The sequence below is a fragment of the Vidua chalybeata genome, chromosome 3 (assembly GCF_026979565.1).
Source record: "Vidua chalybeata isolate OUT-0048 chromosome 3, bVidCha1 merged haplotype, whole genome shotgun sequence".
Lineage (NCBI taxonomy): Eukaryota > Metazoa > Chordata > Aves > Passeriformes > Viduidae > Vidua > Vidua chalybeata.
Window position 1 is genome coordinate 99,535,544 of NC_071532.1, and position 144,179 is coordinate 99,679,722.

The following is a 144,179-nucleotide window of genomic DNA, read 5'->3' on the forward strand; positions in this document are numbered from 1 at the left end:
GATCATTGAAAAGCCTGCATGGCAAAATGGTTCAGAAAATACAGAACTGCCTTCTACTTCACTTGAAATTACATATTTGAGGTGGGGAATATGTTAAGGAAATGGGATCAAGTGAGCTTGGGGATCTCATCACTTTTACAGAGTTAGAAATAATTTAGAAATTGCAAATGGAGCTGCATATGGTGAAGGCTAGAGACAGGTGAGAGTGAGCATGGGAGCAGAAAGGAAAAGCTGTGCTTGCCTGTGGGGCAAAGGAGCAATGAAAAGGGAAGGACATGTTTTACTCAAAGCCTCCTGCATGGCCATTCTGTCAGGGCACACTGCCTCACACTGTCCCATGCTCCCAGTTCAGATGCACTGTATATTAGAACTGAGGTAAATGCCACCTGGGATTGCAGTTCCTGAAATGAGGAATGGAAGTGATCCCAAGACCATCCTCAGAATCAATTTTCTCTCTTTTGATACCAGTAGCCACACTCATAGGAAAATCAGCCACTAATTTTATGAGAATTTACTAGTATAATATCATATATATTAATGCAGAGAGAAAAAGAAGTTCCTGAAACTGTTTCCCCTTTAATCTATGATCTGTATTGTTCCAAATGAAGCTCGTAGTTTCTGCTGTAACTTCACCACCATCCCTGAGTCCTTTACATCTGTGCTGCTGCCTGCTGGAGCTGTGCTGGTATGGTTTCCCTGCAAAGCTGACAGCAAAGGAGAGCCTTCACTCAGCTTTGCAGAGCCTCTGTGTTCTGTTCTGTAGGGATGAATTTTGTGGGCTTCAGTGTGAATTTTGTTCAGTTTCAGCTTCTTGTGACCCTGCCATAATGCTCAGGGGCTGGAGGCAAAAGCCTGTTTATCCCTCAGTAGTACCATTTAGAAGTTTTAGCTCTTTAAATCTTCAACAAGTACCAAGCTGTGATTTTTATCTTTACAGTCCCTCAGGAAGTTCATCATCAGAACCACAGACCACAGCACAAAAAGGCAATAATTTACTCTATATTAAAGGCACTGTTACCAGGCAATGGAGACATGCCTGCTCACAATAAATTCTTCATCCTCCATTTAGAAAAGCCAAGAAGAAAATACTGATGGAGGCATTTATGTGTTTTCCATTTTTTCTTTCCCTCTTTTCCTTCTTTCCCTTCTGTCTTCTGAATTTCACAAAAGCCTTGGTCTGATCTTGTAGTAATACTGGTTTTGTGGCTTTGCAGAGAAATGCTCTGCTATAATGGATGAGCAAATTCTACTTTGCCCAACCAAAATGGGGAACAAGGAATTGCATAGCTGCTTCCAAGCAAGGCAGGCCAGGCAGGAAGCAGTCCCCTTTCATGAAGGTCTAAGTCAACAAGGAAAAAAACTGCAAAAGGACAGACTGAACACAGGCAGCTGTCCTGATAAATCTTTTTTTTATTCAAGCGCACTCTCCCTCTAAAGTGAACTGTATCAATCATCTAAGGATGACTGCTGAGAGAAGAAAGTTTGCAGGATTAGTCTAGAATGAATCCAGTACACAGAGAATTGCTACTTTTCTTTGCTTCTTCTTCTTCAGTAAACTTGGAGCCTTTGAACCAAGTGGCAGATATCTGATCCATGGATCAGGTGAATAGTTTTAGCATATTCTTCTTTTAAATGCAGAGTTAGCAATGTGTCTGCATAACAACACAGACAAAAAATACAGTCTTTTTTGTGCTATTCCAATCTATAGTTGTTGTTTCAATTAATTGATTCATTAATGTTATATGTTCTAGGCCAAAACAGTCACGTTGCAAAAATCTGTAATACAGAAAAAAAAATTAGTGAGAATACATGTTTCATAAAGGTTATTTGTCAGAATTTCCTCCAGCTCTTCTGGGCTGCAAAATATCTTAAAATAAAATAAATATTTTCCTATAAATTTTCATGAACAAGTGACAAGCCCCAGTTCTGCTCCCTCCTGCTTTTGCAGAAGTTGTATTGCTGCCAAAAGGCTTTTAAAGTGAGGGATTTTTAAATCAAAAGTGCCCTCCAGTGGTCCCACATATTATTTTTGGCTGACACCTGATATTTATCTTCCCCTTCTTAGAAATGAGGCCATATGATATTTAACAGCTTGTAGCAAGTAAAACCAATTAAATTAGATGTACCCTTTAAAAAAAAGGTCAGTTAATTTGGATATATTCTTATACAAGATATTTTGTACACCTTCTAACCAGTGTGAAAGCTTTTAACTTATTCACTTTCAATTTTTTTCATCTCAGGAGTGTTTTTTCCTGCATTGTGCTGGGGTATTCTCTCTGCTTACCCTCTGCACGTGGTACAGCTTTGACTAACACCATCCATATTGCAATCTGCTACAGGACGGAGGTGACCTTTGCAAAGCAAACAATGTATCAGGCAACTCAAGAGTAATTTTTACTTACACAAGCAATTAGGAATTCAGCATAGCTTTGCTAAAAAAATTATTAATTTTCCTTTAAAATCTGGAAATTATGATGGATTACCCTATCTTTTTCTAAGTATTTTAGGATCCCATGGACTAATTATTACTTGGATATTTTAAGGCAGAGAAGGATCAGGGAGAGGTATAAACTGAGGCTTTGTGGGATTTCCATCTCAGTAAACATCTCTGAGAAATCCCTGGAGTTCAAGGATTTTCATTATAAATTTCTGAGCCCCCCCTCCTCTGCCAGTTTTGCTTAGAGGTTTTTATGAGTCAAAAGCATCTGAGGGGCAGCATTCCTTCAGAGGGACACTTTGGAAATTCAATGGAAAAATACTCTTTAATAATTAAATAATTCACAATAAATACTTTATTTGAAAACTCTTTTGTAAAACAACAGTTTCCTTAATCTGTTTTAGCCTTATTAAAACAAACAAACAAACAGACAGATTAAACCTGAAGGAGAGTTTTCCCAATGGGTATTTAAATGTCCTTAATTTTTAATTCCTTATTGGATTCACTGCATGAGATGAGTCCTGGTGCTTTTGTAAGGTCAGTGGAAATGCAGCAGTCATTGCAAGTGAGCTAACTTTAAGCAGTTACAGATATGACCTTTGATAAAAAAAGTTTGGGTGCTCCAAAATCCCTTCTTCTGGAAATCTAACGTCTGTGCAACAGAGGCCAAAACTTGACTATACATCAAGGAAGACTTGACTCTCAGCTAAGACTGAGAAATGAGCTGTGGCTCTTGCCCTGGTCAGAGCAGTGCTGGCCTGAGACAGGATGACAAAGCTATTTTCCCTCATGCTGCTGGATGAGTTTCAATAACCCTCTGCAATTTTCTCAGCTGCTCCAGCTGTTGGAAGGGGATTATGTTAATAACACCTTTTGCAATATATTGCAACATTCACCAGGCTGTGCTGTGCGTGAGCAGGGTAATGCAGTTAATAAACAGAGTACAAGCACAATAATACTTTTTTTTTTTCCTCTTCTATGTGAAAAATAACACTAAGTGAAAGGAATTTAAATGAAAGAAGATGTTAGTCCTATTTTTCATCAATTTCCTCTCCTGCTTCTCTCCAGCAGCTGTATTAGACTTGTAAAGGACAAGCCCATGAAGATGGGCACAGACCACAGCAACACCTGTGTATATAACCCATGCAGAAGGTTCATGTATTCTTCAAAATTAATACACTTTCTTTTTTCCCCCCTAGGATAGCAGGTTGTAGATCAGGCCCTAATGGTAAAACTGAGAACAAGTAGTTTCCTTTAACTCCTACTTATTTGACTAATTCATTAGTTTTATCTTCTTCCTCTCTTGGTCAGTGCTGCACAAATCTCAACAGATCAGGAAATAGTACAGAAAAGAGAGTTCTGCCAGGACCTGTGAAACAAAAAGAAGATGGATGGTAGAAGGAATGGCATTTTATCTTGGCATACTCTGTGACAGTCAAAAAGGTGGTTTATTAATAGTGGTTTGGCAGACATACTATACCAACACTTCATGACTGCAAGAAGAAGACCAAAGCAGGTGTCTAATTTCCTGCAGGCAGCCTGTGCCTGAGGGGTGGCAGGTTTTTGCAGCAGGAGAGGCAATGGTCAAGTTTCCTCAGTTTTCTTGGCAGCTCTCTGCAGCTGGGTAGGAGAAGGAAGTTTCTGCAATGGATGAAGAACTACAACAATGTTCTGGACTGAGAATTAACCCAGTGCTTACTGCAGGATCCAGATACTTGGCTTTTGCTTGGGCTGGGCACTTTACTTGTAACCTGTAAGCAGGAAAGGACAAATAAGCAGGACAGCCTGTGGGGATGCTTCCAGGTTTGGCAGAAAGGCTGGGAACAGATGGGGGTTAATGGCGAGGGTGAAGCAGAGTTGGAGGGGGAGGGTGGACATAGCCGGGGCATGGGGACACTGGCTGATGGGGAAAAGGTTTCCCTTCCACACAGCACTCATGTAAGCTGTAGGCAAGAGCTGGGCTACTTCCAGCCCAGCAATGCTTTTCCTTAGCTTTTGGCAGGAGCTGGAAGGAGCCTTTTCCCTACACTGAGAAGAGCTGCCAAACACCAGAAACATCAGCATCTAGCCCTTCCTCACATGGCATCTGGGGAAGAAACCTCAATCTCAGCCACTCCAGGGATTCCCACAGGTTCCCTGGGGCTTCCACCTCCCATTTTCCTGTGGAGAAATGGTTTCATTTGATCTCCATCTACACTGTAGAAAAAAAGGAAAAAAATAGGATGCTACAGGTTTGTTACCTCATTTCAGTGGAAACATAGGTTTTGTATTAATACACTGAATGATTTATTTCTACAGTCCAAAGGCAACAATCCTGTCGGAGTAATTCAGTCCTTGGAATCGTCTCTCTCTCTTCACTCCCTACAGAGGGAAGTGTGAGCTCACTTAGGTTTCCTCTAAGGTTTGGGAAGATGCTACTCACTAGGAATCTCCACAGCATTTACACATGGGAGAGGCAGTTCCTCACTTTAACTGGCTTCTCTCAGTTCAGAGCTATTGAACAGTGGTCTTAATTGCTTGGCAACACCAGTAATTTATTTTCTGCTTTGTAAATCCTCAGACAAGCATTCCTGAAGCCAGGCTGGAGCAGACATACCCCCTGACTACTTGCTGGCCTTGTGCTAGCTGTGCAGCATATTCCTGACCCTGCCATACATGTCAAACAAACCCTTCAGCTTATACTAGGCTGCCTACATTAATGATGACTTGTTTCTTATTATATTAATAAAGTTGGTGAAGAGAGTGAATGACTGCCCAGACTTTTGAATGCCAAGATTTGGGAAAACTTCACTTAAATTAATAAGGATTTCACAAATGAGGCATCCTATTACAACCTTTTCATTTTGTCCCTGTACAGTGTGTGACAAAGTGAGCCTTAATTAAAGCTTCAAAGCACTGTTGAAGGCCAACAAACATCAGCATAGAATGTGAGTCTTAGTGCATCTTCTTTTTCTTTATAAACCCTAGGATAATTTGATACTTTCTTTATAAACTCTCTGATAATTTAATGCTGCAACAAAGGAAGCTCTTTTGACTGCTAAACTGCTTTTTAGGGTGTATTTGCACTTGTTTTCACTTTTTCATTGACTATGAGAGCTTTGCTAAAGAGAAGTTGACTTTGATGGAAGTAGTATGCTCTAGGTGAGATACAATAGCAGATCTATCCTGTGGGAAAAAGGGATGGAAAATTTAATGGGAAAAGAATAGCAGGCAGTTATGAAAATGATCTTTCCAAGACAGGTCAGAGGTACATTTAGAGAAAAAAGTTTGTATTTAAACGGTCTATGTCATGCCATGCTAAGGAAGCTTAAATGGATCGTGTTCTAACAGTGCAACACTCTCTATGGATTAATTAGAAAGGGAATCCAGACATAACCATCTTTCTTATGACTATTTAAGGTAAAAAGGGCAGCCCCAGGATCTGATCCCACTTAAAAAAGGTGGCCATGAAGTGAAGGGGAACTATTTTCTCACATTAAAGTCAGACAGGTACATCTGGGCTGAATATAATAGGATTCTTACATTAAATAACTTTGGATTCGATACCATGGAGACTCCACATCCAGTCTCCAATGGAGACTCCAATCCATGAGTGCTATCTCACTAACACAAGCACTAACAATCCAGCCCAGACAAAGGATATCTTTCTATTCAACTGATGCCACATAAGGAAGGCTGTGGCCTGGGTGAAAAAGACTCTGAAAAAGTAAAATCTTGTGTTGGCACCTCAAGTGAAATAAGAACAGGTGGACCTATGTGCTTGCCCTCTGCAGGAATCCCTTCACATAGGAATAATTACATTACGGGCATTGAATAATGAGGTGAAAACAAGGAAATATGCAGGAGCCTGCTACAGCGAACAGATTATTTCTTGCCACCATCTTTCTTTTTGCTGACTACTTAATCTGTGAAGTTAGTTTAAAAATGAATCCCACCAGTCTGGAGTATCAGGAGGTGTTAATTTCTCACAGAACAGTTAACAATCAGTTAACCCATTGAAGTCAGGAGTACCTTTGAAATCCAAAGTAGTCAATAAAAGATCATTCACAAAATGGAGCCTTGAATGTTCCCTTGATCTAACTTCTGGGAAAATCATTCCAGTGTAGGTAACAGAAACAGCACTTGTGATCCTCCACTGACACTGCTGGATCTCTGATGGCCTTGACTGTGTTGCTAGATGCTGGGGAAGGTTTGGAGGTGGAGGACTTGTAACCTGTCTCTCCATATTGTCCTTAAACAATAAAGGCAAAAAAAGACAGTCCCAAAGCATTCCTGAAGGCAGCTGGTTGTGCTCTATCAATCCAGCACTGCTTCACCACCAGCCTAGCTGCAGTGGCATCTTCGGGAATGTTAAATAAACACTTGGGGTTGCTCTACTTTTGAGTGAGCCAGCCCTTTGTGGAGCATCCACTGATTACAAACTTCATTCCCTGCAGCCAGGGATCTGTAAAGCTTCACCCATAGCAATGTCCTGCCTGAAGAAAAACTGTATGACATTTAACAAAGAGACTGATGGCTGCCAGGCCACTGAGCCTTGTTTAGGCAAAGTACTGAAGAAAGTAGGAGGAGAGGAGGGGCAGAGAACTTCTAAAAGTGTGACATTGTGACATGGCAAAAGAATTTCAAAGCCAATGCAGTTATTTTAGTATTAATTAAAGCCCAGTCAAGCCCAAGGGATTATTAACATTAAAAAAAAAATTCTAAATACTTTTAAAGCTTTCTGTGTGAACAAGTACTAAATGTGCACCACAGAAAAAATGTTGCTGGCCCACTGCGTTCTGAGATGCTTCTTTCCAAGAATTTTATTCAAAGACTTCCTCTTGTTCTGCACATACTGTTTTTCTTCTAGTCAGCAATGTTGCAGCATATATTGATTGGATTTTATGACTGCCTTCTTCCTAGAAATAGTCCTGAACAATGTGTAGCATTAGTGAGAAAAACAAATCACTTGCAATGAAGAGGCACACTCCCCTCCTCCTTATTTTCTGCTCTTCTGGACAAGAGCCAGTAGGAAGCTGCTTCCAAAGTCTATTTATGAACATGTGTTTACTTTTGCATACAGGCAGTCTTTACTACATGTGAGCTCTGTGTACTTACCCAATGAAGTCAGAAACTGAAAATTGAGAAATTTGCTTTCATAACAGTAGGCTGAGTTGATAATGTTTCTCTATTTTATATTAAAAAAACAGAAGCAGAGTGAGGTTAGCTGGGTTGTGCAGCAGAGCACAGACAGCCTGCAATAGTGCCAGCTGCAATGGAAGTTTCCAAACTTCCTGACCTACCCCTCAGACGTAGGATTGTTTTTCCTCTTCTGTTGTTCCACTCCAGAAATCTGATCTTGGGACACAAGGTCTCTTCATATTACAAAAATACCTATGTTCCACAAAATGACATAAACTTATTCCCTAAAAAGCTGTGGCTAGCAAATCCCTTTAAAAAAAACCCTATAAAAACTACATGCAATACAATTTTTTCAGCTGTTAGGAATGTGCATGTGAGGCTTCAATATTTGAATGCTTGAAGCTTTTCAAAGAACAGCAAGCCTACCTGTTTTTTCTTTTTTTTCCCTAGGTGGACAAAGTGGAAAAAAACCCATGTATATTTTAATTCACTCACACTTTAATGGAGGTTTGTTATGACTCTATCAAGCCAGTCATGAAGCCATACATTAAATCCTGTTTTGCCCATCACTGTTGGTGCCCTTGATGACTCTGGACAGTGACTAATATGCAAGTACTTACATATCAGTACTGACTTAATGGAACTTCCCTCTGTGGCAGAATTTAATATTCTTTGAATAAATTGCATTCTTATGGGAGGCTTTCCACAAATCAATGAACAGGGGGATGGGAAGCATCACTGGCAGCCTAAAATAGCTATGATACCCATAGGGAAGACCTCTGAGTAAGTCTACAAGCAAACAAAGTAAATAAACAGAGAGAATGAAAAGCCCAGCTAGGTTTTACAGGTCAGCTCCAGATGTGGCCATTGCCTCCCACTTGCCATGACCTTTATGCCTCTAAAGAGGCAGCTGCCCTAGGCAAATGGACAAAGGGTTCAATCATAACATGAAAGGCTTGTGCAGATTTCAGGTGCAGCACACAGTTTTTTGCTGTCATCTTCCTAACCCCATCATCATTCCTGAAATTCATGCTTACAATTGTACAGAAAACAAATGGAATCAGGGAAATGCCCCTTTCTGAAGGCTCCCCACAAGCTTCTATAAGGTATTTGTACAAGGTATTTGTATGTGACCCATGACAAAGTTTGCTAGCAAGCAAAAACATAGTCTGTGCCCGGTATTATTTGAAGAGCAGGCGCAGCACAGCAGAGGTAGCAGCTTTGCTCTGTGTACTGCTGTGAGTGGGGAGCCTGGGGATCCAATGTGTGGCACAAACCCAGTTTCTCAAATCTTTAAACAAGCCTGCTGCCAGTTCAGCTCTGCTGCCATACCTGTTTGACCAGAATCCCTCTGAACTAAATCAGGAACTTCTTGATAGTTCCCTCCTTTTTTCTCTTCAGAGAGTCCTCTGTTTACATGACTGAGCATGTATCTTGTGTCTCAAACTGAACATCAGTGGGCCAGATTAGTTTTGTTTGCTCTATATCATGAAAACTCAACATTTACGGATTCTTCATGGTTGCAGATCCTACATTCAGCCAGATCTAGCTCTGAACTCCTTTGCCTTGCACTTAACAATGAGGGTCTGGATGACCCAAAGCCTCGCCACGCCTAAGCCACAGGCAGTGTCAATACTGCAGTCATGAAGCTCAACCACCCACCAGCTTTCTGCCCCTGGCTGTGAGGAGGAGCAGCCATTTTCACCCTTCTCTGGTGAAGAGCATGTATTGCCCTCTTCTGTGCTCTGGGGAAAGCTGTGGGTAGCAGCTGCCATGTCCAGGGCTGATGGAGAAGTTGCTTAGGGAGGTGTCTGGGTCTGGAAAGGCTTATGCCATGAGGGAGGGTGGGGTGAACATCAGGTGATCTGGATACATCACCTCATGAAACACCTTTTGGTAGCCTAGGGTGGTTCCTAAGAGAAACATTCCCAGGTGCAGTGTTAACTGCAGCCATTAAAACATCCGACAAAAGCAAGTGCCGGTGTGGTGGTGGAGCCACCACCCCTGCCAATGGTGGTGGCGGCCAAACAGGCTCCACCCTGCTGAAGGGTCTGTGGGAGATGACAAAACGGCCTTTATCAGCATGCGTGGCAAGATGTTAGATAAACAGCTGATAATTCTCTCGCTGAGTGACTAGGGTGAGGTTAAGAAAAGGGAGGAGCTCAGCAGGAAAAATCCAGACGTGGCATGAGGCTCTTTCAGGGTGTATTTCAAAGACCAGGGTCCCCTGTGTTAACCCAGCCCTGGGATGTACTCAGTGAGGTTTCTGGCTAAATGAGCAGCTTCATAGTGTCTTACTTTCAGTCCTTAATTTTATCTTCAAAGTGTCGTGAGCAAACCATCATGCCTGAGCTCTGCTGCATTTTGCAGCAGCTCCAGGACAGAAGTGCCATAGATATTCTCACTTTTTTTTTTTTTTTTTTTTTTTTTTTTTTTTTTTTTAGGGTGTATTATTACAAAGCATTCAGCTTACATCTGGATTTCAAAATAATTTAGGAACTTGATGTAGTCCACTGGGAGATTAACTCATTGAGAGCAGCCATGCAGAGAAAGATTTGGGGATTCTGGTAGATGAAGAGCTGGACAGGCACTGTCAATGTGCACCTTCAGCCCAGAAAGCCAAATGTATCCTGGGCTCCATCAAAAGGAGCTCTGGTGAGACCCTGCCTGCAGTGCTGCACCCAGATCTGAGGTCCTCAGTGCAGGAAAGACATGGACCTGTTGTTGGAGCAAGTCTAGAAGAGGGACATAAAAATGCTGGAACACCTCTCCTACGAAGACAGGCTGAGAAAAGAGGTTCAGCCTGGAGAAGAGGTTCTGAAGAAACCTTAGATTTGCCTTCCAGTACTTGAAAGGGACTATAAAAAAAGATGAAGAACAACTTTTACATAAGCAGGCAGTGATCAGATAAAGGGGAACAGTTTTAAACTAGAAGTGGAGAGATTTATATTATATTTTAGGAAAAAAATCTGTACTGTGAAGAGTGAGGCAGGGACACAGGTTCCCAGAGAAGCTGTCAATGCTCTGTCCTTGGAAGCATACAAGGCCAGGTTGGATGGGAATTTGAGCAATCTGATGTAGTGTGTGTCATCCCTCCCCATGGTGATGGGGGATTAAAACTAGATGGTCTTTAAGGTCCCTACCAACCCAAGCCATTCTATGATTACAATAAAGGCATCCATGTTTTCAGCAAGGAAAGGACAGGGAGAACACTGCTAATGCTGCAAGAGCTGCCCTGGCACCCATGCTTTCTCCAGAGAAATAGAGGCTGTGAGGGCTGGGCAAGCAAGACTCCAAACTGCTGTGATCTTCCCACCCTACACCTGTTCCTCTGTCTCCATGTATGCCTTGGGACCCTAGAGCTACCAGAGTGCTTGAGCATAATGGCTCCTTTGACTTTGGGCCAGGTTTGAGTGAGTTGATTAAACAGCACTGGTTTCTTGTTGTGCTTTCTCTGCTTCATATGATAAAACTTGACTCTGGCTTCCATATTGCAAAGTACTTAAACTGTTCTGTGGACATCTCCATGGGCAGCAGCTCCCATGTTGCCTCCTACAGACCGGTGTTTTTATTTTGGTAGCCTTCTTATAGAAGATAAATACAGATAGGACATCAAGCCATTTAACTAAGGACTCACTACTGAAGTTTCTGATAGAACTCTTGGTAGTTATATTTTTTTTTCCACATTATTTACCGATGTCTCAAGCTTTGTCTTGACTAGTTACAACCTCTCCAGGAAAATTAAAATTGTCAGTCAAATCTGACTTATATGAGAAGCTAGGAAATGGTTTTCTTATTTTAGGTCACTTAGAAAGGCAGAATGATCATGTGGCAATTGGATTGTCATCTTACCTTGAAAGAAGGTGGCCCTCCTTCCTCTTTGTTGCTTAAAATTACTCTGTAGTGGAGATAGCATCTCCTCACAAAAGATACCTACTCTGGTTCTCTGTGAAAGGACAGACCAGCTGCTTTGCTCTAGGCACCCACACTGCAGGGAAAATATAACTCACTCTGGGCATCAGATGCTCCTCAGGGGAAGTAATAGGATGTTTCTATCTGGTACTAGCAGAAATAAAGCACAGTGTGTACTTAACTACATTTAGAGGCATGATTACTGTAGGTACCTGATTTAAATTACTTGAGTAATTCACAAATGAATAACTTTGTTTACAACACCTGTTGCATCAGTGTGATGAGCTAAACACCAGTCAGGTGATGTCGTGAGACTGAGTCAGAAGTTTGAGACAGAAGAGCTGCTTAGGTCACCCTGCCCATCCCTTGCCTACTGTGCTGTGCTTCCCTATAACTTTCTTTAAATTCAAAGCATTTCATGTAACAGGGTTTTCATCACCAGTTTCTGTATTTTTTCCCACTGTGAGATTTCCTCGTTATGAAAGAACTCCTGAAAATGGATTCTCATTCTGCCATGTCACTTTATCATAGACTAATAGAATACAAGGCTGCAAGAGACTCAGAGATCATCTGGTCCATCTCTATGCCTAGAGGCAAATTCAACTATAATTAAAACATTTCTGTCAAATGCATGTTCAGCCTGCTCTGAAAGATCTCAGCCTCTTCTGGCAAGCCATACCAGAGCTTGGTTGCTCCTACTATTATAAAGTTTTCCTAATGCCTAAATATTTCCTGTTTCTTTTCATGCTCACTGCATTTCCACATCTCTCCCAAGGGGGCATGGATTACAGTTACTGCTACTATTTTTTGCTTGCAATATTTTTATATAAGATATATTTTTCTGTCTAAGTTGAGAGTATGAAATGTAGATTAATCTGTTCTTCTGAGATATCAGGCCATATCTGTTAGCTCTGAGTCTTCTGTTTTACTTCACCTTCTGTCAGCTAAAAGAAATATCTTCATTCTTAAACACTCCATATTAAGTTGGGAAAAGTACAGTTTAGCTTAATGCTAACAGACTGGGCAATATAGGGTCATAAAGACTTTCTTTAGGGGTCAAAGGGCAAATTTTGCTTTGCACCACAAATTAAGGTTTTCTTACAAATATTATTGAATTTCTCCTGACAGTTTAGGAGCATATTATTTATCTTAGACATCAGGAGAGCTGTGCAATAATGCCTGTGATATGCCCACACTCTTGGAAGCAAAAAAGCTCAGGCAGCTTCAGAGGAGATCTGGATCTCTTGGCTACACTGATGGTAGTAAACTAAACGGTGACAGTGCCCATTCTCTGGCTTTGATGCTGCCTGGTGTGATCTATTCACCTCCTGCTATTATTATTATTAAGCTCCATCAGCACTAAAAACCAGTTGGCCTCCTTGAGAGGTCTGTTGGAAATGCTCTGTGCTCATTCCCAAGCTGGGGGCTGCCAGCTGGTTGTGGCAGCACCTATGCCAAGTGCTGTTTTTCCAGCATCAGGGCACAGGCCAGAGTGTCCCAGTGCCTCCGCCTGTGCCTTGACTATGATTGTCTTGTACAGGAATAGCACTTGTGTCCGATTTCACTAGCTTAAGTGCAAGGTCATCTTTTCCCCACATTAGCTTGTTCTCTAAGGTCAGCAGGGTGCCTTTTGAGGCTGGCACAGCTAAAGGAAAGATTTCATGCATTGTGTCTGCTTTGAAATAATTTTTGCTCATGTCAGTTTGCATTTCCAAGCCTACTAAATAGGAAAGGCAGACAGTTGTTTTATAACAGTCACTCAAAAAATATGGACAAGACATAATTAATTAAATTCTAAAATTTTCCATTAATTGCAGGTCTGAATGAAAGCTCCTTAGGGGTGTTTTAAAAATGTGAGCGGGAACAAGAGATTAGACAACTCAAAACATCAAATACTTAACTGCAACATTAACTGTACTTTCAAAATGTTGGCAGGGATCCTGGAGAGTCGCGTGGTTGTTTCACCAGTACACAAAGAATGTTTTACAGGACAGTCTGTGATCACTGTTTTTCAGAGGAACTGAATGCACAGGCAGCAGCACTTTTGTAAAATTACCAACTCTGTTGCAACACACAGTTGACTTTTCTGCTAATGAAATGTACTGTTTTCCTGCGGCAGTTCCTATTACGATGTTTCTGAGATTTATTTTTTGGATCATGGAATTTTGAAAGAAAGAAAAAGAAAGAATGTGTGCTTGCAGCCCTGAAAGCCAACTGTGTCCTGGGCTGCATCCAAAGCAGTGTGGGCAGCAGGGTGAGGGAAGTGATTCTGCCCCTCTGCTCTGGTGAGACCTCACGTGGGAGTGCTGCACCCAGCTCTCAGGCCTTCAGCACAGGAAAGATGTGGAACTGCTGGAGCAAGTGCAGAGGAAGCCACAAAGGTGATCAGAGGGCTGAAGCACCTGTCCTCTGCAGACAGGCTGAGAGAATTGGGGTTGTTCAGCTTGGAGAAGAGAAGGTTTTGGGGAGACCTTATGGCACTTTCCAGTACCAGAAGGGGCAACAAGAGAGTTGGAGAGGGACTTTTTATGAGGACTTGTAGGACAAGGGTGAACATCTTTTAACTGGAAGAAGGTAGACTTAGATTAGCTATTAGGAAGAAATTCTTTACTGTGGGGATGGTGAGGCACTGGAACAGGTTGGGCAGAGAAGTTGCGGGTGCTTCATCCCTAGAAGTGCTCAAGGCCAGGCTGGATGGGGCTTTGAGCACTTTAGTCTCATTAAAGGTGTCCCTGCCCATGGCAGGGGGGTTGGAACCAGATGGTCTTTCAGGTTCTTTCCAACACAAACCACTCTATGATACCTCTTAAACACAAACAGGCTCATGCAACAGGAAAATACAGTTATATTGAAATCAGCATTTGCATACAACATGCATCCGTATTTCAATTATTAATTTAGCCTGGAAGAGTATTTCTGTTCATTTAATTACTGGTGTAACATTGCCAGTATTTTTATTCTGCTTCTGAGAACAGAAAAGATAGACCACTTGCTAAAACAATGGGCCATGTGGAAAGAGGTCTGTTCCTAATTCAGATGCTAGAAGTTCTTTGTAATGCCAAGTAAGTAATCTAATCAGGGTGTATTTCAATTTCTTAATTTGATAAATGGAATTTATAATATCTTCTGGTCCATAAGGTTGTTGAGAGACTTGGTAAACTTGTTTGAATACTGTGGTGCAATCCTGAGTGGAATGTTCCAAGTGCAAGATATTGTCATGAACAGAAGGCAGCCTATGTGCCAGACCTCTTTGTCTTCCTCTGATTGTGCCATCTCAAGCTTACTTGTCACATCCCCTACATGAAATGATATTCTATTTACACATGTACCAGAGCATGTGAATGTAATTACCAGTGTAATTAACAGTAATGGAACCCTTAAGAACTGGACTTACCAGAACTAGGTGAATTTATTTCTGTAGTGCTTGTTTTGCTATTTCTGATTGCTCCCTATTTGTAATGGTTTCATAGTCTTTATTCAAATTGAAGAAAGTTCAGAAAAAGGATAATTTTATACCTTTTCTATTTGCTCAGTAAAATTCTACAGAGTATTCTGGGTGTCATATAACTTGAGAATGGTAGAGAGCAGAATGTTTTTTCTTTTTTCCTGGTGAGCATTTTTGTCTGAAAAATGTTGAGATTTGAATATGTGGGAATATGGGTGTTTTGAGAACACACCACCAGCAAATCTGGCCATAACTTTTCTAGGCAAAAAAGGGAAATCTTTCAAATTATTTGTTCATATCATCATCATCATCATCATCATCATCATCACTGTATTTATTGATCCTGGGGTGTTAGTCCATACAGTATGACATTTCACTATGGAATAATTTCTCTTCAATAACTTTTCCTTTTATTTATATGTGTCCCTTCATCTCCAGCAGCACTGAAAGCTTACCCTACTTAGTGGGTATTAATTAATGTTAATATGTCTCACAACTGTGGCTTCTTTGAAAATGAAATCACCATTTACTCCTACTTTTGTGCGTTCATCGTTCATAAAGAGGTTGTCACAGTAATTGTCACCTCATCTGTGGGCTCTGTCTCTGGAAGTACAGTCACACCGCTGAGGCTCCTGTGCTGCCTATCTGCAGAGGAATTACTCATGGATATACTCATGCCTCTGCTATGCAGACCCTGAGCACCAGGTTGCTTCAAAGGGGCTGAAGTGTGTTCTTGTTCTACAGAATGGCTTTTCCTGTCCTACTGGGTACTAGAGGTCTTCCTGTACCATGAACACTTCTAGGCATAACGCCATATGAAAAGATCTTTGGCATCCCCATCCTGCAAAAGAATAAACAGACACTGTTATGGTTCTTCAGAGCTCACAGTATTTGCTGACTTAGAAGTTCTCTCCAGCTGATGAAACAGATCCTACTAGTAGAGGACTAAATCCTTCTGTAAAACCCCTGAAAACTGAGGTGGTGGAAAGAGAGAATTGAGAACATTTCTCAGTCCAGATAAAAAGTGAGGATAACACAAAGGCCATGTGGCTTACAAAGGAATCTTAGGAGAGGTATTAATTGAATCTGGGTTTCAAGGACCATGAATGATGCCTGTATATATATTAACTTCTGTGTATGGTTAATTAACTGTGTTATTTTTTATTATGTTTTGTTTCTTTCAGATTCCGTTGATGAAAGACCCTGGTTGGATTCGAAATGTCTGGACACGCAATCTAAATGTAGGAATTTAATTGTTCATTTGCTTTTTAACTCCAGTGCCTTAGAGCAGGTCCAGCTTGAAGCCCAGTGGTCTTTGGTAAAGCAGGATGAGGAGTGGTTAATTCTTGCCCACTTCCTGATACCCAGTGCAGAGTGTCCAAGTGTCACTCTTTGGACACTGTGTTACTATATGTCACCACTATAATGTGATATTATTATTCCTGTGAAAGGCTGGGTAGCTCTGTGAAGCTGGTGGCCCTCATATGTGGCCAGTACTAGCAGGATAAGGATGGAAACACATAACAATTTGGAAATTTGGCACTTGACCTGGACAATAAGCAGAGTGAGCAAACCTGTGACAAATGTGAGATGCAAGACATGTTCCAAGCCAGGGAAAACATGCCTAGACATCTCTGCTGCTGCTCTCCTGGAAGGCAGAGAGCATATCTCTGAGGTGGTGGTCTTGGGACACAGCCATGGATTGATAGAAGAGCCACTCAGGAGAAGGAATGAGGGGGGGAGAACAGCACTTCCCATACCAGTTATAGAACTGCCACTGCTGAATGATTGGTGGAGGAGGCAAAAGAGGCAGATCCAGGGAACAACCTGATGCTAGTCTAAGTGATTCGAGACTCTATTCCTCAGAGTGACCTACTCTTACAGTGATGGTGGGGCAGAGTATTTAGAGGCTGATTTGATGAAATCACATGTAAGTCCACAGCATTTCTACCCAGCACCAAGCAGAGCTGAGCAATCACATCTGCCTAGCTGAGCTATTGGAGCCACGGTCCAGCTCTGCATAGGCTTCACAGAGGTATTAGCCTGGGTGGAGTGTGATGTTAGATAGCTACACTGCTATCTCATGTAAATCCCACCTGGGGGCTCCAGACAACCTACACAGTGCAGTGTAGGATATTCTCTATACTTTCCAGAGGAATCTTCCTGATCCAGGAGCCTGTGGAGACTTGCTTGTAGCTTGTTGGTGTGGGAGCTGGTTGTCAGAGCCTGGCAGCCTCTCAGTTGGGTCTGGCAGATATAGGAAGGTATGTCAGCTTCAACAAATTGAGGATCTAACCTTCATGCTGAGCTTGATATTAGCAATGTCACGTAAATAATTACAGCTAGATAAGCCAAACAGGCTGTCTGAAATTAGGATGGGGTTGGTTGCTGTTGGCAGGAGTTGGGTTTGGACATGCAATTCAGTAGCTGTGCTTTGCAGACAGACAGGTATCTGGGAATTCAAAATGCCAGTAAAATAAACAGAAGGAACTCCAATCAGCAAAGGACAGCATAAAATGTGAAAATTAAACATATGTGAAGTGATACTACAGATGTGATCTTTTCATTCCAAACTTTGGGAACATTCAGATCTGCATTCAGGTGAGATTCTGAAATTTACAAGAACGTATGCTGGGTGACCAAAACATGCCATGTGAACTTGTGATGTAACTTTGAAAGAATGGAGGATAATACATACTTGCAGTAAGATTATAGTTTAAGAAGGATCAGGTTATGGGTTATTTGGGCAAAAATTTGAATTTTTAAAAATGTATCAGTACCTTGGTTTTTGTTTTAAATTTCTCATAAACTAGTACAGAAATACATGAAGAAGAGGAGGAGGAAGAATTTTGTAACATGGATGTGCTACATTTAAAGCCTACTCTACAGAAAGAAGATTGAGGGAAACAAGCTAACCACTAATGATAAAAAAATCTTAGAGATTTTGCAAATAAAAGAGGTGCTTGCACTAAGCTGTTTCAATATCTGCAGAGAGAAGTTAGCAGTATGAAACAAAAAGTGAGAAAAAATATATCAGGCTGAATCTGCCACAGGAAGCAGAATTACACAGAACAAATAACATCTGACCTGGACAAGGTAGATAAGCAATAAGCATGATCCCACGCAAGCAACATGAAAAACATGCAGGGTGAATGAACTGGGCTGTCATCTAGAGCTGCAGGGGAGTGACATCTGAGATCACTGGGATGACTGCACAGGGAGGCTTTTTTGTCAGTGCCCAAATTGCAGTGTGGGGGTTGGAATGGGGAAAACGGTTTCTGAAGAGTTCACATCAGAAGCAGACATGTACCTTGACATGCCTCTGACCTACCTATGGGTATGACTTTGGTTTTTATTCTACTAAATTATTTTCTTTGATTTCTGACCAGTCCTTTGTATCTTCTTGTACTATGGCAGTGCTTGATACAAACCACTGCTTTCCTGTTCCTACTCTTGCTTTTTAAAAAAACCCCAAAACTTCACGGTTTGAAGCAATGAGCAAACCCTTTGCTTGTGTAATACAGAGTTCACTGGCTTTAAAGGGATTACATTGTTTGTGTGAACTGAGCACTAGGCCTGATACTTTCAGACTCTATACTCACTGGGACGGGAATTCCCTTTGTGCATGATACCACCAACACAATGTGGCTGATATGTGAGTAATAAAACAAGCTGATGTTGTTTTTGTGAGCAGAAGCTGCTGGCTTTGAGATACTGTGCATGGTATGTAGATTTGTCTGAAGTAGATATGGAATGACGGTAGCAGGCAAAGTACCTGATGAATTCTCATATTTGCATAATGGAATATGGAAAGCATACAGGCCACCAGGACAAAGGTTTTCTGTTCCAGGACGTGCTGGACCTAATGAAATGGATTTTCCTAATTTCATCAAAGTATATTATATCCATAGATTTACACAAAGTGCTTGTTTTAACACACACTTCTACTCTATTTATGGAACAAGGATAAATTATTTTCACAGTGCATTAATTCCTGAATGTACTTATTTTCTCAAAACAATTCAGAAACAAAATGTTTTTAAACAATTCTTGCATGTATGCACAAGTGCTGATAAGCTTTTTTCAAACAGTGAAGAGGAAAACATGGAGACAGAATTGACCCATTTATGTAAGGGCAGTACACCTAAAGAGCTACATGTAGAGCAGGCAGGCTTGGTAATATATTCATTTATATATACATTGGTAATACATTCATTTATAGTATCTTAATACTGGACTAACTAAAATTGTTTCAACTTTCTCAGTTCAACATTGAATTACCAGCAGTTTCCTTCTGATGGATCATTGCCTCCTGAGGGCCATTCAAACACATCATACTTTGTGACCAGATTACATAGATATAGTAAACACCCCTTTAAGACAGTTGTGTTTCACTTGCAAAAAACTGTTGTGCATTTTAGACTTCAAGACTCTTTTATACTGAAGTTTTCATTAGAGTAAAATTTTTATTTTTGCTCAGCTTTCAACACAGTGGCAGAAATCAGAAAAAAAAAACTTTCTTTCAAACCACAGACTACAGTTCCTCCATTGGTTAATATACCCTTTGTCAAAGCAAATCTAAATTTAGTTTTCCAAGTAATTATTTTTAGACTGATGGAGATGAAATGTTGCTTAATTATAGTTCTAAAATAACATTCACTGCTACATTCAGGGATTTTAGTGCTATAACACTTCTGGAGAGACTATACTCATTTTGACACTGTGAGTACTTTAAGGGAAGGATTTACTGAATTACCTGGGACACTTCTATCACTCATAGAAATTTGAACCTGAAACAGACATAAAGTACCATTTTCATAATTTTGCAAACTCAATCATACCTATTAAAGGTATTAGCTCTCCAGTTGTAGAAATCATAAAACTTAAGCTAATTTCTCAGATAATATCATGTAGATACGCATCTCCTTGCAGGAGATACAAAGAATGACAGCAGCTAAAAAACAGAAATAAATGACAATGTTCCTGATTTAACACAACTGACTTAGAGCTTCCAGTTAGAGTTTTATACAAGTTCTCAGCCTAAATCAGGAGAATGAAGTGCTTAGATAAGAGAAAGAATGCAGTATTTACTGATTAATTACCCAGGCTTGATGCAAATAATTAAAGAGAATTTATTCTCTTGTGATGTGCAGGATTTAATTCTGTGCCTCAGCTTGTTCCTAGGATTTTCACAAATTTTTTATTATTAACTTTATCTATAACAAGATATTTTTAAGAACAAAAGAGCCAACAAAAATAAGATTGTCAGCTTTTATAGCAACCAACACTGAAAAGATTATTTGCTTAAGCAAAATATGTTTTAAAATATTGTCATTGTTCCATTTAGCTCAAATTTTGCCTGATAAAAATTTATCACAAGAATTCAATGGATGATTTTACTTTTAACTCAAAACAAGCACAGTGGCTCAAACTGTAATCACTAAAATCCCCAATAATGGAATTAAAAGGAAAACACTTCTAAGACAGATTATCCCAATCCAGTATCTCACCTCTCCCCCCAATTCACCCAATACAGAGCCTTGAGGTTAAAGATCAGAGAGATCTGAAATCTGTGCTGCCAGATTAAGTTGTCTTCAAGTTTGACACAGAAGAAGGAACGAGAGGACAGTGTGGAAAGATCTTAGAGCCAGAGCTCCCTTATGCCTCACTGTTACAGAAAGCCCTGAGAAGAGAAAGCAGGAGTCCTTCAGGTGGAGGCACAGGACCCACGCGTGCTGCAGAAGCTGAATTGGGAAAAGTACCCTTTTAATGTTACACACAGTTGTTAAAAACAAAAAAAAACAACAAAACACTGCTCTAACCTGGTTATATTCTGTCACTTCAAATATTCAAGAAAACTGAGTATTAGTGAGAGAGGAAAACACTAAGTAGTACGAGGTTGCACTATCTCACTTTTTTTTTACAGCAAAAGTAATAAACCTTTCTTCACTTTGGATGAAGGGATAAAGATGTGAACTTCTGGGCAGTACCTGCAGAAGCCTTCCCCATCAGTTCACTGGTGAGGGAGACAATAACCACAGTCTGCCTCTCCTCCCAACAGGCTGCTCACAATCCTCCATCTGCCTCTTTCTTGCGGGGAGAATAAAAACCCTTTTCATCCAGTTTATATGAGAGCCAGAACTAATTACAGTACCTGTGAGAGTACAGAATTATCTCACTTCAAAGCCAAGAAAACCTGCTTCTTGTAAAGCCAACCCAGGGACAGAGTGCCCCGCATTCACCAGGAGCCACACACAGCAAAGCCCCCCTCTACCCTGGTCTGCACAGAAGTGAAGAATTTTTCTGTCACAGAAAGAAGCACCAAATATTGCTACTTGGATTATAAAAGACATTTTAGATACTTCACTTTCTCGGTGGAGTTATAGAATGAACTTCAAGCTAACCTATATTAGCACTCAATTCTTAGCTCACCAGAAGGAAAAGCTTTACACACAATACGTATTAATCCTCTTATTATCATAAGTGCAGCTGTTACATCTTTGCTACCTACAGTTTTCCTGGTAAGGTGGAAACAACACTGTGTACTAATCAAGATGTCCAGTTTTACAATCCCCAAGAAATAACTTTCAGAACCTATTTGCAAGGAGAATTTCACATTGGTAGGCATTCTGATCTGGAAATTTCAGACATGAGGCTGAGTGAAAGGCAACAAACTTCTCAACAGAAGGAGTTGGCTTCCAAATATCGCTATCCTCTTTGGGATTAAGATTGCCATTTAGTTTCCAAGCATTGCAGGTACTGTGAAGAAAAGATTATACCCTGGGAAACAGACCAGCTTTGTTTGAAGTTCTCAAAGCATGTTTTGTACTATTTTGTTCTGAACAAATAATACCAATTATTTTGGTTTGCTGTGCTTTGGAAACAGTATTCTGGGCAGAAGCTTTGCTAGTCATGCACAGATATATTGGACTAATGAAAAGCTAGATTTTGGGCTGGAAAGCATTTTGTCCATGACAGGATAGACAAGCTGTGTTATAATATCTCATTTCTTGTATGTATGTGCACTTAGACATCAGTATGTATTTTACCTGAGCAGGATACAGGTCTGTGTTTGAACAAGCGCATGCAGGAACTGTGGTCTTGGCTGAAGAAAGAACACATTGATGATTTCACTGTTATATCCTTAACCTCACATTGCAATTGATTTGCTTTATCAGGGCTCGAGCTTTTCTAAGCTTTTTAAGATTATCTTTAGAGAGCTCAACTGTGGCTATTTACAGATTTGGAGCTAAATTGCTTTCTGATGAGATTGGACTGGTACAAGTGTAGCTCCAGCAGGGTTGATATATTTAGCCTCTCTTGTTCCTAATTTAAATACCCCTACACTCTTCTGCTTTGATGATATTTGGATCAGAGGAATCAATAGAAGTCTCTGTTTCTCAGTAGCCAAGTATTTTGTAACAGAGAAATTACTTTTGACTGGGGAAAGTGCTGCTAGGATACAAAAGAAGCATTGAGGTTCTCAAGGGTTTGCACGGTTGGATGTGGACTTAGAGAAAGAAGAAAGGGTCTTCTGAGAACCTTCACCATCAAGACTTGTTATACTCTGAGAAGCAAAAAAATACTTGTCTAGTGGTTCATTTGCTAGAGATCCCCTTTTCCCATTTTTTTTTTCAGTGAAGGGGAGGAAAGGGTGTATCTGTCACAAAACTAAGTCCAAAAGTACTTGGTTCAAAATCAACTTTGGTTATGCAATGCACACATTGATGGCCTGAGAGACGTTATCATTACAGATGAGCATTTTGGTACATGATCAATGCTTCCTGCCCTGCCTCTAATTCCAGCTGCAACAGTTCCTGGAAAATTGCAATCCCACATTTGATCATTTGGCAAAATAATCCTCTCAGTTTCGCTTTTCACTGGTCACTGTCAATAATGCCTCATTATTGACTAAAACTTTATACTACTTCTGATGACATCACCATCCTGAGGATGATGTCATCATCTCACCTCTTAAAACAGAGGTCAAAGAAGAAAGATAAGAAATTATGTCAAAAGTGTATTGCTGGTATGTGCAACTGTCAGCAAATGATTACAATACTCAGGAACTGTGATGATACAGAAAGCAAAATCCCAAAGCTAAAGCTGTCAAACTGCAAGGACCTCAGGGGGACAGATACAAAGCAAAAGCAGCAGCAGCACAGTCAAAACTGGCAACGCGTTAAAGTCAAAGGCAGGGGAGGAGGGAATGTTTTAGAAATGTCTGCAACTAAGTAACATCTACATATAGTTTTAAAAATTGGTCTCCAATCAAGCACTTAGAGGCAGATTAAATGCCAGTATTTGCATGCTACAACACCCTGTACTACTGTGTCTTCAAATGAAGGATGAAATGAAGTAGTAGATAATTGTACTTGAAGGAAAAAGGAAGAGAAAAAGAAAGGGGGGAAAAAAAGTGAACCAGACAGAGAATTCAGTAGATTATCAGAGGCAGCTGTAGGTACTGTATAAAAATATCTACTTATGTTAGGAGAGAAATTCCTTTGTTAGGATGGTGGGATGTTTAATCAGGTAATTACAGAGTCAGTCAGACTGCTTTTTGATGTTTACACTGGAATAAAACTAGATCAACTCTTAATTTACACTGCATGAGCTACTCTGAGTTTATTACTTATATAAAGAATGTCAGCACAACTCCAGACCATCTTTGTTTATGAGTTAATTATAAATTAAAAGCTAAAAGCTCATCTTTTCTAGTTACTGAATAATTTCACCTGCACATTGGGCATTCATTAACAGTTGTAGTCATTCAGAACCCAGGTCCTGTGTGCCTGAACATCAACCCTAGTTTTAGTGGGGGAAAAACCAGACATTACTGCTAATGCACAATGGTTTGAATGGTTATTTTGCTCACTGGCAACATCTTTGCTAGGAAAATCTAGCATCCTAAGGTAGAATTGAAGGCTTTTTTTCCCCCTGTGCATGGATTTATGTAATTTTTTTCTAGGAATTTATTCTTGGATTTTATTAAAATCTTCTGTGCTTGTCAACTCTTTTTAAACCCAGTTTTATTAATTTACAAAGGCTACAAAACTCAACTTTCTTCGTAAGTGTATTTTCATAGTAACTTTGAGCCCAGATCATAGGCTAGAACTCCACTGTGCCAGAACTATACAAACACAGAGTGAATACGTAACTTATAAGGTCTTTGAAACAGAATCAAAATAATCAGAGTTAGGTAATAATGAATTAATGTACATTGACCATCAAATGAATGGAAAGAAAAACGTCCATGAGCAGGTCCTTCAAAATTTTGTGGACAGTTTTAGATCAAACCTTGGTAAACAAACATCTGTTGACTAACACAATACCTCCAGAAAGAAACCTGTCAAAGGCAAAACCTTTCAGGAAGAAAACAATAATACTTCAGAACTTCATCATTCCTGAGTGTGTTTTGGAAACTACACTGTCAAGGACTTTCCTCTTACTAGGGCCATACTCCCTCTGCCAGCTAGTCTGTGGGTAACTCCAGATTATTTTTTAGGAACCATCCCTGACAGTACTATCCTCCAAACTCTGCACTGGGCTGAGTCAAATCCACAGCCATGACCATGCTAAGGCTTGAACAATGTCAAAGTAGTGGTTATGTACAAGTGTTTGGTCCTCTAGATAGAACTAATTGAGAGCAGTTATGAGCTGAAGTGCAGCCCAAGTAAGGATTTCAGAATGAGTTGGCAAAGGTTGTTCCAGGGAAGTAATCTGAGGAACACCACTCTGCACACTGGTCACACCATGAATAAGAATAAAGTGAAAAAGCATAGAAGGATGGTACCCTGCTCACTGTTGCTGTGCAAGCATTTGGCACTTCCCACAGCATCTTGTGTGTATTTTTGCTCTATTTACTCTGCTCTGTAGGAAGAGAAAACATGACCTTGTACATCAAATAATTAAAAATGTAGAGCATTATTCTGTGGGCTATTTTACATCAAGCAGCAGATGGTTGGACATGATAAGTAGCTAAACACAATATAGTACTTCCAAAAATGAGAACCTAGTTTCCTAGTATTTCTGAAAGAAGCATGGAAGGGTGGGTGTTGTTGAGACTGTGGAAAAACAGTGTTTTTGATTCAGTATGTTATGATCATGTTTTGACTTTAGCATAGTAGTAGAAGACCACAGTGGACCAGTATATTAGAGGAGTCCTCCCACCTAACATGAATGGTGATGGCTGGAGATTTCCACTCTCTCAGAGGGAACACAATATGGGATTGTATTCTGCAGAGATGTGGTGGGCAGAGCACTGGTAGGATCCACAGTCAACACAGATAAAGCTTCTTGTATTAACAGGCATGGGATTATTTACCAACATTTCTCGTTGCCTACTGACTACCCACTGGCAGGAGATTAGATATGAAATGCCTGGGAAATGAAACTGCAGTTGTGTATTACTTTCTCCTTGGGACTAAGTATACACCTTTCTTTGTCATGACTGGGCAGAAACTGTCTTCACTGACTTTTCTGTTCTAAACTGAAGTGTACTCATTAGTGTAGCTGTGTAACCAGGAATGGAGGAGAGAACAAGAGGTTGGGCTTGGAGTCTGTGAGTTTGCACTGGGTCCTATCACACAGTGGCTCTGTCTTATCTGTGAGCTGTACAAAGACTGGCCAACATGGAGAGACAACTAAGAGAGATACAGGAAGAAGATGTGTTGCAGAAACACAATTTGAAAGGTTACAATCTAGTGATAACTTAGAGAAGATTCCACTAAGATTGTTTTGGAGTGTAACCAGAAATTTAACAGAAATGGAAGCCTTAATTACTCTAATTACTAATTACTCTTCCCAAGCTTCAGCTGTATGTACATTTTGAGGACTTCAACACAGAGATGCTGGAAATCCAGCTCTCAAAAACTTATTTTCAGGCCTAAAACTAGCAGAGTGCTTCAATAATGACCTCTGATACTTTGTTGTTGTTGTTGTTTTTTGGTGTGTAATCTTTTTCGTGTTTTCTTCCTCCGTGTTACTCTGTTTCCTGTTTATTCGTAATGGACATAGCACCACCCTCTCCTGAGTTCTGTAAACAAGACTTCAAAAGGCCTGGAAGATTCCTTCTTCAGTTTGTTTTTAACATGGACATCCACTTCCCTTTTTAGCTGTGTAAGTCGGTCAGTGCAAAGAGAGGTTACAATACGGTTTACATACAAGGAAACCACTATCAGGTGGAAAAGCTTCATTTCATCGCATTTATTTAAAGCGATAAAGCGTCTGACGCTGACAGACGCGTTCCCGATGGTGATGAATGCTAGGCTCTGGCAGCCCAAGCGACGCCTATCGCGGACCTGCCTTTGCTCAGCCTGAGCTGAGCGATTCCCTTTCCCACTCTCCTTTTTTTCCCAGCCAGAAACCCGACTCGCCGGCGGCCGCGGGATCACCCCACACCAGCGCGCCTCGGCCGCGGGATCACCCCACACCAGCGCGCCACGGCCCGGCCCCGCCCCGCCCCGCCCCGCCCGCGCAGGCCCGGCCCGGCCCGGCCCGCGGCGGCTGCGGCACCTCCGGCTCCGGCTCCCGCCCCGGCGGGCGGGGCCGGCCGGGCCCCCGCTGTGCCCCCGCTCCGCCGCGCCTTCCCCGGGCCCCGCGCTGCCTCCACCCGGCCCCTCCTCCGGGGCGGCACCGCCGGGCGGCCCCAGCGGCCCCGCAGCGTCCCGCGGCCGCGGCGCGCACAGAGGCGGCGGCGAGCGGAGCTGCGGGAGCCGGCCCGAGGCAGAGGTGGGTGCCGGGGCTCTGGCGGCCTCTGCGGGAGGAGGGAGGCCCTTCCTCCTCCGACTGCCCGCAGGCAGGGAAGACAAGGCCAGGAGCTGCTGAAGGCAGCGGGTCCGTCCGGCCTGGGCATCCTGGCGGGGCTCCGGGCGGCTGCCCGCATCTCCTGCCCGCCTTTCCTTGCGGAGCCGCCTGGCTCTGGGCAGTGACAGCTGCGCCCGGGTGGCTGGGTGCATCGTGGCTGGACACTGCTTTGTGCATGGGATTAGAGGGAAGGTGTGATGCTTTTCAGGTGTCCCCTCAGAGGAAGGCACTGTGCGTGGGGATCTCGGGTTTGGGTCCGTCCCCCGTCGATCTGTGTGAGCTGGTGGTGGCCAGTGGCTAGCTGCCACTGGAATTTTGCTTCTCTTTGCCTGGCAGCTGCTGATGCAAATCTCTGCATTATGCCCCTGCTTCACTAATACTTTCCCTGAGCCTGAATAACGACAGCAGTAACAGGACAGAGGGATTTAATGACATAGCAGAGCCTGGCTAGCAGCAATGCAATGGCTACACGGGAAGTTAATCTTTCAGATATTTTGTATTTCTTTTATGTTACCCCCCCCCCCAACAGTTATTACTTTTCTATTGATTTGAGTATTTCCTCTACCTTCAAGAAGCAAAAGTAAAAGCAAATGTGCCTTGTGGGGAGGAGGCAAAACACAGCAATATTGTTATCCCTGTCAAATAGAGGAATTGCGTAGAGGTAGTATCCCAGCCTTGATGTTGCAGACCATCTAGCAGATAATTTTTCTTTTCACATGCAAAGTCATAAGCCTTGATACATCTTTTGACCTCTAATTTGGCTTCTAGTGTGGACGGTGTTTAGAAAAGGTTTATTTTCTGGATAGCTTTATCTATGTCCCTGCCTCCGCTGTCTTAGGAAGCAAACACTGGTAAATGCTTAGTGTACACACATAAGGTTTTGTTGTCATCAGTGCACTGTTAGATAGGTGTACTCCTATTACAGTAAAATGAGCCTGCTTCCATCAGGAGAACTTGGAGAAAAACTGGGGAGACAGTGAAGGAAATCAGATGGAAAATGCTCAACATAAATATGATTTTAGGCATAAAGCCATGGAAATAGCTTTTAATGGTTTTAGATAATTTCTGCTTTTCTTATAGCTCCAGGTCACTAACGCAGATGCAGACTACCTGATAATATTTGCTTACCTGATGCAGTGGGGCCTGTTTGTAAAGGAGTTGGGCAAGTTTTAGTCTTTGACCCTTTTCCATACCTGAGCATGTGCAGATGTACAGATCTGTTTATCTGTAAACATATATACACACAGCAGTCATCAAAATGAGTTGGAATATGGTAAAAGCTTACTTTAAACTTTTAAAATGCAGAAAATATAGAGCCTAATGTACAAATTTGTTTTCCAGTCCTGCTGAGAGAAAACATGCCAAGTCATGTGAAGTGTTTGTATAGAGTAGCACTGCTGTTTTTCCACTCTGATTAATGTTCTCTCACTGACATCAGAACAGTAGCACAGGACAACACAATACATGACGTACCATATATTCTCAGCTACTTCAAAAGTTCTTGGCTTCAGGCACCAGTTTGTACTTTTCAACTTGTTGTAAAGTTTGAACTCCTTTATGCAGGGTCAGTCCAAAGGGGTCCAGTCCTTCTGTACGTTCCCTCAAAATGTCTCCATGAGGAGGGAAGTACTTTACAGATGGGAAGTTAAGGTACAGTGGGACTAAGGGAAATGTGGAAGGTCTCCCAAGAAATCTCTGGGAAAGGAGTAGACAAGTCTTGAGATACGATTTCAGGACTGCCTGGAATTTCAAGAGGTGTCCCTTGTACTGTGCACTGCTGACTTTGTTTCTCTCTTTGTTTGGTAGTAGCAATTGTATGGGTATGTGGTGAGTCAGATCATCCCATTGATCTAGCTAGATATTATTTTTTCTAGCTTTATTGGTGTTACTTTTCAGTGCTGACCAGAAGGGTGAGATTTAGAGAGTGGGGAATGTGCAGCTGGGAGGTTGGTATGGGGACTGTGGTTGTACCCTTCAGCTGGCCTTGAAATAATTTTCCTGGACTCTTGGGTACCAGTTTGATACCCTGACTGTGGGGCTTTGGGCCAGTTCTCCTTTTGTTTGAACATGGGGATTTACTGCAGGAAAGTTTTGAGTCTTCAGTTTGAATTTTTGATTTTAGATGCTCTCAAGAAAATACTCTGTTCTTTACAGGGACTTAATGAAGTACTGCACCAAGTAAAGTTTTAATTATTTAAAATACAGTGCAATAACAGAGCCAGAGGGATAGTCACATCATATTCAAAGTCCATGACTGTGAGTGAGTGTGAGTGGGTGGGTTCTTGGATGGACAGGCAGCTTGGGAGATAAGTTTGACATTTAATCCATTTGACTCTCTGGCTGTTGTAAGAAGTCACAATTTTTGGCACTGGTCTTGGGTAACTTGGAATAGAAGTCAAATAGTTCCTAATAGAATTAGGCCCAGAATAATCCCAACCCTGAAATATTTCTGGAGGTTTGACTGGCAGGAAGCACAATGCTCTTACTCTGGTGTAGAGCCAGCCACAGGCTGAATTTTGCTTTCTCATGTGGGACATACAAGTGAGCTGCACCTGTCTCCCAATCGACCAGATGTACTGTCAGATCACCTGCAGGAATGTGGTCTGTCCCATGCAGCTGTGACTATGGGGAAGTCTGGAACAAATGTGAGCATAATCGGACTTGGACAGAGTTTGCCCTCCTATTTACAGAACAACCAAAGTCACACTGCTCAGCACAGTGCTCTGGAGTTCTCTCTCAGCAGCTTGTCCAAACTGGGGTCATGGCTGCTTATGGCTCCCTTTCAGGTCATGTGTCCAGGTTTCCTTTCCCAGGAGAAAAGAACATGCAGGGAGAGTGTTTATCTATATCTCAGTTGGGTGAGCTTGGCCTGCTGCAGTTGGAATATAGCCCCAGTGGTAGACCCTGCTTGCAGCCAATGGGAGCTACACCCTCTGAGATAAAAGCCTCAGTAACTTGCCCAGAGTTATGCAAGGACCTTATAGGAAAGTGGAGCTCTAAAGGGAAGTCTCCCAAAGTCCTGTGCAATGTCTTCATGGCTCCTCTATAGAAACTAAATCCAGGCTCTGATTTTACTCTGGAAAATGCACAACTTTGAGGTTCTGCCTGGGCACTTACTCAGAAAGGTAGGGTGGGAATTCATGGCAGTGACTTTAGGTTGGATTGATGTAGGAACTCACAAATAGTTAAGAAAAAGGCTTTTGAGAGTTCTTAATGATTTTCAGTTTCCTGAAAATGGCATAAAATACTAAGGGATTTGAATGTGATAATCAAACAGCATTAGTAACTTTTCAGTGTGTTGACAGCTTACTAATAAACAAAAGTACATATTTTAAAAATAATACAATGATAGCTATCAAGAGCTTTTATAGTTAAGAAGTCAACATTACTATGATTGTTGCACAGACATGAAGAGCTAAGCTTAATTTTGAAAATATTCATCTAGAGAATCTTCATCTGAAATATTTTCTTATCTCCCCTACCTTTTTATCATGAATCTTTTTTAGAACATAACCTCTGAAACTGTTTTTCATGGTAAAGAATATGTCAATAGTAAAATTCCATTAGTTGCAGTAGAGGGATTAAGTGTTCAGTACTGCAGACAAAACGGAATTGTTTCAGAGTCAAGAATAGAAATACTTGATATTCAGTAAAAGAGTGTTAATAAGCACTGACTTTGAAGTATTATAATTTGCTTATTATTTTTTGTAAATGAGGAATAATTTTCTTGAAGGGACCACAGTCTGATTCCCGATATAGTCCGATCTCTCAAGCTTTACGTCTTCAAAACAGAAACCAAGGGCAGATCAGGGGACCAGATGGACCAGGTTTGTAAAATTGTCACAGTTTCAGCGTCAACAGCAGAGCTGCAATGATGTATTTTAACTGAACACTGGCCCATCAATTTTTATCTTCCCTTCACCATTTCACAATGGTGAAAGTTATGTATGGAAGTTCTTAGGAGGAAAGTTGATTTGTTTTGTGCTTATGCCCATCACTTCAGCCATGGACCAGGTTCTCATCTTCATATCAGGTATTAGAAGTGTAACTGAAATATTTGTCTGTATTTTTTGTGGGATTTTTTGTGTTATGTTTACCATTGCTGCAAATCTTCCTCTCCTGGCCTACAAAGCCAGTCCACAATCATAACCATAGAACCTTAGAAAAGGGGCTGAAAGAGACCTAAATGTTGCCAAAGCTCATTCTTGGTGACCAGACCAGTTAGCACCATCTATTCTACAAAGCTCGGTAAAGCTTTAAAAGAAGGTGACTGCTTCTAAACTGGCCATGGGAGTAGTGCCCAGTCCATCTTAGCTCCTTAGCTGTAGCTTGGCATTGCTGTGAGAGTGCTTATTGGCCTGTGCCTAAAAGAAGCAGATTTTGAAATTTACCAGAATCAGATTTTGAAATTTAAATAGATTCAGTAGAGATGTCCAGATAGTAATTGTCAGGTCGGTGATGGGATATGGGTTGATTTACTGCCTTGGCCACAGGCAGAGCAACAATGTCTTTCCCAAAGGTTGCAGTTGCCTGTTCTTAAACCAGTCCCAACAAATGTTTGTCCTGTTTTCAAAATGTTCTGCATTGGAAATTTCATATCTTCCAGAGGAAGTGTGTTTGACTTTTTAATTACCCTTACAGCATGCCACCTAAATCAACTGTCTGTTTTTAGAGCATGTTGAATAGCACTTGCATCCCTTAGTAATTTGGATATGTGTGGATATCTAATCTATTATTCATTAATATTGTGGCACCTGATGAGACACCAGATATTGCAAAAGGAAAAAAGGCCCTTAGTCTCTATGATTTTCAGTATTTTATTTTGAAAATTGCAGTAAAGAAAGATGAACTAAGGGGAAGAGCTGAGGTCTAAAAAAATCCCCAGAAAAACAAACAACCAAAACCATGCCACAAGGGATACAATTACTGGCTTTTCCAGTGGAATTAGGACATAGTCTGGTGTACCTGTATGAAAGAAGTGGATTATCTAGATGACAGTGTGTTTGATCTTACTGTGGCATCTAGCAGAGTGGGACTTTAAAGAATTATTTATTTTGTTAGGTCAATCTTTGCTAAGTGAATAAATCAGTTAATAATAAGGGAGATCACCAGCTGTTTATTTTTTACTTATTTTTCCAGATGATGATAAATTCTGAAAAATGGCTGGTGTCTTTAACAATCAAAAGAGTTGGAAATTTTCTAGGCTATCTGGAAGGTGATGCTAATTAGATTTATATTTAAAATTATACTAGAAGATACCTTTAATTTTATAGTAGATGCAAAATGTAGAGCTGTGAAATGTCTTCTGGCAAAGAACAAAACTCAGACCATTTGAGAATCCTGACAGAAGCAGTACAGACTGTTCTCACTTGCAAGCTTAGATCAAAGGATTTCTGAATTTTCCCAGCACGAAAAAATATTCTGTGCTGTGTCCACTAGCATGGTATGAGAACAAGAGTTTTCCTAAACTGAGTATAATGAACAGGCAGGCACTGGGGGTGTAACCCATGATGTAAACTCGTGTTTGCTGCTGAAGTTGCTGCTGCCTGGTCAGTAAGTGAAAGACTTCTTGGAGCGGCCAGAGTGAAGTGTTGCTCCAAAACCACATCCAGTCCCTCTGAGGTTTGAGGAGTGTTGGTTTCCTGGAGTGCTGACATGGCATGGATCAGCTTTAGATTTGGAGTACAAACTTACAAACCTCACACTCCAAACAATCTCAGCATTGGTTGGCATGTATAAAAGGTAGGAGAGAGGGCCTACAACCATCAGAGTCTAATTTCTGAACTCTTCCCCATTTTAACTACAGCATCTTTTGTTCCCTACATTTGAAAAATAAACCCATTTTTGTAAGTTTCTTGAGGAAGTTGGGTTTGTGTGATCAGTCTCCCAGTCTGTCTTCAAATTCCACAATGACTTTTTTGCACATGCCAGGTTCAGCCCTGCTTGAGAGGAGTGTCCACTACCTGCTCACAGTTTGAATGTGGCACTTTTTAAGGGATAAGAGATTTCCACTGTATGGAAGCAAGCTGTACTGAGCTGTTTAGCGTCAGAGCTTGTGGGTGGTGTCCACCTTTTCTAATTTGTGGGTATAAAAATAATCTTTGTGTCCAAAGACAGGGCAGGCAGAGTAGCTAAGATTTGTTGTGAGCAAGAATAGTTGCAAAATTCTCTGTGTAGGATTTTAGGAGCCCAGCTGGTGTGACTTGTAATAAGGATGTGTGAGTCCTCATGTTTGGATTGTCTGCCCAGAGCTCTCCCAAACAGTGGGGTTTATATATAGTCCCAGCAGCTACTTCTCCACCAAGGAAGTAATGGCTGTTCTGCAACTACAAATTTTGTTTCTTCATCAGATCAAGCATTAACTGGGGTGAGCTATACTGTGTAATTTTGACCCTAACTGTAGCTGTATTTGCATTTAATTTAGCTCAATAAGAAATGTGTTTGTTTTTGTGCTTTAGGTTGGAAAAATCGCCAGTAAAAACTATTTTTCCACAGAAAAGGGGTAATTTTAAAAGTTTGCTTGTATCTGCCACCCTGGAGGCTGACTTCTGAACTTAGATTTGTGCTTGTGTCATGCCAACTTTTTAAGAGTTTAGATGGTGGACCCCAAGATAATTAGGGGGCTAAGATCTTATGACTTAGAAGCAGAGGCCAAGAAAACTAGTTTTATTTATTCTTCAGAATACTTAGTTACTTTTTGGGGCGGTGTAGAGGAAACAGCTGGGATATTAGAAGTGCACAGTGGTAGGACAAGAGGCAGTGGCACAAGATGCAACATGGGAAAATCGGGTTAGGTATAATGAAGAAAATTTCCTCTGTAAGGACAGGGATACATAGGATCAGGAGAGCAAAAAGGCTTAGAAATCTTCATCCTTAAGACAGTGAGAACTCTGTAGGATTAAGGTTGTGGGCAGCCTTGGGCAGATGTTTGGACCAGGTGACCTTTAGAGGTCTGTTCCAGCCTGTTGTTCTGTAGACATTTCACACAGAGTAGGGTGTGCTGTGAGTTTCAAGTGCTGCTCCCTGTGAAACAGCTTGCCACTAGATTTGCATTCAGGAAGGTGATGTTTCTAGTGTATAATAGGAGACAGAAGTGCTGATATCAGTTCAGTGCTGGAGAAAGGAATATAATTGCCGTGAAGTTTTTGTGTATTGGTTTTTCAGTAGGTGGCACTTTCTGGATGCCTGAATTGAGGGCTGTGCAGAAACAGCCCTCACTTCTCCAAACACTATGTAGGGATTATTCTTCCATTAATTAACATTTTTCCTGGTTTTGGCTGAGATAGAGGTTTCTTTCTAGTAGCTGGTATAGTGCTATGTTTGGGATTTAGGATGAGAACAATGTTGGTAGCACACTGCTGGTTTAGGTGTTGCTGAGCAGTGCTTACATTATGTCAAGGATTTTTGATGGCTTATGCCCTGCCAGTGACAGGGCTGGAGAAGCATAAGAAATTGTGAGGGGACACAGCCAGGGTAGCTGATCCCAGCTGGACAAAGTTATATTCCATACTGTAGACCAACATGCTTGGAATATAAACTGGGGGAGGAAACTGGCCATGGGCTGCTGCTTGTGGAATGGCTGGGAGCTGGTGGGTGGGTGGTGAGCAATTGCATTGGACATCACTTGTTTTATATGTTGAAATTCTTTTGTTCTTTTTATTATAATTTTTATTGCAATTTTTCATTATTTTCTCCCTTTCTGTCCCATTAAACTGTCTTTATTTCAGCCCATGAAGTTTATCACTTTCACTTTTCTGGTTCCCTCACCCATCCTGCTTAGGGTAGGGAATTGGTTGTGAGTGAGTGACTGTGCAGTGCTTTGTTGCTGGCTGGGGTTAAACCACAGCAGCATGTTGTACACTGAATACTTAGAAAATAAACCAGAATTTTTTAAAGTTAGTGCCTAGTTTTAGTCTTAATCTTTTTGTGGTTTCATTCCCCAGTTGTCAGATGGAGAAATCATGATTGTTTTTCAGGGACAATGTAGTGATGACTACCATAAATAATTCTTCCTTCAGAGCACAGTTTGTGTCCTGACCCATGTATTGCAACAGAAGCAGAGAAGAAAGCAAAGCCTCAGTCCACACAACTTAGAGGGACTTTTGAAAAAAACCACAGGTGAACATTAGTTAATTAGAACAGCAATGCATGGAAGAAAACTGCCTTAATTATAGCATTTCCTAATTTTCTGATTTTTTTTCACTCTAGTGCTTTCATGGTATTCATTAAATAGTCTTTTGTTTATAACTGTAAATCACAGTTAAAATTTGGAGCCATTTTGCAGCATCTCATACATCTTTTTTGTTGTTTATGAAAGAACACAGCTGAAAGAGTCTCTATTGTAGCAGATGCTTCTGCTGTGCAGTGATTGTCTCAGGCTCTCAGCTCAGTTCTGTTCTCATCACCATTAGTGGGAGTTTCAGACTTGCCTACCCTGCAACTGTCACTTGTATTGATGTCCAAGTGCTGTAGTACAGCCTAGCAAAGAACTTGTGTGTGAGTCTTATGCTGTATCCTGCGTGCACAAGGATTTTGATGAAATCAGGATCTTGGAATCTGCAAGAGGTACTGGAAAAGTAGTGAAAACAATAGACACTGGAAGTGTTTAAACCCTATACTATTCAGGAAGGTATCTGCTTAAATTCACTCATATTTTGGGAGCCATTGAAAGACTTCCTTATCTTTTAAGCATGTCTGAATATGCATATTAGTCATTTCTGGGGGACTAAATATATTGAACAGGATGTGTATTAATAATGTGGAAGCAGCAAACTTAATGCTAAATACTAAATAAATGCAGGAGCCTGGGAAATAAAGCAAATCACTTCAACAGTCAACATAATTGTAATTTTTAATAATAGTGCAGATACTGTTTAAAAAGGCTGTTGAAACAAGAACAGTAAAGTTGCATTAGGAAACAATGTTCAACCTTAATGCATATCTGTTGTTTGAATGCATTATAATAACCTTTTAATGGGAGAAGTCAATGTAAGATGGGAAAATAGTCTTTGCCTTTAGTGTGGTGTGAAATTAGATATGCTGAAAGCTATTCACTTGCCCTGCCTTTAAAAGCCTGTGGAAATACACCAAAAAAAAGTATTTCCAGTGTTGAGGGTGCAATAAATGTTAGGAGGAGATGTTATTCTGGAAGTAATGCTTTTCTCCTCAGAGATAATTGGAGACATTTGAGCTTCAGAGTCTCAAAGTCTGACAGTTGTTTTGAATTCAACTGATTTTAATGAACCTTTGAAAGTTGTTACAATTTTCTGACTTACAAGGTCCCTTTTGAGTTTTAATAGCTCTCTACAAACATGCTGTAAATAAATTAGGTGGGAAATCCTGATTTTGTGCAAAATTGTTAATTTGTGAAACAGGAGAACACCCCACTGGAAAATTCTCCATCTCTCACGTCTCCAAAATACAAGAGCAGGGATCAAAATCCAGTTTGTTCCACCTTTTGCCTTTCAGGTCCAAACCATGAATTACGTTGGACAATTAGCAGGGCAAGTGTTTGTAACTGTGAAGGAGCTCTATAAGGGTTTAAACCCAGCCACGCTGTCAGGATGTATAGATATAATTGTTGTACGTCAGCCAGATGGAAATCTTCAGTGTTCCCCTTTCCATGTTCGCTTCGGGAAAATGGGAGTTCTGCGTTCCAGGGAGAAAGTGGTAAGAAAATGTGTCATTTTTTATATGTCCTGTCTGTGAGTTAACTGTAAGAGCATGGAAGTTACTGAATGTTCTTTGGTCTGCTAGTTGAGGTTTTCTTTAGGCATCTTTTATAAAGAGCCTGAATTAATTCAAGCTTCAGTTAAAATGGTTGTTACTGATTATTGCAGTTTAGAGCATAATTTGTTAACTATAATAAAAAGCAAAATTGACTATAATAAAAAACAAAACTAGCCATGAAATTTGTAATATTTATGTTCAATAAAGCAAAATTTCAAATGTGCTAATTTGAATCTATACTAGATTTCATTAGTTACTCATTAACACCCCTTTCTTTGTTCAAGTTCAATTATATGTTCAGTGATAGTTCCAAAAAGGAGATATTAGTGAAGTAATATTTTCAGATAAATGTACCTTGAGGTTAATTGAAGCTAGAAAAAAAAACAGTGAGGATCTTGAAATAAATGTAACTAGGCTGAGTGACCTGGTAGTGTATCAGATGTGAAGTTACCAGTGTGACAGATTATTTTAGGAAGTAATTTTTCACTCCATAGAGCCTGGATTCTACTGTAGCTAGAATTTTCAGCAAAAAGATCCTAAAGTCAGCATGGACATGGTTCAATTTTTACTTAGATCAGAAAGAAATTCCAGTATTTAGATTCGGTAAACATTGAAAGATATTACTGTGCCAGTGGTGCACTGTATCCTGAAATAGACTTGTAGACTTGTGCAAGTCTCCAAAAAATTTACAGTGAAAATGGAGTTGGTGGCAAGCATGGTTATAGTCAAAGAGAGAGAGATCTTCCTGAGAAGAAATGGAGATAGTTAGGGCTGTACAGTGATAGGATAAATGTGTGGAAGGAATAGTCACAGGAATTGAATGCAAAATTATTTTTCTCATTTGTGCTTCTCATAGTGTGAAGAGAAGTCTCCTTAATGAATTTGAAAGACAGTATATTAAGAATTTGCATTTGGAAGTACTTCTATCACAATTAAAAAATAGACTAGGAATTGAAAGAGCAAGTAGATTTGTGTGGCAAGTGAAGCATTCAGAATTTCATTTAAAAAGATTGAGAACTTTATGTAATGACTATAAACCTTTCTGAGTAGAGGAGCAAGGTATCAATGAGCTGAACAAGTTAGAAAAACATCTTTATAATTGATTGCTTTGTGAAGGGGTACTGAAAGAAAAAAGAGTAGGTCACTATTTCCTGTTTATTGTAATGTTTCCTACACTTCCCTGAGAAGCATTTGCCCAGTGTCAGCAGTAGAATTAACTTTCTTTTCATATAGGAATATATTTATTTCCTTCCAGGTTGACATAGAAATTAATGGAGAGGCTGTAGATTTGCACATGAAGCTGGGAGACAATGGGGAGGCCTTTTTTGTGCAGGAGACAGATAATGATCAGGTAAGAGTAAAAACGACACTTAATTCATTAAAAATCCGATGCCAGCTCTTCAGAGTCAGTTTTGAGTTTAGGAATCTTGTTGAAAAATACACCTTTATCCATTTTATAGTTTTGAAAGTTTCTGGACAATTTTCTGCTATGGTAATTTAATGCTGTGCTGTTACTTCAGGTTTTTTTTTAATTGCTGAGATTTGAAAAAGCTGAAGATAATCACATGAGTGAAAAATAAATAATTTGCATGCCAGTGTGTGAACAGAAATGGCAATTACAGAGTTCACATGCTTCAAAGTTGCATGCAAGAGGTTAATGTCCAGGGACCTGTTTTTTGGAGAAATCTTTAATTTGAACATATGCACCAGACTGCCAGTAAAAGTGCACATGCTCTGTAAACATCTGTGCACACATTAATTCTCGTGCTTCTCATAAACATGATCTCACAACTATTAGTCATGTGGGACTGTATTTAAATGAGAATGTCTGCTGTTGTGCTGTGGTTAAACACTGGTCCAAATAAATTATGTTTACAGTAACTTTGAGTGGTCCACATGTAATGTAATATAAGAAAACTTTTGCAGGCATTTCTCTTTCTATATCCCAAATAAATTTTTTCACTGTCCAGAGTAGGATGAGTGTTCAGATTCCTGTCTTGAGTATGATATTACCAGTTTCAGGTGAGAGTTTTGTGAATATGCATCTCTATACCTTTATTTTTAAAATTTTTGTGTGGTAACAGTTATTTGGTGACTGAAAACTACTGGAAATACTTCTATGAATGTCTAGAGATGGATATATATATATATATGTGAATGCATAGTAGGGTGTTTGTGTGACCTAATTATAAACCATTGACCTATCTGATACTATCTGTCATCTGTATTGTGAAGGAGAATTGTATTTTACAAAATGTTCAGGTTCTGAACTAAGATTTTGTTTCTGCTCTGTATCTTACTTGAGGTGGACAGAAACTTACACTGTAACCTGGCCAATATTAGATGCTCAAAGGATGCTGTATTAAGAGTATTGTCCCTGGTTTGTCTAAAGAGATGCAGCTATGGAAAAAATTTCCATATGCCATAGGAGCATAATGAGTATCTGGATGTCTAATCCTTGTTATTTTTCTGAGGAGTAAATAACTTAGATTTTTGGTAATTTGTGCATAGGTTGCCAGTTGTATGACTGGCTAAAGAGCTAACATGTTTTATGGTTTGAATTTTTTCTTTTGCAGGAGGTAATTCCTTATCATCTCTCCACATCTCCCATTCTGTCTGAGGGGACTGCCTTAATGGAATCCCAGCTGAAGAGGAATTCCATAGACAGGATACGAAACCTGGACACCAATGCATCCTCACAAGTCCCACCCCAAACCCATGGATCCCAGCCTTCTACTGAAACATCTCCAGTCTGTAGCTCTGTGAAAAAAAGGAGGAAGAAGAGGAGGAAGTCAACTCATAAAATAGACAGCTTAAAAAGAGAAGACACACATGGAGACACATCAGAAGATGAAGACATGTTTCCCATAGAGATTAGCTCAGAGGAGGAAAAAGAGCCGTTGGACAATTCAAGGTATCATAGTGGAACTGAGATATGTAATGAAAACGTGGGTTAATGATACAGTCCATGCCTTCTAGCAGTAAGTCCTAAGACAGAACATATGGCTTATGAAGATGTTAGTTTAAAAATAAAGCTTTAGGGTACAGAACATAAGAATCCTCTGTAGTGTTGTGAACTAGATGGTTTGAATGAGATAACATTTCTTTATCTCCTTGTAGTTCAGGTTATACTAGTTCTTCTCTGCGATAGGGTTTGCTAGCTGAGATATATGAAAATTCAGTAACCAAATATGTTTTTTAAATGTCACTTCTTTCCCCTATTTAGGATCCCTGTTCCAGATGTGTTTGTTGATGATGTATCTGACATAAAGGCTCCTGCAGTTTCTGTGCTTTCTCAGTCTGCACCTTACACTCATTCAGATGGAGAATGGTCACCTCTTCAAAGGTACTTTTTCTGATAGTACAGTTCTAGATAGTACCCTTATTTTAATTTTTCCATTGGTGTCTTCTGTGCAAGTACTATACGAAGTCTCACTAGCGATTTTGATATCAAACATGGTCAGTGACCATTATTAGATTAATACTTTTATATTTTCAATAAGATAGTGTACCAAAGCATCAGGTTGGCTTTGTCCTTGATGCAGCAAATGCATACATAAAAATGCAGGTCCATAAATTCTGAAGACTATTTTTATCTGTTAATGTCACTGCATATAAATACTATAGAGAGGAGGAATGTTTTGTGAAATCTGACTATATGCCTGATGCACAAACCTTGTAAGGGCTTCAGTGAATGTAGGTTTATAAATCTTCAGTGTAATTTAAGTGTAATCCTTTTAAAAATTTCCCAGATACGAGTTAATATATAAAAATAAGAATTTTTAAATGAATATGAGCTTTTCATGTCACTTTTAATATAGATATGATATATTTACTGTATGAAAAAAGCGCATACAGTAGTTTGCATACTTTTTCCTGTGTGTGTATTTGTGTGCATGTGTATACCTTTCATGTCAAAACAGAGCAGTTTGGACCTCCCTTTTTGTGTCTGTCAAAAAGGGACAGTTTTTTGCTCAATGCATTGCACTATAATTCCAGTTAGGTCTGTGTGTGTGTGCCCCATGCACGTGTGCTCCATGTCCCCCATGCAGGCTGCTTGAGTGCAGCAATATTCACAAGACCTTGTCCTAACAAGTCTAATCTCAATATCCTGCCTCTGTCGTTGAGGGGCAGAGGAAGGGAGTGTGAGGAGATTATTTCAGGGCAATGGCTAAATTGAACTGTTTTGAATTGCATTCTGGAAGAAACATTGTCCAGTGCCTGTAAAGCTTATTGTGATTGGCTTCACCAGACTGCTGATAGCATTTGTCAATACTCTGCCCTTTTGATGGCTTTTGGAACTGTATGTTCTGTTTGTTTCTTGATTGCAATATCCTGGGTTTTGAAAACTCTCAGTGTAAAGTCAGCATATGTGTAACTAATGCACAAAGAGTTTATGTTAATCAGCACTTGTGAATATAATGACACCCTGTCTTTCTTTCTCCCCACATGCTCTGCTGCCCAGTAAGGTTATAGATTGTACAGGGCAAACCACTCTCCTCACTGTTCCAGCAGACAGAGGCCTATCTAATTCTTGTCCTCAACAATCTTCTCGCTTTTCTCTTCCGGACAGGTAGAACAGTTGTCCTCCTTCTTTTCTGGACTGCTTTACATTTTAATACACCTTTTAACACTTTAATACACCTTTACCACATTAAGACTATGTGAACTGCTGTTGTATTCTAACTGTACTTACAGCTAACCCAGACACTTTGAAAGGGACATTGGAAACCACTTTCTCAGTCTGCTTCTTCGTGTGCATTGAGTAGCAGTAAGTTACTTTGATGAACCATTCATTGAAAGATGGTGGCTCATACAAAATGATGTCAATGAAAGCCTGGGTTAAAAATCAAGTTCATTAAGATGGTAAAAACCCCAAAACGGAAGACCTTAGTCAGTGAACTCATTCCCCTGAAGAATGACATTTCCACATAGCTTTTTACAATCAGTGTATATTTTAATGACATTTTTATCCCATGGTTTTCCCGAGTTGTTTGCTTGTGCACAGATTGCTAAAAGCAAAACAAAAACCTCAGAGAATAAGTGAGCAATAAAAAATGTAAACCTTGTAATGGGAGGAGCCCCGTGCCAAAAGAAAACTTCTCTCTCTAGGCCTTTTCAGTAGTGTAGGATTCCTCTTTTCCACAGCGCTAAAATGGATACAGACACTTCCTGTGTTATCTTAAATTCAAGAAGTCTCAAGATTCTGCAGTCAAGCTCTTTCACTCCATAAAGTCTGTGGAGAGAGGTCACAGCAACGTTAAAAAATATAAAGTAGTAGAATATGACCTCTACAATTCTCCATTAGTACTGGGAAAGCTTTGAGTAATACATCAGGCTAAATTACTCATTACTTATATCAACATAGTTGCCATACTAGGTGTCTAAAGCCGTATCAAAACTGATAATCTTGAGGTTTTCTCAGCTTCTAGGTCTGCCTTCTTTAACCTGACCATGTTGCAGCACCAAGTCAAAAGTGAGAGCCTGGGTTGTTCAAAACTGTTCTCCTTAGCATGTTCTCATGGCAAGGAAGGGCAGGAATACAGATTGGGATGGAGCAGTGATGTGCTCTGGGTGGCTTCATGAACTTTGTTCTGGAGTTCACGTGTCTTACAGACTAGATAGACATTTAAAGTGCTGTGCAACTTGTCTGAGTGAGGCTCTGTGTTTGCAGCTGTTGAAGAAAGAAGTGCTTGGTGGGTCTTTCAGCAAATTTTTTTTCCACCATGTGAAGTAAGGAATGCTATTTTGGCCACCTAAGAGGTGCTTCAGAGGCTCTCAGTCATTGCTGTGACATGTACATGATGTAGGCCTCTTTCCTTCTGATCATCTTTTATCACAGGTACTTTTTGTCACACAAGACAGGGCTTTTTCTCAGGTCTTATTGCTGCTTTTTCAGGGATCTCTTTGCTTCTAGTGGAAAACATTGCAAAGATCATTGTAGTCTGTTATTGCAGAACTGCCAACTACAGGCCAAGGTCCTTGTTCTTTGTCATTAGATTAAGTGCAGTCATAGCTGTTAAAGAGTATATAGGACTGTGATACAAATATTCAGCATCTATGGGATGTGAATCAGAGATGCTGATCTAAATACCTGAAGTTTCCCTTCCTTCTTGTGTACTGTTGACAGGATGGGTGGCTCTGGTTTGATCTGCAGTATCTCAGCAATCTGTGCAAGGCAAGGAAATTTCAGCTGGGCTGAGTCAGTGCATAACTTAAGGACACAGGAATTGCAAGACATAGTTCAGCCCAAGGTAAACCCAGACCACTGGGCAGCAGTTGCAGCAGGAACCTTCACAGAGCAGAGCTCTGCTACTTTAACACAGCCATGTGTGTGCCCTGTGTTTCCGGTGCTTTCCTTGTGTCTCTGAGAATAGAAATCACGGGGCTGAGTAACAGCTCGGGCTCTTCCCAATCACCTGTGTGTACAAGGGAACTCTATTTTCAGGGAAAATCATGGATAAGACCAGGTTCCCCTCCAACCCAAATCTGTTTTCTTACTGCAAAATGCAGAGCTGAAGCAATACCTTTATTCTTTCAGGGTGTCTAAGGAAGTGGGCTGAAAAAAGACAGATTGGAGATTTTTCTAGGTAAACAACAGGTATCTTGGGGTTTAAAATGTCTGTAGTGCACAGGATAAGTAAGACATGAAGTGACAAGGCTTCCTTAAATCTAGATATTTTAGGCTTAAAGCAGCCGTAGGAGCATTTTTGCCTACTGAAATTTTCTGAAGTGCTCAGGCTAGTGATTTCCCAGGTTTCAATGGCCTCTAAATATGGAACATACTGCAAATCCTCCAAACTTTTCAGTGGAAGATTTAGAAGTTGCTTAAAAACCCACTAGACAATTTTTTAATTCTTAGAGCTTGAAAATACTTTTAAAATTGCACTGTATTGAATCTTTCATCTGTCAAATTATAGGTTACACCCTAAGGACAGATAAAATATTGAAATTCTTAGGCTCTAAAAAGATGACTTACAAATTTTATAATTTAGTTAGGTAACATAAATATCTGTAGCTAAAATGTCCTAGTGTTTGTCCATATTCAAAATGTATTTTACTGCATAGTTGAAAACAGTGAATAGTATAGATAATTAGGTTGCTGTTGTTTCAGATGTGAATGTGAAGTAATTATTTTGCTATGATCAGTGAATTCCCTACCAGTTGGCTCTACAGAGCATTGAAAAATGGAGACTTTATAACACCTTACAGTAGCTAAAAAGGAGAGGAACTTTCCACAGGGGCAGGTAGGTACGGGACAAGGAGCAGTGGTTTTGAACTGAAAGCTTGGATTTTGGAAAGAAATTCTTCACCGTGAAGGTGTTGAGGCAGTGGAACAGGTTGCAGTGAAAATTTGTGGATACTCCATCCCTGGAAATGTTCAAGGCCAGGCTGGATGGGGCTTTGAGCAACCTGGTTTCATGGCAGGGTGATTGGACTAGATGATCCCTTCCAACCCAAACCATTCTATGATTTTACCTTTACATATATTCCTTATGTTTGATTTATTCTTTTCTGAATAAACTGAACATCCACACCAGTTTGGATCTTTCATAGAACTGTAGAATCATAGAATGATTTAGGTTGGAAGGGACCTTAAAGATTATCTTGTTCTAACCCTCCTGCTATGGGCAGGGACATATTCCACTAGGCCAGGCTGTTCAGAGCCCCATTCAGTCTGGTCTTCAGGGATGGGAAGTTCACAGCTTCTCTGGTCAACCTGTGCCAGTTCCTCAGCACCCTCCCAGCTTTTTGTCCACAAACACCCTCAGCTAATTCTTCCCGTGGCTGCTGTCAGTCCATTCTTTGCCCAGGCTGTATTGGGATTGCCTCGTCTCAGGCATAGCACCAGGCACTTGGCCTTGTTGAACTTCATGGAGTTAGGCACTTCATGAGATGGAAACCTTTTGTTTTTAAGAATGACAGTAACTCAGTTTGGACTTTTGGTTTGGGTATATTGTGGATTCTTTTGTTGCTTTTAGTTTTTAAATCAGGATTGGATGAGGATACCAAGACATGTTATGGCTCTGAGAAAAACTGCAAGCTTTGTTCAGGAGGTTTTGGGGGAGATTCTATGACCTGTGTTATACAGAAAGGCAGAGAAAATAATGTGCATTTTTCCTTCTGTCCTTGAAATTAGTGATTCATTATTTATTAATGACTGACTTGACATCACATTCTTGACTTCACCACATTAAAAATACACTATAAGCTGATAATTCACTAATTAATTTCTAAATATTTATTATCAAGCAATTATCAAAACAAACAGTTAAATATGTTTCAACTTAAAGGGCTCAAATTCTTTGTGTAGCTCTCCTGCTGTTTTCGTTATAAACATCCATCCAGTGGTTGAGCTGAGCAAGTTAGAAAGGAGTCAACTGGATTTCTTAAAGTATTACTTAGGATAAGGTATCTTGTTCATGTGAGTAATTTCTGCACTTTGCATACATTATTCACCTGCTGCTGCTGCTGGTACCATCCCCATTCTTTCTACCATGTAGAAAACCAAAAACTGTCCTGAAATTAGGTCCAGTGTTCTTTTCTATCTCTTCCAGCCTCTCAAATACTACTTCTCTGACAGCACTTGCTGAAAAAGGGATGAGGCCTCTGAATGCCAGTGTAAGAGGATCCTGAACTCTTTAAACTATTTTTCTATGCTTTCATACCTTCAGTTGGCTCTTGATTATTTCAGTTTTCAATTCCTTGTATTGGTGGATATCAGTTTGGAAAGCACTAGGTGCGTTGTGGTTACTTTTGCTTTTGTAACATTTTTTGTTTGTTTTTCTTTAGCCCATCAGACTCACGTCCTCCTACTCCTCAGAGTGACTCAGAATTAGTCAGTAAACCTACAGACAGAAGTGGACTGAAGGATAATCCCCACATGCACTGGGCATGGGGAGAGCTACCCCAGGCTGCAAAGGTATCCAACATAAGTTCTGTAATTATGCTAGCATCTCTTTTGCTTTAATAGGGCATGTATGCTTAGTCTACTGCAGACTCATGAAGAGGACATGGATCCTGATTTTCCCTAAAATTGCAGTGTTTTATGTAAGAGAATTGAATCTTACTCCATAGGAGGTATAGGAAAGTACCTTATGGCATGGATATTCTCAATACTGGTGATAGACAGTAGAAAATGAAGAAGTAACTGAGACCCTGTCTTGTAAAAGTTGGAAGCTTAAAAAAACAGAAAAAATGAAACCCAGTGTCCTTTGGTAAATCACTGATATTTATAAATGATCTTAAATGGAAATTAGGTGCTTGGTATTAGCAGTCAGATTCACAGAAATGAAAATAGACTGCTTCAGTACAAAAGCATCCAGAGACACCTGCAGTTCTGTATCTGCGGATGTGCAGACCTGCTGTTCTCTTGGCTCATAGGACTGGCTTGGTGCCTGTCTCCTCCTGGAGCCATTTGTCTGAGTTAGGTGTGGAATCTGCAGCCAGCAGTGTTGTTTCCAGTGCTGCACAGAAACTGCGGGCAGTTGCCCACACTGCAGGCTGGTCAGGTGCTGGCTGGCTCCTTGTGACAGCTCCTGAGGAGTCACAGCATTCACATGGGAAAGGGGAGCCTTAGGGTTTACACGTGCAGCAGGGTATGAGAGATAGAGGTCAGGTTTCAGTGGAATACTGCAACTATGGGGGCTGGGATAGTGCAGAGTTTGGCACCTCCTGCTGAAGGCTGGCTTCTCTGCAGAAAGAACTGCAGGTGAGATGGGCTCACACACAGTGTAAAGAGGAAAAATTGCTGTTTTGCAGGCCAGGGAAGTGGGCATCCTGTTCAGAAAGACTTCTATGTTCTGGTGATGGCACCAGAATTATAATGGCACTATTGTAATTTGTTGTAATTAATTCTCTGTTGGTAATTAGTGAAAAAAAGGAGGGGTGGGAATCCAGAATTCTTAATTTCTTTAGAGGAGCTCTGGTCTCTTCTTTAATATGTCAGTGGTGAGCTGTCTCATCACCTCTGCACTCTTCTCCTCCCTGTGTACATTACAAGAAATTTGGGAGCTATTTTCTGCTCAAAGAGAGCTGATTTAAGTGCACAGGTCCATGCAGGAGTTCCAAATTGGCAGTTGCAGTCTAGAATGGAGGGTTTCCTGCTAGGAATTTAGGTGTATCTTTTTTATCCCAGTCACACACCCTTGTGTGTATTGCAAATCTCACCCCCAGAGGCTTTTCTCTCTGCAGACCCTGCCTATGTCCCAAGCTATTCTGATCTTGCTATACCTGAACTGAGAGTCATACTTTGGCTGCTGTTGAACTTCATGTAAGAGTTGTTTGTTTGCTATGACATGAAGGTTATAGCAGCTATGCAGTTATTGCTGTAGTTCAGCTCCTCTCTGTCCCTCTGTAAGAGCACTTCCTGTCCCACACTCAGAGAAGATCTGGAATTGTTCCTATAAAGTGATTTAAATTCTAAATCTGGGAATTAGACAGTGACCTGGTGCCTGAGACCATTTTGATTGTGCAAGACTCCTGTCTGCACCACCTTCTCTTGTTTGTCAGGTTAACCTTCTGAGGGACAGCCAGGATTTTCACAGGAAGAGAGGAAGGCAGAGTGAGAGGTGGGATGTGCAGGTGAATGGAAAATGAAGACTGTAGAGCACATTGCAGAACAAATTTTTCCTGGCCCCAAGATGCAAATGAATTTTGCACAAACACACAGCAGAGAGGTCTTTTGCATATTGTAGTCTCTATGTCAGTGGTGGCTTTCTGCTGTAGTTGGTCATCCTGACAGTCTGATCTCATTGGACTGAACAGAACAGGTTGAACTCTGGCTGTTGTATTTTTTAAGGGCTCTTCTTTGTAGTAATTGTTAAATTTTCCTCACAGGCCAGTTCTCTGCTCAAAACAAAGGAACCCACCATGGCAGATGTAAATCCTTCAGAAAGCACCCACTTTCGGGTCATCCAGAGCTCTCCTGTAGAGGAGTTTAACACAGTGTCTCCTCTGCCTGCCCTTGGACAAGCAGATGCAGCAATTGCTGATGAAAGTGAGCCTTTACCAGCTGAGACAAATAAGCCAGAGACAGAGCTGCCAGGAGCAGCTGAACCCCCATTGCCTGCAAATGAAGAAATAAAGCAAGCTGCAGCTTGCTCAGCCCAACCGACTGGCAAGACGGATTCCCCTTCCAGAAAGAAAGGTAAAGGTGTTGATCCTGCACTTTTATATGCATGACTTTATCTTCAAATTTTATGGTGATAAAGCATCTTATTGCCATATAAATTAATCCACGCCCTGAAGGCACTTTCAGATCAGAAAAGGAATAAGCTTTGGAATGAGCCTTCAAAACCTGAGTTTTGAAGCTGTTCACATGAGATATGTATTAGAAGATTCTTCTTGGTGTGAAGTTGTCAGCAGCTCTGTGCATATGAGCAAGACTACAAAACTTGCTCCAGTTGACAGATTTGGGGATTTTACTTTTATGTATAAGCAGACTGTGGATCTGCTGATTCACCTGAGTGATGTGTTGCTGGAAATTGTGGAAACTCTGCTCTAGTGCAAAGGTGTAGTATGTCTTTTGCACAATGAATATTGCCATAAAATAAGGTGCTGTTGTTTTACATGCTTTTCGGTTCTGTGTGGTACATACCCTGTCCTGAATGTGTGAAATATAATTTCATCTGCTTTTCTATCCTAATTTCTGGGCTCTATTTCCATGGTATTTTATAACAAGTGAACAAGTGTTACAATCTTCACATGAAATTGATTTGCTTACAACTGTTCTGTTTTAGAGTGCTGATTATTCCATAATTATGTAAGCTGTATATAAGTCTAGTTTGTGCAGCTGCTTTTTAATCAGTAAACATAGAAGTTTCTTGGCCTCTATCCCATGCACTCCACTGTCTTTGAAAACAAAAAATGACGTGTTTCTCTGCTTACTATTCAGTCCTTGTATAGATTTTCTGATTGCTTTTGTGATGCTTGGTGTTGGAAATTAAGACGGTGAGAAGTTGCAGGTTTGAGAATGAATTCCAAATTAGGTTTTGACCTTACAGTGGTTACTTATCTAGGTGTACTGGCAACAAGAGGATAGTGGTGGCTCTGTGTTGGTCCTAGTGACAGGCCTAGAAGGGATGTGTTGTCCCCTATAGTGGTGCATGTGCACACAACAACACATCAGCTGAATGTGCTTAAAAGTGAATTGTCTCCCTAACGAGCCAGTTATAGTGTGTGAGTGACCATATTTTAGTCTGTTATTTCCCTTTTTCAAGGAGGAATGTAAGATTAGTTCTCAAAGATTAAATGTTCTGACTGCCATACTGTGATAATAGGCCTATGCAAATACTTAGAAAGTTTTCCTTTTGCTGTTTTCCTCTGGTGACCACTGACTTCTGATTCACAGTGGTTTTGTCTGGGATAGGGGGTCTTTGGCATGTCTCAAAACTAGTCCTCTGCTGTCCCGTTTGGTTAATTCATAGTTTGAACAATGTATATAAACTACTTGTTTTGAGATTTTTGGCGGTATCATTTTGTACAAATACAGTTCACAAATTGTTATAACTTCCTTGATTCTCAGTCTTAAAATGAATAGCTAAACAGTGATAACAGCTCTGTATTGTTACTCAGAAAATATTAATTAATAGGCTTATTTGTTCTGTCCCTTACAGACAAACGGAGTCGGCATCTTGGTGCTGATGGTGTCTATTTAGATGACCTCACTGACATGGATCCAGAAGTTGCTGCACTTTATTTCCCCAAAAAGTATAAGTATTTTTCTTATATTTTTACTTTTTAAAGAGCTCTTTTCACCTTCCATATTTAGATCAAACTCTTCATTGCCAACCAGATAAGATGTCTTTTTCAGAGTTCAAGCAGAGATGAAGGCAGAAAGAAAGTAAAATTTTCTAGAGAGGGATTTTAGAATTTTTCAAAGGTGCTGCGTTTGAGCTTGAGAAAGGTGCTTGCAGCTGGTTTTCTGTTCTGGTCAATTAAGCATCATATATTGATTGTGGATGGTTATCTAATATACACTGATGTTTGTGAGTATTACATGTCCTGGGAGAGCAGTTGGCCTTGGGATATATTTATCCCCATGTCCTGACTTACTACAATAAAGAACACATCTTGCTGTTAACAGTATTAGCAGAAAATTATTGGTCCAATGTTGCTTTACTGTGGTTGATTCACCTATAAATATGAATGTGAGAAAATAATTTTTGGAAGATGATCGACAGAATTGCATATGAAAATACTGCACTCTGAACATACAATTTCCAGCTTGTTCTGATGTTTATTGGAGCGTCTTGCAACATTTATAGTTCTCCTTCAACATATACTCTAGTCACTTGATGAAAGTCATTGAGCAACAACTAAAGTTGTTTGTATATTTTATTTTTCTTTTTTTGCTTGCTTAAACTCAACTGCTGTAATATTAGCATTTCAATAAAACTGAAAAGGATTAGTTATATGGGGAAAATGTTGGATTGAAAATTTCTTTTCTCAAATGCATTCATATAAATCTGAAGTGCAAAGCAGAGTTTGATGAGCTTGAACTTTGTAATATTGATGTCATCAGATTTTAAGTGGGTATAATGATTTATTGTTTCTGGAAATTTTAATCCTAGTAGTTTACATGTAGAGTGTTTTATTTATATATACATGACACATAAATACACAAACATACCCATTATTTATTTGCATTTAGCTATCAGTTTATATAGTTAATATAAATTAAATAATAAACTTACATGCTTATTCTTGTTCCTGTGCGGGAATAGTTTTACTAGTATCAACTCTGCTTATTGTACCATTATTTCGTCTACTAAGACTATACTGTTTATTGTCTTATTTTCCTAGCTGTTATAAATAAGTGAAGCTATAATTATACTATATATTATTATTATTATTATACTATTATATTATATATAATTATATATATAAGGCTAGTTTAGACAAGAAGCAATCTAATATTGGAGGCCACACAAGGCCTATATTACTTTGTTTTGTTTTGCTGTAAAATTTAAACAAGGGGGTTTTCTTTATCTTTTTTGTTCTTTTTAAAATTTTTTTCATTTTTTTTTTCTTTTTTTTTCCTAAGCTTGTACATGTTAAAGGGAATGAATTTGGGAATGAACACCTGAAGACTGAATTCTTGATTTTTCTTTTCCAGTGGGGATAATGCCCAAAGCAAGAGCACGGCCGACGTGGGGCCGCGGCCGGCCAGCCACTCTCCGCAGTCTGTCGGGAGCTCAGGTGTTGACAGTGGGGCTGAAAGCACCTCGGATGGAATTCGGGATTTGCCCTCCATTGCCATTTCTCTCTGCGGAGGCCTTACTGAGAACAAAGAGATAACCAAAGGTACAGGATGACTGTGTGAATTGCAGACTCAACTGTTAGCTGGGTTTGAGCTTCCCAGCCTGAGGCTGCAGAGCCCTCCTGTGGCTGTGCTCAGCACTGGGTTGAGAAGATAGATGCTGGCCATGTAATGATAAACTTCCTAGAACTCACGATTTTTAACACATTTGAACAATCCACCATATATGAAAATTTTTGGAATTATTTTATTGGTACTTTTGCTTCCTGATAGTGCTATGTTCTGTATCACAGTAGTGTTAATTATACATTTGCCACTTAGTACAGTATATAGCTAGGAAATTCACAGCTGTTGGAGTCAGGAGTAAAAAAGGTGGTCCATAAATGGGAACGTGAGGTGAAGGAGTTGAAAAGTTCAACCTGATTCCTGCCTTACCTCCAGTTTGTTGTGTAACTTTTAGATAAATCACAATACTTTGTGCCTTAAACTTCCAGTGGCATAATATGGCCACGTGAAAATAAATGTGTTAGCACTTGCTCTTTTTGCAGTAATGTGGTGTCATAAAATCATATGAGCATGATGCTACACTGACTGCTGCTCACAAGCTACTTACTAAAATATTTCAAATATTCTGTGATTTTTTTGAGTCTTACTGTCATCTGAATAACTTGTAAATTACATAATTTTTCTAAAAGGAGATTTTCCTCCCTCACAGTTCAATCCCTGAGCTTTCACTTCAGGTTGTATTTTGAAAGGAAAGACACCCAGAAACAAAGAAATACTTATCTTCCGAGACTGAGAGTCTCTGAACAACTTGCTTCCATATTGCAATTAAATCTCAGCACCCTTGTAATGAAGGTGAAACCAATGTATCTGAGAGGTGCTGAGAGGTTTAGGTTGGCCCATCCCAGGCATCTATAAATGCATGCTTTACAAATGTAACTTCTTTTCCCCCACAGAAGAGTTCTTAGAACATGCAGTAACATATCAGCAGTTTGTGGACAATCCTGCTATCATTGACGACCCTAACCTTGTGGTTAAGATTGGAAATAAGTAAGTATATTTCAGAAGAAAAAAAATACTGTTGTAACAGGGGCTCTTCTTTGTCACTTCAGTGCATTACATCAGTATAACTGTAGCTGAAAACCAGGTTTTGAATGTTTGTAGATTGGATTCATCCAGAAAGAGTCAACTCCCTAATGAATTCAGGTCCTTCTAGTTACCTTTCCTCCTTTGAACTGAAAGTGAAGAGCAGTTTCAGATGACCTATTACTGACACAGTTTGAATTTCAAGAAGCTGTTATTAAATAGCTAATAGTATTCACATCCAATTGACAGAGTAAAAATGAAATACGATGTGAACTTGCTAAGGCTTGCCCTGGGCCAGTTTGAATAATTAATATTTACAGGGATACATCAGTCTGCTTCCAGTCATTCAGTACCAAGTAATTTTTTTGTATATACTGAATATTTTGCTAATATGCCTCTGTGGAGGCATTGCTTTTCAAGGCTTGTCAAACTTCACCAACTAAGTATGAGGCTTCCATTTCTGCAAGGTTAAGATATTATTTTTTATGTTTATATTGCTGGCAGAAGGGCAGTGTTGTCTTCTAAGCGAGAGGCAGCTTTTTGGGGGGGTTCTTTAACTTGAGAGTTCCTTGCACCTTGCAAACAGAGGAGAGATCATGGCTTTGTGCTGCGCTTAGAGAGGTTTGGCTACCGTTAGTCACAGACATGGCTCATGCAAGGTTGATGTACCAGGTGATAGTTTATATTGTGGATGCTGCAGCCTCATACCTGACCTCAGCTCTCTGTGGTCTGAGGTGAGTCATTCATTGCTTCCCTGACACTGTTCTCTGAATCTGATGGTAGTCTTTATCTGCATGCTGAATGTATTGGGGAGAGGGGAGACTTAGTGAGGATCTTAAATGTCATATTCTCTTAATGTCGTGTGAACTTCATCTTCCCTAGATAATGGATACTGTAATTGTCCTACTGTCTGCAACAAGGGTTGAGCCATGCTCAACATATAATTGCAGGAGCTTGACATCCTACAGGCTGCAGCCCCTAAGTTTTATGTAGTTCCTTGATGGAAAAACAGTGAAAAAAAGCTTGTAAAAATATGGCTTATGCTGTGATAAAGAGGACTATAATAAGGCCTGTAGCTGGATGGATGCAGCCAGAGAGTTGCAGTCAACAGCTCTGTCCATATGGAAGCTGGTGTCCGTGAGGGCTCTGTCTTGGGGACTGGTGCTCTTCAGTATCTTTGTCAATGACATAGACAGTGGGACCAAGTGCACCCTCAGCACATTTGCAGATGACACAAAGCTGAGTGGTGCAGTGGAATCAACAGAAGGAAGTGATACTATTCAGAGGGACCTGAACAAGCTTGAGGAAACGGCCCACAAGAAACTCAAGAAATTCAAGAAGTTAAAATGCAAGGTGCTACAGCTGGTTTGGGGCAGTCACAGATATGAGTACAGGCTGGGAGATTAACTCATTGAGAGCAGTCCTGTAGAGAAGAATTTGGGGGTTCTGGTGAATGAAAATTTGGACATGAGCCAGAAGTGCAGCCCAGAAAGGCAAACATGTCCTGGGCTGCATCCAAAGCAGCAGGGGCAGGTCGAGGGAGGGGATTCTGCCCCTCTGCTCTGCTCAGACCCCACCTGCAGTGCTGCATCCAGCCCTGGGGTCTCCAGCACAGGACAGACATGGACCTCTTTGAGCAAGTTCAGAGGAGGGACATAAAGGTGATCAGAGGGCTGGAGTGCCTCTCCTGTGAAGATATGCTGAGAGAGTTGGGGTTCAACCTGGAAAAGAGAAGGCTCTGGGGAGACTTCATTGCAGCTTTTTAGTACTTAAAGGGAACTTAGAAAAAAGAGGGAGAGCAACCTTTTATATGGTAATAGTGATAAGATACAGGGGAACAGTTTTAGATGAAAAAAGGAGAGGTGTAGATTAGATGTTAGGATGAATTCTTTATTATGGTAAGGATGGTGAGTTACTGAAACAGGTTGTCCAGAGAAGTGGTGGATGTGCCATCCCTGGAAGTGGTTAAGGCCATGTTGGATGGGGCCCTGAGCAACCTGATCTAGTGGAAGGTGTCCCTGCCCAAGGCAGGTGAGTTGGAATTAGATGATCTTTAAGGTTCCTTCCAACCCAACCATTCTGTGATTCTGTGATGACTTGAGTAATGTGTGGCAAACACCCTTTCTACTCAAGGCCTAGCTTCTCTTGCATACCCTGAAAAATATATGTGGTAAATACCTGTGAGCATTCTGTGGAATAAGATGGGGTCTGTTATTACTAGAGCAGGTCAGAGTTTGACCTGTGCTTCATGGCTTTAATCTGCCAGGTGGTGAATACCAGGTGGATTGTGAATTGGGACTTAGGGATTACAAAATGCTGTAATTGTCTCCCTTGCATGCCCAGGTACTACAACTGGACGACAGCTGGTCCCCTTCTGCTGGCAATGCAGGCATTCCAGAAACCTTTGCCAAAGGTGAGATTGAACATGAAAGCTGGTAACAGGAGGAGTTTGGAAATGATGCCACTGATTAAGGGAGGGAAATGGGTTGTTGTACAAGAGAATCTGCACGTCACAGTAAAATCTACGCACACATAGTTATTCGTCTATCTTGTGATGGCCTAAATAAGGACTAAGTTTGGTCTGTGACTAGTGTTTGTTTGCTAGGCTAAAGTTATTACAACTATTTTGAAGTAGGAAAACTTCTTTTTTACTTCATTAATATGGATTTTAAACATAAATTTTATTGACCCATGTTAGTGTTTGCTGTACCTGAATACTTGGTGTTTGCTTTCTTTTGTATGTTTTATATGTATACAGCATATATGTTTTATATGTATATAGCATATATTATTAAGTCAATATAAATAACCTCAGTCAATAAGATTTAAATGCTAGATGAGGAAGGCCTGCAGCTTGGTAGCTTTTTGTTTCTCAGTTGGTTGTTCATAACCCAGGTAGGTAGTGCCAGATAGCTCTATGACTGTGTGACAACCATGAGTGTTGTCTTATATAAATGTGCTGAAGAAGTTAGTTCAATGCCACATGACCTGGTGCCACCTCAGTGCTCGTGACAGAAATACTGTAAATGTAGCTAAAGCAGTAGCATCACCACTATCAACATTTTGTGTCCTGGTTAGACACAGATTTAATAAATTTTTGAACTTAAACTTTCCTCCTGCCATTTGCAGCACTTCACAGATCTTTGGGATTGTTCTGTGTGAATTCAAATGCTATCTCTGTTGACATCACTGTGGACTAAAAATTTCTATAAAGCCCAGAATATTCTCTGACAGTGTTTCTTAGTGCCACATAATATGCAGTCATGTGCAGCTGCATGGTACCATCCCAGTATAAAATAAATTGAGCCTAAAAATCCTAAGTATCTGGTCAACGTGGCTTAAATTTCAAAGATGTCACAGAGACAGATGTTTTGTGCATTACTGCAAATGTTCTGGTAATCATCAAAGGTGGGATTCAATCCCATGAAACTCAAACGCCCACGGAAGTTATCCTACTCTATATTTGTTGGGTGCTCACACAGAGTAATTCAGACCTTGACAGGTGCCTCTTGGGTCTTCAGTGGCAATAAAAATAATGTCAGGTAACTGCATTTTAAACTAAACACTTCAAAGCCTGAGCCAGATGTCTTGGGTTTTGCCTAGGATGGGTAAATGGAAAGAAGTGTTATAAAATATTTTTCTATAATGTTACAGCAGATGGCAATTCTTTCAACAGCTTTATACTTATGTCATTATTCATATAGGTTATCAGTTGAGAAAAATCTTCTATGAGTGTGTAATTCCATGTGCTTGGGTTTTTTAATGGTTAATTTATATTCTAAATGCTGATAACTTTCTTGAGAGTGCAGTTTTAATTTAGTGGAGAAGCCAATATTTATAGTTTGAACAATCTGTATGTTTGGAAAGGTTTACTTGGTTTACTGTACCTCTGAAACTGAAATGACTCATTTATGTTACCAGTCATCCTACTGGTTTTCTTCATCATTTGTTACTTAGAGTTTTGATTTGCTGTAGTAATGAAGTTAAGGAATTGAAATACTAAAATACTTTAATAATAAACAGAGTTTATGAAGTGTTTGAAAACGTAAGTTTTTGCAAAAAAAAATTACTGATGTTCTGTAAGATACACTTCAATGCACATCTAATTGTAAGCATTCCCCCACTAAAAGTCTATAGGACATCTGCTTGAAGTTGTTGACATGTTTGAGAATCTCCTTAAATTGTAGCTGTTTTTCTTAATTGTGATACTCCATTCTCCATAGCTCCATCTGCTCCCTGTTTTTCTTATTCTGTTTGAAAAACTCAGCTTTATTCCTCTGTCATTTCTTTTTTTCTCATATACTTTAGATAATATAGTGAAAAAAATCCTATGGAAAAACTGAGAAAAGGAATCCATTGTGCCGCACAGCCCCCTGAACACAGTCCCCTCTTAACTGCTAAGAGTTCTTGGCTTTTAAATTTTTAAAAAAAAACATTAATCAACATCACAGCTTTATTTTGGTGACATTACTTGCAGTGGAAGCTGTCATCTCAGAAATATAGTGGCCAAGGTGTTCTAGGGTGTGCCAAACCCTGTGGCCACTTGTACCTTAATATTTTCCTGTTCCATCTGTTGCTTCTCTCTGAGTGAAAGAATTCAGCTCTCCTTGTTAAAATGCATAAGGCTCCAGCCATTATGGATATTGAAAGAAACTTTTCTACTGGTGTCTAGTATGTAGAACCAATGTAAAGTAGAAAAGGTTTATAAAAGAAACTATTCTGATGTTTTCAGTCAAATTCATAGCATGATAATTCATAAACTCATAACTCATAAAAGCTAGTAATTGCTTTTTGCTAAGCTGGGGATTAAATACAAACTTTGTAAATAACTCTCTTGCATGTCAGTTTGTTACTGTTTTGCATGACGCCTCCTTCAGGAAGTGATGTTTTAATTTTTTTTTTAATGTATAATTTGTACTAAAAAACTTAGAAACAGCAGGTTCTCCATTCTTGACACTATACTAATATCTCTTTATACTTTTTTTCTTCTTTGATTTGATTTCTTTTTCATTTTCCTTTTAAAAATATCATAAGTATTCATGCTTAAGTTACTTCAGAGCAGCTCTGGATACCATTAGATTTTGCTTTAGTAGAATTTATGGTCCACAGACAGTATGTTTACTTTTATTCTATTTATTATCAGTTAAAATTGTGTGTTTGGCACTTTTTCATTTACGTATGTCAGGTTGTCCTTTATTTTGGGCTTTTTTTGTTACCATCCATTTATCACAGGCAACTGTGGAATCTATAATGAGGGACAAGATGCCAAAGAAAGGTGGAAGATGGTGGTTTTCATGGCGAGGGAGGAACAGCACTATTAAAGAGGTAAGTTTAAGAAGCAAGCAGAGTTTCCTTCTGCTTGCAGTGAGAAGGCTGGGCATATTCATCCCTCAGAACTTTACTTCAGAGGGTAACTTGGTACTCAGTTTGACTGAGGATGTACACATTAAGCATAGTCTGAAGTCTGGTTTGTTTTGACTTCAGAAAGATTTGGATTAGATCCTACCTGAAACATTTTCCTGAAGAGTTTTGATTTATTTTCATTACACACATCTGAGGCAGTAGTATCTAATGTATTAAATCTCTGTTTGGTAACCTAGAATCAGAATTGTGCCAATAATTTAGTTAAAGTTTTCACTCAGATTACCTACCCTTCAGCATCTTTCTTTTGATGGTCAAAGAGCAGACATACTTATGAGTAGAGTGAGCTGTAAAACTCAGCAAAACCTAAGATGGCAAACTGACTACATATATTGGTTTGAAAGTCTTTTTGAGTTTCTTTTCAGAGCGTTAGAAGTTTGTGATAACAATCTTAAAAACATGGATGAACATTGGAAAACTGAAAGAAACAAGGTTTTATATGAAATATTGTTGGCTAGTAAAACCTCTTCATATTCATTTATACTATTGAAGCATAAGTACTTGAGGGGAGAAAATTACTTTTAATACAATTTTATGGTTGTGCCTCTGTCAAGAACTTCTTTAACCTTGCATGAGATAACCATTGTACTGGTCTGTGGGTATGGGTTTCAGAGCATGAGATTTTAGTTTTATAGTTGTTTGAAGTTTTTATGATTTTATCTGGAAGTATTTGATTATCTCTTGAGGTGTGATAACTTTAAATGGAACTATTTAAAGCAGAACTATTCACTATTTAGAAATCTTGTGGAATGAATTTGTTACTGTTCAGCATCTACTCAAGATAAAAGCAGTTTAGAAAGTTGTACTGGATTTAAGATTTAAATGATTCTCTGAAAGGTAATTTTTGGTCTTTTTTTTCCTTCTCCCAAATCGTACTTTCCTTTCTCAGGTGAAATCTAGGTATTTGAGGTGTATGAACTGAGTAGCTGTGGAGTTGATTCCAGAACTTCAACAGTACTAGATGTTAAATGTGGTATTTCTCTACTTCTTCCCTGCAAAACTAAGTCTTAATTATTGTTCTCAGTGTTATAGTTGCAGTTTTTAGTTCTTTGTACTGCCTTAATTCTTTAAGGGTTTCATTTTGCCCACAAAGGAGACACACATACTGTTGATTTTTACCAAATCTGTACAAGGCAGAATTTGATTTTCAAGTATTTTTCTAAAAACATGTACTTTCTGCTCAGCAGGAGATGCACAGCTACTCATACTTGTATTTTTACAGGAAACAAAGCCAGAGCAAGGTATGAGTGAAAGTGGACTTACAGAAGACTCTTCACAGATGAGCAGGGCAAACAGGTATCCCCAAAATCATCTGTACCTGAAACAAGCAAGAGTGACCATTTAAAACAATAGCAAGTTACCTCAACTATTCAAACAAAGGAATACTGTCTCAGTGAAATACTTTAAATTTGTTACTCATTGCACCACAGAAGTGCAAATAGGAGGCCCCTACCCATGGCAGGGCTACAAATCTTGTGAGTGCACTCCGGCATTTCTGTGGTTTGGCTGGCAGCTCTGGGACACACATTCCAGCCCCTTGGAAACAAACTGCAATTGGAGCAGTTCTCCAAAGCTACATGTATTTCTCTAGAGTTTTTAAGGGAACATCATAGATGAACCCAAGCTGTTGTCAGATCCCAGTTGCTTAATTTTTTTTATTTATTTAAATTTATGGCCTGACAAATTAGTTGGTTCCTGCATATTTTGGAAATTTAAGGGACTTTCCAGAGTGTTTTCCACAGGCAATAGTCATGGTTTCCAGGATTGCAGAAGTCTCTTCCTTCTTGTGCTCCTAATGAATCACACTGTATAGCCAGAATCTCACCCTGGAGGGTTCCATAAGATGAGTTTTAGCTTGCTTTAGAGGGATGAGTTAGCCAGGGATAGCTCTCCTACCTTGTCCCTTTAAGATGCATATACATCTTAATGTAAAGACATCTTGTGCTGGCTGCAGTTGCAGCTGAAAAGGACCAGATTCAAATATGCTTTATGCTCATTAAGGGGGGTTGCCCTTCTGGAAGAAGAAGCTCTCATTCTTTCTGGTGGTCAGCAGCTGCAGTCCAGGCAAATGTACTGGAAGGAGGAATCCTCATTCTGTAGGAGATTAGCTGTTGACTCCATTGACTCTCTGAGATTGAGAGCCAGAGTAAATTGGAAAGGCTGCTTTTCTTTTTAAGGATGGCAAGTGGCATAGAGGTCTGTTTTCTTACATGGTTGTTTAAAAATAATGTTTAAAGTGGTATTAAGAGTTCAAGCACACTAGATTCTGAATTTGATATTCTTTGTTTAAATTTAAACTGGCCTTATAAATCTCTCATTAAAAATGTATTGTTTGCAAGCAAAATATGACAAGTGGGATGTTGAGTAAGGCTTTTGAGATCACACGTCACAAAGGATAAGACAGGCTTTTAAATGTTGCTAGTCATGACTGCAGTACCTTGATATTGGGTCAAGACTACCTAATATTACAACGCCTCCAGGTGTGATTGAAATAAAAGGCCAAATACTGATTGTTTTAAAGATACAATTTGTAGGATCTGAAAGAATTTTAACTTACAACTACAGTGATAGGTTTTTTTTTAACTGTAGGAAAATGTTTTTTCTGAGGAAGAATACCCTTAAGAAGTTTCTAAAAAATGGTTGTAGGAGAACAAAAGTAATTATTCCAATGTGTATTTAAACAAAGTACTATGAGGGAGGTCAGGTTTTATGACTTTTCATCATTGTATTCTGAACAGGGTAATGATGTTCAAATCCCAGAAAAGAATAATCCAGTTATCTGAAGTTGCTCACTGAAAGAACTGGAGGAATTATTTTGTATGATAAAACTTCCATAACCTGTGTTTTTTTAAAATTAAATTTTAAATTCTTTGTGGGAGAAGAGAAGAGGGTAAGAGAAAGGCAGCATAACAAGTGCCTCTTTCTTCTTTTGAGAACAGAGAATTTTTTTTTTTAGTTATAGTATCTAATGGGTATTATATTTGTATCATATGAGATTTTTGAATTAATGTAATACATTAATTTATATTCATCAAATTTAAGTGATGAAACTGTTGTTATAGCCATTCACTTACCTGTTATAATCCAAGTCTGAATAATGGCAAATGTGTGAATGAAAGTTTGGTACTTCACTGATATACTAAAACTCATGATATGAATGACCTCCTGTGAGACAGTACTTGGTAGCAGAGAATCAATGACTTATTCGGTGACTCACTGTTAATGCATTTTTAATGGATACTGAGATGCATTTACTGACACGATAACATCATTTTCTGTGTGTGCAATGTTCCAGAATAAAAGATGAATCTTCTTCAAGTGATGAAGACCCTAGAGCTACGAAACAAAACCTCGGGTCATTACAAACCAACTCCAGTCATCTCTCATTATTGTCTGGAATCAGTTACAAAAAATCACTTCGACTCACTTCTGACCAACTTGTAAGTTAATTTTACATCCTTGTCCTGAAATGGCATTTCTAATGCAACATAAATCTTTACTGTTATTCAGGCTTCAAAGCTTAATTAGCTCTTACGTCTTGCATTTAATTCTCTCTCGTTATATTTTTCAAAAAAGCTTTTTCCATTCTCTTTTCTGTGTTAAACATGAATGTTGTTCCTTGCAGCAAGTGCTGGGGTTTGGAGGTGGGATCTAATTTAGAAAAATATCAAATTCCAAAGTGTGTATTTGTCACCTGAGTAAGTGTATTGAAACCACATCCTTCCTTGTACTATATGAAATGTGTATAAGGTAACAGGCATCTCTTCTTTCTCCTTCCTCTCTTTTCCTTTTCTCTCATTTATAGGCAGATAGTAATATTTTGCATAAATACAGTTTTCTGTTAGTAACTTCTGAAAGAGCTGCTTGTGAATTCATGAGACCAGGCTATTGATTTATTTGGAGCTTATTAATTTCTTTGAAGCCAATTCTCTTCCTCTGTGACAGAGGTGTTTTGGCTAAAGATGACAAAACTGTTGCTGTTTTGTGTTCTGTACATTTCAATTTGATCTGGAAAAATGGGCTACTATAGGGAAATACTTCTTGTCATCTTAGGTACAGATAATTTTCTGAAGGAAACCCACACGAGGCGTACAGCATTTAACAGCCCATCACTCACTGCCTGGATAATTTGTAAGAAATGCAGTTTTAACCAAGAGACAGATGAGATGTGTTGGTTATTTTCTGTTGCAAAGAGAGAGCAGGGGTTACACAAATAAAGTGAGACATTACAGTTTCAGAAACTTTGCAGAAATTAGTTGAAGTTAAAACTAAACTGCTCTTAAATTGGTTTCTTGATGAAACAGTGGATGAGATTCATCAGTTACCCATGAGTTCTGTATTCTCACCTTCTTTTCACTTTTTAACTAATTGAAAAGTTGCAATGAAAGATAATGAAGGCAAGATACACTGAGATAATGAAGGAAAGATACACTAATATGAAATTCCTACGGGTCTTGGGAAAATGAACATCTAGGTTCTCAAATAGAATCAAATCAGTAGCCTCCTGTCCCACATGTCACTAAATGGCACAGGAGACAGTGAAGGGCAGCAAAGTGGGAGAGTTAAGGATAGCTAGTGTAGGCTGAAGGGTAATAGTTCGTGTGATGTGAGAGGTCCATTATTGTACAAAAGAGATAAAATACTGTAGAACACAAATCCTCCTAGAAAAGGTCTTAATTACAGCTTATGGAACTTCATGTTACTCACATTTCTCTCTGTGTATCTGCCTTTCAGAGTGGGAAACACCCATAGATGGTTCCCATTCCATCATTTGTTACTGTTTATGTGAAAATTTGGGGATTTTTTTAAATTTACCTGATTGTGAAACAGAATTTTTTTGTTTGTTTTTTTCTGTTCTATAAATCAATGCCTAGTATATACCACACAGGGTAAGCCTCTGCTGTTGTTATTTAGAATACCTCTACTAAAAGCAATAAAATTCAGTGTGACCAAATTGAGTTGATTGGTTGGATGCCAAGCCACTCTGTCACTCCCCTTCTCAGTGGGACAGGAGAGAGAACAGAAGGTCGATAAGCAAAGAGAAAAACAAGCATATTCTCTACTTCCCACCAGTGACTGATGCTCAGCTACTTCACAGAAAACAGGGCTTCAGCTCTGAGAGGCAAACATTGTAAAATAACAAATGCCCCTTGTTCCTCATCCTTTCTTTAACTTTTATGTCTAAGCTGATGTATGGTATGGAGTACCCCTTTGGTTAATGTGGATTATCTGACCTGGTTGTGCCCCCTCCCACGATGCTGTCCACCCCTAGCCCCTTGGTGGGCGAGGAATGTAGGAGAGGCAGTGCTGGTGCTGTGCCAGCGCTACTCAGCAGTACCCAAAGCACCAACACCTTTCTAGCTGCCAGTGCAAAGCACAGCACTGTGAGGGCAGCTGTGGGGAAATGAGCTCCAGCTCAGCCAGACGGAATACAATTTCCACCCCGTTCCATACCATTTGTATCTAACTCAGTTCCCACATAATTGATACATCTTCTAACTGTTCCATTGTATTTATTTCTCATTATCAAAATCTCTCCTTACCCACAGATTCAATTTAACTGCATTCTTAAATCATCTCTATACCAAACATGTATTTCATTAACTACTATGCTATCCTTTCGTAGATGCATGTTACTTTTCTATTCCATGGCCTTCCGCCACCCCTCCAGATCCATGACTTGGTCTCCATTGCATCAGGATGGGTGGTCAGGACAGGAGAGCAGCATACCTGATTGTTGGCACTGGCACCGGTCCGGCTCGGGTCCTCATTGCATTCCCCTCGCTCCTTGCAAAATTCATTCTTCATCAGTTCATGTCATTGCTGCTACTTTGCTTCCTGCAGCATACAACTTGCACCACAGATTATTTTTCCCCCAAGGTTAAATCTCCCTGAGGCACATACTCCAAGGCAATGATCATGTGCAACTTTTACACTGTGTCCATTTCACATGCTTAGTTTGTTGATCACCTTGCTGGTAATGTCTTGCAGAAAAGCTTAAAGCTCAAGAATGGCCCCAATGATGTGACCTTTAGTGTTACGACCCAGTATCAAGGCACTTGCCGCTGTGAAGGCACCATTTACCTATGGAATTGGGATGATAAAGTTGTTATTTCTGATATTGATGGAACAATCACACGGTGAGTTCATGAACAGGGACAGACTTTATATACAAGGATTTTCCTCTTTAGTTTAAAGGAAACATAATTAACAAGGAACGTTAATCACAGAATCTTCATATACAAGTGTTTTGAGACATTTTATTTCTTGTTTTTGGTGGTTTTTTTTGGTTGGTTTTATTTTTTTTTTTAATTTTTAGATCTGGCTTTCAATACAATACAACAATCTTTAGTTGAATTCTTAATTTAATAGACACATGTCATATGTGCCCATTATTTGTCACCTGTTGGTGTTTCATGATAATATTTACAGCAGTATTGGAGGACCTTCTGCAACATTCTGACCTTTTCATGACACTCATGAAGTAGGTTGTAATTAAAAGAGTAATTAAAAATGAAGGAGTAATTAAAAAGAAGAAACATGTGAATTTTGTTTTAAATGGCATTCACTGGAATCAGTGTTAGGCATTATTAGAAGACTAGACTGCAAAATCCATGTCAGAACTAGAATCTGATGGAAAGTTTCAGATTAGTACTTCGGGTAAAACTCATAATTTTGGAGTGACCAAAATGATTCACTGATTGGCTGGTTTCTGTTTATTTAGTGTATTTAACACTGGGGAAAACAATTGTGTGTGGAACAGGGAAAACATGAAATAAAAATACAAGCATTGTCTTTTGAAGTGAGATGTTTAATTTGTTTTGAAATCAATTTCTTTCAAAATCAAACTTAGCTATATCTACTTAGGAAAAAGAAGAAGGAAAAATAATTTTCAAGAGCAATCTGAGGGAAATTAAAATACTTGATTTAAACTGAAACTCTCTTCTTTCTTGTGGTTTATCCATTGTATGTCAAACTTCCCATTTGGTGCCAACATAAATTAACACCTCTCCCCACTTTGCTTTCTTAAGCTTCAGTAAAGTGAGTGGGATCTATTCTCTCTGCTATTGATCTGCCTAGAGTTACTGAATCACTTCACCTTACAATGCCAATGCAAATCCATCGTAAGCCACTGCCCAATATTTCTTCCTCTAAGATACAAATTATTCAGGGTGTGGACTTTTTGCTGTGTACAGAGCTTTGTCAAGCAAGATGCTCATTTGCACTATTTGTTATTATAGTGTAAATAATTTTCTGTCCTATAAAGCAGGAAATATATTGAAGCTAAAACAAATATTTCAAATTAGTTTACACCTGACCAACTCCTGGCTTAATGTGGAGAAGTTAGTTTGAAGTAAGCTAGACTGTGACTTACGTCATACTTTCAATTTCCCATAAAGTTCCATTATGGGTATGTTTTGTTTATTTGGAAGACAATGTAAACCTCAAAAAGTATGTTTAGCATTGGTGGCCTCCTAGATGTCTGAGTGATGGTCTGTATTACCTTTAGGGCGCAAGTTTATCCACCTCGGGGCACAGGAGTAATTTAAGCAACATGGCCAAGTATGAGTATGTCAGTCTATCTAAAAAAAAAGGGAAATAAACTAATTCTCTTCTGATGACAATCAGTCCCTTACAGAATTACTTCTTTTCGTTTGCAGCTACCCAAGTAAGTTAGTGGGATTTGTATTAGACTTGACTGTTATTATTAAGTATGGATTTTTTTCAGCTCAGTTATATTGTTTTTCCTTTATTCAGGTCAGATACTTTAGGTCATATTTTGCCAACCCTTGGCAAAGACTGGACACACCAAGGGATTGCGAAGTTGTACCATAAAGTGAGCCAGTGAGTATTCAGTAAATATGTTCATGCATCTGTGGCTTGTGTTTATTCATTTGCGCATATAAATTTAAATTTCTCCAGGCTTCTCTTAAGGGTGACAATTTCATCAATTTCTTGTCACTTCAGTAATGCTTACACGTTAATGTCTCCTGCATGATATGCAGAGCAAAACCTGCTTTGTGATAACAAAAACAAAAGCCCTCTATCTATGAGTGGTGATTGCCCTTCAACCAGCCCAGATACAGATAGTTCCCAAGACTGCAGTAATTTAAATGAGTTCTGCAGTTGCAGAAAATGGAACATAAGATGCTAATATACCTTCCTTTCACTCCTTTGAAGAAATGCATAAAGACTGTGGCCCAGGGTTGTCACTGTAGTTGGAATTCTTCTTGCTAACTTGACTTACCTGGAGTTGTGTAGGGATGGAACCTAGAACTTATGGAATGAATCTGTTTGGGGGAGTTCCCTTTCTTTCCACTGAGTAGAAAGGGAGTTCAGTGAAACAGTTTTGATTTGAACTGTTTAAACATCGGGCTTCTAGTCAAGCAAGGTAAATCTCATCCTTAAACCACAGCACAATGTCTTATCTTGATGAGAAATCTATCTATTTTGGGTACTCATTACTAATACTATTGTTGTTTTACTTGTATAAATAACGAGCTTCAAAGACATTGATGATGATCTGCTCATTGTATAATTTATTTTATTTCTGTATGTAAGTGTTGCTAATCTATTGTTAAATTGCAGGGTAAGGAAGGATCAATCTTAAAATATTTATGTCATTGGTTAATTTTGAGAGCAAGTGATAAGTAAAAGTTGCTTAAAATGCAATTTAAAATTATTGGAAGTCAACAAGGACCATGCTGTGAAGGGCCTAAGGAAAAGCCTTTAACCTGGCAACTTGCTGTATTATAGCCCAGTAACTGACCTGCACTGATGTCTGCTGGTCCACAGTAATAAATACCTTTCATGCCATTGGAGCAGGGACTTGGATTCATCATATTTACTTGTGGCTTTTACATCCTGTGTAATTCTTGAAGAAAGATGGGCATCTTCAAAAAACAGCTCAATATACCTAGGATCTAATCATGTTTAAAAAAAATATTTTTTTCCCATTAGCTCTTGAAGAAGTATCAGGAAACAGTATATCAGCTATTCTTTAGGTCAGTCAATATCATTAACATTCTATCCAGATATGACCTAGAGTAATTCATTCCAAAACAATGGGGATGTTTCCTCTGATGAAGATGAACAGGAGAGAAACAATTAGACTGTACCAGCTCATGTGTGGTGGTGTGTGGGAATGCCTCTAGGTGAGCAAGGCTAGTGCAAAAGTACAGGTTCCCTGGATACATTTTACAATGTAGTCAAGGCATTTTGTACACTGGAAGATCAAAGACAGAGTATGGGGATCTTTGTAATTACCCCTTGAGAGAAAAAAAGGAAATGAGGAAAAATGAATTGATGTCTGAATGGGGTCAGATGGAGTATCTGATTTTAATTTTTACAAGGAGGATTAGTGATTGCTGTTTTCTTTTATTGCAAGAATGTCAGCTTTTTTTTTATATATTTAAATTACCATAAATGTTTGAAGAGGCTCTGGTACACATCACAACTCTCCTCTTAGTTAATCTGATTTGTTCTGTGTACTAGAGTTATGCTAAGGTTCGTTTAATGCTTTTTGTTTTACATGGATGATGAATTATAAATTATGGGTGTTAGAATCTAAATTATGCCAGAGACACTTGTCTGCAAGTTAGACAAACGTGTTCACAGAGAAGACAGGACAGCCTGGGAATTCACATGCTGAGTTTTATAACCTCTGCATTACATTTGGTGAAAATGTTAATTAATTTCTTTAATTGCAGTTGTTATTTCTGTGCCTGCTAGCATTATCAGTTGTTAGGGCTTTGATGATCATAAACATAGGGGAAAAATAGATTTGAGTCATGTTGGTTTTCAAATTACTGAGATAATTATGTCGTGGCTAGATATTACAGCTGAACACCATATAAATGCTTAATAGATAGAACTAATGACCATGTGTGCACTGAATACAGTATTTCTTTATTTTATGAAAAGTAATTATTAATAGAAATTGGAAAGTAAGCTGCTATTAAGTTGAACTAATATCAGATAGGATTCTGTTTTATCATGAACAGAATCAAAGGCAACTTGTGACTTCCATTTCAGTGTCAAGTTAAAAATTAGTTCTCATACTGTGTTTTGAAGCTAATGTTCTTCCAGCTTGAGAAAATATGTTACTGCTGGACATCTTTTTTTTGCAGAGGCCTGAGAAGCAGGAATGCAACACTGTTAATATAACAAAGGCTAATACACCATTGTCTGCTTTATGTCAAGTGTTTTTTTTCCTCTTTGCAGATGTCATTTCAGTTAATTCTAAGGACAGTGGTTCCACAGCACAGGGGTGGAAGGGTAACCATAAGGAGTCATAAGTCCGGAGAGGAGCAGAGATAAATGAGCCCTCTTTAGGTGTAATTACTAAATGTAGCAGGGCTAGATAGATTTTAATTATCCAGTTTTCTGGCATAAGTGTTTTTACTCCTTTTAAATTAAGTCTGGGTTAAACATATTATTTAACAGCCATGATTTGATTCATGTAAAAGTAAACCCTCAAAATTATTACTATCTAAACACCTGCTTTATTTTTACAGTAGTTTCTTCTTTTATATCTGCTCACAGAAATGGATATAAATTTCTGTACTGCTCAGCACGAGCTATTGGAATGGCAGGCATGACCAGAGGATACTTGCACTGGGTCAATGAAAGAGGAACTGTGCTGCCTCAAGGGCCAGTTTTGCTGAGTCCAAGCAGCCTATTCTCAGCTCTTCACAGGTAATGCAATTTTGCTTTTACAGAGAAGGAAACTCTGAGGTTGGTGGAGGCTGAATTATCAGCTTTTTCAAGTGGGAGTGCTTGAAATAATTAATTTTTTTTTTTTTTTTGCATATTGGTGCAAATTTAAATAAGAAGAAATTTTGTTAGACCAAAATTCAGTAGTTATGCAATATCTGTTTTTTGCCTAGTTTATATCTTAGCTGTATATTAAGGCACAGGTGTGTTCACTGTTTACCAGTAGATACTGCTTGGTGACTTCATGTGTTTAACATTGTGTGTTCATATTTAGCTATGGGACAAATGTGGATATAGTGATCATCTTGTTACCTGTAAGGTGTTCCAGCTGGCATAAGTATATTTTTGTGGAAAGTTATTTCTTGATGGTTTTGAAGAAATTCATGTGAAAGTGAATTTAACTTTTTATATGCCTGACTGCACTCTGGGATTCTGTGAGGACAATGTTATATTTTCTAGGTGTTGAACTGTGGTGAGTGAATAATAACAGCACAGATTATTAATATTGTACCTTCTGCCTAATTCAGCGAAGCATGTCAAGTGATTACTGAAAATATTTTAAGCTGTTAAAAGCTGCTGTGACAAGATATATTTCATTAGAATTTTTAATGGAAGGATTTTCAGATGTTCTCCTGATTGAGTGACATGCTACAGGCTGTCTTACCAGTCACATTCTAAATATAAGAAACCATGGAGGTATTACAGTGCACTTCTCAGACTGATTATTAAATGCAGTGAAAGGTAGTTGCTGTTATCTTATGCTCCTTGTATCTAGAAATACATTTAAAATTATACTCCTTTTGGTATCTTGTTTAGACTAAGGAATGCCCATTTTCAGTGTACACTGTTGTAACTGCTGAGGTGTATGGGCAATAAATGACTTCACTGTTCTATCCATAAATTTAATCCTTGTAGATTTGAGATCAGGTGTATGTGAGACTGAGGAAAGGTGGTTTTATTCATCTTTTGCACATTCTCAGACATTGATTTATACATGGATCTGCTCTTCCAAAGGGCTGCTTTACTCCCATGAAGCTTCTGTACTATTCACATCTTCTTTGACATTTGTGTTGGTACTAGGATCTAGGATTCTGAGCTTCTTAAGTGTTTTTGTGTCATGCTGGCATCTTCCTGTGTTATGGGAACTCCAGACTCTGCCACCTGTTCAGTCCTCTTGCCAAGAGAAGCTGTTGTGAAAGGGCTTTTGCCCAGAGATGAGCTAACTCCTGTGTTCATTAATGAATTCTCTATTCTGCAGGAAGCAGCTGAAGAGAAATAGAAGATTCCTTTATTCCTTAACTTTTGCTAATTAGCAGTGGTGGAGAACCTGACTGTAATTCTGTCTTAACAGGCTGAGGTGCTTCTAGCACATATGGTGCTAGAGGATTGCAATCCTTTTAAAAATAATTTTTTTTTTAAAAAGCACCATAAACAGTGAGGGCTAATATAATCTAGAATCATTCTGCAGTTCTCAGGAAGCAGTTTACTTGGTAAGAGTTTATTCCTCATAAGGATTGATTTAGCAGCTACTCCCTGTAATCCACTATCCTTGCTCTGTAGCATCATTATAATATAGATTTCAATAGAAGTTACCTTGTTTCAGAGGATTTATTTACTGTGCCCATTATATAAGCTTGGGAATACTGTTTTGTCTTCATGGGCAATCTGACTTCTAAAAGATTTATTGGAGAAGGGTGGATGCTATGCAGTAGTATCTAGCTAGGTGAAAATGTTGAATAAAGAAGATAAAATGGTTTTTGGTGTATTTCATGTGTACTTATGCAGCTTCCCTTTTTTATCTTTTCAGGGAGGTCATAGAAAAGAAACCAGAAAAATTTAAAGTTCAGTGTTTGACAGACATCAAGAATTTGTTTTATCCTAACACGGAACCCTTTTATGCTGCTTTTGGAAACAGACCTGCTGTAAGTAATAGCTGAATTTATTTCTATTGCAGAGAATAGAAACATTGCTGTTATTTCATGGTTCTGTTGTATTGGAACCTAGAAGCTTTAAATGAGAATTAGGAGCATTTTATTAGGTCCTGTAAAAAAGAAAGTATTAAGGTTCTTCCTCAAAAATACCATGATGTAGGATTTAGAGATGGAAGAGCAGCAAAGTAACTATGTTATATCTGCATAAATTAGCAGTTAAGCTTGTGAAGAAACCACACAGATACAGTGTCAGTGAGATAACTGTGGGCAGGCAGAAAATATTTCAGATTAATGTTGGTGGGATTTACTTCAAACTACACTCAAAAGTACACTCAAAACACCTTGAACATCCCATCGAAGTCAAAAAGGTTCTGCTTCATAATGGAAAGTGATATACTTGACATAGAAAAGGAAAGACAGATCTCTGTCACTCATTGGAAGACTGGATTTTTGGACTATAGAAGGCTCCTCCTCCTGCCCTTGACCAAAGAATAATGTTGTGCATCTAGAGAAGGAAATAGTCTCATGGGCTTGGGCTGAGGGGGGACCCTGGCATGTAATTATCCCTTCTTTAGAAGCATTATGTCAGAGCTTACATTGCTGTATTGAATTGTTATATTTTAGGCAGTTTAGTTTCCATTATTGAAGCACTTTTAAACAATGATTATGAAATAACATTTTAAAAACTTCTGTGATGTTGTATTATAGATAATAACTACCTCTGGTTCCATTTTTTTTGAACCTCAGGAAAACATGCATGAAAATAATGATTTTATTTCAATATTATTTCAAGTAAGACAGTTACTGTTTCTAAAGTAATTACTGTTAGCTTACTCTCATGCTTGCTGCCAGAGTGCAGGCTTCAGGTGTGTAACCTGCTACAGGTTTTGTATAGCTCAGGATCACAGCTTTCTCAATTTTCTGCTCTGGGTTTTCTGTTGTTTTTCTGTTTTGGTGGGGTTTTTTTTTGAAGTTGTTTTTTTGTTGTTGCTGTTTTGTTATGTTTTGATTTGTTTAGTTTGATTTGGATTGTTTTTTTCCAAGAAAAAACTCGGGGAAATTTCTGTACTCATGGGTGTTACAGGTGCAGACAGTGTGTGGACTGCCATGATACTAAATTCTTGAAGTGACTGCTCTTTGCTTTTGTTCAGTTACTTAATTTTTTTGAACAGTCTTTACAATATAGAAATAAAAATAAACTTTGTTGCTTCATTAACATTCCAGTTTTTCACCATCTTGGCTTTTAAAACCATGATTTATATTAGCAAAATGGAAATTGGTTTTGCTCTGATCTTCTGGGAGATGTTTTCAACTTTGGTTTTGGCAAGCTTTTCTTCAGAGCAGATCAAAAGTTATTTATTGTTTTCTTTAACAATCTGAATTTCGTAGAATGCATTCTTAATTCTGACTTCTACTTGTACTTCCCATAGTTATATCTGCATTACCTGATGGGGCTCACTGTTGCAGTTTTGGCATGTATTTCTTGCTTTCCCTCCTTTTCTCCTTGCTCTGACATGGAGTATGCCATATGAATATGCCACAAATCTGAACTCAGGAGCTAAGTGATGGCTTTAGTAAAGGCATATTTGTTATGAATTTTGTGACCTTGTCCTTAAAAAATAACTCCTGTTTTACATGTAAGTTACATTTTAACCTCTGTAACTGTTGTAACATACTTGGTACAATGCACACAGGTCATCAAATATTCTCTGAAAGAAAAATGAAGGTGCTTTTATACCAGATGTCATTAGTTCTTCACTGAATGTTATTATTGTGTCAAGGGAAGTTGCTAAAAAATTGTGGCAAACTTCTTATCTAGCAGCAAATTGTCTGTTTCATGAACATTTCATTAGATTGACCTCATTTGTAACATAATGGAGAATTTCAGGCACACAATAACTAGGTGAATTTAGTACCAGTTCTGTGTAAATATGTTCTAGCTGTAATATATTACAGCAAGATTACACATGGATTTGCAAAGGCAAAATCATTATTTTTCTTTTTTATATTCTTTTTAGGATGTTTATTCATACAAACAAGTCGGGGTTTCTTTAAACAGGATATTTACAGTTAACCCCAAAGGAGAACTTATACAAGAACATGCAAAGACAAACATCTCATCGTAAGTAATCTTTTATCCCTAACACTTGATGGACTACATGAATTTGCTGTAACTTACAACTCAAGTTGCCCAAAGATCTATTCAACTTTAGTAAATAAAGATTGTTTTGAATGCTTCAAACAAAACAAAAAAATATTTAGAATAAAATACAGACTTTCCATTTCCCTTCAGTTAAACTGACAAAAACATTTTTTTTCTATTTAATATAAAATATTCCATCTACTTTAATAATGTAAAAGATTTAGAAGTGGATGATTTAGTCTGCATAAAAAAGAGACTCACTAGTTTGCTGACACCATCTGCCTTTTCCTGGCCTTTTCAAAATTTCCTTTTCCTGGATCTCTTATCTAAAAGAACCAGAAAACAAAATCTGAAGAGAGGGTCAAGTGCTTCCAGGAAGATGCTTAGGCACTGGTAACCCTGAACACTGAAATGGCTTTTAGTAATATTAAGTGCTGGTGTCCTTAATTGAAGGGGAGCCATATGTGTATAAAATATGAATAATCAGCTGAGCAGGGAGCTGCTTGAGCCAAGCTGGACAGAAATGGAGAAGCAGAATGTGGTGCTTGAATATTTTAGCAGATGATCTGGGTGTAAAATGGCATCTGTTTCTCACTAGGTAAGTATCATTTGTTGGAATGAATGGATTAGAATGAATTTCTTATCCTAACTGTGAATTCTTTCTGGAAGCTGGGCACCAAAATTAAATTCAGTTTTATTCCTTTGAGGACGGTGACTTGCCCACTTTGTCTGTCTGTAAATGTAGTCATGCCTGAGTGGTTTGGGACATTAAAAAATGAAAATGAAATGGTTCAGCATTCTTCTTTTTTTTTTTTTTTTTTATTTTCCAGCTATGTCAGACTCTGTGAAGTGGTAGATCACATTTTCCCTTTGCTGAAAAGAAGTCATTCTTCAGATTTTCCTTGTTCTGACACCTACAGCCAGTTCACCTACTGGAGAGAACCTCTGCCACCGTTTGAAACTCAGGATGTACATCCAGCCTCATCTTAACCCCATCTCCAAATTGTTGGTCTCACCTCAAAGAATGGGTTGGCTTGTGTTGAAAGGACACCACTTGGCTTTTGCTGTTGACAGTTCAGTTGGAATCTGTGAAGTTGTGAGCATTGTATTCTGCTGTTGTGAGCAAACTTGGAATGCTTTTTCATACTTAGTCAGGTTTCCAGACAAGAGGAGTCTTGCTAGAAATAGGAGTTGCTTTTCTAGGTCCTCTCTCCGTTCCTCAAATTTTGCCATGCACTTTCATTATATAAGGTCAATTAAAAGTGCAGTGATGTTAGGGTTGCAGGTAAACATGCCATAAGGTTGTAAAGTGATTCCATGTCTGTTCTGCATCACTGAAACCATTTTCCATCTTGTCAGAACCCCTTGCCAGTAAGGGAGCTGAAGGTGCTCACCATTCCTGACATTATCTGGTGTCACAGACAGGGATTGCAACCTATATGTCAAAATTCTGCTCTCTGAAGGAGCAAATGATTCTTCCCCTCTCTCCTTGCTTGACCAACAACTATTTGTTTAATTACTGGTCTAGAGTTAATTACTGGTCTAGATTCTCAGCAGATGTAAATCAGTGTAGCTGTGAAAACCAATTGAGCTGTGTTTGATTTATTCCAGCCTGTTTTGACATGGGACATTTCTGAAGAAATAAATTATGTGCATTTTAAATAGAGAGTAAATTAAATAGGATGGCCAGATTCTTCCAGTCTTTCTCAGTTTGAGAACTGTCACGCTTCAAGGGTAGCTTTTTGGATGGAAGTAAGTGTTCAAGTGGAAAATACAGGCCACTGTGGATAGTGCCCACCTTACTGAAGTGGGTGATGTTCAGTAAACACATCTTTCCCACACACAGTGTGCTGAGGTTGAAGATTTTTTACTGAGCCAAAGATAGTAAGGATTTTATCAAAATGGAATAGTTTTGTTTGAAATATTATTTAAAAATGTGAATTTTGATGCTGGTAAATGATGCATCTCAGGTTTTTACTGTATGGATTTTTTTGCTTTGTTTTGTATCATAAAGAATGGATACTTTTAGTGCAATTTACTGTCCTTTAAGGTAATGAAATTTCTTTTTTCTTTTTTTTTTTCCTTATTTATCCAGACACAAGCTGTAGATAGTGCTTTTGACAGCCTTAAGACTGAACTGTGTGCACTAAATGCAATACTGTGGATCAGTTGATAACATTTTCCAAATGGTCTGCCTTTACACAATGTGGTACTTGAAATATGGACTCCAAGTGCCCACATGCCAAATGGTTTCAAATGTATTGTAATTAGGAAAGAAACTTTCTTCTTCCTTTGGAAATACACTGAAAAGTCTAATTGCTCTCTGAAATGCTGAAAATGGCATCATGGGTTGTTATGTACATTGTATTTCAGTATGACTACACTGGTGGTTCACAAGCTGTGGTCTCTGCCAGCTTGTGATCTGAGGCTATAGTATGTGTTTTGCAGCTGCTTTGTAGTGTTTTCACTTAAGAGTTTAATAACAGGAAGGCAGAGTGGTCCAGCAGAAATTTTAAGATGTGATTATGGTTAGTTATCACCCAGAAATTTGGAAATGGCTGCTCTGTATCACATTTGTTCTGTAACAACAAATTCTGGTTTTGCATGTCAAGAGTGATAGCAGTGTAGATAGGATGGTAACTCTCTGGTAGGGGTTTTCTGAGTTTTACTACTGAAGACTTTATCTGGAATCTTAGTGGGCCAATTTATGATTTCTCTGTGCCTTCAATAGTAATGAGAACAAGTGCAATGCTTTACATAGCAGCAGTGTGCAGTGGAGAGCCCTCCCTAAGTCTTCCTTTTCCAGGAACGTTGCTGCTTCAGGAAAGGTAAATATCTGCTTTGGACATATCAGGACACAAAGAGGAAGAAATAAATGTTTGATACGCCAGAACTGATCGTGTTCTCTTGAAAGTTTCAAGAAAATGCAAATATCTTTTTATTTCAAGGTGTAGGAAATATGGGGTGGATTTTCTGAAAGACAGTCAGTGGGGATTGCATATTGCCAAACTGAGATGGTTGCATCTCTAAATGTAGTCACACTTCCCTTTAATTATCTATTAATACTTGTCATTAATGATTGAATAAATGGACGGATTGACTAGCTGCATCCTGTTTAAATTCAGTTTTGATAAAGGCCTACTTCAAGCCATTTGTTATGTAAAATAAAACAGTGAGAGGCTGTCAGTTTTGTGGTTTTTATCCTTAACAGTAGTTAAAATCTATTTTCCTAAGATGCTACACACAGCAACTCCCACCAGAAAAGATGGTCCCTGAATGTTCTCCACAATTAAAGCCTGTGATAACTTAATAAATATATAGTATAACTTAATAAATAGGCAGTCCAGGGTTGTTTGTTGCCTTTAGTGTTTAAAACCAAATCAGTGTGAATGAGGAACTATTGTAATTGTCAGATTGTGGCCACAGTGCAGTGCTGGTACAGGTAACCCTGAGGTGCTGCAGAATCTGTCCCAGTTTTTCAAGATTTGGTTAAACAGAGTTATGGCTGACTTGATCTAATGTTGGTAACCATCTGCTTTAAGGCTGAAGTTGGACTGCATGACCTCCAGGGGTCCCTTCTGACCAACTTTTCTGTGATTCTGTGACGTTCAGCACTTCAGTTCCGAGTTGCTGCATCCCCTTTTGTATCCAAAATTGAAATCTAGCTGAACAGTGTCAGGAATGTGTGTTGCTGTAACTTTTATCAAATTTACTGACTAAAAAGACACTTACATGAAAATCAAGGATTTGACCTGCTAGAAACATCACCATACCTTTTCAGAAAGTGTAAGACATTTTGATTTGGTAGCTGAATAATTTTAGCATAATATTTAAACTGCTTTGTTAATTCATGTAGAAGAAAGATGTATGGTTTAAAAAATTGCTACTCTTTCTGTGAAAGAAAAAAATCAACCTTGCTTGCAGTGTCATGCTGGTTTTTATTACAGAAAGAATATGTTAACATAAGTATGCAGACACATTAAATCACAATATATTCTATTCATACAATACACAGAAACTAGAATATGCAGCAGTTAGGAGTGGCTAATGTTTATTTTCTTGATGCTGATGACCACACCACTCTAGCTGGGTCATGGGAGGGAATGAATGTTGTACTTGTGACATTAGTTCTGCTGAAGATAAAATGTTACTGCTGTAGTTTGGGGAAGGAGGAGAAAGAGGTATTGGGTATTTTTTTTTTTTTTTTGTAGATATGGTTTGTTATTATTTGAAAGCCTATTTATATACAGTGTTTACTCTGTATATGTATGTGCTACTGCGGTGATGAAAATAGTTTTAACACTTCATTTTGATCTGCTGAATGCAACAAGGGTTGAAATATATATTGTAATAAAGGCAAAAATAAATTTTTCCTGACTTTTCTATTTTCCTGTATTCTTTGATCATGGCAGAGTGCTTTTGCAGAACTGCTGAACCATGGCTTTTGTATCTCCAGTCTCCACTACCTGTTTCTTACGGGGGCTATCCAGTATAACTTATATTATTTTTGCTGTTCAGCTGCAGTGTTTTACCCAGAGCCTTTTAAAACTGAAAGATTTAAGTTTACTGAGGGAGATGGGGCCAGGATCTGGGCTCTGGCTGTTTTGGGACATGGGAACAGCCCCTTGGAGCCAAGAGCAACCAGATGGGAACTGGAGCAAATTGGAACAGTCAGGAATCCTATCCCACCCCAGCATTTTTTGAATCTTCCTTTTGTCTAATTCCTAGTGTGACCTAAGCAAAATCTGTCCATCTGTTTTGAATGGGGATGTTGTCCTCCATGGCAGTGAGACCAGGCAGCCTGTTCTGTGGGGCTTCTCTTCTTTGACATAGGCCATCCTGCTGGGGAAAAACCAATAACTTTTTTTTCCTTCTGTCCCTGAGAACACAGTGGTGCCTTTTGCTTCCACTGCCAGGTTTGCTGAGCAGACTCACTGCAGTGCAGTGATAGTGCCAGGCCTGTGTGTGTGCTGGTCTGAAAACAAAGATGTTTGGGGTTGATAAGGCTCTGCGGCATCTCAAGTTCTCTGTTAAAAATACAAGAGCCGCCGTATTTGGGCGGCCTGCAGTCACTGCTTCTTCAGTCTTCTCTATCTTCTGTATGTCTCTGCCTTGTATAAACATTTAGCCTGGAGCTCTGGAGATAGATTTGGAAATGAAGGTGCCCTTTTAATTAAAAGTCAGAGAAATGGTGCTTTTGCATCAGCAAACCAGACTTTATGAGGACACACTCATTGCTCCTGGAATATCCCATTAACACTAGAGATACAGCAGTCTGAGGGAGGAAGCTCCTTAGCAAAGACCATAAAGTTGTTGGGGGGGATCTTTTTATGCCACAGGGAAGGTAGGGAGTATTTCCTGAATACTACATTTTCGTTATAAATAGATAGCCTTAATTCAATATGCGTTGCATATGCTATCAAGTACCTCAGGATAGTTCATTGCAAGAGATAGAAGATGGTTGATGTTAAGTGCTAGTGCCTAAAAATATAACTAGTTTAACTTTCAGCTCTTTATGAATGCATGAAAAGGTGAAGTCTGAAGGTTGTTCTTAGTAGGCTTTTCTTTGTGTTATGTTTATTTTTTTTTTTACTTCTTTTCATAAAAGTCCAGCAAAATATGGTGGTGAAGGGAATATACTCACAGTGCCATGACCTCAGGTAGTCTCACTCCTGTGCTTGCAGTAAAATACAGCCCCTCATTGTGTTCAGTAGCATTTTGGAAAAATGCAGTCAAAGGGCTACTTGTAAATGGGAGCCAAGAGATGGTGCTGAGGAATTACAGCTGTTGGATGCTGTGGGAAGAAACCTTCATTGAGACCTTTCCAGCCATTGGGAAGTGAGGGAGAAAAATAAAGGCAAAATGAGAATTAAGTTTTTTTTCTAAGGGGAACTAGAGAAAGGGAACAAAACCAGAACATATGGCCAAAAAGCACCTTCTTGTTCCTACCCTGTGCTGACCCTGGGTGGTGCTGGGTTGGGTGCTGAGCTCTGCCTTATGCCCCCTAAGCAGTGCAGCCTGAGATCCCGTGTGTCTGTGCTGCACAGAAGACATCAGAAGGCCATTTTGGCTTCATTTGCCAGACAGAAGAGAATAACATTGAACAAAAGGAATTCTATGCTCAAGTGTCCAAGGAGTACTGCTAACAGCAAAACAAAGTTGCTATTACAGCTGAATTTTAAGCTTATGTAAGGACTAGGGCTTCTTTATTATTATTTCATGAACTTGGGAAACAAAGCTTTCACCTGCAGTATCTGCACCTTGGTGGTACCATGCATGCATCCTCTTAATACAGCTTGCTTCAGTGAATAAATACAGACGTCATCATTTTTCAGTCTATTTTAGCAAGTGTTTAACTCATCCCTCCCCGAGCTGAAACTTTATGCATACTCTTAAACACTTTGCTGGATGAAGCCAACTAATTCCAAGAAAACTGTGTACTGGGGAGATAGAGCTTCTGAGCTGAAGAATTGATCTGACTTTAGTAATGGTTACCCTTGAACCGGTTTTTAGCCTCCAGCACTGTCAGGTGTTCTGCCTACTGCCAGCAATCTATTTATTGATACAGGAAATCCATTTTGCCTTGCCTTGCTTTTAATGAGTTTTGCAAGCAAGTGGCCCCTTCCTGTGACTCATTCTGTGTTTTCTGAGCAGGAGATTGTGGTTTTAAGTTTCACATTGGAAAGTAACCGCTGTGTCTGCTTTCCTTGTCTGCTGGAATCTCAACAAGAGGAATACATTTTGGAACAAAGAAATGTAAATGGAGTAGAACAGTTCATGTTTCTTTGCAAAATTGTATAAACATCCTTTTTTTCAGGACAGTTAAAAACACTAGTGAAAAGTAAAAATAAGTCAGGTTTTAAAATAACAGCTTTATCTTAGAACATTGCTGTTAACACAGGCAAAAAAATATATTTCCCCTGCTATGTCAATATGTGTTGGCCCTTCAATTTTTAGGCAATAAATATCCAAAAATTAAATAGTGGAGGCCTTTCTCTAATCTTACTGACACAGGATCAGCTCCATTAGCATCTGGATGGCTGCTCAGATATGCACAGCTATGATTGCAATCTGAAGTCTGAAGAGTGAGTGCTACAGATTTCTGTCCAATTCAGGATCCCTTTCATCCCTTCAGAATACTGGAGGCGAAGAGGTAGGAGATGTGAATGTGTTTGTTTTTGACTTTTGCCAAAATATGGTGGCGGAAGGGGAGAATCCTCAACAGGCTTGGACCGTTAGCACTGAAAACTTAGATTTACGTTAAAACCAGCCATAAATACATCAAAACCAATGACCAGGACAGTTTCCATTCCCCATTGCTAGATACAACTATTTATATTTCAAGCTCGTGGCTATGTCTGTGCAGATAAATTGCTGCCCAGTAAAGGGTAGGGATCGTTTTAGGCGCCCCCACCAACGAGCTCACTTGGCCGCTGTCCAGCAGCCTGCCTGCACACAGGGCACTGCTGGCCTCTGCTGACCCTCACACTGTGCCCAGACCTTGCCTGCGTGAGTGCTGGGTGCTCTGGCTGAGGTCACAGGAGATTGGACAGGCAACTGTGTGCCAGGGCTGGGCTCATGCCCTGACGCTTCACTGATATGTCTGTGCTGTACCTGGGAAGAGCCCAATCGGGGCTTGGGTCTGGCAGTGGTTCCTTTCCTCATGCATGTCCCAGCTGACTGGTAATCAGATATTGGGATGTCTCTTTCCAGAGGCTTTGAGATGAGCTGAGCTCTTCCTATGGCTTCAGGAGGTGCTTCAGTTCATCTGTAGCTCAGTTCAGTCTCAAGAGAAGGCACTCTCTGGTCCTGAACTGCTTTGAACCTCTGTCTGCTGGGAGCGTGTGCAATATTAATTTGTTAGAGAAGCTGCAGTTCTGCAACAAGGCCAGAAAAATCTAAAACCTTTGTTAGCACAGGCTTCTTAGAGATAAATATGGAAAACGAAGTGTGTAGAAAAAAAAAAATACCTGAGAGCAAATAAGTACACTGGGAAAGCAGAAATTCAACTGATCATGCTTAAAGTGTGACCTTCCAGTTACCCCTCTCAGTTGTCAAGTTCAAGCTGGCAGAGACAAAAGCTGGGAGGAAAAAATGTGAGGCTCAGAAAGTGAAGCAACTTTATTGGGAATTTACTAAGAGGAAAGAAAGAGGAAGACTCCATATTATCCTACTCCTTTCCTGTATGGATCCAAATATTGTGTAAAAATGCAGTGGCCTGTTTTGTGGACTTTTTTCTGATCCATGTATCGTGTGAATGGAAATAACAAGAAACATTTCTATTTCTCAAAGTACGACAGGGTGGGATGGTTTTTGGAAACATTGTTTTGTGTCAGTAACAGATTGTATGGAGTTACAGTGACTTAGGGAGCAGTTCAGCTGTTCACACACACATTGCTTTCTCGTGCACTCTGCACAATCTGAGAGCCTGCATAGGTATTGCACTTCTCTGCAAACCTCATTTCTTCTCTTGCTCTGCACTGCTTTTCTGCTCATCACTGGCATGGAATAACTTCCATTTCTTTTGACCTAGTAAATTCTTGTAAATGAGGGCTGTGTTTTTAAGGGTGGCTGATCTGATCTACTGGGTTTTTTTTTTACTGCCTAAATGAAAATGTCAATTTCCCTGTTTGTTCCTCCTGATTCTCCACCCCCAAACCCTCTCTGTACTCCTGGAATTTTGTTCTGCATTAGGGAGTTACATGGTCTCAGAGGTAAGAAGAACCTTATGCTTCTAAGTCGTATGAAACTGTAAAATAAATTTTACTCTGTCCATCCCAATTCTATACTTGACCTCTTTATTGTTATAGTAATCATCATAAAATTGTGGGCAGACCTTACAAAGTGACATGCCTGGTGTCCATCAATGAACTTGAGAACATGGGATAACCTCATTCAGATGAGAACCTGAATGGTAACATACCACATGTAAAGAAATTGCAGGATCAAAACCACCTGCCTAAAAGGGAGGGACAAATACAAATGCAAAAACCTGGTTGCAAGTAAGGAACTGGATCCAGTCTATGCCTGGCACAGAAATCTTGTGTTGACTCAGTGAATCCTTCACTGTGCTTTGTGCCTTGTCTCCATGCAGAAGGAGGGGATGATGGCAGTTCCTCTGTCCCAGGCATGCCCTGAAAGCAAGGCTTTAATGCCTACAGATGCTACTATGTGAAACTGAGGGATCATGCAAGAAAGATATTTGAACCACCAGCAGTGGCTCAGCTTCTGAACACCTGACAGTCAAGTTTTATCCTTGATGAGCAAGAGAGATGGAAGAATACTGTCTCCATTTAATGTCAGGAAACAGAACATCTTGGTAGCTTCAGTAACATCAGCTTTCGTTTCCTGAGTCTGTTGTCAGGGTCCCAGGTGTCAGCCTTCAGTTTGCTCAGAACAAGGATTGAGAGGAAGCAGGGAGCTCGGGGCAGATCCTAATTTGTCAAGTAAAAGCTTCTGACCTTCAGACTCGTGAAGGCTAATGCCTTCTGATACTGTGGTAGCCTGTAGGATGTCTCATCATCATCCCTGTGGTAACAGACCACCTACAAGTAGAGCCCAACTAGAAGAAGAGAACCATCTACCAGAAAAACCCAGAAAAAAAAAGGTATTGCAAGTATAAGGCTATTTGGATGTGCTGAAAAGGAGCAGTGGATCAGGCTGGTGCAGAGAAGCACCAAATTAGCATTAGTCTCTGTAACAGAGAGCAGTACATACCAGGTCATACTGGCTTGTGTGAGCTAACACTTGCTCTTGGGGTCACTGCCTGATGTCTGTTTGCTTGCTGGTTATCTCCCAGCTAATTTTGCAATGTGAGTCTAAATCCTTCAAACCACACATCCAGTTTGTAATTTAAGCCTGCATAATTTTATCTCTCCTTGCTTACACTCACTGTCTCCTAGTTTATACAGGCCATTGCTGGTTTCTGTAAGAATTACTGCATTGATTGATACGTGAAACAGGAAGGTAGGACGTTTTAATGTGGAACGGTATTTAGAGAGATGCAGCATCTGTGTCTAAAGTGAGAGATAGTTACAGGGTTAGACAAGTAGGCCATCAATTACCGGAGACTGAGGTTAGGACCATCTGGCTGTTTGAAACAACACCAGGTGTTAGCAGAAGCAAATTTCCTGTGTTGCAACATAGGAGCGGCAGGCAAGAAGCAGCCCTCCGGAGTGAATCTCAGCCACAAAAGAGGCCGCTTCTCATTTCCTTCTTTAGTGCTGTCTTGTGGGAAAAAAATCACTCCAAGATCCTGACACACCTGTGTCTCCTGCTCGGTGCCTCCCAGGGCTGTTCTCAGCCAGGGATGGGGCAGAGCAGGACCAGTACCCTTACAGCTGGCTTTGCCAGCTCCTGGCTTTCAGTCACAGCTGCAACGTGATCCTTGCTGTTGAACCTGAGCACCGAAGTCCTGGTTTGTTTATCCAGGATCCATGGTCCCCTCGAGGCCCTCCTTGCTGCCAAACCAACAACACAAGGTATCTCCACCTACGTGCGTCCCTACCTCGGTGTCCCTCCCCACCCTGAACTGTCTTCATCAGCCAAGGGAGAAGCAGCCAAGGGTGGGCTGACTGCTGGTGGAGTGCCAAGAGGTGCAAAGAGATGACTGTCACCCACAATCTGTTCAGCAGATGAGCCATTTCGAGCCGTTCAGGGCTACTGGGCAGTAGTTTTAAATAGTCAGTGGCTTGGTATATGCAAAAACTATTGTTGCATATTCCAAGTGTACGTTGCTAAACCTTAAGGAGTTTCTCATGTGGTTGTACTGCTCCAAATTTTCTCATGTATGCTTGAGAATATTATTATTTATATTAAAAGGGGAAATAAACCATAATGCTAAAATTCATCCAACCTAAAAGTTACATAAATATAAGGAAGCAATCTCCCACAACAGTTGTTCTTACTGTACTAAACTTTAAGTGTAGTGAAGGCTTGATGGAGGCTCTGGCAAGGTACAATGTCCAAGGCAATTATTCCCAGGAGGCACCCCAACTCAGCAATGTCCTCTCACAACAAGTAGACAAAAGGTTAAAATCCAGGTAAATGCAATCTCAGTAACTCACAGCAGAACTTTAGATCAGTTTTTCCTAATTTCTGTCACAAAGTTCTCACTGGTTTATTTTAAACTTTAGTTATTATACTTTAATTATCTGGTGACAGAGGGAAAAACCCTCTGATTTGGTTATAAATGCTAAACTTACATGAATTCCTTGATAAAACACTTCATTTAGGGACCATGGCAAAGGTTGCTAAGTGACAGTGATGCAGTTCTATATCAGAGCACTTCCAAACCCCTATTGCCAAGAAGAAAATGAAATAGCTGGAGACAGCAGCATGCAGGCAGGGTGGGAGGCTAAAGGGCTCTGGTTTGTAAGCAGCCTGGGCCTATGTATTTTTAGCTACCTATTAAATGCAGGCTGGTTTTCAGAAGCTCTGAGCACTTATGACATCCACTGAATAATGGCAATGGTGAGGTGTCCAGGTCACTGCTACCCAGGCACTCTCATGAAAGGGGATAATAAGGTGTTAGCTCCAGCAGGATTTGAAACCATCGGCTGTTATGCAAATGAGAAGGGCTCACACTGTTCATTAAAATGCAACAAGATGAGTGTTGACCTAGGGATAATATATCCACAACATCCCTGTGACAAACAGGGAGGTAGAATTTTGACTAGCGAAAATTTCTAAACATTGCCTTCAAAGAGAGCATTTAGTGGGGAATACTGCAGATAAAAGCAATAACCATTCCTAAAAATAATGCTCTGATTGCAATTCATACTTTAAAAATTATGGAAAATTTCAGGTATCTGGTCAAACTAGCTTCCTACTGATTTACCTGTGAAACTGATTGGTATGTATGAGTAATAACCTCATGCATGACCTTCCATACGGGTAAGCAAAGACTTATTAAATTCAAGAGATGTGAGCACATAAGTCACATAAAATCTGCCTATTTTCAGGAGCAGAGTAGTAATTTTTGTGTTCCTTTCTTTGGTGAAATATTTTGTTGTATGTGACTATTTTATATTTTGCACTTAGGGATACAAAAAGTAATATTTATTTTAATATTGTGCACTACAAATACATATTTTAGTCCTTAACTCTTTAAAATGCTTTATAAAGTTTTTACGTGACAGTTTGTCAGTCATTGATTTGACAATCATTTTACTTTAAAAGGAAATCTTATTTGCAAACCAAATAAAATGTTAACTTCTAAAACTAGGTGAAAATGAGACAGAGGGTTGGTTTGACTGCTAAATGAATGTATAAAAATAACACACAACCACAGGTTTCCATGATTGGGCTAGAAAGCAAAATATCCAGAAAAATGTATTGGCTGCATCTCTCCAGGACACTTCCTTTGAGTGTTTTGGGTAGCTAGGTGCCTATTTCTCTGTTCTCTTTAAAGAGATGCATCCATCTCTTTAGCATTTTGAATTACACTCTCTTCCTATGTGTTTTATCTTTACCTTCCTTATGAGCTGCCTGTTTCTCATGCAAGTATCAGGACCTGTTTCTATTTCAGAAGGACAAGAGATGAGGATGTGTTGGGCCTGATCCCTCCTATATGCCCATCTGCTTCTCTGTTGTCAGAAGGCTGTGCTGTGGGGTTGTGACAGGAACCAAACAGCTGCTCATGGCCCCAAGGCTGACTGCAAAGATTTCACAAGGACTTATTTTGTTTACTAACCCCTTGAAAACTGATGGGGCTGCCTCACCTAAATCAACCCTTAGCCTGTCCAACAACCAGTCTTAGCTGAGCAATGATGCACTGGGTTTGTGCAGAGACATGGCATAGCATCACTTTACAACAATATATATAAAGTGACCTTTATAAGGCCCTCATACAGGAGCCTGGCTCCATTTGCAGCTCCAGCCTGGATTCACATGTACTTTCAACCCTGTGCGAGAGCATTCAGAAAATTTGGCCGCAGACAGCAAAAACTGTTCTGGTAAGAGAAGTGGAGCTCAGTCCAGCTTAGGCTTGGCTTCAGTCTTATCTAAGCTGCAGGGTGATGGGTCTGGCACAGACCTGTTGTGCTGGATGAAATGTAGGTGCTTGGGCAACCACCCCCTCTTTGGCTTCTCTCATCACTGCCCAGCCCTGGTGCTGATGGTGCAAGGCTGAAACTTGTATGTTTGAAAGAGCAAGGCCCACCTGCCAAGCAGCTCCTCTGCTTGGTCAGGTCCATGAAGGCAGGTGATAACTGGGCTGGCAGTGGGTTGCTCCACGGTAGAAAAAGTCTGGCCAGCAGGGATGTGATGCTGTCGCATCCTGAATGAGCTCCTGCAGTCAAACTGCTGGTGCCTCAGGAAATACTTTGGGATATTTAAATGCCACCGGCTGAGGGCAGTGCTGAGGATGATTTTGGATCCTTGTGCTGTGTCAGTTGCTGGGGCTTAGGGGCCAGGGGACTGTTTCAGGTACAGCTTTGGGCTAATGCCTAAACAACTGCTCTGCAAGCAGTCCTGGGAGGATCTATGTAATTCTGGTGCACCTCCTGCCTTTCTGGTCTGCAGGACAGGACAGAAAACTTGAAGCTGGGATCTGTGATAAAGCCTCCTTGGTAGGAGTAGCCAAAAGAAACTAGAGAAAGAATATTAACACAACTGTCTTTTGATCTGACTGAAAAATGTGTTCTCAAGAATAATATGTGAGAAAGGCATTGGAATTTTTGCCTGTTTAAAATTTCCTATTGTCTTCTAAGGAGCAAATACTTTGGTGTATATTTTGTTTAGCTGAATTCTTTTGCTATGATGGTCTGTCTAAACTGACTAAGTTCTTGTGCTAATGGCTCCATGATGCTGCATTTCAAGATTATAATACATTTATAGCCCACTGATAAAAAAAATTAAAAAATAGAAGCAAGCAGCTGTATAAAAGCCAGGTATTAGCTGTTATTAAATAAAAATAATTTAAAAATAATTTACAGCTTACCACAGTCAAAATGAATGAGATTGACTCACTCATGGGCTTTAGGACATTTTTTCTAGTTTTTGTTTTATGAGTCTGTACATGAAGGATGTTAGCTCAGTTGGAGATTTTTTCTTTTACTCTATGCCAAGGTTTTCAGAAGTGACTAATGACTTTGGGTGCTTAACTGGAAACATTGTAATAACGCCTGAATTTCAGAATGGCTGAGCACCCATCATCTGAAATTTAAGTCCTTTTATGGTCGTTTAAATTCAGCTCTCAGGACTGAGATCCTCTAATTCATCAGGAGCTCTTGAAAAGCTTAGAAGTTATGGAAATATATTAAAGAATTTAAGATGCAATTTCCTCCTTAAAAGCCTTCCCATGCCAAATTTTCCATGTCCCAATATGTGTGGAATTAGAAGAAAGAAATTGGCAATTATTGAATGCAATATGCTTTGAGTTTATGATAGAGAAAACATTGTGTTCATTTCCTTACCACAGTGTGGTAGCCCTGCTTTTCTGATAAATTGTGATAATCATAACCTTGTTCTTAAAGAGGGTTGTGTCAGTTCTCTAGATCTTCAGCATAAATCAGTGAAGTGGTTGAAGGAATTCAGCCTTTTTTTTTTTTTTTTTTTGCAAAACTGGACACAACTCTTTGTCTTTTTACTGGGAGGAATTATTCATGGAACATAGTAAGCACAACAGGCTTGGGATACCCAGGAATGAACATCACACACAAGATGACAACACTCTTTATTTCATAGACTTTCTGGTGCTGTGCTGCCAGAAACCCACATAACCCACAGTTGCATAGTGGGCACATATTGCCTTTATTAACATTGCCTTTGCAGATACCAAGTCAGATCTGTCTTTGATATCCACTGGTGCAAATTACCACCAGTTAAATTAAGGCATCTGACACTAGTTGGTCTTAGCATTTCACTGCTCACTGGAAGGTGAAGCCTTCCTTCAGGTAACTGGAGAACTCTGGCTGATCATCTCATATAAACCAGCCATTGCATCAGGCATAGAACAGAAGGAAGTGAATCTCTTAAAGGAATTGTAACTGTAAGCTTTTACTCTGTTTAGCCAGGCTGTTACCCACAGTTTAGATTAGATCTTATCTTTTTACGCTTCCCTACAGGTTTGCTCTGATTGTCCCCCCATTTTCCAATAAACACTCTCAGAGACCACTGGGCAATTACTGAGGAAGTCCCTGGGAACTTTTCCCAGCACATCTAATCCGTGGCATGCATGGTCTACAGGACTTGCCCAGGATCACATGCTCCCAGACACACAGGACACATGGATGGCTGTTCCCAGAAGTGGATGCCAAGAAGCAAACTAGTGAGGGGCATGGGAACAACCTTGTGACTGCAGCCCACAGCAGCAGTGGGAGACTGAGGGCTAGAGCTGGACTGTGAGAAATGAAGCAGCATGTTTGGTCATGAAGTGAGAAACCCAAATGTATGTCTGAAGCATACTGGACATCCCTGAGCACCCAGATTTACAGTGACAGTGCTGCACAGAGGTGCTGGAAATCCTTTATCTCTACCTGACTGATCTTTCATCACCTGATCCTGAAAATTTAGCTCCAGGTAAGGACAGAAGAGTTCTTGGCATCTTGTACTCTATTTTTATTAAAGGGTTGTAGCAACTATGATTTCCTCCAAATGCTTTTCCACATCCTACCTCTCTGACCCTGGCCTGTAAACCTACACCTATTCTTGCACTGGCTCATTACCTTTCCAGTCTCTGTTTTCATATCATTTGAGCCAGTTCTCTCCCCAGCTTCAGCCAGGTGACTCACTGCCTTTGTGGAGGATGCACTGGAGAGAGCAGATTCTTGTACCTTTTTGTGTAACAGTTTGCTTTATTTCTTCTCATTCAGATGACCCTACTGCAGTCTGTTTTATTGAAATCTAGCAAGACACCTGGGAATCTCCCAGTGTGCAACCCCAGCTGTGGCCAGGATCTCCAGGACCTTGCTGCCCACATCAGTTCCTCTTGTAGGATAGGCTACACTCTTCCTGACTGTGCCAGATCCTTTCAGGTACAAGGTCTCACAAGCCAGGCCTGTTGTGCAACTGAGGCTGCACCATCTACAGTGGCAGCACACAATCATATAATCATAGAAATCCTGAGTTGGAAAAGACCTACATCAAAGTTCAGCTCCTGACCCTGCACAGGACAGTCCCAAGAGTCATACCATGTACATTTTTGGCTTTTTTCTTCTGTCCCAAGAATCCCAAGTGATTTTTTTTTTCTTTCCTCCTGTTCTGCATCCTCTGAATTACCAGCCTGGCACTTGAAATGCAGACATCACAATGCCAAGGGCAGCTTAATGCCACATATCCCTGCATTATTCCCCCTTCTCTCCCTCCCTTCTCATGATGATGTGCTGGAATGGTTGCAGGAAACATAACAGAGAAGGAGGGTTTGTGAAACCTTCTGCCTGTCCAGTCACCCTTCAGCTGAGGGTGAGCAGCTTGTGCTTCTAGAGATACCCAGATACCCAGAACCTTCTGTTCATGGTACCTGTCCTTCAGCTAAAATATGTGATGTCTGTTTTAATAAGAACAGACTAGCAAGGTATGTATGCCAGACATCATGAGTTTTGGGACTTGAGAGATTTACAGGCGTAAAATGAAGCTGATATTTTTATTTTTTAAATTAAATTAGTCGAAGAGTTTGGACAACAGCATTGCATAGGGGAGAGTAAAATTGACTCTACTTGTATTCAAGGAAAGCTACATTGTACTGAGTTAGCATCCAGACTGGGCAGAAAATGTACGGCAATGGACTCTGCAAGGAGGGTCTGACAGATAACGCTGGAGGTACAACCAAACCAGGAACGTATTGCCTGGCTCATCAGCAGGGAATAAGGTTTACCTCACTTACAAGGAAGGGAACAGGACCCTGGAGCTATTTCAGAGGAATGTGACACTGTTGTCTGCACTAAGCATGGCTTGATATGACCTCTAAACCTCCAAGGCCACATCTGCTGCTGCTAAGGAAGCAGAAGCTGCACTGGCTGCGTGGTGTCAGTGAGCACAGTGTTGCTACAGCCCCACTGGCAGTAGCCGGGGCAGTGAGGTCTCCAGTAGAGTTACAGCTGCAGGGAAAACCTCTGACACCCCAACCACATCCCACCTTGTTCCACTTCTGCTGCCAGACTTGATTTTTGTAGCTAACTAGATGGTCTTGTAGGTCCCTTCCAACACAAACCTTTCTATGGTTCCATGATAACACTTTTTTTTTCTCTTTTCTATCTGTCCATCGGTGGCTGTGCCGATTAACAGCACAAAGGTGTCTGCCTGCCAGCTCTGACAACACAACGATTTTGGGACGTCTCCCCCAGCCCCATCCCATCCTAGCACAGCACCATGGCCGCTTCCAACATCCCTCTCAGGCACTCAGGCGCCTGTGCCTAATTGAGGCAGCGGCTGGTTTTAATATGAGCTCGGAACACTGTTTTGGCCTTTTTTTTAAGGTCCTGAATTGCTTTCAGTGGGATGGTGCATCATTCCCCCTCAGCCCGCACTGCCGCGGGAGTGGCGGGACAGCCTGTGCAGCCTCCAGAAGATGGTGCCCTGCTGTTAGGAACAATGCTGCGAGCACAGTCATTCCAGTTCACTGGCACAATGTCACACAGAACGCTTTGTGTCTGTCAGCACATTCCTGGAAGGTCACAGTGAATGATGAATGCTCCTGTGTAGGAGCTGAGGAGGGTTTGGGTATGTTTTTTTCTTCCCTTTTTTTTTTTCCCTTTTCCCCATGAATTGCATCACTTGGCAGTCTCTTGGCTTCATTCATTTGACTCCTGTGGTTACAAACCTTTCCCAATTGTTGTGAGCCTGCTTCCTCCACAACCCCTCTGTGGCCAAAGCAGGATATTCATGACTGACTGCCCTGGAGAAGCTGGATGACTTCCAGCTACTTTCCACAGCAGAGTTGCTCACTTCCCTCCCCCCGAGGGCTGAAATATCCTGTGGTTCTGGTTAGCTTTCTCTCCGGATGCACATCAGCTAAAGCATATGCATCATCATGTGATATCCAAGGTTGTTTCAGCACAGCTAATTGTGACAGAGGCTTTATTTAGATGCCATGTATAAAAAGATGTGTATAGCACTCCAGTGTGAAGTCAGAAGGATATTTGACTTGATCCTGAATGAAAAGCTAATTTTAACTGGCATGTAGCATTGGAGTTCTCCACTGAGCTTTGCACATATGTCTAAGATGTTTAAATAATTCCAATAAACTGTGATGTCATCTTTGTAGCTCTGTTGCCATTTCCTATGATTTGGTTCATGATTTCTTTCCACTCTGAGTTACTAATTTCTCATGAAGCTTGTGCAATTTAATGGGGCTTCTCTATTTTTTCACACCCCCTTCCCCCACACAGAAAGCACACAGACCTGCTAGTTTTAATTAGGGGAAAAAACCTACAGCTAAATTCAGCGTTACTTCTCAATGGGAATTGACCAGCACCTGAGTAGCAGTAGTCACTTGGCAGAGTTCAGCCAACCCCACTGAGGGGGTATTTTGTTGGCATGGGGAGTGTCTGGATGGGAGGAGGGTTCTGAATGAGGAACACCTGCAAACTGTGTTCACGGGCCTGTTCATCGGCTCATGTGGGCACACATTCTTCTGGTGGATGAAGATGCATTCAGTGGTCTGGACATTTAACAGCCTCCAGTACCCCTGCTCTTGTTTGAATAAATGCAGCTGATTCTGAGAAGGCAGCACTGGTTCTTCAAGAGTACATCTGTTGAGGACTCATTGTCTCTGAAGCCATCTGGCAATGTCTGTACCCTTAAACTCTCTCCCTGGCCTCCAAAACTCCAAAAAAAGGGTGCCTGCATCCAACCTGACTAGTAAACAGTCCTTGGTCTAATGCCTTGGCTGTGCCCAGGAACTGGTTGAAGGATGCTGGCAGGCCGCATTCAGAAGTGGTCCTGGCACTGCTGTGACCATTCTCTGGTGCAGACGATGGTGATCTGTCTTTGTGTCCTTGCCCTGCTGAACTGGCAGGTTGGACAGATTCCTCTGGGCTGTACAGGGTTCACCTGTAGAACTGGGAATCTTCATTTTGGAAATAAGAAAAACATCCCTGAGCAGGAGAAACTAGAAAAGGCCAAGATAGAAAGTCAGTTCTGGGTGAGGAAAAGCGTCTGGACTTCAATAAAAAACTAAATAAAGCCAGAGATTAAAAAAAAAAAAAAATCAGGGACCAAATAAGTTCTTGGGAGTCAAAGTTTGTGAACTAGGGCAGGATATTATATTTTCCTGAAAACTGCAAAAAAAAAAAAAAAAAAAAAAAGCACATGTTGCTGCAGGTTCATTGGCATGTAGGGAGAAACTAATCAAAACATCAAGGGGCTTTTTTCAGCAGCAACAAATAAGGACATTTTGACATTTTGCAAAAGCTTTGGTGAAGACAATCAAATTGCAAAATGCTATCCAGTAATGGCTACATGGCACAAAATGTGGGATAAAGGGAAAAGAATCCTGAAGATGTTTCACACTTTATATATTTCCAGAGAATTCATCAGAACTTTCAAGTTGTTGAAGAAATATCAATAAATAGAGAAGCAGAGGTTTTGCAAAACCTATGAGTAATTAAAAAGAATTATTAAAAAACCTATGAGTAACTAAAAAAAACAAAAAAAAGCTTCAGTCAGAGAAAGAAATCAGAACTTGTTTGGGTTGATTTTCATGAAATCCCTTGGTTATTACTACCCAGGTCTGCATTTACAGGATCAGGATTCTTTATCACTTCTCTTTGTGCAGAACAAGAGTTGTTCCATATACAGGCACAAAAATAACAACTAAAACCTCTGGGCAAAGATCACTTCAGATCCAGGGAGCTCTGTCAGCATCTCTAGCAACCTGACAATAACAAATGGAAGCAGGTTGGCTAAGAAACATAACAAGATTGAAACCACCTTTTTCTTTCTTCTTCAGCATTTCTTGATGTCATTAAAGGGCGTTGCTAGCCAGACCCTTATCCTTGTATTGCTGTATCAAGCCATGGTGGGCTGCTCTGTGTGCCACTTGTGAAAAACACAAGGAAGTACTGAGGTCTGCAGGGCTTTGGATAAAGGGCTGGAAGCATGTTATGGTGTGAAACCACATCTGCAGTGTGTTCCAGAGGTGTGGCAGAGGTCCATGCAGACATGGCGTAACCAGATGGAACAGCCCAGCTTAACCAGAGGCTGTACATGCTCATGCAGGATGCTGGGTTGCAGTTGGTGGCTGTAAGTCCACTGTGTCTGCTTTTCATTAGTTGGCTATAGCTCTCTCCATGGTGTCTTCCTGAGGATGGGAGATCCTCAGGTCTCCTTGCCACACAGGAACTATACACCCAGTTCCTCTCAGGGGAGATCACAGAGTGACAGAATGGATAAGGTTGGAAGGGACTACAGTGGGTCATGTGGTTCAACCTGCTTGGTCTAGCAGGGTTATCCCAAAGCACATGGCACAGAATTGTATCCAAAAGGGTCATAAATATCTCCAGTGAGGGAGACTCCACAGTCTCTTTGGGCAATCTCAGACACTTGCACAGTTAAGTTGCTCCTCCTTATATTCAGGTGAAACTTCCTTTGCAAATGTATATGTGTATGATGCCAAGTATACAAAGAGCAGTAAGAAGGGCAATGGTGCTGTCTGCACCTGTCTTCCAGAGCTCTCACAGAGATATTTGTATAATTACTCAGTGATAAGGACTACAGCTCATCTGACTGCACATGAGAAGAAAGCCTGCCAAATCTGCCTTTTCCATCTGTCCAAGAGCAAACCTCAGTGTGCCCTGATGCAGCCATAAGAGCCTGTAGCAGAGAAGATAAGGAAAAGTAGTCTGCTGTCATTCTCAGTGCAACACAGCTTGAGTACTCATGAGTCACTGTTTGCTCTCACCTCTGATTGAAGGAAAATGCCTCCTGATATGTCAGGAACTGGAGAAAAGTAAGGACTCTAAGGGTCTTCTCAAGGTATTTTGACATGTACACCACACCATTTGAATAATAGCAAAATTATTATCAGCATCTGTAGCGTGACCCAAATGCACTCATCACTGGGATGAGGGAAGGAAGGCTTTATTACATGCCCAATGTGTATAAGGAAAAAGGGTTAGAACTTCTGGAGTTCTTCAAAATCAGTGGTTTGTTCTGCATACTGGTGTTTGACCCATGCAAATAAAAACTTCCTGTGTGTTTTGGCTTTTGCAAATGCTATTTACATATCAATGCTCTGAGCACTTATTTGGAACTGAGATCTCCTCTACCACAGACAGTGCACCTGGAGGTTCCCTGGCTGTCTTGATATGCAGTGGCAGCACGGATACCTTGGAAAAACAAAAAGACTTTCTCTGCTATGGTCCATACCCAGCACTGGCAGAGCAAGGCAGCTTGGCAGTTGTTTCCTCAGCTTCTCTCGCTGTGAGGATGCAGGTGGGCAAGGATAAACATTCTCCACATGTGCTATGTCTTGCTCTTGGGTGGTGTGGGACTCCTATGTCCTGACTTCTTTATGTGTTTATCATAGGTAAAACCCACACTTGGGTTCAGTTTTGTTCTTCTGAGGGCCCTGGGAGGGAGCGGCCAGGACACTGTGGGATGGATGTGAAAGCTATCAAACATGATTTTCAATTACCAGTAGTATAAGTCCAGGCAAATCCACCATTGAAGTCAACAGGGGTCTTTTTAATGGCTTCAGCTGGGCTTGGATTCTTACTCTAATTGTGTGCCTATGCAGGGTTTGAGGACTAGGATTCATCCACCTAAATGTCGGTATTTGATGAAGATGTCTGAGGTAGAAGAGTACAAAGAGACAGATGTAGTCAGGCAGTGGGCCAGACTCTTTGATTGAACCTATCCCATGCTGTTAACTGTGAAGAGTCAATAAAGGAACTTAATCTTCTAATTTGGTGCCTTGAACAGTACCCAAACCTAGTGGGAAGAACAGGTTGAAGCATCTCAGTACCCAACTGAAGCAGTGGGAAAATTATTGCATAAATTTCCTGTGACAAACTTACTAAGATGAGGGTGGAAATGTGCAGGTGTTGCTGGGTCTGACTGAGGGACAAAGAAGGAATATAATAAATTAGAAAAATTAAGATGAAAATAAAATTTTATTTTTATGCTTTATTCTAATGTAGCTAGAATGTTAAGAATTTATCACCTGAGATAAAAGACTTAATCATTACTAAACCCTTTGGCAATTGTTTTAATAACATTAATCAAGATGAGCTCATTTAGTGCTAATAGGGGTGTTTTAAGTACTTTTATAGGATTTTCACTGAAATTCAGAATTAAATAATTGGGCCATTATTCTAAAGTGTTTTTGTCATCCCTCAGGGAAGTCTCAGTATTCTGGATTTCATGTGCTTGGTTTTATTTCCTCTCAAGCATTAATTCTGATTGCCCTTGACAGTTTTGAAGCATCTCCTCCTAGTTATAATTTGACCCTCTTCTGGACACTCTGAGGTTGGTTGCCCCTGATAATCTATTTTGTCAATGCAGTCATGGACAAGAAAGATTTAAAATACCACGTAATTAATGTGATGATGGATGATGAGACAGGAAAGGTGTTGATTGCCATTGGCTAAAGGTTTTGATGAGTTGAGTTTTTCCCAACATCCAGAATGGATGAGCAATTAGCTAATTAATTGCCCAATTCTACCCAGTGTTTCCTTAAGTGAGTTTCTTTATTAGACGCTGTAGCCTTTGCAATCTGCAACACATGGCAGTTACTGAAGGCATTATGGAAGGAAGGCAAAGAGCTATGGACTTAGGACACCTGCCTGAATTTATGCTTTTAGTGCCAGCTGGTGCACCCAAATGTATCTGGAGCATCCATATGATGGCAGGTGTAATATAGGATGTAGAATAGACCTTTGCCTTCCCTGACAAGCAGTTAGATGCCATGAGTGATCTGAAACAACACTAAGTGTTGTGGGCAGCTTTATTGAGCTCTACAGCTGTGAATCCATTTGAGATTAGGACTCCATTTATACATTAACTAGGTATCTAGACTGTCACAGTCACTGGAGGTCTAGTTAATGCAGTCACTGGCACCCAGCTCATCACTTGGCTCATCACTATCTCTCTGCAGTCAGACAAGTTGAGTCACCCTCCAGACTCTGGTGACTGTATCGAGTAGATCTCTGCTAATATGCTGTGAATCTGGTGCCTCAGGCTCAGTTCAGCTGACTGAAATTAGATGCCTAGTGCCATGGTAGATGCTCTAGACTATCCTGGCTGGCCTCCAACTCCTTCGTCAGATAGAGGCATGTTCGTCTCTGCCAGCCCAATGAGGACATCACAGACATTCTATGGCACCTAAAAAATTGCAAAATGGCTATATATGGGCACCAAAATGCTACCTTTTGTCACACAGTGCAGGATGCAATGCTCAAAGTCATTTCAGTACAAATGCTAAAACTCTCTGAGTCATCTGTATAATGATACATTCATTTGTATGATAGTCATATTGGAAGGTTTTATTTGACCTGGTCGAAAAGCCTGCATCAGCCATCCCTGATTTTGATAATCGTAAGAGATGTTGCCATTTCAGTCTTACTCAGCAAATCTTACTCCCATACCTAGGCTTCAAAAATGACAGTAAAGGTTAACTGTAATACATTTAAACATGAAATAGTACATATTTTTTCATATTCTTAGAATTTTCATAGTTTTATGACTGCTGTTTTCTACTTCCTTCTCAGAATAACTGAAAGTTTCTTACTCTTACTTCATTTCTCCTACTGATTCGAAATAGTACAGGCTGGTAGATATATGAGAGGGTAAAAAGTGGAAGAAAGCACTCTTATTTTATATCTTGTCTGGAAAATAAGCACTGAAATTTCTTTGAGAAGATTATCCTCAGTGCAAAGAACTTTACTCCAATCATTGTATCAAGCACAATAAACAACTTAGATTACATACAGCAAAACTTCAGTTCCATAAATCCCATTTTCCAACACTTTTTGTGATAACAAAGATCAAATTTTGTAACCAAAATGTGTATATCTTGTATAATATACTTTTTGTTTGGTTTCAGCATAATACAACAATACATTTAAGATAGATTTAACAATTTCTAATTTTTCCTTCACAGAAGGAAGTTGAATAATTACACCAAACAATATGACTGAGAATACTTATTTTCAGTATCGCTTAACCATTGTGTAGAATCATTAAGATATATTTTTACTGTGTAGAGCATCTTTAGGTTTTTTGTGTGCTTTTTGATCCCACAGATAGGTCTCAGGTTTTGCAGCACACATTGGACATGGCTTATGACCACAATCTGAAAATATATAAGGAACTCAGAATCCAGGTAAAAATATATGACATGTATCCTTTTTACACTTATATAATAGTTCAATCCTTTACAAAAAAATGGGTGCATTAAGTTTTCATTTCAGGAGGTTACACTCTGGCACATGGGTGACCTAACTTTTGCAGGCTGCAGGTAACATTTACATGTCTCCACTACACCTGCATGTTACTGGTCTAACAACACCTACTATATCCAGTCCTTGAAATTAATCTTCCAAACATCTAACTCGATTTGAACTTTAGCTAAGCCAGAATTGACTAAGGATTTCAGGATTTCAGCTGCAGCATGTAACTTATGAAAAAATGAAGCTGGAAAATTGACACTTCCTGTGCCTTTAATTCATGGCAGTGTTGCACCAAACAACAGTGAGGATAGCTATACCTGGAGATGCTAGTTGGTCATAATCTGGTAGGCCAGAGAAGAGGAAAAGCAGCTTGACTAATTGTAACATTTTTTTTTCATTGAATAGCTTCAGAGATTCCAAGGCACTCTAATTATCTAGTCTGACCTCATGTGGAACAGAGGCTTCACAGGTGGTTCCTGCACAGTCTGAATGGTTCTTCCCTGGGCCATAAGGAAACTCTCCAACCAGTTATATGGGTGAGCATTACCTCATGCAATATATTGGGCTGTATCCTGAGTTCATTTTACCTTCTTGTAAATCCTGGGAAGTTTCACTAGGCAGCCCAGGGCTTACATGAATGAAAGAGAAATCAGAATTTGGTTCACCCTTCCTCACAATATGGTACCCAGTGAAAACTTTTCTTTACTCTTCTGAATAAAAAGTGTAGGATACATATTTAGGTATTCTGTACATCGCTTCATTCTGAAGTGCAGTGCTTTGATGGAATCAATGATGTTGAGGTAAGTGGCTCCTTGGTCCAGTCATAGATTTTGGTGCTGTTTAGATGACAAGGAAGAATCTTCAATATTTTTATTGCAGTTTATAGATGTGTCTGACCTTCTGCCTTGTACATTTCATCCCTAACATTGAATATCGAACCCATCACTTCTCATGTAATCAGAGAAAAACCTACAAAAGACTTAATTTAAGAATCTACCATATCATTAAGCAGCTATTTTCAAGCACTTTCTGGAGAAGCTATGTGCCTACCTCCAGAGAGGAAAAGAGTGAAAAGAATGACATTACAGACTGAAAATCCTTAATTGTAGTTTGACAACATATTTTTTCTTCTTACTAAAAGCAAAACTAGCATATTTTAAATACAGCTAAATCTAATGTGACAAGAAATAAAACAATTCAAGTCTAGTCACTATTCTAGGTAGTATTCTGATGCTTAGAAAAACTGTATCAGTGCATCTAATTATAACTAAATAACAGAAAAATGCTGTTATACTGTAGTCAGCTGGGAAAAGAGGGGCTAGGACAGCTAATATCAATCAGGTTACTGGGTAGCTAAATCTGGGTTTCTGCCAGCCAAAACTTTTGGGACCTATATTTGACTGAGATCACCTGTTTTCTTTGACACACTTATTTGCATATCTGTATCTTGCACATTATGTCGCAGTTCATTTCAAGAGAAAAGGATGTTGTATCTTTGAGATACTGCACTTAAGGTATCCACTTTATATTCACTCTAAAGTGGATATATGAAAATGATCCATGATGCTATTATCCCAACCACACTTCCTGAGCGATACTTTCTAATATCAGAAAAAATTGTTGCCATGGTGACTGGCCTGACCTAAAACAGTTCAGTTGATGCTGAGCTTCCTTTCCCTTCCCCCAAAAAAGGAGCTAAATATAATCTTTTGGAAAGGCAATTTTTCTTTTGATTAGTTAACGGCAATCTCTCTCGACCTGTTGTTCGTGCCATATTGGCTTATTAACACTCTCAGTTAGAACAAATAGAGAATTTAAAGAGTGAGCTTGAAAGCAGGCTACAGTTTTAACTGAAAATTATCCTTGTAAAAGGATGCTGTGCCCACCTGTCTCAAGTCGCCATCTCATTTAACTTCTGAATGGAAATGGAAAGTTCAAATGTGCCATTAAAACCCAAAAATGCCAGTACTGGGTGAATTCAGCATTACCTGCCCACAGATAAAGTGGACAGTGGCATGTTAAATGTTACCTTTGATCCCTAGTAATTTAGTTAATTTGCCCCATCATTAGCATGCATCTTACTTTAATCCTCTACTGGATTAAAAGGTAACCTTTGCATGACCCTCAAGTGAAGAAATTTTTTTGCTGAAAATTTTCTTTTCTTTGAAAGGGACGCTGAGAAGGCAGAAAAGTCAGGAGTGGCGTCCTCTGCAGCTCCAGTAGTAGCCAGGACATGGTGCATTATTGGCAAAACAAGGGCTGAAATCCACAAAAGAGCACACGTGCTGAGGAAGGATGTCTTAACAGTTTTTAGAGGCCAAGAAGAAAAATCACAGGACCCATAATCAGCACCAACTATGACTTCTCTGATTAAGTTTACTAGGTACCTAGGGAAAGGCTCCAGCTGTTTAGTGTTGTCCAGCTTGCCTAAGGGGTATAACTGGGGGTCCTAAGGGCAGTAGCATAAAGATGTATATAACCTGGGGGTGAGGGCAGTCTGTTCTTTAGAATGTAGACCAGACAGGTACCTCAGACTTCCTATATTTCTGAGATTTTTTTTTTAATAACCTCAGTTATTAAATAATATTAAATATTTAGTAACTGCTGTTCAGGGATATCAGCTGCAGTCCAGGAGTGGAATTTGGAAAAGGATCTTGGGACCTTTCCTGCCAACTACTTCAGAATGAAGCAGCATTGCCCACCGTAAAAGGATATTGGGCCTCTTCTTCCTCACCTCTCCAGTCACCTCTTATAGGCCATCCTTCCCACACTAGCATCCTCCTCCTCCTGACTTAGTGCTTTCACCAGACTTAGACTTCTTAGACTTCATCTTGCTTTTTCTTTTTGGCTCAGGGCTTTTGCAGGTCTGGTGCAAATGACGTTCTTACTTTCTGACAGGATTTCAAACTGTGAATTTTACCCTGTGCTTTGGAGACAGACTTACTGGCATTTACTGGCATGCCTTTTAGGAATAAATTCATCCAGTGTGTGGGCCTCCAGGTCTGAACAGGGAAATGAGGGTCTGAATACAGCATAGTGAGCTCAAAGAAACACAGGAAATGTCCCCAGGTCTCTTTGTGGGATAATGGTGTATGCTAATACTGGGAGAAGCAACTAACTTGCTCTGTGTTCTTGGCACATCATTTCACCTTTCCAAAGTCTCCTTCACAAACCACAAAAAGGGGACCATTAACTGCTGCTAGGAATATGTCCACTGAAACAATGCCTGAATAGAAAATTAGGTTCTTAGCTGAAATACTTTGATGAAGAACTTCTGCATTGCTGTAAATTTTCTCCTTTTGGTTGGAAAAATTCTAAAGCAGAATTGTTTGGCTTTCAGCCATGTTTAGCTTACAAGATTTTTGCTTTGCTAGATCTTTTTTCAGGAAAAGATCATTCTGAGCACCAATATTTATATAAGACATTTCAGAAACTAGCAATGAAAAATGATCTTGAAATGCAAGAAGCAGGAGTGTTATAACTGGGAGCACCATCATGAGAAGATTTGTAAGGAAAATAAAGTTTTTCAGTATATCATCTTATATAATTGGGGGGAAAATATGGGGATATAAACCCTTCCTCAGACCTCACTAACTTACAGAAAGGTCCTAGCTGGTAATAAAGAGCAAAGAAGTATGCCTTCAACTTCTCCAGAATTGCTCTCCAGAGTCTCTAATTGCTCTCTTTCACACACACAAACATACACAAACAAGTTTTAAAACCACTTATCTTGAACAGGTCTGCAATCTGCCAAATACCATGTTCTCTGAAAGGTTACAAAGGAACATGGGATTCCTCTTACCCCAACAAACTAACTGACTTTGACAGCTAAATTTCCCTTTAAATATGTTTAGAACTTCCTTTATATAGAAGTGTGAGTCATTCTGACAGACCTAATTTGTACTGAAAAATGAATGTGTTAAACTTATTAGCCATTCAGGTTAGAAAGACTGTAAACAGTAGACTGATGACATTTGTACTTGGTGTACTACACCCTGTGTGCCTAAAAGTGAAATTATAGAGTAAGTGAAGGACATGCTTAAGATTTGCTAGAAATTGTATCTTAATCCTTTTCTGCTCTTGACTCGATGTTTCCTTGATATTTCATTTTCTATAATGAAGAGACTATGTATGAAAAAAATAGGCCTTTTTTAGCAGCATTGTATTTACGGCAATTTATTCATATTTCCGTCAGAACTTAACAACAGCATATAGCAGGTTGTTGGAGCTAATAAAACACTCCACAATAGACCAAAAGATCTGTTTGAGTCTGAAGACCCATAAAGTGATACTTAAGGAGATGTTGAAGTTCCAACCTTTGTTTAGAGTCCTTGACGGTGTCTGGATCTGCCTCGGTTTCTGTGCTAAAAGCTTTCCTGACTTGTAAATAACAGTGAGTGGAAAGGATGTGGTATTCACAAAGTCAAGTGTGAGTTACTTGGGAAATCTCTCAATCTCTCTTTGTTGTCAGGTAAGAAAAGCTCTCCAGAAGGTAATTCAGAGGTGAAGCCTATCTCAGGTGCTCACATGCAATGTTTAGAATTGTTGGATGAGCTCGGGGTGTGAGAGGACTCCTCAGTCCAGCCTGCACATGCCTCTGAGCTGGCTTGTCTGGGGAGAGCTGGCAGGTCCTCCAGGCAGGGAAACTCAGGCAGGAGTGTTCATGAGCCCTCTCCAAGCTCAGAGTCTTCTGGCTGTACTATTGGATCAGGCACTTAGGACTCAAGCATGAGGGAGGATAGAGATCTTATTTGAACTGTGTGAGTCAGCTTTTGGCTTTGAGTGGTCTTCTAGATTACTAAAAGGGACATACAAAACTGGAAAATCAGGTTTAAAAATGCTGCAATCTACTCTCTGCCCTTCATAATCAAAGAGTGGACAAGATCACACAGTGCAAGAAGACATGCTTATTGTGCTATGATCTTGGATGTCTTTGGAAACTGGTTGATGGCACTTTGGATCCAAATCAGCCATTGTTTCAGTGGGTCAGGCATAGTGTGGGAGCCACTAGCTAAAGCTGAGGCTGATCTTGTCAGTATAGACCTTTCCGTGTCTCCTATCTTCAGCAACTAGCACTTGAAGCTTTAAGAAGCCTAAGCATATAATGTAGGAAAAAATATTTCAATTTTCTTAATATTTATTTTATGGAAAATTCTCTATTGCCGAACAATTGAAGTATGGGGAGTATGGAGAGAAATCTGTAAATTAGAGATGTTTTAAGGGTTTGCTTAGAAATCATAGCCTTGTCACTCATACTTGAAAAAAAATCTTCATAGCTCATCATCAAATCCAGCAAGTGTATCTGTAATCAGGAAGGAAATGTCTGCTGAGATTATTTTCTAGTGCTATGCAGACCCTCTTAATTTCTCTGGATTGTGTCAGGAGTGTGAAAGAGAAGATAATGAGAATGAAGATTCCCTGTCAAATAATAGCACACTAGAACAAAAGAGGATTAGGGGTGTATGAAAATGAACACTCATCTGATCTGAATGTGCCAGTTCTATGAACCCTTGTATGGCTGACAGCTTTTGTGTGATGTACTCTGCAGAGGACTTTGTTTTTTTCCCTTTGCTGACAAATTTCTGTTGGGAATCTAACGCATTATTATATTCCATGGCAAATGTTTGCAGCCCGTGGAATGACAGTGAAAACCTGTGACTCATTTGGAGCATTTCATCCTCTTTGTGTGTCTCTGTGTGTCTGTGTGTCTGTGTGTCTGTCTGTGTGTGTCTGTGTCTATGTGTATGTCTGTGTATGTTTGTGTGTGTCTGTGTCTATGTGTCTGTGTGTCTGTCTGTGTGTCTGTGTATGTGAGTGTCTGTGTGTGTGTGTCTGTCTGTGTATGTCTGTGTGTCTGTGTCTGTGTGTCTGTGTATGTGACTGTGTCTGTGTGTGTGTCTGTGTGTGTGTCTCTGTGTGTGTTTGTGTGTGTGTGTGTGTGTGTGTGTGTTAGTGTGTACTTTCAGAACTGTTCCATGTGTTGTGCATTGCATTTGCCATCAGGCCAGACTGCAGCTCTCCAAAGGTCTCGAGGATTAGGACTCCAGTAAAACCGTATATCAGAAAAAGATGCAATTTTATATACAGAAAGAGTACAAGCACACCAAGCTCATGTAGAAGTACAAATGAATCTAGGTATTTTGGATATCTTTTCATTTGGATATAACTATCTTCTTGGCTAGAACTACAATAAATTATTAGTTTCATATTTTTACTATAGTGAATCAGAAAAGATAAGTCCAAGTGAATCTCAGTGCTCTTGTTGCCCTGGGAATATAAAACTGATTTCATGTGGTGCAGCCTAAGATATATTGTACCAGAAAACAAAATGAAACCAAATATCCCACCCAATATCTACCAACCCTTAAAAGAACAATTCTAGGGTTGCAGATGAAGAGATTTAAAAAATAACAACATACCAGAATTAATGTCATCTGTGGTTTTCCATTCACTTTCTTAGGTTACAATATTGAATTAAATAGTTACATATGATTTTTCCCACTTTGCCAGGGGGGTGAATCAGACTTGTGCTGTGAAGGCATCTGTTGTCTGTTAAATCCCCTGACTCATTTGTTGCACAAGTTGGAAGATGTGAGATGAATGAGGCGGGGGAGAGCAGGGAGAAAGAGGATTGTCTGGTGGCTGAGATAGGTGGATGTCACTCAGGACAACTAGATTTCATCCCTGCTTCTGACACAAAGATCATATGAGGAACTGCAAATCTTTTAAACTGCAAAATCTTTTAACTAATTGTTATTTTCAGTCACAAAGAAGAAAATTGATCTTCCTATTGCACAGATATGGATTTCAGTTCCTTTGTGGACTTCCCTGTTACAATCAAGTTTTTTCTAGCCCTCCTGCTTTTTCCTTGTTCTAGAGAGCATATTACTGAGTTGAGTCCCCTCAATTCCATGCCAGCACCTTGGCCTTTGCCTTACAGGGTCTTTGGCACTTCCAAAACTCAGGACAAGGCAGATGTTTCCTGGAGAGGTGAGGATACAGGTGAGCAACCAATGGAGGACCATCTAGCTCACCAGTCTCATGATCTTTTCCTCAAGTTTTGAGAAGTGAAGAAGATCAGATTTTGTTCATCTTCAAGAGGTTGGAGCTGATGTCCTCTTCCCAGCAATGCATTTGTGCTATCCCATGGGGGTAACTCAACGCTTACCTGCATGGGAATGAACTTCACTGCTGGATGTAAATTTCACACATGTACACTAGCAGGGAATGGGACATAGTCAGGGAAGGGGCTGAATGGAAAGATTTTGAGCTTAATTTGCAGATCTGAGGATGGTTGTGTTTGGCTTTTCTGCTCTTTAAGCAGAACTCTTGTTGTGCCTTGTTTTAGTCCTATTCCAGTCCTGTTACAATTCCATGCCTAGCTCTTCACTTAACAACATGGAAATCTCAGAAAATTCAGGTATGCCCCATTTGGAGATTCATATCACAGTCTCACTTTCCCTTTCCCAAAAGATTTCCGTCACCAAATATTCATTCAGTGTTGGTCAGCCCTCAGACTTCCTTCTGTGACCTTCATTCCTCCGCACTGGCATCCAGTTTCTGCAATGGGTTCTCCTCCCACCCTTGTGGACCCCTGAGCACAGTTTCTTTGCACACAAACAGTCCCATCTCTTTCCTCAGTGTGACTCTGGCTACTGCTTGGACCTATGGCTCACCTTACAATTCCCAGGCTCTAGCCCCTATTTCTCTTCCAGGCTCCCCAGTGTGCTGGATTCTTCTCAAAACAGACTTGAGGACAGAATTTTTAGTGGGGCATGCAGCAATAGGACAAGGGGTAATGATTTTAAACTAAATGAAGGTATATTCAGACTAGATACATGGGAGTGATTTTTTTAATGAGAGAGATACTCAGAGAAGTTGTAGATGGCTCATCCTTAGAAACATTCAAGGTCAGGTGGACAGGGCTCTGAGCAACCCAACCTACTTGAAGATGTCCCTGCTCATTGCAGGGGCTTGGAATGGATGGCCTATAAAGGTCCTGTCCAACCCAAACTATTCTATGATTCTATATTTGCATGGATTATTCCCAGTCTCTATTCCTTGGCAATACCTAGACCTAGAGTTCTCCTCCAGAAGAAGTCACATTTTTCTACATACTTCCTTTTCCTGACAGCCTTTGTTCTCTTCCTGCCCAACAGGAGGTAGGTATCTCCCTTCTCTGTGATGCTCTGTTTCAGCAGTGGGTGGACTGAAAGTACAAGAGATACCAGTTCCCTGGGGCCACATCCAGTGCCCAGGACTGCTCCAGCTCCAGACACATGGGGACAGCCATTAGAGAGGAAAACTGATTTCATTCCTATAACCAATTCAGCCCAATACTATTTCTTAAAATTTTTTTCTTTTCCCAGTGACTGTGAAGCACATATGATTCAGCATATACAGAAATTGTAAGGAGCTGGGACATGCTCATTGAAGACAGACTGCCTGGGGATTCTGGCTGTTAAATTCTGGCAAGTCTTTATGAAGTATGTGCAAACTACTACTTGTCAAAGACCTGTACATTTTTGGGTGTGTATGTATTTCACAGAGAATAAAAATGAGTAAATGAGGTTTATCCTTAACAAAAGCCACACTCTTCCACCATACAGGGTTCCTGCAAAACACAGAATTCCAAAGCTTTTCAGCAACATTTTTTAAAACATTGTTTAGCACGTTTTTTTCTTTTCTTTTTTTTTTTTTTTAAGTCTTAGCAATTTAAAAAAAAATAAGGTAGCAGGAGAGATGACAAGTGTGAAATCTCAAAAGGTTTCTCCAAACTTCAAATGAAAAGCTGGTTATACAGAATAAAATGTTAGGCAATCTTAGCTGAGATGAAAGGATAGATACACTGCTGAAGCACAAATGGACCTGTTATATAGGTTCATGTCCATTATTGAGCCAAAAATTGTCTTAGGAGTCAATTAGACTCTAATGCTTGTACTCAGGTAATCTGACTAAGACTATATAGGTGTGCAGATACAAACTAAGTGTCATCCCCACTCTTCAGTGTCTCTTTTAGGAGTCAGATCCTTATTCCCTTGTTCACTGAGGAGTAAAACACCTTAAAAGGAATGGAAAAAGTGAATATATCCTTATTTATATATATGGTATCCTGCTGCATTCACCATACTGCAGTGGTGGTTTAGAGCCTCTCAGTGGCAGCGCCTGGCCGTGTGTAGCCTTGTGGAGGAGTGGCAGCACCTCTTTGGCATGTACAGCTGAGTTCAGGGAAGCCACAAATGGGGCTGTTCACATCTGTCTGGCTGTGAAGTTCATCTGAGAGGAAGAGGAGAGGGACATCTCATAGCCCTACCACTAAGTAATTTTTGTTATGGAAACCTATTTTTAATTTGTTCCATACGAATCTTGGGAAAACGAACCGTTCAAGAAGTGTATCATAATTCTAGTCTAGATAAACAGCTCAATAAAGAATGGAAAATATGTATTTTGTCAGAAGGCACCACTAAAAATATTCACATATGGCAGTGATTTCCTCAGGATTCAACAAAGGGTTGGCTCAGGAGCCTTCTCCTGTAGATACAGATCAGATTTATCACTGCGGTAACGTCACCTGACTAGTACGATGTTTAAGCTATGAGTCAGTAGAGCAGAAGGACATAGATCTCCAGCATGTACAGTATTTATCCTCTCCTTTTCCACTCACTGGCGCTGATTTTGTTTTTAACATTATGAAGGAGTGATTCTTCATAGCTAAGGTTACAAATGAGTTTGTCTTAAAAGTTTGTTTTGGCTTCTTCCTATGACCTACCCTGCCACTCCAATGCTATAGGACCTTGGAGACAATAATCCCAACTGAGAACAAAATAATCCATCTTTTCAAAATGTGAATCAAATGGAAGGCTTGCTGGATTCCATTTCTCAGAAAATGAAAGTGCTCCCACACCAGAAAGAGAAGTCCTCTTTGTTTTGCTGCTTTGTCCATCTTCAAGGAATTAGCAGAGACTTGCTTTATTTCTCTGTGGGAAATACTGGATATTTCCCCATCATCCTGAAAAGAGATCTCCTGTTTTAGTCATCACAATTTAAAGATAGACATTGCCTAGAATAGGGAAAAAAAAAAAAAAAGTGTCAGTGTTAGCTCTTTGTAATGGATGACCTGAACAGACTTGTAGATTTGAGCTCTTAAAGCCTGCAGGGCAGTGATGTAGATATAGATCCACAATTTTGAAGTTCTATGTGAAGAAGATGATAAGCCTAATAAAAAAATGGGACTAACTAAACAAAAACTTTCAACCTGAGGCCACTGAAGTTGCAGACTCCTCTGTTGAAGCCAGTGTGGCTCTCTGTGCCCAGCATGGGTCCTGCTGGGAGCAGCTGGGAGCTGGAGGAGGAAAAAGGCAGAGCAGCAGCTGGATCCTGCAGGGTCCAGGTCTGCCAGTCAGGGACCCTTAACACCCTGACAGCACCTTCCTGCTCCTGACACATCCACATGGCAGCATCCTTCTGCTTTCTCCACTGAAATAGATTTTCAAGCGTGAGGACAGCACATGGACTTCTTCTACCCCATCCTTCCCAACTTCTCATGTCCAAGACCAAAGTGCCTGAGTGCTGAGGCAGGCCTGGAATTAAAAAACTTTAAATCTCTCTCTTTTGCTGTTGTATTTCCTTTCACCTAGCACTGTCTGTAACAGGCAGTTTGAGAGGGCAATTAATTTCTGATGTACCAGTATTTATACAAAAAACTTGGTAGAAATTATGGGAGCTTAATACACATATATCCTATTTGTCATTTATATAAAAACTGGCTATTGTGGTAGATGACACAAATAGCTTTTTACCAGATTGTTTTCCCTGAACAACAATGGAGAGCATCCAAATTCAGTTTCATGTTTAAATATTTTGGTTTAGTTTAGTATATTACTGTTACAAGCTGCAGGGATCTCAGTCTAGGCTTGCAAAGAGTAGGGTTTTCATATCTGAGGGCTGCTCAATCAGCACAACCCTCGCATGCACCCCTAACACTTCCACTGGCAGACTGACATACCTGGGGACGTGCCCCACTTACCAGGTGCAGTTCACAGGCAGCCTGTGCATAAAGTCATGGAGAATTAGGGCAGAAAGTATTTCAGGAAATCGTATATTCCAGCCTCCTAGCCCTAGATCACTAACACATTTGACTCTTGTGAGTTATTAAGGTGACCTGTTTCTAAAGATGCCTCACAGCATTCTCAGGCAGTCCATTACAGCAGACTCATAATTTTTGTCTTGCTTCTCCTTTGCACTGTCATTTAAACTCATTATACTGTTTTTCTTTCCTGCCCCTAGACACAGAGAAAAGAATACTCCTTCCTCTTTGCAGCTGCTTTTCTGTGTTTGAACACAGTTGTTCTGAGACTATTTACCCTCCTTTCTAGTCTATGCAACTGCTTTTTTTCATTTTTTCCTGGTAAGCCTGGTAGGCAAAGTCTGACACATCTTCTGCTGAAGGTAGTAGATGTTGAAGTAGATTAAAAACCTTGGACATCAGTTAAAAAGAAAATAACATGGCACCACCATTGTGATGGGGTCAGCTGGACACTACTCAAGCAGAAAACAACTTCAGTTGACTACTTCAGATATAGCAGATTAATTGATATCAAATGAGGTAGAACTACAGGTTTTTAGCACTACAGATTTTTAGCACTACAGATTTTTAGATTTTTAGGAAAGGGTTATCCTACAGTAGGAGGGTTCCCTTTGCAGAAATGGGAAATGGACCCTAACTCATTAGAGTTGAAACCAGTATAGCTGAACAATATCAAAAGATAGACCAATTCAAGGCATGTGACTGTCTTAAAATAGTGAGCTTTAGAAATGAGGAAGCATTATTAACTACTCTTCTTTGCTTTGGTTTGTGAGCCTGCAGGAATAACAACATTTCCAAGATATCTCCTGGAAGCCTCTGTGAAAGAGACTGAAAACTGAGATACTTGTCTAATCACTTGGCTCTGGAAATACAGTCCTTGGGAGAACACCAAATGTTGTAATTACATTACTAGCATAGGTGTCATAACATTTTGTTTCTTTCTCAGTGGAAAATGAGAAATTTGCAGTTGTTGATGAGTTCTTGGATAGGAAAAAGGTGATTCACCCAGGAGACTGAACAGTCCTTTCTCAAACATCAAGGCTGAATCATCCCTACTCATCACTGTGATGGATTTCAGGTTGCTGAAACAATTGTCTGACATGAAGCCAATTCACATTGCAACACTGTGCCATACACAGCAGGCCCAGGGGCATCTTAAGATTTGTCTAGGAATAGAATCAGCAGAATCTAAGCTGAGCTGAAGCATCAGATGGAAATGAATCCTCTGAGGGATGTTCTGGCTTACCATTAACTTCCACCAAGCTCACTGTGAGATGTCAGAACCATCAATAGTTAATATGAGAAATATCAGATAACCTTTAGTGAGAATTTGTGGGCATGTACACTGGCATATCAGATTGCTGCAGCACTAACTTAAAAAGATGTTTTGCTTGCTATTGATTAGAGTTTGGAGGAGGGAGAAATACTCAAGACAGAGCTACAATTATGTGTGATAGATCTCAAAGTAGCTCAAATATTTACTTAATACACGATAATTTAAATGAATTAGACATTAGTTTATAATTGCAATCAAAATGTGTTTTCCCTAAGACTTTAGCTGTTCTAATGATTCTTTAAGTGTAAAGAAAAGCCTGCTGCTTGATTGAAACATGTCCAAAAGACATCACAGCTGACAGGAACTTGAATTGGTCTTCTGCATTCATTTCTGATAGCAGAGGCAACATAATCTGACAGCAGATGTTAAGCAGGCAACATTTCTCTTTTGCTCCTAGGAGCAGCTGACAAGAATCTGTAGCCTAACTTAAAACAAATAAACAAACAAAACCACCACCACTAAAATGGTCCAATTAAAACTGGCTTACTTCTTTCTTTGTAGAAAAATATAATTTAAAAACTCAGCAGGGGCAATTAACTTGTCCTGATAATTGGAAGAAGTGTGTCCTTAGATATTTTGCATTGCTTGACTAATTTTAACATTTCTGTTCTATCCATTCTATTAATCTTGCTTGACAATTCTGTTTAACTGTGCCAGAATGATCTACAGTTCCTGAAGCTAAGAACCCCTGACAATGTTTTTTCCTTTTAGGCAGGAATATATGATCCTTTTTTTTACCTCAAAAGCCTCCTGAACCACTGTTTGAGCTTGAGTACAAATCTCTTATTTATCTCTCAGTTGTACAATGATATATTTATAATTTATCCCCTGTAAAATGAGTTTGCTTGTAAAGGAGGGATTAAAACTTCTTGTCCCAGTCCTCAATAACCAGAGCAGCCTATGGCCTAATGGTTAGAGTTTTTAGGTGTCAGCAGAAGATTTTGCCTTCATCTTAAGATATCTTAAGTGTCTATACCAAAGCGTCTACTTGTGCTGGAAGAGTCTAACTTCAGTGATAGTCTGTGGAATGACAGTGCTGTAAGAGAAGCCTAAAGAGCAATTCAGATGCCCAGCTACTACCTGCTTGCTATAGGGTGCACTGAGGAGCTCTGCTGGGTGTACTAACTAGCTCTCCAGTGACTACAAAGGGAACTTAGGCGCCTCTAGTAGACATCTACTTTCATTTAGGTGTCCTAATCTTGAGTAGAACTCTACCTGGAAGGCTCCAGTCTGTATTTTGAACAAGACACCCACTACCACTGGAAATCCTCTAGAATATGTATGCACAACAACCATATGGACTTAGAAGACATGATTGCAGGCCATAGGAGAGAACTCCATCTTTTTGGAGTAACAGCAGCCGTGGCAGCACTAAATGTCCATGTTTGGGCACAAGAACTGAGCAAGAAGGATGGGATTTCATCACCCAGGTGTAACTACCCACCACGTTTTGAGAAATCTTTTGCCATTCCAGGAATTACACATGAGATGAAACATTTGTGGGAGACATACATCCTTCTGGAGATATGGGTAAAATTCATAAAATGTTACTAGATGCCGATGTCCAGGGAATCAAGTCTTAGTCTGAGAGCTGATTTAGGTAGGTTAGTCTCAGTGTAATTCCCATATAGAGAAGGGGGAACTGTAGCTAGGTTTCCAAGGTCCCCACTCAGAATGTAGTTCTTCAGATCTAGGAAGAAGGGTTTAATACACATCTCTCTCAGCATGTCCTACAGAACTATTTGCAGAGGCTCCCATTGAGGGCCAGCTTTGTGTGGAGCCTTTTCTTAAGCATGATTTGTCATCATCTGCTCTGTGGAGCACACAGAGGCATCCAAACTCAGGGCTCTTTTTACTCTGAGAGTCAAGAAGAGTGAGGCTTTTTTGTTCATTTGCTTATTTATTTACTGCTTAGGATGTAGCTTGATCTTTCTGGTGTCCCAAGCACAGACACAATTACTGCATTAACACAGCCACAGTTAATTATTATAAATAGGGGAAACCATGGTACATGAGCCACAATGAGCTTGTACATGCAACAGAGCACACTTCTAGAATCAGGAGATCAAACCCAATTTTTGAGTCCATACCAGAAATGATGCTGATTTAATTTACAGTAGATTAAACATCTGATTTTGGTTAATATTTTGTTATTAGAAAGACCTATTCCTGGAATCCTGTGTATTTTTTAATTGCTACAAAGTATTAATTAGCAATTAGTTCATTAGTCAAGACCAAAGTAAGTGCCTACAGGGTACAGGAAGGTTTTTAAGTATTTTTCTCAACTAAGATGGCAGAGTATGTACCTGTGTCATTGTCTTGTATTTCTTTAGGCCTGGTTCAACACCTTCAGAATACGAGTTTTGTCTTACAGCTAAAACCAATTTTTCCTCACCTAAAAGTATTTGAAAGAATGCAATTAGATTTTGGTTCAATTGCAGCAAAACATTTTTATTTAGGAAAATTCAAACATTATAAATTATCCTAAACAGATTTCAGTTTTCACATTAAAAATTAAATTCAAATAAAAGAAAAAAACATCTGGCAGATATATAAAAATCTTGAAATAATTTACACTCTTCCTGCAGGTCCTAAGGAAAAATCCAGTTTTTTTCCTGGCTCTCTCTTTGTGTTTTCAAGATGTCGGCACTTCCTCTTCCCTTCAGTTGCAGTGAAAGACTTTGAGCCTCTGAGCAGCATTGAGCCTGGGCCAGGGTTGTTATTGATGCTGCCCTTGCTAGAAATCTTCCTTTGTGCACTGGGTAAGGTCAGAGCCCAGAGTAGCCAGGGGAGCACATGCTGCAGTTGGCAAAATCCTTCAGTTGCGGGTTTGTGCTTCTGTCCTGGGTGATGCCTTTAGGTACATAGCCCTTATGAGTTCTTGCAGGAACATCAGATCATTACTTCTTCTCTTAGCTCACCCACTGCCCTGGAGCTGCAATTTACAGCCCATAATGTCTGCACTTTGGTAATGGAATGACCCAGACACATTAAATATTATTATTATTACTGTAGATCATGACAGTATGCTCAGAATAAACTCAGAAAACACCCTCTTCATTCTACAGTGACAGATCATGCATTTTGGGTGATTTCTGCATCCCAAAATCATTGTCTGTAAAAAAATGATAACCAATAGCTGTACAGTGAGCTATTAATTAAAATGCCTTGCTTCATTACTCCACTACCTACATTCATGTAATTCCACTCCAAAAAACCTCAGACAACCCCCTAAACCAGGGTTGCACCCAAACCAACAAAGCCTGTTTATAATCTATGGTTCACAGTACATCCTTAGAGCAATTTTGGGATGGTATTCATGCTTCATTTAGCTCTGCATTTTGTTCTACAAGAAATTCTAATGAACATACTCAGGATTTAACAGTTTCCTTTCCAGGAAGGAGTGATATCAAGATAAGAAAATGTTAATATTCATAAAAAAACCCAATGTCCAGCCTAGCCTCTTTAAGCAGCAAGCCTTAGGTAGCTTCCATGACAATACTGCTAATCTTGATGTAAGTGATCAATTAAAAATATTTAAATTTTGACTGTAAGGATAAAAATGTCTTTGCTTCCCAAATCTGTTCTAAGATAGCAGCACATTATCACAACTGAAAGTTGTAATTATGAAATTTTGATTAGGATGCTGGTCTGAAAAAGAAGGCGTTTTGCATTGTTCTACATCCCTTTCTTTGCCTGTAGAGACTGTACTGACCAGTGATTAATTCCATTGAACCCACCCGAGGCATTATTATTTAGAAATGATGAAGTTGTATATTCATGGTTCTCTAGCACACTGTGCATACACAAAACCTAGAATATTTTTCACTATCTATAATAGTAATGCTCAACAAATGAGCAGTGAGTGTTGGGAGTTCTCATTCACTCAGAATGTCCTCACGAACCAAATAAAGCCCTGCCTATCTTGAGAGAGAGTTTGCACATGTGTATGCAAAAAAACAATCCTCTCTTTCTAATAGCAATCACATAAAGGAAGTGTTAGGTTAGTAATCAACAACAAGAAATACTTCTTTACTGTAACTATCATCATGGACTTTTCATGGAGAAGCTTAATTCAGTGTGCTTTCAGGGAAGAATATTTGAAATGAAATGGGAAAAAATGGCTAAACACCTCTCCCTCCCTTTTCTTCTTCAAATGTACATCTAGAAATTCCTATGGCTAGGTTGTCATATGAATTTTGAGTAAGAGTACAGCCAAAACCTCTGATAAAAAAGGCTAATAGGTCTTCAGTGACTTTATTCAAATTAATTTAGTGGAAATCTGGGTTAGGGCATATCAGACCACTGTAAGTTTACCTGAGAGTCATGGTGAAGAGAATTCCAATAGTTAAAAGACTGATTTAAGGAAAATTCTTAATCTAAATGTCAGTAGTAAGAATTCTGAGCCTAAGGTTACACATATGTTCGTGTGCCTGGTTGAATCAGGACTGTGGATTTATATTTATAGGACTGAGTTTCAGTTACTTTTCCCCATCTTTTTGTACAGTAATAAATAGCCACTCAAACTGATATTCTCTCCAGTCTCCATATAAATCTCAAAACATTTTTCTTGCAGACTACAGAAAACTCATGAATATTAAGAAGTTGCCCAACTCCTAAATGATACACAAACAAAATACCAGTGAAACTCTCAGTGGTCAGACACCTAATTGACTGTGTTATTATGGTCCATGCAGTCTGCCTTTATGGCATATCACTTACATGGATGATTTTGTAAGAACTATTCTGTGAATCAAAATGAGATGACCACCTAATATTAATTTTTGTTCAGTTTAGCTAAGGTGATCTCACATAATCCGATTCCATTGCTGTAAGTACCGATGATTAAAAAAATACGTGAAGATAGTGACAGAGGAATTTTTAAAATGTTCTCCTTTGGAATTGCAGAAACAGGTTTTTTTTTTTGTTTTTTTTTTTTTTTTTTTTTTTTTTTTTTTTTTTTTTGTTCTGTTCCCATCTTAGTAGAGATGATGCAGCAAAACAAATATTCCTAGTAATTTGATTTCCGTGGTCTAATATTTGGCCATGACTCCCTGGCTAACTCCTACAGCAAGGGATTCCCAGCTAGTCTCTCAGTGAAGCATAAAATTATTCAGTTGTTTTGGTGAGATCAGACTGAGTGCATTCAGTCTGACATAGCTAAAGGAAAAATAATATGAAGACCAAGAGAATATTAACAAAGGTTTGAAATAAAAAAAGTCACATGAACTCTTGGACAGTCAAAATGGCCAGGATTCCATGATTCAGCACATTTTAAATCATGCTTAAGCTTTCATACTACTGATTTACTTTTCACTTTACTTTTCTGACCAGAGCCTGCAGCACATAATCTATGGGATTAAATAGCTCTTAATGGTTCAATCATTTGGATTTTTGAATCTCTGGAAGATTTAAACTGCAGAAAATCACCAACTTCAGCTTCAATTTCCCACCTCTGTTTCTCCAGGTGGATGGAATTTTTAAGAACTGAAATCTTGTAGTGGTTTGAAAGATCCTTCTAATTTCCATTTTAGGTGTACTCCTGGCTAGTTTATACATGCTGATAACCCATAGCTTGGGAGGAGTAACTTCTGGCAGTAACAGCATAAACCCTAAACATCAGAGGTGTGTTAGGATTCCAGAAGCTGGGACCTGTGCTCCTTGCAGCGCTGTAGTTCCTTTGAAGCTGTTGCACCAACAATGAGTTGCACCAACCTCAATAGTGCCATCCAGATCATCACTACTCAGGAAAACCAAAATGGGCTTATGATCTGACTGAAGTCCAAATTACTTGTTATCAAGCCTCACAAAATGTCATGGCTCACTCAGATCTCAGGAAAACATATTCACATCACTATTATTATTCCAGTAAAAGTGCCACCCTTCCTAGCAGACAGGGAAAGGACTGAATGGATGTTGGCTTGAATTGCTTCTTGTTGATACTGGTTTACCAGTCAATAAGGCCTCCTTTCAGTAGAGTACCAGAAGTCAGGAGAGAATAAGATTGTCAGGGCATCCCTGTCTCTTCCTCTGATAAATTACATTTTTGAATAAAACTGTGTGGTGAAGAAAAACAGCCAATTCAAGTTGTCACGGAACCAACATTAAAGAAATGTTCCTGTTGTGCAGAATAGCTTGATCTGATGTCTGACTGCAGGAAGCCTCTTCAAAATCCCCTCTGGGAGAGAGAGCCCTTAAAGCCAGGGTCTCACAGCCTCCCGTGGCACCTCCAGCCTGCAGCCTTGGGGCACAGCCGGTTTGGTTCACACAGCTCTTCTCCCCAGGGTTTTTCTTTGGAGGCTTCTTCATTGAGTAGAGACCATAATGCCCCCAAATGCACAAAATCAGTGCATAATTTTAGCTCTACTTATTTAAGGTAGCTTCCTGTTTATAATTTGACAAAACAATTTTTTAAAGAACAAGAGCCCAGCAGCACCCAAGCCATAAGAAAGATACTTGCTTTTTAATTATTTTCTAAAGTGCCAAAATGCTTGTGAAGTGATGGACATAGTTTCATACTTTAAAAATAGAGAATAAACCATGTAGGCAGTTTAGCAGAATAAGAGCATGGTATGAGGGAGAGATGATAGAGAGAAATGTACTGATCATGAAGCATCTTTCTTGTTGATAGAAGCTGGCTAGTGATACCAAGTAGACATATGTCTGGATAAATGGTTAGCATCAACATATTTCACTAGTACTTAATTGACATATCATTATCTAGGCTTCTTTTTATATTCCTTTGCTGTTAGGGATGGGTCCTCTTGGAAAGAATTTCTATTTTTCTTAGTGCTACTTATTGCAGTAGGGGAAAGACGAGTCATTTGGCACCTTAACCTTTTCCAAATACATGAACAGCTCAGACTTCCCATTCAACCAGGGAGTGAGAAGGGGCAAGAGAAGGGAAAGTTATGAGGCAGAAAGTGGAAAGTTGGTAAGGGGTGGAAAAAATTATTTAGCTTAACGGATGTGGTAGAAAAGAGAAAGAAAAGGGTTTCTCTAAGAAAAGAGAGAAAACAAAAGGTTTGAAATAATTTAATGTTAGAGTTTTCTATTGTAATTTCATTAAGGTATTGAGATGCCATGGTAATGAGTACAGCTGAACTATCTAAGCACTCTGGGATAGAATATATTCAAACAAAAAGGATAATTAAAATAGTGCTTATTTAGAGGAGGGATAATGTCTCAGTTCCAATGCAAATGAGCATAGTTAAAGGATCACTTGCCTTTTTATGAAAATGAATATTGAAAGTTTGATGAGAAACTTGGGAGAGAAACATTCTGGAAGTCAAAGCAAATGCAATCTCTATATGCAAATGAAATCAATTAATTTTAGCAGCCATGTATGAGTGTAAATGAGAAAATCAATGATTTTCAAAATGTAGTAATTTGATAGCCATTAGTCTCATTAGACTTCCTTTTTAAAGCATAATTATTCAAAAATACAACCCGATTGAAGTGTGGCTTAAAAAGGACACATTCTTAAATTAATTACAGTAGTGATTTTCCCTGCAGCATGAGGATACAGTGCCAGTACACAGCTTTGTAGATAGAAATATGGGGTTTTTTTTTGCTGTTTTTTAATGAAGAATCCCCCAAATCTCTGCAGATCACCTAAACACCTATGAAGAATCATGTGAGCCAACCCACTGAAGCCCGTGGAAGACATATTATTTGTGCCTTATGTCGATCAAGTCCTTGATTTCAGGGAGAGTTTTGGTGAAGAGCCCAAGCAGAGCAGAGAGGTGACCCTGTGCAGAGAGCTGGCCAAGCAGCACAGCACCCCGAGGGCTGTGAATGCAGGCACTGACTTGCAGGGGGGTCAGATCTCCTCAGCTGTCTCTGGGGCAGGAATTTCTGCCCATCATCTTCATAATCTCCTGGCAGCAGCACTTACCCAGGAAATGGTGATGTGACATTTGTGCTATTTGTCAATCTGGAGAAGATTTAAACAGATTATGACTGTAAATTTGGTGGTGTTGAGAATTGTCTGTGAACTTGATGATCTATAAAGACATCTTTAGTCCTAAATACCACAGTATACATCCCCTTCTCTTTTTCAGCCATTCAAGATAGGATTTTCTGTTTGCACATTTTCATTTATGAATGCCTCTTTTCTGAGCGTGAGGTGCTGGTCTGGTTTAGCTGAGTTCATCCCATTGAACTCAGACCTCAGACACAGGTTAAAACAGATGGCTGCATCCAGACTGCCAGTCAGCCATGGGCCTTGGCCTTTGCTAACTCCAGAACTGTGCCAGTGCACAACTGGGAATTGTTTGGATGAATTCTGTCCAGCTCAGGATAAAATTATGCTGAGGCATTTTAAAAATTTGTCAGCATTTACAATGAAGTTCATATTCTCAGGACACACCTTGACAGCTTTTCATTTATTAGTGCTGATGAACTTTACTAAATAAATTATTCTCAAATTTTAAAATCCATTTCTCATAGGAAGAACTGTAATTATCCAGATTCCTAGCTACATTTCTTCACCCTGTGTGAAGATATGCCCTAAGGCATTTCTGAGGACCATGTTATGATAACTCTCTCCACTGCTGCAACACTTGCCTATCGCCCCTCCTCTGTCCTCTTCCACTCCTTGCAGGGCTCCCCTGACTTCCCTCCTCCGCTCTCACCTCCTACTCAAAATAATCAAGATGCAAGGAAGATGTACTTTTAGAGGCCAATTAAACACAGCAGGGCACCAGCTGAGATGAGGAGCTGCAGTAAGTGAATTTAAATCAAGCTGCAGTTTCTGAGAGATGATCTCTGTACCACCACTGGAATATTTGTTAACAGTGGCAAAGGCTTCAGGCGGATCTGCACATCACCAGGGAGGCTAAACCTTACTCAGATCATTGTATGACCCAGAAGTGTGAATTTAAAAAAAAAAAGGAAAAAATGTTTAAGTTATAGCTTGTGAATCACAAACATGTCTGCAAAATTTTGCACTGAAATCGTCCATGTGACAGGCAAATGAGAAGCAAGACAGAAAGAGGCACAGTTGGCTAAATCACAGTGTTCACATTTATATAACCTGTGATTATAACAGCTCAGGATTGCAGAGGATTTAAAAAACAATTCTCTTTTACGTAAGGCAGCTACTTTTCAGTAGTGGCATTACCACTACTCTCTGCTTGGCAGAGACAGTTTTCAGACACCCCTTGGATTTTATTCTGGTCACAATTTTGAAGATTACCCAAAATTTCAGCCCTTGCCATAGAACATCTCCCCCAGCTCCACTTTGCCATTCTTCCACTGCAAAGGCCTTGATCCCCCGTGGTGTGTCAGATCAGGAGAGCTGTGTGCCCACGTGTGCTGCTGCCACCTGCACTGCCCCTGACCCTGGTGTGAACCCCTGCTGCTGCCTGGCCCCTGGCCAAGGGGCCAGCTCTCATCTGCCCTGGCCTTTGGGGCCAAAGCTGCATCTGTGCACAGCAGAGCTGGAGGGTAGCTTAGGAGAGGAAGTAAATAATTCATCGGCTGTCTCTGCAGCACAGAGCTAGGAAATAAAAGATCTTCTTTTCCCAAATATCATCAGGTCAGCTGGCCAGAGGAACACCCTTCAGGGCTGTTCATGATGCCTTATGGCATTGAATACAGTGGGAATTTTGCTTTTGTCTTCTGTTCCAGCAAGCTGAGAGACTGAACAGACATGGGATTCTCCAAATTAGTGTCTCAGTTTGCAGTTTGCTTGACTCTGTCTCATGGTGAAGGATGTTTTATGCATTACATGTCCTGCACTGCCCATACAGAGACACATTTACTGTGGGCTGCAGATAGACAATTACTTTCTCAGACAAACAAGAGAAAATGAAATTGTAGTGGCATCTCTTTTCCTGTCTCCTGTGATGTTTGCAGGGCAGAAGCCATGGCAAGGGAATGTATTTCCAGAGCATGGACTGTCCCAGAGCTCTGTGTACAGGTGCTACCAGGAGGCTCTGCCAGTGCACAAGAGTCACAGCAGGACTTTAATCAGCCACAGCAGGACTTTAATCAGCCACAGCAGAGCAACAGAGCACTTTGCAAAATGTCCCAAAGACTGAGTATGTGTCCCAGTTAGTGCCCTACCTAGCAGCAGAAGAATTTCAAGGTTCTGCCTCTTTCCACAACTCTGCCCTTAATAAATTATTAAAGTCTGCACTTAGTTATTAAGTGCTGGTGGAATTTAAATGGGTTGCAGTGCCCAAGCTTGGCTTCTCCTCCTTTTTGGAAGCAGGGCTTAAGACAAACTTATGAAACCTGCAGAAATGCAGTCGTGACTAATTCTTGGCTGCAGCTGGAAGGAAGAGAGAGGGAAGGCATAAAGGGCAAAAAGGGTTTTCTTGAGTACTCTCGCTGGCCTGGCTTCTGTCTGCTTATCCTGCTGAAAGTAGACAAAGTGACTGCATGGCCCATTCCAGCAAGGTCTACAGAGAACCTCAGATACATGGCCTAAGAGTTATATGAACTAATAATATAAATCATAAAATTAAATACTATGATTTCACTCTGCAAATGATTTGGAGGCATAGTTTAAAGGAAAGACAGAACACAAAGAAAAATTGTATTGCATGGAATAATTCTTTATGAATTTTTTGTACTTTAATATGATATAAAATTCATATTAATAGGTGCCATTTTTATGAAGAAATTTATAGCCAAAATATGGCAACTACTTTGCTGTAAGAAAGTTAAATTTGATGATTTCATTTTTTTTATTTGCATGGATATTTTGGTGTGAAACAGTGAATTTTTTAAACTTGAGACCTTTTATAACATATGCTTTTTTATTAGCCACTTTGTTCATGATCAGTTTTTCTGTGGCATCAGTAAAAAAAATGTGGTATCTGTCCATGGGCCAAAATGACATCTGTACTTTTTCACTTGCATCAGCTGAAGAATGTGTAGCCTAGAGACACAATTAATGCTAGGCTGGCCTCTTCCCCAGATTAGTGGTCTCCTATGCATAGCTTTATATACCATATGTGAAGGGCCAAATTAGTCCCACTTGGGTCACACTTTCCTTGATCACTTCAAGAACTAACTCCACAACAGTGGATGTTTGTAGAGATGTAATTTTCCATGACTGAACTGGTACTTACCTACAGAGGGATTTTTCCATTAAACATTCTGTCTGAGATGTTGGGACATAAAATACACCAAGATATATTTATTAGTAAAAATCTATCAATATTTAATATCCTTTCTAAGACAAATAATCAAGGTGTAAAGGCGGCTGCTGTTTTCCTTCTTTGGCCAGGGCTTTTTTTTTTTTGTTAAAAAGTACCCTAAACTGTATTTGCATACAGATATGGGAAGTTACCAGCTTTCTTCATTGTGGCTTCAGCAGGGTTCCTCAAGGGCAAGCCCAGAGTTCTGATACCTGGCCTAAAAGGCCACTGCCAGGACATAATAACTAAATGCAGTTAGGCATACAGAGATTACTGGGGATGTGGCAAATCCTGATGTCTTCTTGGGTAGGGGTTTTTTTCCACTCTTGTTATTTCTACCCCTGGCAACTCTGCTATGGGACTGACCATTAGAAAGTAAGGGAACATACTGGGTCGTTATCAAAGTCTACAAGCGCATGGGAATGTTACTATATATAAGCAAAACAGAAAAAAAGAGCACAGTATAATCATTTAGGCTGGGAAAAGGCCTCTAAGATCAACAGTCAACCTAACACTGCCAAGCCCACCACTAAACCTTCAGGGTTCCACCACTCCCTGGGCAAACTGTTCCAATGCTTGACAGACCTTTCAGTGAAGAATTTTTTGCTAATATCTAATATAAACCACTCCTGGTGCAATTTGAGATACTCTCCTCTTGTGCTGTCCTCTATCTCCTCTTGTTTTCTCTATTCCTTGGGAGAAAAACCTGATCCTCACCTGCCGACAGCCTCCTTCCAGGCAGTTATAGAGAGTGATAAGCTCTCCCCTGAACCTTGGTTTCTCCAGGCTAAACAGTCCCAGCTCCCTCAGCCGCTCCTCATTGGGCTTGTGCTCCAGACCTCACCAGCCTTCCCTGGACATTCTCCAGCCCCTCAATGTCTTCTTGTGAGGGGCCCAGAACTGGACACTGGATCTGAAGTGTGTCTTCACCAGTGCCAAGTACAAGGGCACAAGCACTGCCCTGGTCCTGCTGGTCCCACTACCACAGGCCTTCTTGATCACCTGGGCACACTCTGGCTCAAGCTTAGTAAGGATCATAGGGCATGAAAGAAGACAGGAGTTGGGAGTTTCCTAATTTGTACATTAGAATGTAATTTGTACTTTCCCTCTAATCCACTTTGATTCTGAACCAGAATTCATGGCTATTTGTGATGTGTTGGTTGAAAATGACTGAAGGGATTATACTAAAAAGAGCTGTTACATATTTGGGTTACGTTATTTTGCTTATGTGCTAAGATGCACGGGTTTTTCTGCTGTTCACGTAAGAATCTCAGTATAATGTTCTGATGAAACCTTAGGTACATTATTTTCATCACATATTTTGGAAGATAATTTAGAAAACATTTAGGAAAAAGCCCACAAATGAATCAAGATATGTTTCTGTTTTTGTTTTCTGCCTGTAAAATCTAAAGGCAGGAAAATTTAAAGTATTAAAATATTATAAATACTTTAAATATTAAAAATTTAAAGTATTAAAATATCTACAGTATTAAATATCACTATTGTACTGAAGAACAAAAATATTTTAAAAAAATTGAATATTTGAAATGGTTTAAAGAACATCATAAACATTAAAAATCCTGTATAATAATGATATTTGGTTATTACTTTATATTATTATCATAGGGTGTGGGTAGTGGGGGTATTGTTTTGTGTCTTTACAATACAATTTATGTCTTCAAGTCTGGATTGTTTTCCAGGAGAATTTCTGATTTCCTTATTTTTCGATGACTCAGCAACAGGATAATTGCAACATATGAGGAACACTTTTCAATTTAAGTGATTTTATATAGTCCTAAGGGAGGTTTTTGGCTTGATAATATGTGTAAGTTATTATATACAAATTTATAACTCTTCTGATTATTATTAAAACTTATAGTAAAGGAACAATTATTTGAAGACCACTGTCCTGTGTCAATACACCATCATTTTCTCAAGCACTAAAAAGCAGTACACACTGGTGGAGCATGGTATCAAGTCTGGGACAGAAACTGATATCCTCTTTAGAGGCACCTAGAAATCTGTTCTGTGGTAGAATCATGAGGATGGTAGAAAATAAGAAATAGTAAGAGGAAAACCATGGAAAGTTACTTCTTTAAAGTCCATCATTTAGAACAGGTACTGTAATGTTAGAGAGAAAACAACAGAAACCTTCCTTCCAAAATTCAAAGGAAGACATGAACTTATTTGTTATTTTGCACCATCCATGTCCTTAATGATTAACATTAAATAGCTTTGTCTCTAGAGGAAGAAAGATAGCGACATGACCAAATCACTGCCTTATGCTCCTGTTTTTTTCTGTGATTGGTTCAATCATGTATGTATTCACCAAAGTCATTAGAACTGCAATAGTAATCAGAAAGAGGAAATGGTCTCCATCTATCATCCAGTTTCTAACAAGAAGAGGTAACAGACCATTTTAGTTACAGTGCATTAATGCTTATTACTGCCCTAATGAAGATTTGTGTTGCTTTCCCAAGAACCTTGAAGCTAATTTTCGATTTCCTCTCAGCTTTCAAAGAAACACCAGTTTTCACATGACTTCAGCCTGTTGGAGCAAACAAAGAAATATTACTCTGACCATTATAAACCATAGTTTCATCAGGGAAATTAATATGAAAAACACAAGGTAAAGTCTAGTTATTACTGTGGCTAAATCCTCTGAGTTTGGCAAACACTGACTGACTCAATCCCTTTGACTGTGCCCAGACTTTCCTCCTAGCAGCTGTATCTATACAGCTAACACATGGCTAGTATTAAACCATTGCCTATGAAACTATTATCACATATTCAAGTCTATGTTTCTGTGAAATATTATAGTAACCATATGGCCATTGCACATCTTGCCTAAGCTAGATTTCTACTAACCAGGCTCAGTATTATTTCAAGCACTTTCGTTCTTACAGTGTGACATTCAGGCTGCAATGGGAAATCCCAAATGATCTTGGCTGATGACTTTTTGTGATGTGTCACATGACATTACAACTCACACATCTCATAGTGAATACTGACTGGGGACTGGCTCTCCTTTGAGCAATGTTTGCTGTGTTTATCCTGTCCTGGTGAGATTAAGTCCCAAAGGAGCTGTGTGCAGGGCTTATTTCATGTCCCAGAAAGAAAGGTATGTCACAAAACCTGCTTTTCTGCTGTTCTGTGTGACTGCTGTCTTGGGCTGGACACAGTTAACATGCAGACATGGGACTGAACTTTCACTTACTAATGTGGGTGTTAGCTCACCTATCCTCTCTAAATAGTGGGTTCAGGTTTTCTCTCTGATTTTGCCTTCAATAGAACTGGGTGTTTGTTCAAACTGAACACCTATTCAAATATCTTGCTCTATCAGACAACCTCAAATGTCTGAGGCTCCCAACACATGAGGAGTTACTTTCCTGAGTTTTGTTTAAGCATCTGTTGGAACACATTCATCCTTAGTAATTACTTGACATTTGGACACAAAGAATTCTAAGGAAAGGAAGTACCTTAGTAGACTTAGGAACATTTAAATGCATCCTAAGGAAAGACTAACTTGAGTGTTATTTGAAGAGCTTTAATTTCGTTGGCAAGGCTACTGGGAACTAAGAAAGCCCTTTACATTTGGAAACAAGTTTGCCAGACCATTTCCTTTGCGTATCTTGTTCTGCAGAAGTAACAGAATATTCCATTCCTGCATATTTTAATAATGCCAAGGGAAAAGGTGTATGTGGAGTTAAGGAAAGCAGCTTTGTGACCAGCCTGTTTCTTCCTGTTCCCATGGTTTATGTGTAATGGTTGTGACACACAATTCCTCCTTCCCAGGGAAAGGATATCTGTCACAAAAAGAAGTTCTGCTGCTTTCTGAAAGATTGACCTCTTTTATGGGTAGCTTGGCAGGTGTTTGTTTTGATTTTTAGACATGTAACTTGCAAAAACTAAAATGGGCTGTAGGGATTTGACCATCATTCTATTTTACATCTGCTTTCATCAGCATAGTTCTATGACCTTGATTCATGTTGGTGTGAATGAGAAGAGAATTAGGCTCTGAGTTTCCATTTTACTATGCAGGAAAACCAACATTATTGTAAAGAGAAACAGTTTAAGGATACTGTGGAGTATGTCTATATGGAGATATAGATCAGTGACTTGGATTAACATATGGCAGTCAATTCAGTGCCCAGTAGTAGGTACTTGAAGAATAAAGAACTTAATTGTGAACAGCTGTTTCCACACACTTAATAAAGTGTGCTCGGCCAGTTCAAGCTCTATAAAGTGTAAAACATAGTTTTATAAAACACATACTGGGACCATACACATTTTTCAGAGAGTTCATCATCCATTCTGACTGTTAAGTCCTGTCTATCTTTTGATTTAAGAGGCAGATCTCTGTAAATATTTTTCTTGGCTTTTTTTTTTTTTTTTTTTCATAGTGTAACAGGCTTGGATGACACCCTAATATTTGTAAAAAACATGGATATTCTTATGCAAAAGGAGCACTAATTTATTATTATTATAGGTGTCTTCCCACCTCAACTAATCTGTTTTGTGATGTTAAAAGGAGGAAAGGATTGTGGCTTTAGGAATGGTTTTATTTCAGCTTGCATTATGGCTTCAGAACTACAAAGAATGTCAGTATCTCAGGGGAGCTTGGAGGAATCAGAAATTAATAGTATCTAGTCAATCTGCAACTTATCAGCAGGAACTGAGAGTCCTGGGCACTAGAAATGACCTACAGATGTCATGCATTCAGCTGTTAATCTCATGGTTTGCTCTGCACTAATGATGATTAACAAACACTGAAATGTGTGGCCAGCCAGGGAGGTTTGAAGGGTCTTTGGGCCATGAGCAACTAATGTCTTTTCATTCCTCTTTTGAGTGCAGGAGTCAAGGGCATGAACAAAGGCCCATTTCTACCACAGTCTGTGCTCTAGAATTGGGTCTCTGCCTCCAGTGGGTCTCTGCAGAGTGGTCACATACAATTCTTGTTTTCAGATGAGTCCCTCCAATGTAGTAGGTCAAAACTGCAAGCTGATACACATTTTTGAATCACTTCTTGATTGCAAAGAGCAGAAATTATTCTACCACTTTCTTCAGAGGCCAAGGACTTTCAGGTCTGACTTTAAGCTGGTTGAGGGCAAAAGTGGAGAAACTCTGCAATGGATTAAGCAACCAGAGTAAGACAGCTGGGTGAGAGAAGGCAGCTTTTTGGAATAGGTTGTGCTACAAGTTTTAAAGGCATTTTGAGAATTAGTGTGATTTAGCAGAGGTTTGGCAAAATTAGACTAAACCTACACCTCAGCAACAGGTTTCATAGCAGGAATTTCCACCTGTTGAAATAAATCCCATATAGAGAGAACCTTCCTTAAAGTTTACATATCACTATCTGAAATGCACAAACATCAGTTTACATGAATGCACAGTGTTCTGCCAGTCAGCACCAAGTTCATACGAGAAAAATTAAATAATAAATAATAAAACAATAAAGCATGGACAAATGAAGATCAAAAGGATTTTAAACAGTCTATAAATTTCTTCCATTCACTGACCAGTATCCATGCTCCTATTTCTTCATTTGGCCTTTAAGCCCAGAAGAATCAAGTTGCACATCCAATATAAATCAATGAATAAACAAAGTGGGAAAGTTTTTTTTTCTTGTTATTTGAGTTCAGCTCTCATATACATCTTGTTCAATATCTAAGCAACTAATGCTAAATGAATATGAGTATTAGCAAGTACAAAGTCAAGCAAGGTCAGCAACACTGAAGTACAATTACTTGTTGACATTTCTTAGTTGTGGTCATGTGCATGGCTCTTTGAGCTCAATTATCTTTTACTTTAGACTTTTATATGCAATTTACTGTGTTTATTTTTAATAACAGATGAGAAAACTCTCCCAGTTTCCTGCTCTTGATGTCTTTATGCAAGTTTTCAAGAAGCTTGAGCTCTTCAGACCTGCTCTCGGTGAGGCCAGAGGGCTCCCAGCTGCCGCACTTGTCCAAGGGCACCTGGCACTAGAGGGCGATGCAGACACACACTTCTGTCAGCGTCTCCATTTGTTAGAAAGCAAAACTAGAGGAGTAGCAGATCAGTTAGAAAGTTCTTGAAAGAAGGGTTTGCTACTGCTCTGTTATCCTCTTGCCTTCTGTTCTTATACCTTCTCTCTGGATTCTGCTTATTAAATTTTTGTATCCTAGGTCCTGTGGTAGTTCTTCACATTCCTCTCTTCCTGTGATTATCGCTTTTTGCTCTTCAGCCTTCAAGTGATCTGAAACATTATCGCTTTTTGCTCTTCAGCCTTCAAGTGATCTGAAACATGTGTCCAACTCCCAAACAACAGTATTCTTCTCAGGAATCTTCCTTCTCTTTTCCAGTCCTTGCTTTTTTGCTTTGGCCTTTCCCTGATCTTATTCATTCTTCATCCATCTTTCTATCTTGTCCATCCTGTCCCTTCCTCAAAGAATCACTCCCATTGTACATCCTGCCCCAGCCTGCACTGAAAAAATGCAAAAGCCATGAGGATGAGCAAATAAGAGTAGGAGGTACACCATCATATGTGCTAGCGGTTAAGACAGAGGAAAGAAGAGGTAAGAGGTCTTTGTGCCTAAGGTATCCATCCATAGTGCAGTACACAAATCATTCATGAGTAGGTACCATAGTCAGGCTTTCCTTTAACCTGGGTAAGTGTTGCAATATTAAACTGCAGTGTCATGTAGCAAAGCTCCTTCAGGAGGAATGGAGTGTCCTTAACTGGTACAGTGATGATTTGAGGAGCAGGCAAAACCAACTTGACCTCTGTCTGAGGGAGGCTGAAGGCTGGACTGTTCACTGCCTAGCTGCTAAGATTGTGGTATGAAATTGGTTGGGGTCATAAGAGACCATGGATAAGCCTGGCAGCTCCTGAACCCGCAGTGAACTGAGGATCCTGAACTCCAGAGAAGATGTCAGAATACCCTGCATGGAATACCTCTCCATCTATCAGCTCAGGGCTGCTCTGTATTCACACAGTGTTCAGTGTCATGTGTCAAGGGCAGATGGGATGGAGGAAATTGTTTTCTCTGCTGTGTACAGGCAGCTGCCAGAGGTGCACTGGTGGTTGGCAGGCAGGAGTGGTTTATGCCTGTGACTGTCCATGGGAAGCTGTGCCTCTGGCTCTGCACAGCATGCTCTGGTGCTAGCAGCTCTCCCATTGAGGTTGCCAGCTTTCCTTGTTTTGCAAGCACCACATCTCATGGGAAATGTTGTAAACTGTGCTGATTAGGGCATGTGGGATTAGTTGTGGGTTAGGCTGCTCTCAAGAAAAATTTCTTGTGCTGCATATAGGCAGAAAGAGAGCTGTCACTCAGTCATCTGCTTCAGTCCATACAGTTTTTATTATCCTCCCATGGCTTCTCTAACCTAGAACTCTAATGACTTGGAAAAACATCCTGGATTTGTTACTTGAGAACCCTTTCCTCTTTAAAGAAGATTCCGGATTATTCCAGGGAAAAGGCAGTCTGTCTGTAGATCTGTCAGCCTGTTTCTCTAGAAACAGACATGCCACAAATCCCCCACAGGTGACTCCAGGCTAGATATTGTCTCTATACTCATAACTTCATAAAGCTACTTGAAAGAATGTGTGAGGGAAAAAAAAAAAAAAGAGAAATGAGAGGGTTGGGGAAAGACATGCCTTTAAGCCACCATAATTTTTTAAGATCATGCTGAAAATTGCATCAAAGAACACCATTGTCCTGCAAATTGATGACTCATCTTGCATTTGCTTTTTATGGCTGCGTACCACCAAATGTCCCCACTTGCTCAAGTAGTGCTGTCTTCTCAGAGCCTTATGGACATGTTCTCAGTTGCCATGAAGATAAAAACTAGGAAAATGACAAAATGCTCTCAAACTCAATGAGATCGTAATGTGGACAGTTCTCAAAACCATCAATTTTTAAGTTATTAAGGTGACAAATATTTACTACTCCTCCAGAAAAAGCAATCTTTCACCTCATCACTGCAGGATGTGATTCCAACTGTATTTCTCTGGAAATGACATGATGACAGGAGGGTATGTGATGGAGAACGAGAAGATATTATATAGACTCACATTCAAATTCATTATCAGACTGTGAGACTGATGACTCAGAGTTAGAGAAAATGAAACAACCAAAGATCATGTCTCAGTCAGTGCTCATAACAAACTTGAATTCCCATTTGCACAGCTCATATACATGGGAATTACATTGCATGCTTAGAATCAATTTGCATATGCTGTTTCTACTCAGTCACACATCAAATAATGTATTAGGAGAGCATTTTAATGTACTGTATTATCATACAGCTTGAAATGCTGTCTTCTGTTAATGTGCCTTTCGAAGGCTGTGTGTATGCATGCGAGTATGTTCCCACTTGCTCCCCCACTCACTGTTCCTGTTAGCATAAGGTCTTCTACCTGAGGGACCAGATTGAAAAGAATTTGGGAATCAAGGAGTTTGGTAGAAGTAACAGATAAATATGCATATTTCAAGCTGAAGGTTTAAATCCCTTCTTTGGCATTGGAGAATTATCTAATGTACAAGCAGATTTCAGAATCTGGGCCAGAGACCCTGCCAAAACAGGATCACATGGTCTCCATTTGGCCTTGTCCTCCAAAGAGATCCAGGCCCTTCATTAACTGCAGAACAGTGATCTCAGAACTGACCAGCCCAACCAGACCTGCTTTGACAGTATAGTGTTTTTGCTGTGACGATTCACTAGGTCTGCACTTGCTAAGTACCAGAGAACTCCAGAATGTGCTAATGTATCATTAGCTGATTTTTTTGATCAATAGTAAAACTAAAACAAAACATGGCAAATATGGCACTGTGTTTTCAGTGACTGGAAAAGTAAAAACCAACCACGTCCCCAACTATGCATCAGTTCATCAGATTGAGCCAAACAAAACTACATTTTGAAGTTCAGCCTTTCTCTTGCTACAATTTCTGGTGGAAGACCTAGGAGTCAGGAGGGGTTACCTAACTTTCTATTCAGCTATTTTCAGCAGCCATTCTTCCTCTCAAAGGAAGAAATGAACAAAGTGCTTGGAACAAATATTGCCTTATGTGCCTAAAGAGATGTTGAGAGCCACACATGCCTTTTGAACTATAAGAAGCTGAATAAGTAATGGAGGTTGCTCTAATGTCATTCTGTGCAAGTGCTCCTTATTGCTGTCCCTTCAGTGTTTCTCTCCCCAGGACTGTGCTGTTATCTTGTTCCTTTCCTCCTCTTCCTGGGAAGGATGGGTGAATTTACACAGATACCTGCACATTATCTCTGTATTCACTTCTTATCACTGTGTATCAGAATTTCCAGGTGACTCAGAGGTAAATTAAAGAGCATTTCAGAGATGCAAACTAAACTGTGCCAGGACTTTTTCTAGCTAAAAAGCCAATAGGCTTGTCTTGTGAATTTGACCAGTTTGGAGTCTGAATATATGTTCATCATCTCTGGCTGTTGAATAGCTTGGCTGCTAAATTTGACTTGGTACGGATTTTATTATTCCATCATCCATGAGTTATTAATGATCAAAACTGATGTGCTAAAAGAAGTGGTGATTTCCATTAAGATTGTGTTATACCAGTGTTTACAAGATACGAGCTTGAGATAATTGTTTCTCTTTTTGGCTTTGTTTGAATGTTTTTGATGACTTAGACTGAGTTTAAATATTTGATGTATGCTAGGAAAATAGCAAAGAGGACCACATCAAAGGAGAAGAGAGAAACTTGGTTGTTCCAAAGATTACAACAGACATTGGTATCTTGGAGCAGCTAGCAGGCACCTTAAAAAAGCACCTGACTATAGAAATTTTAATAATAATATTCAGTGGTACCCTCTAAAATCTGTAAATCAAGAACACTTTTGTAAAACAGACATGACATGGTTCTACTGAGAACAATGATGTCATGGTTTAAATTCTCAAATATTCTTTTCTGTATTATTTAAATATTTTATATTAGCATGGGTCCTCCCAGGGTATGTAGGAAATGCTAGTTATTCTAGACACAGTGGAATGACAACTTTATTTTAAAATCTCTCTGCAGTCAAGGTCTCACCCTAGAATAAAACTGGATTTCTGCAATTCCTAAACTGTTATTTAAGCAGATCACCTCTCAAAAAGGTAATTCATCATGAAGTGGCCTGAACAGAGAACAGTCAACTTATTGTGTATGTCAACCAGTTTCCTAATGTAGTGTACTCTCATTATTGATATTATTTTCATAAGAAGAGTGCTAGTCTATGTCTGCATTATGTAGTGCTTGATTCTGGAATAATAGACTATTATTCCAGAATAACTTTATTCCAGCAGTAAAGAACTGCAGAATTAATTTACATAATCTACTGCTTGAGTGCACTAAATGCCACAAAATACAATATCAGAGTATCCTTCAGAAGGAGGGCATGCACAGTAACACTTTAAAAAACAGATGATATATGCTGTTTGTAGACACTATATTCTCCTCCTTTCCTCTTGTGCACTGGTTGCTATGTGGGTATCATATCATGATGGCATATTCTGCCCCGACCTTTAGGAAATAAATAAGTAAGTAAGTAAGTAAATAAATAAATAAATAAATAAACTTCAAACATGGTTGCAGAATTTACTTGAATAAGTCTAGAATGGTAAATATTGAATATTACTGGGAAATCCATTTTAATGCATTGAAGAAAAGCTTCCATGAAAGATAGCCTGTTGACTGTATATAATATTTTCTTTCCCACAGGCTGAAACATATGGGGTTTAACTGCTACACTAGGAACAACACATCCATACTGCACATATGGCACAATGATGTGAGCAACACTGAGCTAGGACACCATCAAAGAAGATGTAGAGTGGTTTCATTTAAACATGAACACACAGGGATGTGAACAGCAGGGCTAAAATATCAGAGGTTTGGATAGAAATTGCTATGGGAAGTCAATGCTGGCCCTCATTGTATTAAATACAAGATGAAGGGCAAGAGGTCTGATGGGCCTTGTGTTGATGCTAACCAGGGCAGATCCTACTCCTGAGTGACTGAAAAAACATAAAGGAGGATGCAAAGCAAGACCCACCCTGGGAATTGCTGCAATTATTGCTTTAACAAGTTGCTGAATTCAGGCCTGTGATTCTGGTAAAGATGGTGTGGGCAATTTGTTCTCCTGCAGTAACATGTTCAAGCAAGAGAGCTTGATGGCCATTAATTGATGGGAGACCATCTTTGGGTGAATTAATGTTTCTGAATGGGGAACAGGAAGGAAGATTCCTCTAACTTTGAAAAAAATGAGTCAGAAAAAGGTAAGAGACTTTTCTGCAGAAACTGGAAAGTGTTTTGCAGAAGGAGAGACCCTATTCTCCAGAACTGCTGCTGATCTGTTGAACAAGCTTAGGGAAGTCACGTAGGGTGGCATTTAATCTACCTCTGCTCTCTCGTCTGTGCAAGAACAGGGCCATCAAATGAAGCCACACAAAGAAAGGTTCAGAAGAAGCAGAAGGAGGTGGTTCATTAAGGTATTTGGGAAAGCTCTGGTTATTTAAAATATGCATAGGTGTAAGGGAGGACTGAGCAAATTAAGAGAAGAGAAATTGCATCAAAATACTTATAAATACTTATATGCTCATCATGAAAATGTTTATTGAAAGCAGAAAATATGACTGGTTTCTAATTTGCATGAGCAAAAGTTGTCAGGTGTATGTGATAAGTGAGAGAGGGATGAAATGGGGCAAAGAAGACTGCTGTGTCCCTGGAGGGCCTGGGAATCCAAAAACCTCTGTTCAGGTGAGCACAATAGTCCTTGTGGACACTTCCATTGTTTGTGGAAATGGTTGGTTGCAAAGAGGTCTAAAACATGGCCTCAGGAGTTGGCCAGTGCATACAATCATTCTCCACATCTCCCACATACTTCTCCTTGAGTATTATGGTTTTGACTAATACTTCTTTGGGAATTCTGCCAGATTTTTACAATCCAGTGGATCATATAAAGTAGAATTAGATTACATATCTCCTGTAGAATTCATATAATAGGCAGAGTATTATGATGCCTGATTTAGAGTAGGACTTTGATTTTCCCTCCCTTTCTTAGGCTATAATTGTAGAAACTTAATTACACACTACCCGTCTTTAAGAAGTGAATGCACAGGAGAGATGAACACTGTATTTTTAATCTGATAGATTTGATTACAAGAAGAAAGATTTAGGGACAAGTGATTGATTTTTCAAAGATGCAGGTTCATTTGAACTGAAACTATTAATGAATTTTAATTGAGCTAAAGCAGTTACATGTTACTGGTGGGGGTTTTTTTTGTGGTTTTTTTTTTTTTTTTTGTTTTTTTTTTTTTTTTTCCTGGAATACACACAAAATAGAGAAATGCTACAAATATCCAGCTCTTTATTTTAACATGAAAAAAACCCCAAACAAAAACCCCAACTCTACCAGACCCTTTATATAACTCTCTAAAAACTCATTCTGCCAATATCTCCTTTGGACACACGCAGCTGATGGAATGTAATGTGCTGAATATCCTTAAATAGTGTTAATTTAAATATCTAGTTACATAAAAGGCACCTGCAACATGAAAGCCAACTTTAATATTTTTCCCCAAGACTTGCAAGAGCAAAGGAAAAAAAGGTGATTTATTTAACCTGGAACAGAATGTTTCTTGGAAGACTGATAATTTTTAACAGAAAGTTTAAGATTGCTCAGATTTCACCTCTCATAATTGTGAATAGTTAAGGTCAAAGCTTAATGACCATACTGATTCATCACAAAATGTTTGTTTACCATCCTTAGAAGAAGATTATGTCTGCTGTTCTTGGCAAGCCATGACACTTTAATACACATTTTTCTTTCCTCTCAGAAATTTACCCCACCCACTAATGAGCTATTAATCAGAAATCAGTGCACTAGTATAAGTCTGTGGGAGATGAGATGAAGATCTCTGGAGACACCTTTCATCCCATTTTACTTCTTTTATGGGGCCTCAGCTTCTTTTATAACAGCTCACTATTTAATAGCCACTGTCACTTTAGCCTGAAAGTTCAAAAGACCTATAAATTCCTTGACACAGCTTATCTGTCACAGAACAGGAAGGCTACAATAAAATATGAAAATAAATTAATAATCAATAATAGCTGACAAGGTTTCTTCTTTCTCTCCCATGTGATACAGCTTGTGCAGTTGAACCATTGTAGGGTTTGTGTCTCACAGCAGAGGACTGCAAGGCAGAGCTTGAGTTTTGGGGTTTTCTCCTAAAATTACCTGTAAAGACAGGTAATTTTCATGCCAGCTTAACAGCTCAGACTGTTATTCCATAGCTTTAACCTCTCTGTAGTTAGATTCAAATGAGAAGACCCAGAAAAGTGAGAACTCTTTTTTTACAACAGCCTGCTAGTTTAGGAACCTGGTTACAACTGCTTGAACATCAAAGGTATTATTACTGTAACTGACATAACTTTTAGCCAATCTGCAGACAATGAATAGCTTTTAGTATATGAGAGGCTATTTTTCCTAAGGAGGCAATAAAAACACATCTCAGCACATTCCCTTTTAATCTCACCCAAATGTAGAATAGGTTAGAGATTTCTGATTACTGTCCTGCTTACAACTGCCTTCCATTTCTTATCTGAATACAGGAAATGTCCTCTCCTGATTGTGGTCTTAGGATCTAATGATGATACAGAAGTGAATGAAGAGCTTTTTCTGTGGGCTTAAGAAAGAGCATCTTGAATTACTTTGTGCCTATCCCTTGCTATCCCAAAGCAGTCTCAAGGTCAGCCTGGGAGTCTGGGCAAGGTTGGCAGTTCAGCACTCCCCAAATGGCACGAATGCACAACACTTCTTTGGATATATGAGTTAAAATCAATTTCTCTTTATCACTGAAGCATCTAGTACTATATTAAGTAGCGTGACAAATATCTGTCGCACAGAATTCATTTCCTCTCTCTGATTTTTTTGCACTCATCAGTGCCTCAACTGTATTAACTAAACAGCCTCAGAAGATTTCCTATTCTGCTTTCTTTATTTCAGAGAGCTGTTGGCATGCTGGATACTGCATACCTACCTGCCACTGCTGCCACTGTCATGTCTTGAAATGATAAACACTGCTCTTTTCCAGCAGGTGTAGGGACAGCAGTTAAGGAGTGGGACAATGACTTATGAAGCATCAAGATGATAATGGAGATCTTCAACACTGTCTCTGCCTCTTTCAAGCTCCCATGGCTGCTTCATACCAAAGAAGTGGCATAAGACCTTTCCTTGGCTTTAGCATTCCACAAGGTGTGATTCCCATGAGTGAATTAAAGCATATCACTGGAAGAACTGGATCACAGGATGGCTTTGTGGAAATATTTTCCTGTAAGATTTGAAATATCTTACTTACTGCCTTACAAATAAGGATCAACACCATTCCTCAGATTCTAGTAAAGTCATTGAAAGCCTCCTGTATAGGTGGGTGCTATATAGTTTCCATATGGGGAGGAACTTCACCATCTAATGGTTTGATCAAGAGGACTGTTGTTGCTAGGAAAGGCGTCTAAGCCAGATGATTTCAATTGCTGCTCCTAATAAATGAGGGCTGCAAACCCATTGAAAGTGATGGCAATGGCTACAAATGAGATTAAAGCTGAGCAAGCTCAGAGGTGTGTTTTTTGCCAAGACAAGTTTATGGTGGGTGGTAGAACATAGAGATTATTTTTTAAAAAAGGACTGTTGTCTGCATATGTGCCTCCTATATTAAAACCAGAAATTCTTCAATCTTATGATAAATTTTTTGAACAGTCAAAAGCAGAGTAAAAAATATGTTAGAATAAATTTGAAGGTTTCAGAAACAATGGCACCATGGTTCTCTGCCTTGAATTACTTAATCAATTCAAATGTTAGTCTGCATGATACAGTTTGTTCAAGTAATTTGCGCTGAGTTAAGAAAATCTCCAACTTTATTGCAATAATTAATTCAAAGAAGAGACTTATTATTTTGTTGAACATTTTCTTCTATGCTAGGAATACTTAATAAGTCATTAAATATTATCACTTCTATTAAGAGTACATTGATGTTATCTAATCACCATGCGTGGGTTTCTGCTGGAAACACGACGTGTTTTTAGCAAGGTGGAAGTAATTGCAGGCACCCTGTGGTGCTCCTCAGCTCAAGAAAACCAAGGTGTGGACTTATCCAAATGGGTGCTCAGTCAAATGCTGAATTCCAAGCATAATACTGCACATTCCCCACATTTATAAGTTGTGGATGCTTTGAGTGCTTCTAGAGAGAGCCAGAACCTCTGTGCTCTCTAAGCATTTAAGACCCAAGATCATAAAGTGAGCTGAGCAAGACCTTGTTCTCCAGCTCCAGGCCAGAGCACAAGGTACCATGCCCATGCCATTAAAGACTCTCCTTTTCCTCTCCCAACTGAAATATCAACTCAGCTACTGGAAAGGTTTCAGGTCCATGCCAGTGCCATAAACAAGGCTGAAAGACCACTAACTGTCTGAAAATGTGCCAGAGTCATGCCAACAAACAACAAGGAGGGATTTCTGGATTCCCTCATTTGTGCCCATGCCCTAGCACTGTTTCCTTTACAGCCATAAGTTGAATTAGGAGGACTACATCCCATCTGATTAATACAATGAGTCTTACCTCTCCAAAGTCATCGTGCAATAGATTATGAGTCAGTGTGCTACATTTGCTTGTAACTTCAGAAAGTTAAAGCTTCAGAAAATTGCATATACTGCATCTGCACTGGAAGCTGAGCTCAATAACCTGAAGGAAGTGGCAGTTTTAGGATGCTGCTGCTCCTACAGGGCAGGAAGACCACACTTTTATGCTTTCTTTGGCTCTTGATTTTTCCCACAAGTGACTCTGAGAATTATCACATGTTGCTTCTCTGCTTCATTTAAACGTTACTATGAATTATGAGGCATTATGAAGCCTCATTCTGCTCTTTTTAATTTCACCTGATGCATTTCTTCTTCCAGCTGCCTTTCTAATAAAATCCCCCAATAACCCTCCTGACATTTATGAAAAAAGAAACAAATGAAATGTCCTGGCTTATTTATGATCATTCACTCTGTGCTGGTCCATTGCCATTCCTTGCAGGGTTGTGTGTGAATTAAACTGTACACTACTCAAGACCAGTGTATTTAGACAGCTACTCACCCTGTGCTGAACTTACAACTGCAATGTTAGAATCTGGGTTGAAGCCACACAGAAAATTTGGCCCTTAACACTGTTTTAGCGTGAAAGATGATGTTTTGAGTGCAACGCTGAGACATTGGACTGCCTTCTATATCTCCAAAACCCAGTTTTACAAACTACAGAAACTTTTATTATTTGAAATTACTCCAGCCAAGAGTTACATTATTGATGACATAACTTCAACACAGACAGTGGCTTGAACATTCCCAGCTGGAATTCCTACTCCTAGCAGTCAGATGTGAGGCTTATGTATAGATGATAGTCACCTCCTGACTGCTGACTTTTCCTGTCCACTTAGTAAAGTATGTTCCTGCAGGGCCCGAGTTAAAACCCATGTGAAGTTTATGGGACACTTTGTACTGATGCTTTTGAATGTTGCATCACTTTTTTTTATCCCAGGCCATCTTACGGCGTATTTTTAAACTAATCACCAAGAGCCTTTACCTACAGCTACAGATGGAGTGACAGAAGCAGCCAAATAACCACAATGACATATTTTGTACCACTGACAAGTACTACTTTGGCCATAGGTCATGACTCATTGGAGTCATGTGAAAACTGCCACAGTGTGTAAAGTTTACCACAAGTAAGAGGACTTTAGGTTTTAATTTCTTTGGCTAGCAGGCTGCAGCCGCTCCCACAGTGAGTTCCACAGTATCCAGTGGAACCTTGGAAATCTCAGCATCCAAGTCAGCTCTTCCAGGAATCAAACAAATTGTTCCAGGGAGTCCAAGTATTTGACCATGAAACAAGTCTGACTCCCCACTTAACTGAGACTAGACGCTCAGAATGTTTGTACCTTTTGACTGTGATCCACAAAATAGGCCATATTAAGCAGCCAGCTTACTGCTTTGAAAAAAAATTCCTTCTGAAGTCTGCCTGTGTTCTGGGATGCTCTTTATGCAGTCCCTTTATGGCAAAGCAGTAACGGGGGAATATGACCCTGCAAAATACAAGTCAAATGAATTACATCCAGATTGCCTAATGCCTTTGAGAAGGCACCATGGAGGAAATCATATATTTTAGGCTAGTGTGAGAGACTGTAAAGGAGAACACATTGCTTACATTGCTTTTATATGCTGTCTGTCATACTGCATGACAATCTTTAATGCAAGAATGAATATGAAAGTTTTCCTTTAGTCACATCAGCCTTCATTCTTCATGCCTACATTCCAGTAACTCTCTGAAGTCCTCAAGAAAATGTCTTAATCACAGCATGCCTGTTTATGCATCATGGTATTATGTCTGGTATGTATCATGGCATATCTGTTTTAGGGTGAAATTGCGTATCAGTAGTGGACATCATGAACGAATGAATAGAAAAAGATTTCAAAATGCAATCCCCAGTACAAGAAAGACATGAACCTCTTAGAGTGGGTACAGAGGAGGGCAAGGAAAATGTTTGGGCTGGAGTACCTCTCCTATGAGGAAAGTCTGAGAAAGCTGGGATTGTTTAGTCCGAAGAAAAGAGGGCTCTGTGGAGACATTAATGTGATCTTTTAATATTAAAGAGATCTTGAAAGAAAGATGAAGAGAGACTTTATATTGAGACCAGTACAAAAGGGAATGGTTTTAAATTGAAAGAGAGAAAACTTAGATTGGAGATAAGGAAGACATTTTTTTACTGTGAAGGTGGTGAGACACTGGAACAGGTTGCCCAGAGAAACTGTGTATGTCCCATCCCTGGAAGTGTTTGAGGTCAAGCTGAGTGAGGGTTTGAGTGACTTGATCTAGTGGAAGATGTCCCTGCCCACTACTAGTCCAGGAAATTGACTAGATAATGTTAAAGGTCCCTTCAACCCACACCATTCTATAAAATGTACACTGCTTAACTGAAATGACCATACTGCTGCTGATCAAACTATATCAGTTTACATCATATTATTCCTCTTACCTTTTCATGTTCTTTGTTTCATTCAGAGTGTTTGAGACATTTTCTATTAGGTCTTGTTTGTATAGCAGTTGGTGCAATGGGGCCAATTCTAAGACTGAAAAGCATTATTAATAGTCATTTTAGTGTCAGACACGATTTTGAAGTAGTTACCCTTGACTCTATTTGGAAATACAAGAGCAAAGTTCTTGTCTTTAGTAGAATGTTTGCAGTCACTGGCCAGATATGAACATTTCAGTCACACTGGATGGGATTCATCTCACCTAGTCTTAGAGCCATGCTGCAATTATAAGTACATCATGCAAGCTGGTTATGTAAGCTGCATCTATTCCAGTACATAAATTGAGACGGGCACTTTTTTATTTGTCAGCATTGGGAAGCGTCCCTGACTAGCTCCAGAAATACACCCAGACTTTGTTTTGGAGAGTGCTGGCTGACCTGGGTCAAAAATGCACCAGGGATCATGCTAAAAGTTAGGCAGTATGGACAATTGCATGCCAGAGGATGAACACATACACTGGCTTTAATGATCTTATTAATTTAAAAGTAACTGGAGGTATTGGAGTGAGATGGGCACTTCCAGACGTCAATTCATCACATCTATTGATAACTGTTTACAGCAGATGGAATTAAGCTGTCATTTGAGGTATCTGTGCTGACTGGAGTGAGGTCCTATGGAGGAGCTTAAATGTCCAGTTTAGCATAGAAACATAAATTTCTGTCCCTTGTTTCCCATGCATAGATGGAGTATTTAGTGCTGTCTGCTGAAGTTTGGTAAATATAGCACATAGCAGCTCTGCACCCATCTGCAGCAGCATCTGCCAGACAAGCAACTTATCTCCAATCGTTCTAGAAGCGTATTCTAGGAAAGAGACTAGTGCTCCTCACAAAAACAGCAGCTCTGGCATGAGATGAGGTCTGTGCTTAGCAGCAGTTGTAAGGTAAAGATAGGCACAACACACAAACAGAGAGCAGTGCAAAGGGAGTAATATCAAAAGGAGACATAAGTTAGATTCAGACTTCAAATGTGATATTGTATATATGTAATATGCTAACTGAAAAACTGCACAGAATTGGTGTGAAGTGATGGACTGCACGACTGCATAGAAGTGGGTGTGCATGCAAAGGTTTACTTTTTCAGTGTAGATGTGCTTTATTTCACTCTTGGTGAGTTGCAAGTGGATATATCTGCACTGTATAATTTACTCATGTGTTTTGCATTCCTCAGTGATATCAAGTAAATTCTTTGGTCAACTCCTATAAACAGTGCTTGAATCATAAATGAATCAGACATCTCAGATGGCCATTAAGCTTGTGCCTGTGGAAATATGAACATTTTATATTTGCTGGCATGTGGAAAAGGTCATTATTTATTCTTCCTAGCCAGATAGATGTATGAAATTTTACTTGCTGGAATGATTCCTTGGCATTTCCTAATATCATGGAACATGCTAAGTATTTCTTTTTTTAACAGAAGACAAAAAGGGAATGTGACTGTGTTGCAAATGTTAGTTGGAAACAATTTGAAAGAGAGAACTAAATGTCCATGTTTATCCAGGAAAGGTAGATGGAAACTTGGAACCACAAAGGTGTTTTCAACTGAGGAGGTCTGCATGATCCATTAAACACTACTGCATCATTTTCTCAAAAGTCTGGGGCCTTATCCTCTTCCTCTGGAAATTAATGGCAAATCTCCCATTAACCTCAATGGGAATAGAGTCAGGTCATAAGTCCAAAACTCTTCTCTTCCCCAGGTATATAAAAAGAGCTAAATGATTAAAGAACTGCTTCTAATCCCTCTGAAACTGATTCTAATGTAAGAGGTGGAGATCTGTTTTCCATGACACTGACTTCAGTGGGCAGATCTGTTGATAAACTTATAAAAACCAAGATGTGTTTTGTCCGTGGCTATCCAGGGAATAAAGGATTCCATGAGAACCATACATTAAATGAAATTATTTTAAATTCCGTGCTTTCTGCTTGTGAATAGGTGAACATAATGACAAACAGCCAGAAAAAGTCTGGAAGTCTTGATAGCCATAACATCCGCTACTAAATCCTTCACTGGTTATTACTGGGAGTGGTCTCATTGAAGCAGAAAACTTCCTATTCCAGAAGAAGGGGCTCTGTGGTAATAGATCTTAATATAGTGGCAGAATCTTGGGAACTGATTCAGATTTTAGCTGCATTGAATTGCTCTCTGTAGAAGCCTTTTATTTTCCATTAAGGAAGTAGGGATTCTGGAGGGTTGATAGTCTTAATTTAGCTCTTGTTAAGAACTCCGAGTTCAGTAGAATGACTGTATTAGTGTCATCTGAAAAATGAAAAAAAAAAAAAAATAAGGAACTATATGTACTTGAGTAAATATAAAATTCCTTCGTTCACCTCATGCACCTCATGCTTTGTTTCCCAGTCTCCTGCTGATTTTCCCTCTGTGCTTGAGGCTCAGGTGGCATGAAGCAGTCCAGGCATGAGTGTGACAGTGTTTGCTGGGATATGAGCTATCCCACGCCAAGTGCATGTGTGGATAGCACAGGAGAGACAACAATGCTGTGCTGCCTCTGAGCTGTGTGCCAGCTCTTGTGGCTCTTGGAAGTAGTGCCTTGTGTAGACCCCCAGCTGGCAGCATCTGGTGCAGCAGGTAGACTGTTTGGTGGAAACAGGCCACAGCATCACACCACAGCCAGACAGGAGATGATTTATAAAATGACGCAGCTGAAGAGGAAGAAGAAGAAAAAGAAGAAGAAGAAGAAAAAGGTGCTTTTTAAAATTCCATACTTTTTTAAGCATTGAGGTTGTCAGACTGGAATTTACAGATTTTAAGGTCAGAAAGAATGCTTAGGAACTTCTCACTTGGCCTCCATAATCAGAGCAGGATAATGGTCTCTATAATAGTAGCCTTGAGGACTACACAGGCATTGTTTAATTAATTTTGTATCTTAAAATAAAGAAGAGATACCTATTCTTAATAAAATACTGAAAGTGTGGTTTATTTTGATCAGGCAATTATATTCACTGAGTATATACCTTACAATGTATTCTAAGACATAAAAACAGAGGTATGGGAATGTGATTCTTGACCTTGTTTTTGACTTGGCATAATTTTTCCCCTTTCAATTTACAAATCTGACTGTGTACTTCCTTAGGTATTTCTATGATAAAATCTTGATAGGAATTGTAATACTCTTCTACAGACAAGCTATTAACAGTGCAGGTAAATAGGAACTTTGATGTTCCCATGATGAGGACAGTAAAATTAATTAGCTTGTTCATAAACTCAATTTAAACTTGCAAAGATTTAAGAGTATTATTAAAGTACTCATGAGAATGCTATTATAAAAGCTAAATAGTGGAAAAATATGCATTTCATTTTGAAATGGTGAGAGAATTAATTATATGTGAAAATACATTGCTCTTTGTATGTGCTTAGTCAAAGGATAATCTTAAGTACTCCTCTGAGATATTTCTGCTATGTTCCTGTGTCTGATATACCTATTATTTTTCAACATATGATATGAACATTAAGTTATACAACTTTTACATGCTTTTACTGTATATAACCCAAGTTACATAAATTCCAGGCCTTCTGACTGTTTGCAATCTTTAAAATGTAATGAGCTGAAAGATTAGCTTTGAGCCCTGGGGCCGGATTGATGTTTTGCTTAACCATTCAGCTGAGAACAGCTTTTAGAGGGATAACTCATGCTGCATCACATCAATAATAAAACTAAAGACCTAGATCCAAGCAGCTATGAATGGGAATTAAGTCTCTCAGAATGTTATAAACTTAAATGAAACAAGTCTTAAACAGAAGGCAGCTGCAGGCACTGGATCTAAACTGCATTAAGATGACATAATATTCTTTTGGAAACAATAAGGCTTCCACTGACGTGTTCTAGAAGACAATCCCTCAATGGAAACGAGTAACTAAATTAACATACTGTGATGAAATATGACTCATACTGAAATACAAGTCTCTGTGGGGTTTCCACATCTGAGAAACATATTCATAAGTAAGACTGTCAAACTGAATGCTCAGTTTCAGGGATATTCTCTGATTAGCTACCATTCAGAGAAATACAGAGGAAAGACTAAGATTTTCCACTGATGGCAGTGGAAGTAGGACAGGGAGAACAGGAGAAGGCTTTTATTAAACATGTTTTTGTTGAAGATGCTGCCTTTATTGGTAATGATTGTGCAATATTTGTCCTAAACTAATGATATTGATTCTCTTTCTTACCAATACAGACTATTAAGTCTCTTATAAACCTTTGGGTGTGATAATATGGCTGCATAGGGTGTCACTAGCATGTGTAACTTCTCAGTTTTGCCTTTATCAAGTGCTATGTTGTACCAGTGCAGTGATATTGCTGTGTGGGAAGGAGGACCTGTCTTGAGAAAGCAGAAGTTTGACTTTGAAGACAAAGATCTGTTTTGTGTGTTACCAACTCTGACTGGTTGCATTTAACCAATCAAGGTCAGGTTGGGTGTGGTCCTAGGCACTCAATCTAGTGGGTGGCATGCCTAGCCATGGCAGGAGGTCTGGAACCAGATGAAATTTAAGGTGCCTTTTAACCCAAACCATTCTGTGATTCAGAGCATGCCTGTGAAACACAAAAATTAGAGAGAAGTTATCTCATTTCTAGAATTCATTTGTGTGTGAGAGCACATGACAATAGAGATCAGCTAGGACAAAAACACTTCCAGGCCTGTGCTGAAGAGGAATGTTAGGTGCCTGGGAAGCTTCAGTGGTAAACCTCGGGTAGTAGGATTCACACATTCATAGTTAGGCAGCACAAGAGAAAGTGAAGGGTTTTTTGATTTTTACTTTTTTTAAAGGAAATCTGAAGGAAGAGAGCTCATGCTGTATTTGTGCCCAACATTAGCATTTACAACTATTGCAATTAGATAGGATATAAATTCCTGACCTTTCAGGCATTTGAGGATCACAGGGGATATTTTATGGACAAAATTATAACATTCACAAGCTCAGTATATGAAACCCTTGTCTCCGAGTGCGCCATCATCTGTTACAGTCAGGTTGATACTCCTGTTCATTGGAGGACAAGATCCTGTTGTTAGGGTGCCTGTCTGCACTTTGAGTTCCCATCTTCTAATCTTTTCTGTTGGATTCTCCTAGTTTAGCTGGTCAGTGAGCTGCCTATGGCAACTTCATTTAGGTTTGTAGTGGGTTGACCCTGTCTGGTTACCAGGCACCCATAAAAGCCACTCTATCACTGCCCTCTACAAGTGGACAGGAGAGAGAAAATATAACAAAAATTCATGACCTGAGCTAAGGATCAGGAGAGAGCACTCACCAAATACCATTGTGGGCAAAACAGACTCAGCTTGTGAATATTAATTGACTTTATTACCAATAAAATCATAGCAGGATAATGAGAAGTAAAATAAATCTTAAAACTACCTTCCCCCTACCCTTCCCTCCTTCTCAGGTGTACCTCTTCTCTGACAGTAGGGCAGGGACATGGGTATGGGGGCTATGGTCTGTTCATAAAATGTTGCTGCTGCCCAGGGAGAAGTCCTGTCTCTGTTCCTCCTTCTTCCTGCCTCCCATGGGAGACAGCCCCCCATGAACTTCTGCAATATGAGTCCACCCCACAGCAACATGAGCTGCTGCAGTTTGGGCCACTCTTTCATGGGGAGCAGTCCTTCAGGCACAGCCTACTTCAATGTGGGTCCCCTACAGGGTCACAAACCCTACCAGGAAACCCACTCCAGTGTGGGTTCCTCTCTCCATGAATCTACAGGTCCCTGCCAGGATCTTGCTGTAGTGTGGGTTTGCCTTGGGTTCATAGCATCCACCTGCTCCAGCCTGGCTCTCCTCCATGGGCTGCACATGGATCTCTGCATCCCCATGGTCCTCCATGGGCTGCAGCTGCTTCACCATGGGCTGCACCACAGGCTGCAGGGAGGCTCTGCTCTGGCACCTGGAGCACCTGGAGCACCTCCTCTTTCTCCACTCACCTTGGTGTCTGCAGAGTTGTTCCTCTCTCATATTCTCACCCCGCTCTTCTCTGGCTGCAATTACAACCGTATAATAACTTTTTGTCCTCCTTTTAAAATATATTATCACTGACGTATTACTATCATTCCTTAGCATCTTGGCCCTGGCCAGCAGCAGATCCATCCTGGAGATGCCTGGAATTGGCTCTGCCAGACAGGAGGGGAGCTTCTGGAAGCTTCTCACAC

General features: G+C 39.7%; 1 protein-coding gene and 1 long non-coding RNA gene across 4 annotated transcripts; one reads left to right on the plus strand and one right to left on the minus strand.

Annotated features, from left to right (window-relative positions):
• Window positions 1–2,774: 2,774 nt before the first annotated feature.
• Window positions 2,775–11,581, minus strand: LOC128785498 (uncharacterized). 2 transcript variants are annotated; one of them, XR_008429893.1, is made up of 2 exons: window positions 11,411–11,581; window positions 2,775–4,188 (listed from the first exon to the last, which is right to left on the minus strand). It is a non-coding gene; the product is annotated as an uncharacterized LOC128785498 (long non-coding RNA). The 2 variants fall into 2 exon arrangements; XR_008429894.1 differs by lacking the exon at window positions 11,411–11,581 and adding an exon at window positions 7,720–7,798.
• Window positions 11,582–26,575: 14,994 nt separating this feature from the next.
• Window positions 26,576–76,397, plus strand: LPIN1 (lipin 1). Of its 2 annotated transcripts, none has more exons than XM_053938150.1 (20): window positions 26,576–26,645; window positions 36,189–36,389; window positions 37,705–37,800; window positions 39,026–39,363; window positions 39,676–39,795; window positions 45,243–45,372; window positions 47,289–47,598; window positions 49,067–49,160; window positions 50,569–50,756; window positions 51,672–51,765; window positions 54,145–54,214; window positions 57,034–57,126; window positions 58,445–58,518; window positions 60,518–60,662; window positions 63,214–63,362; window positions 64,981–65,067; window positions 67,768–67,920; window positions 69,746–69,860; window positions 71,888–71,991; window positions 72,843–76,397. In XM_053938150.1, exons 2-20 carry the CDS (start codon window positions 36,198–36,200, stop codon window positions 73,000–73,002), a joined length of 2,712 nt encoding a protein of 903 aa, XP_053794125.1. In that variant the 5' UTR covers window positions 26,576–26,645; window positions 36,189–36,197; the 3' UTR covers window positions 73,003–76,397. The 2 variants fall into 2 exon arrangements, with proteins under 2 accessions (XP_053794125.1, XP_053794126.1); XM_053938151.1 differs by lacking the exon at window positions 26,576–26,645 and adding an exon at window positions 34,776–34,838.
• The last annotated feature ends 67,782 nt before the right edge of the window (window positions 76,398–144,179 follow it).

Coding starts and splice junctions, on each gene's coding strand:
- LPIN1 (XM_053938150.1), top strand. CDS start 36,198: ATGAATTACGTTGGACAATTAGCAGGGCAAGTGTTTGTAACTGTGAAG. Junction 57,127..58,444: donor GGAACAGCACTATTAAAGAG/GTAAGTTTAAGA, acceptor GTATTTTTACAG/GAAACAAAGCCAGAGCAAGG. Junction 67,921..69,745: donor CTATTCTCAGCTCTTCACAG/GTAATGCAATTT, acceptor TTATCTTTTCAG/GGAGGTCATAGAAAAGAAAC.